This window comes from Corylus avellana, chromosome 5 (assembly GCF_965113065.1).
Source record: "Corylus avellana chromosome 5, dhCorAvel1.hap1.2, whole genome shotgun sequence".
NCBI classification, from domain to species: Eukaryota; Viridiplantae; Streptophyta; class Magnoliopsida; order Fagales; family Betulaceae; genus Corylus; species Corylus avellana.
In genome coordinates, this window is record NC_142494.1 from 479,259 (window position 1) to 611,915 (window position 132,657).

Genomic DNA, 132,657 nt, shown 5'->3' on the forward strand with positions numbered 1-132,657 from the left:
CAATAGGGTCTCCATAATGGGCCTTATGTGCTCATGGGTTGAACATATTGAGTAGGAGCAGTGAGGTTAGCTTAGTCCATCCAAGTTATGGAAATGACTAGTGTTAGAGTCAAGTTATAGCTGAATTTACATAAAGAAGCATTTGCAGCCCGTTTACTATCTAGATAATTTATGACATTAGGTCGCAATAAATATGAGCTACTATGATCACGTCTATGTAAAATCTCTAACCAGTGGTATCCACCCTTATCTTTTTACTTAAAAAATAAATAAAAAAATCTGATGTTGGCTTGGGTTTGAAGAAAACTTCTGATTTCCTATGATTGCAATAAAGCATGGGATGTTCTGTTTTTTTTTTTTCTTAGGGGGAGGGGTCCTTTTAGATACTACACTTATCCTTTGGAACCAACATTTGATTTTGAATCATCCTATCAAATTTTTAAAAAAGTGACCATCGATTCCTTTAAACTATCAAACACTTTTAATTTGCTTCATTCACGAATATTTTTTATTAACTTAGACGAAAATATATCATGTGACCCACATGTAACTGAAATGATCCATCCCTATCTAATGTATAAAAATAAAATTGTGTTCCTTAGATTATTATTATTATTATTATTTTTAAAGACCTCCTATGATCGGGGAGACCTACAACCTGACCATGGACCTCTCTCCCTTTTATGGCTGAAGAAGGTGGGCAGACAAAGTAGGTTTTTAAAGTTATTTTTTTATAGAGTAACACTATAAGTATTCCTATATTGATTTATGATCTATTGGTGGTTTTTAAAATCATCATTGAATTTGAGACGTGATTTATTGACTTTTGATCTATTGGAGATTTTAAAAGTCACATCACATTTGAGATGATTCTAGAAAGGCTTATAGCATTACTCTTTTTTATATGATACAAGGTTATAATAATAATTTTAGTCATGACATATTTTTTTATCATAAATTGTCACTTTTTAAAGTTTGGTGTGTAAATTTTGCAAATTGGGTGTAGTTTAAGGAAAAAAAAATATATAGGTTATTTTATTTTATTTTATTTTATAATTTTTTTTTATAAAAAAATAATTTAATAATAAAATACCCATATCAAGTAAATCACAAAAAAATTGGTGGGTTTTTTTTTTTTTTTTTTTTTGGGATGTAACAGAGTGGTGGGTTGCAATTGCAAACTTGCCCGCAGTTTTGGTTTGCCTCCTCCCTCATTCTGCTTCTTTCTCCGAATGCAGACTTCTGAGCTGCTACACCTACACTCATCCTTTCAACCTCAACATGTGGAGGCTCGTACGCACAAATACCAACGTGCTCTCAAACCGATATTCCGTCACCAAATCCTTACCCGTTTCTCTCGGACCCATGGACTATTGCACTGCACAAACCCAGGAAACTGTGCGAGAAATCACCAACATTCTCAACCATAGCAACTGGCAGCTCCTATTGGACTCCTCGGAATGGCCCGGGAAGCTAAACCCAGATTTAATCCGCTCCGTTATCCGCGAGAACCGGGCGGGTGATCCGAACCGCCTCCTCGGCTTCTTCCTCTGGTCCGAGCACAAACTGGGTACCTTTCAGAATTTGGAAATTTTCTCACTTCTTGTTGTTTCTCTCTGCAATTCTAAACTCTACGGGCCTGCAAATGATGTTTTAGAGCGTATGATAAGAATTTGCAAGTCACCTTCTGATGTTCTAGGTGCTATTGATGTTTGTTATAGAGAATGCGATGGGTCTATATCTAATGCTAAGGTGTTTGATATGTTGATTGATAGTTATAGGAAAGTGGGTCTGTTAGCTGAGGCTGTTAACGTGTTTATGGGTTTAAAAGATGTTAAATGTGTCCCTTGTTTGTTGAGTTGTAATTTATTATTAAGAGAGTTGTTGAAGGTGAATAACATGGAGATGTTTTGGAAGGTTTGTGATAGAATATCTGAGATGAAGATAGCTTTTGATGTGTATACTTATGGCACTGTGATCAGTGCTCACTTTAAGGCTGGAAATGTTAATGAGGCGAAGAGGGTGTTTTTGGAAATGGGTGGAAAGGGTTGCAGCCCCAATGTGGTTGCTTACAATGTGGTTATTCATGGGCTGTGTAGAGCGGGGCGCATTGATGAAGCTATTGAGATGAAGAAGTCTATGGTTGAGAAGGGTTTGGTCCCTGATTGTTATACTTATGTGACTCTTGTCAATGGGTATTGTAGGGAAAAGAGATTAAGAGAGGCGAAGTTGGTTTTGTCAGAAATGAGTGATGTGGGATTGAAGCCTGACCTAATTGGCTATAGGGATTTGATTGATGGGTTTGTGAAACGAGTTGATGTGGAAGAGGCTCTTAGAATCAAGGATGAAATGGTTACTCGTGGCATTCAGATAGATGTGGTCATATATAACATGCTGCTTAATGGGCTTTGTAAGGCTGGTAAGATGGAGAAGGCAAGAGAAATCATGAGTGAGATGAAAAGGATGGGCGTACGACCTGATTCAAGAAGTTACAATTTGTTGATTGAGGGCTACTGTCGGGAGTGTGATATGGATAGTGCTTTTGAATTGCTTGATGAGATGAAGAAAAGGAGCTTGCCACCTATGAAGGCAACTTACAGTGTTATGATTAATAGGCTTTGTCGGTATGGAGATCTCCAACAGGCAAATACTGTTTTGGGGGAAATGATTTTGAGGGGTTTGAGACCGAATGCCATTATCTATTCAAGTCTAATTTCAGCTAACACTGGGGAAGGGAGACTTGATGAAGCAAGAAGGATATTGGAGAGCATGAAAGAGCAGGGGATTATTCCTGATGTATTTTGCTACAATTCTCTCATAACAGGCCTCTGCAAAGCCAAGAAGATGGAAGAAGCAAGGACCTGCTTGGTAGAAATGTTGGAGAGAGGATTAGAGCCAAATGTGTATACCTATGAAGCTTTCGTACATGGATACAGCAAGTCAGGGGAGATGCAGATGGCTGATAGGTATTTCAGTGAGATGCTAGGTTGTGGTCTAGTGCCTAATAATGTGAGTTACATGGCCTTGATTGATGGGCATTGCAAAGAGGGGAACATAACTGAAGCCTTTTCAGCATTCAGATGCATGCTTGCGCGAGGTTTACTCCTGGATCTCCATACTTACAGTGTGCTTATCAATGGTCTCACAAGGAATGGAAACATGCAAGAAGCTCTTGCGATCTTCTCAGAGCTTTGTGAGAAGGGATTAGTCCCTGATGTTTTCACTTACACCTCTCTCATTACTGGTTTCTGCAAGCAGGGTGATGTAGAGAAGGCTTTTCAACTGCACGAAGAGATGTGCAAAAAAGGCATAAATCCAAACATTGTTACTTATAATGCCTTGATTGGTGGGCTATGCAAGGCAAATGATGTTGAGAAAGCTAAGGACTTGTTTTCTAACATCTTGCATAGAGGCTTGAATCCCGATGGTGTGACATATGCTACAATGATAGATGGTTACTGCAAATCCAGGAAACTTACTGAAGCATTTCAATTATTAGATGAGATGCTTTTAAGGGGTGTCCTGCCAGATAGTTTGGTCTACAATGCCATTCTGAGTGGATGCTGCAAAGAAAGGAAATTGGAGAAAGCTCAGGAACTATTTCAAGATATGCTGTGTAAGGGCTATGCCACTACACTCTCTTTCAACATTGTGATTGATGGGTTCTGCAAGAGTGAAAAGCTGCAAGAAGCCAGTCATTTGTTAGAGGAAATGTTACAAAAGAAGGTCATGCCTGACAATGTTACCTACACAATGCTGATTGATCGGCACTGTAAGGCTCGGAATATGGAGGAAGCAAGACACCTCTTCTTGGAGATGCAGGCAAGGGATCTAGCACCAACCACCATAAATTACAAATCACTTCTTCATGGTTACAACATTATAGGAAAAAGATCTGAGGTTTTTTCTTTGTTTGAAGAGATGGTAGCCAAGGGGATTGAACCTGATAGGATCACCTATTTTGAATTGATTGATGCTCACTGTAAAGAAGGGAACCAGATTGAAGCGTTGAGGTTGAGGGATGAGATGTTAAAGAAGGGTATCCCCTTGAATTTAGCTGCATATGATGGTCTAATACAAGCGTTATGTACAAAAGAAGAATTTTCAGAAGCATTATCTTTACTTGATGAAATGGGAGAGAGGGGACTTAGGCTCAGTTTTGCTACATGTAGAGCCATCGCTTGTGGTTGTCAAAGAGCAGGCAATATGGAGAAAGCTGCAGAGGTTTTGGAGCGCATGTTGTGGTATGGATGGGTTTCAAACTCCATAAGCTTAACTTGCTTACTAGATGGTAATGAGCATGATTGGAATTCTGAGGAGTCCAACAAACTTCTAAATCAAATGGCATAGGAAGTTGTTTGTTTAGGGTGGCACAATTTTAAAACTGCTACATCACTTCTCCTTGGTGCTGCTTCATAGCTGCAGCTGTCATAGTCATTGGAGATGTTTTGGCGTCAGAGTAAACCCAGAATGGGTTAGCTCGGCATGGTTGCTCCCAGTGTGCTGTTGTCCCTCCAAGTGACTGCTTATTATATTCTGCAGCCACGACAATTGATGCTTCAGCCTGGGGTGGTAAATCCCAGGTCTACTAAAGGTAATGAAAACTTGTTTATTTCTTCATTTCAAATAGTTTATATTGCATGAGTGGACTAGTTCATTGACTTATTACAATTTATAGGTTTGGACACTGCTTAAGTTAGCAGTTACCACTCTGAGAAAGATAACATTTTTCTGTGGCCAGCTTACTGTCTACTTGAGCTTTTTGAATTTAACTTGTAATGGCTTTGTTGTTATCATAGTCGAAGAGTTCCTTGTTGAACCTTAAACTTAGTAATAGGAATCCGTGATTGCTGTTTGTGATCTTTTTATACCCTTCTCTAGGCGGAAACTTGTTCCTTCCTTAGTTAATAATGTTAATTTTGAAGGTTATGATATCAAAGAATTCTTCTGCCCTTTTACACCAGACATGATTACGAATGTCTTGTTGTGTGCTTTCCAAAAATGACTTTCATATTCCATACTGAGTTCCAGCTCCCTTAGAGATGATAGATCATTATTTCTGCTGTACCTTCAATCATCCCAGCTTTCAACTCGTATAGATAGTTGCATTGTGAAATCATCACCGGTTGTTTAGAAGAACTACACGGTGTTATTGTGGAACCATCACTTGCATTACGTTGCCTTTGGAGGGGAGGCTCGCTGCACAGCGTACACTTGTTTTTTATTAGACTTTAGAGATGTTTCAGTGAACTTCGATTGAAGAAATGTTGCATTGTTCTTTCGTTATAACCACTTGATCATGTTCTGTATAGTACAAGGCATATTGCTTGTGTGATTATCAAAAAAAAAATTAGAAGACTGTAGACCAAGATGCGTCAAACATGAAGGCAGAATTGATATGTCAGGCAAGAAATTATATCATCTTCTCAAATCTATCAAGCTAATTCTCCCTTTGCATTGGGTTGTCTTGGGTAATGCCTAGTAAGGTGGCTGGCCAGCTTGCTTGTTGGCGGACGGGAGGTCGATCTAGGAGTGCTGTCGTGTGGAAAATGGTCCCTCTATGCATTATGTGGTGCCTTTGGTTAGAAAGGAACGAGAGATGCTTTGAGGATGCTGAGAGGTCTTTGGAGGAGATCACGGCTTTCTTTTTCCATACTCTTTACACTTGGACAGCGGCTTGGCTCGCTCCTATAGTTATTAGCTATCTTGATTTCCTTGTTCTTTTTTCTTCTAGCTAGTCGTTTCCCTTGTATACTCCCTGTGTACTAGGGTTGCGCCCCTCTGCGCTTTTGATATATAAACATTACTTATCAAAAAAAAATTCTCCCTTTGCATACACCTAAGAAACAGTGCCATAAAAATTCCTGCATTTTGAGAAATAAATTACTTTCAGCGCATGAACTGGTGAATGTAAACTAGAGCTTTAAGCATGAGAAGAATTATCTTCATGGCGAAAGCTTGTGGTTCCACAAAAGGTCACCTGCACCAATGAATGATCCATTTGCAAGCACATAATTGCCTTGACTGCTGAAAGTGACCCCAAGATTTAGCAGGGTGCCTCCTAATATCGTATACATAGTTGCCATTTGTAGTACAGTTGCTTTCCGAGCGGCTCTTTCAGACTAGAAAATGCATCTTTTGTTATTTCAATGAGAAATGATCCTAGAAATGCAGAATAGAAAGAAATATTCTTGAGAACAGCTAGATCTATTGAAATGGATTATCTCTAACAGAAAGTGCTAATAACCAACAAATATCACCTGAAAGTGTTAAAGAGACAACCTCAAGCACCCGGACTCGGAGTTTCAAGTCCCCTGACTCGAGCTGTTAAAAAAATTCTTCTATCCACCGAACTCTGTATGGCATGGATATGGTATAAGTTCTGGCCTGATAATACATAAGACAGATGCTGTTAATGCGAATGCCTATAGACATTTAACATTACAAGATATTTCTTTAAATGACTGCAACAAGAACAAGGAACTGAAAGAAGGGAAAACAAACAAGATTTCAGATGTGGTACCAGCTTGTTTTCTTATTTCTTCCACAACTTGTGTCCCAGGCTCTGCTGCTTCTGTCTTGCATCTAGAAGCTCCTGTACATATTGTGAAGCATGATTGCTATACTACAAAAGACTCTTATGAATATGAGGTCTGAATTATATTAAAGGTATGAAACCTGTGCATAAGGTGCAGCAATCTTTAGGAAGGAAAAATCTGGATCAAGGATGTATCCTATCCCTGTAAAGCATAGATTTCAGTAGGAAAAAGCAGAGACATTAAGAAAGTTTTGGTTCTGATCATTCTACCTGTATCAACACATTTCACAATTACACAAGCTGATTTGTATATTGGAAGTAAAGCCCATGAGAGAGAGAGAGAGAGAGAGAGCACACCTTCAAGGGTTGAAAATGCCTTCAAGACAAAAGTAACGGTGGATGGAAACCGAAGTGGCTGATCTAGTGCTATCGTGAATAAATCCTGACAGAAGAATTACATCAGTTATATTTTTTGTTTTCTGTTCTCAAAACAAAATCATATTAACACAAAATTCAAAACACAAAACACTTTTAAAATTGAAAAACGGTCTTTACCTTTATATCACCACATCAGAACACTTTTTCAAACAAAAATCACCTCCAAAACACGTTAACAAACATACCCTCATCTTCTTTATACAATAATTTTTTTTTTTTTTTGGATTGATTTATGCTCGATTGAGATGATTTTGTAAGGAGGAAATGCAGTGTATTACCAATTCATTTAGGTTTTAGATGATTCTACCTACGGTAATTGGTGAGGTGATGATCCTTGCATACCTCACCAATTGCAGCCAAAGTCTGCTGCTGATCTGGTTTCTGGCTTAACAAATTGTCCAAGAAAAATTGCAGAGATCTCCTCACCTAGGAATGAACAGAAGAAAGGTAGTAAGCGACCAATTCCACTGTTCAAGATGTTGGTAGGCTATTGCATGCATGACCCTTACTGATGACATGTCTCCTGTGGATTGAAGTACTTCAAGATCGACGAGGCTTTGGACAACCTTGCATGGTTGCTTCTTGACAGTTTATGCCAATGCTGCAAGACCTAACAAGGGAATTGGGCAAGGGGAGAAATTACAATAGAGATATTTTATCCGGAAGAAAAGGTTTTTCTTCACATCCGGATGAAAATGTGGTACTTAGCATTACTTGGAGGGAGTGGTTTATAAGCGGAACCCACAAAGGTACGTCATCGCAATCGCTGACTAGAAAAAGATTCATGATACTTATAAATTCATCTATCTCCCGTTCCTTGGCCGATGTGGGACAAATTCTTTTTTTCACACCATATCAAGGGAATTGGGTAGGGGGAGAAATAACACTAGAGTCGTCACTGCAGATCCCCTTTTAGTCAGCAATTGTTTGGATGGAGTACCTTCGCGGGTTTGGCTTGATGGGTTTATAAGCACCACGAGTCATTTTTTAGTTAGTTGCCTGATCGCAGTACTTTTAATTGTTGTCTCACTTATAAACCATTCTCTGCCAAGTTGTACTTCAAGTGCTTCTAATGACATTTAATATTGCATGCTTATGCAGTATGTTATTGCATAGACGACCTAAATTTAACCCTAATTAACTTTGGTTGCTTCAGATGACAATGTTTAAAGAGTGAAAATAAGCAGGCCCTTCTTTGTATCACGCTCATAAACAGCATAGAAAAGTTGAAGTAGTCTCTCCTGAGCGTAAGCTTTTATTTCTCCCATCATACCAAAATCATAGTAGATGAGTGCTGCTTCATTCACATCAATTGCAAGATTTCCAGGATGAGGATTGGCATGAAAGAAACCAGTTCTTAGTATATGAAGAAATACAAGCAGGTAAAAAACCAGTAACTGCATTGTATTCAAGGTCACGAAAACTAAATAATGGCAGATAAATGATAGCACTATTTAGTGCACTGTTATACAACTGCTAAGATATGACAGTAAAAATCAGTCTTTAATTTTTCTTTTTTACGAGGCTTGCTCATCTAAGGACTAATTTTTGTATCACATCATCTCAGTTGTATAATAGTCATATAACAGTCTAGTTAATAACATCATCATGGTATAGTAAGGAACAAGGTCTTGACCTGAATTAAATATGCTTCAATAGCACATCATGATATCTGAGACCGATTATAACCACATGAATCTATCATATCTAGCTGATTAATCTTAATCCCTATCCATAGAAGTCACAAACACAAGATTATTACTTATTAGAGCACTAGCAACAAACACCCAAGAGAGACTTGGAATGGGGTGCGAGGCTTGGTTTGCCCGGGCAGGTAATCCCTGCACAGCTGGGTGCAAGGCTTACCTACCCTGACATTCTGAGCCCTACACCCTTTCTCTCATTTTAGAAAGTGAATTGTAGGAAATCTGAATTCAAGAAAATAAAGTGGCTTAATAATGTAGAACAATATAAACTTGAATCAAAATAAGATAATAATTGTTAAGGTGGCTTAATAATGTAAAGGGACAGAGATGGGATGCAATTGCAATAGAAAGAACTCGTGTGCGAGAGCACTTAAATCTCAATTGATGAGACATACATGTATGTATTAAGATAGTTCAAATATGTGCTAATTAAGCTTTTTATTCCAATAAGTAGGGCTCAAATAGCCTTTCACATAAACCGTTTGTACTGCATACAATACCGATAACTCATTGCATCCGGAATTTAAAATAGAGAGAAGAGAGCAAAGATTTAAACATGTTTTAATGTAAACTAAAATAAAGGCTCTTATGTTTTACTTTATTTTTTGTTTTGTTTATGTGATTTAGTCGTTTTTTGACAAATTGTTAAAGTTTTTTTTTATGCTTTTGAAAGCAAAACAAAGCAAACATTTATTTGAATAATAAGCATAAATCGAACTTAAATACTTTCGAAACACCAAAAGGATATTAAGCATTGCACCTTATGTGATGATTGATTAGGTTGCATTAAAGGTTTAGTGAAAGATTTTGTTTTATTTTGTATTCATAAAAAAGAGGCATGATATATTTTTTCACATGAAAAGTAAGATGGAAATGCGTTTAAATTTTAAAATTAAATTATGAAGAATAATGCGCAGGTTATGTGCTAGTATATATAAAAGAAAAAAAAATGTCCCACGTGTATGAATGTTTATTTTTTTTTGAAGTTTGGTCTATGATACATACAAAAGAAAAAAAAAAAAAAAAATTGGTCTAAGATCTTGTCTTTATTTGATAATACAATATTGAAACAATATTGATGCTTCATCGAAAGCCAAAACAATAATAATAATAATAATAATAATAAAAAGAATATGAATTTAATCCAAACAGCTAGATGCTTCTTCACGAATTTCGATAGGTAGGATTTTTAATTTGTATACTGAAAAGAGCGCAAATAGCGCTTGTTTGCACCCCAACACCCAATAATTACTGTACTTCTTAGCTAAACTACATAATATATATATATTATTTAAATATTAATCAAGAATTACATAATATATGATCAGGATTTTGAATGATGAAAGAAGAGAGGGTTTGAGAGGGTCATTGATAATGGAATGGCAGTTTGAGTGGCGTACGTGTACTTTTTCCTTAAAATTATAATTTTTTTTTAAAAATTTTGAAGTTATGTGACTTTATACATGTCCAGCGTAGTTTATAAGTTAAACGAGCCTAACTTTCGTTACAAGCATTAAACGAACCAAACTCAAGTCGAATATATACGAGTCAACCTCGAAATGTTTACAATTCAGTTCATTCACAGCTCTAGTGACCTTTGCTGAAAAGTACATCTATTTGGGGGAATAGTGACACTTTGCTGAAAATAAATAGTTTGAAGTTGACAACAGAAAAAAAAAAAAAAAAAAATCAAATCAAATGTGCTGATATATATTTATTAAATCCAAATTAAGTTCATAATTTTTCTATATTTTTTTTTCCTTAAGAATTCCCCCCCTATATATGTACATTTTCCTATTTTAATCATGTTCTGTACAGTACAAGGCATATATATATATGCATGCTTATGGAAAAAAAAATAAAAATTAGACGACTGAAAAATGTAGACCAAGATGTGTCAAACATGAAAGCAGAATTGACATGTCAGTCAAGAAATCATATCATCTTCTCAATTTTTTCAAGCATCTTCACCCTTTGCATAGACCTAAACAACAGTGCCATAAAAACTCCTGCATTTAACAAATAAATGACTCTCAGCACATGGATGTAAATTAGATTTTGAAGCATGAGAAGAATAATATCTTGATGGTGAAAGTTTCTGGTTCCACAAAAGGTCACCTGCACCAATGAATGATCCATTTGCAATCACTTGACTGCCTTGACTGCTGAAAGTGACCCCAAGATTTAGCAGGGTACCTCCTAATACCGTATACATAGTAGCCATTTGTAGTACAGTCGCTTTCCGAGCGGCTCTTTCGGACTAGAAAATGTTATTTCAGTAAGAAATGAAGTTAGAAATACAGAATAGAAAGAAAGATTCTTGAGTGCAGCTAGATCTATTGAAATGGATTATGATAAGAGATACCTCAAGCACCCGGACTCGGAGTTTCAAGTCCCCTGACTCTAGCTGTTTCACAAATTCCTCAATCCGCTGAACTCTGTATGGCATGGACATGGTATAGGTTCTGGCCTGAAAATATAGACAAAGATGCTCTTAATGCCAATGTATATAGACAGTTAACAGTATGATGCATTCTTTAAATGGCTTCACTTGAAAATGTCATGGAACCAGAACAATGAACTGAAAGAAAGGGTGCCAAAAGTAAGATGCAGTACATCGTCAGCTTGTTTCCTTATTTCCTGCACAATTTGTGTCCCAGGCTGCCGCTTTTGTCTTATGTCTAAAAGCTCCTGTGAATAGTGTGAAGTATCAGTCCTGTACTTCAAATGCATAGCTAAAAGACTACAAAAGGCTCTTATAAACAAAGGTTGAATCATATGGAACCTGTGCATAAGGCGCAGCAATCTTTACAAAGGAAAAATCTGGATCAAGGATGTATCCTATACCTGTAAGCAAATATTGTTAGTTAGGAAAGAGCAGAGACATCAAGATAAATGTGACACTACTTTTTCTGAAAGAAGCATTATAAAGTTTTTGTTCTGATCCACTGAATAGGAAGAGCTTCACTTCCAATATATCAGGACCATTCTGACAAACACATTTCACAATTATACTAGCAAAATTTCTACATTGGAAGCAAAGCCATGGAGACATGCAGTTTTTGTTTTTGTTTTTTGGAGAGAGAGAGAGAGAGAGAGAGAGAGAGAGAGAGAGAGATAGAGCACCTTCAAGGGTTGAAAATGCTCTTATGACAAAGGTAAACGTGGATGGAAATCGAAATGGCTGATCTTGGGCTATCGCGAATAAATCCTGCCAGAAAAAAAAAACCCCATACATCACCAATTGCAGGGCAAAGTCTTATGGTATATCAACAAGGTGTTTTAGGGTTTTATGGTTGGTAATCAAATCCTTGCATACCTCCCCAATTGCAGCCAAAGTCTGCTGCTGATCTGGTGTCTGGCTTAACGAATTGTCCAAGAAAAACTGCACAGATCTCCTTACCTAGGAATAGCACAAAAAAGTTTATTTCTAAGATGGATCATACTCTTTCTTGAAGCCCAAATATTCTTGAAAGTGAAAAAGTGACCACTTTCGCTCAAAACGTTGCTAGGCATAGCATGACAGTTACCGATGACATGTCTCCTGTGGGCTGAAGTGCTTCAAGTTCTACTAGGCTTTGCATAACCTGCATTGTTGCTGCTTGTCAGTTTAAGCCAATGCAGCAAGACCTGACAAGTTTCACTTAAGTGCTTCTGAAGTATGTTAGTGCATAAACTACCTAGTAAGAAAGGCACAAATGATCTCTAAAAACGAAAAAAATGATTATCTACTTCAATATTTAAAGTCATTTGAAGCTGAAATAGCAATTTTAATGCATGTCAGGCATAAATGCAACATTACTTTGTAAGATGTTCATAAAAGAATGTAAAAAAACCATAACTGGTTTGCTTCATATGGTGATGTTAATAAATTGAAAGCAGACCTTCTTCGCATCTTTCTCATAAATAGCATAGAAAAGTTCAAGCAGTCTCTCCCGGGTGAAAGATTTGATTTCTCCCATCATACCAAAATCATAGTAGATGAGTGCTTCATCCATGTCAATAGCAAGATTTCCCGGATGAGGATCAGCATGAAAGAAACCAGTTTTCAGTATCTGAAAAAAGAAAAAGAAAAATCCAGTAACTAAAACACTAATATGAGGAGCAAGTAATGCATCCATCAAACATTAGAAAGTCATATTAGTTGGTACAGATAGAAAGAAAGTCCTGACCTGAAGTAAGTATGCTTCAATGGCGTGTGATGATATTCGGGACCGACTATGGCCCCGTGAATCTAGCATATCCACTCGATTTATCTTAATCCCTGTCCATAGAGGTGACAATACAAGATCATTTATTACTAATATAAAAACCAATGAGTTGGCTAAATAATTCGAACAACGCATATCATCTTGAACCATAATAAACACATTAGCTCAGATTCAAACCTGGTACGTACTCCAAGGTCAACGCCTTTGTGGCAGTATAATCCCAATAAACCAGCTAGAAGTGGGAAAAAAAAGTTATCAAAGTGAGAACGAGCATTATATTTTAAACAAAACAGTTTTTCTTGCCACAATGGTTTCTTACAAAAAAAACTCAATGATTTTATTTGAATTAGTTCTCTTGTAGTCTTGATGCAAGAAACATACAGGAACTCGGACCCACTTTATATTTCGAAAATCTCGGCGGAATCTATCTGCATTCTTCCCTTCATTTATATAATCAATTTCTTGATACAAAATCCTGAAAGCAACACAAGCGCAAGAAAATATTTAGAGCATCACAACTTGCAGTGGGAGAAAAAAATGTTTCACTGCAGTCCTAGTAAAGCTCAAATTAAAAGGTAGGAAAGCAACTTTTTTCTGAATAAATGTGTTAAAATGGTCCAATCCAACACAACTTAAGCCTCATTTTAAAATAAGATTTGTTAAGACCAGAATGTGTTGCACCTTAACATGGATATGATGTGTTCACACATGATAACATAATGATAGGTCCCATTATACTTGTAATTCTACAATAAATATCTCAAGAAATCTACAGAGAAACTGGAATAAGCTTGCTACTTACGTGGCGCATTCTTCATATATTCCAATCCAATCTCTTGTTGGACCACCCATAGTTTCACTTCTCTGAAAATACTCTGCAATTAGCTTCAGATTTCCTGAATGGAAGCAGCAAAGATTATTAAAAAAAACACCTAAAATTGCTGAATTCCAACGAGTCACCCCAAAAATACATGCAGCAAATATGAAAAGCGTGTCACTTAGCCAGATCTAAGATTTCACCACACCTTGAAGCAGCCAGTCAATTGAACTTTTCCAAGATGACTGCCTAATAGATTGATCATGGATAAATATCACAGGGTTTGGGTTGTCAAACAATACTTAACCCCATCAGTCATGCATGTTAAAAGACACCTTTAGTAACTCTCTAATTACATTTATCAAGGGCCCCTTTTCAAGAAGTCAACTCCCAATTACGCCTCAAATTTCTATCTCACAATATAGAACAACTCATATCACAGCTGTTACTTTCACCATAGCATTCAATTCTGCACACATGCTTTATGGAATGAATACACAAGAATTCTTCACTGGTCTACCATGCATCTAAAAACAAGAAGGAAAAGGGAAATGGGAAAAACAAGCAACAACACATGGCATTTCATATTAAGCAACTTACAATGGTCTGGTATGAATGGAAAAAAATGGGAATTACTTACTTAAGTCAATGTCGAAAAGCTTCTTGAGACCAGGTCTTTGAACTTTCACTACTACATGCTCTCCATTATGTAGGATAGCCCGATGGACCTAAAGAAAGGACTCTCAAATTTTAAATCAGTAAAAGTCGAAACTCTTAAACAAGTACTATGTGTAGAGCCAATCTAAAGAAATTGTGAATGGTCATAACTTCGTAGAAATTCGTCCACCAATAAAAAAAATAGTTTCTTTCCTGCCTTCTCTTAGATTGTCTTATTTCTCCAGATTTGTATCAAGATGGTCTAAATGTTGAAACAATGAAACAATGTACACATTTTATTATGCCATCCTTCAAGCTACATAAAGAGAAACAATATAAACAAAATTCTCACGATTTGGAAGGGTTGACAAATAAAGTGCAATAATAAGGCATGAATTAAACACCTGACCAAGACTAGCAGCAGCAATTGGCTGGTCCTCAAACTCCTTAAACAATATGTTGATGGGAGCTCCGAGTTCACTCTCAATGAAGCCTCTTGCTTTCTTTGGTGAGAAGGCGGGGACCTTATCCTGAATTATACATAGGAATCACATAGATTTTGTAAGAGAAAATCAGACTTTCAAGTTTACTATGTAACAAATAAATAGACTAACAGGATGTTTGCATTTAAAAGCATAAATACGTGAGAAGACATAGCAGCCTATTTGGAATTAGGGAATAGAATTCAAAAGGTACCTGCAACTTTGCAAGCTCATCCACAAACTCACGTGGAAATAGATCTGACCTTGTTGAAGATAACTGTCCAAGTTTAATGAAAGTTGGACCAAGCTGCAGCACACATTCTCGCAGCCATGAGGCAGTTTTTTTCCTTCTGTTTTTCTGATTTAAAGAAATCTTTTTAAAACTTTGAGGCAAAACAAAAATCACATATCTACAAAGCCAAGGAAACTAATTGCATATTGACCATTTGTATAATGTAATGGCAGAAACTAAAACAGCAACAGTAAAAGTTCCAGAAACCCACCTGCTTATCTTCTGTGAAGCCTCCCAAATATGCCCATTTTGCATTGTCGAACAGAATACGAACCCGCAAAGAGAGAACAAAAGACCAAACATCTATACTCCTTTGCAAGGAATTATAATTTTCATTTGCCCAACTGAAACCTTCATCTGAGGGCAAAACCTTGAGGTCCTCCACTGGTGGAAGTTGTTTAGAATCTATAACTTTTGGTTTTCTTACTGGGGCTGGAGTAGGTTGTCTTCTAACAAGATTTGCTCCATTAACAACCTGCTTTGAACCATTCACTATGTCTACTTTATTAGTGGACAAGGTTTTTCTTTTCACTACTTCACTTGCTGGTACCATTTTAACAGCTCTTCCATTGGTAGCTAATCTTGAGGGAGATTCAGACTGTCGCATTTCCACTTGAAACTTGTAAAACTTGTCAGTCCTAGGTGGACTACATGATGATCCATCCATCTTTGAGAATTTATGAAGTGAAATCGAGCTTGAGAAACTGAGGTTGTCTTGTGGTCTCCCTTGATTTATTGACTCCATATTGCGGCAATAGCTGCTGTGTGAAGCCAGTATTGCCGCCATTGAAGATACAGATACCTACACAATACATTGAGTGGAGAAACAATAAGCTAATAAACAGTGAAAGATCCAATATCAAATCCATATCTAATATCTGATTATTTCCAAGGAGCTCTGATTCTCACTTAGCTTGTTCAGTACTGTCAATAGCAAAAGAAAAGAAAAGCACATAGCAGAAACGAAAAACTGAAATCTGAAGTATTCCATTTCTTTAGTTCTTCAGGAAAAATGAATAAAAGAAAGTCAACCCAAATTCAGTCTTGAACGATTATGTCACTGATTTATGTTGATTTCATCATTTTCCACAGGAAACAAAAGAACCCAGATAAAAAAACTCACTGTGTAAGTAGAATTCAGCACCAATTCTTGACTAGTTCAACCAAATGAACAAACTTTTGACCTTGAATCTGAGTGGTGAAGAAGTTGGTTGGAAGACGGGTCTTATTGGAGGCCTAAAAATGCAATATAATATAAAAAGAAAGAAGAGCCGTCTAAACTGAGGGAAGAGCGACAAGAAGGAAAGTGCACTGGGGTGTCGTCGTTCTCCACTCCAATGTTGAGTGTGGCACAGAGTATTCAGTTTAACGACAAGACGGTTGTAAACAGGATCTTCAACTAACGCCAATCAGTTGCCTGATCGATGCGTGGAAGTCACTGCAACCCCTCGAGAGATGGCGGTAATTTAGTTGATCGCTTATTGGTTCTGCTTTCATAATTTGTCGTTGTTCCACGTGGGTGATCCTCGGTTACTTCAATTTCTCTGTAATTATTAATTTTCTGTACTAATATTAATATATAGTAAGAAAGATCATATTTTTATTTGATTCTAAAACATGAAGGTTAACCTTAACCAAACCTCCTCCCATGATTGGACCATGATTTCGTGTAATAAGGCTGTCTTCGAATTGATAATGGAAGAGAAAAATCTTGATTCACTATCATTTAAGTCATGATAAATTAAAAATAATGACATCAAAAGCCAAAAATAGTAAAGATATAATCGAACAATTTTTTTCACCAGTTTCTAAAGGTAGGTTTTTGTACAAGACCCTTTTGCTCTAAACTCAATAATAATACAATTATGGACCAGATTTTTGTTTTGGACTCCATTATGGACCCACTAGTGGGCAAGACGTAGAAGCCACAAATACATGATACGTCGTGGCCACCTTTGGAAACAGTCTTTCTAGTGGGCCAACTTGGGTAAAAGAAGAAACTCAAAACCACACAAAATGATAATTTTGTACAAGCGGGAAGCAAGAGTAGCCTAAAATATCCATGTGTTTACACTATATATCCCTCCACAGAAATTTTGTACACATTATTGAATACCACTCTTACGCATAAATTCGATACAAATTAAATATAAAATTAGCGAGAGTTATGATTGACTTATATAGTTTAATATCTGTGACTCGACACGAGTCGAACCCGATACGTAACATTTAAAGTTGACAATTTTGACATGATTTTGTGAACACAAGATGAAATTAACCAACTTATGTCTCGACATAATTTAAATGGACACCCAAACACGTATTGTCAATCCTAAAGTTGTCGGGCCCAATTATTGTAAGTACTTTGTGGGTTGCAGAGAAGGACTTTGTAGTAACAAACCAGGCCCTCAATTATTTCCACGAATTGTGTCCTTGAATGGGCTGTTAGTCATTCATGGGTTGGGCCTCAACATCGTCAAAGAACCTCCTACAGACTTCCTCCTCAACATCCTCAGTATCCATTATCCAAGAAACATGTCCCAGATATGTAGAAGGATTACCTCTCTGCTGTGGCGAGGGGGAATGTGACGCAGCCAACATCCGCCATATACTGAGCTCTTCAGGTACTTGTTCTAATGCCCATGAAACATAGCTAAGAAAATTTAACTTCTTGTTCTTGCAGAAGAATGTGTTGGTTCAAATGCCCATTAATTGCATTGGCTTGGATTTCGTTTTGAAGCAGCTTCAACTAGTTGCATTCTTTATGCTTAAAATAGTGTCTTGAAAAGGGAAGCAGGCTTCACAATGATCAAAAACAACCTATTACATCTGCATATCTGGTATCTTCACTAATATCTTTCACTGTTTCGTCTCATTTTGATTGTATATAAGTATTTTAATTCCATGTTTCAAAAATCACATTAGTATGCAGAGAACTAAGGGTGGCAATTCGTGTTCGCATATTGGGTTTGGGTCGTGTCGCGGAAATTCTCAAACATTGCACAATCAAAACCCCAGCAAGACCATACTAGAGGTATACTACTGCCAATTGATTACCTTAACAACACGAATGAATGTAATTTTTGTTTTATATTTGGAATAGCTCACATTTGACTGTCGAAGTATTTCAACTACCCGATTTTGTCCTGTTAAATATACAAGTTTGATTGTGGGTATGTGTCGTACCTTTGCTTGATCTTGATTTGCATCATCCCACAGCCTTCTTATTAATTCTTCTGGCATTTGCTCCAAGTGTAACTTCTTGAGGTTAGTCAGATGTTCAATGCCCTCAGGCAACATCTTTAGCTCGGGACAATAAATTAGATTTAACTCCCGAATGGTTGGCAATGCACCCTCTTCCACTACTAGACTATCCAATTGTGCAAGCTCCACAATATTTAGTTTGTTGAGTTTAGGAAACCATCCCGCCTTAAAGTGCAAGAGCTTCCCATCGTAGGCCTTCTTTAGTTCAAGAAACACTATAGCAGACTGTACATGTAGAGAAGAAACAATATCATCTTGGAGACAAGACATACTTAAGTGCAAATGAGAGAGGTTTGCTAGAGACCCAAGCCAGAGAAGCAACCTATTCAACTGCTTGACCAATTCCAGCTTCTGAAGAAATGGTGGAGGCAGAGATAAGGCTTCCGACTAAAGTTTTTCCCCATTAGTTTCTGTCACACCTAAACGAAGGAGGGTTTTCATCTTTTAAATGGAAATATAGCCCAAAGACTCCAACTAACACCTAGAAGGAGTGTTGAATAGGTTTTCACAAAATAACGCAGAATTTAAAAAATTATCAACCACAAACGACCACCAAATAATATAAGAGCAGCAAATCAATAAACACAAGTAATTGAGTGATGAAGTGGAAACCTTTTGAAGAACTCTTCAAAAGAAAAACCACTCTGGGACAGCCAAACCTAGAAAACTCATTCGCTTTTAAGGAATCCAATTACAAGTACAACATGCTTACAAAACCTTTGTAACAAACACCATACTTGTTCTAAAGAAATGATCCGTTTGTTTCTACTGCAGTAGTTCCAGAACCTCTGGACAATTTGTCTATGCAAGCTTCCTCTTGCAATTTCGAAACTCCGGTGGCTCAAGGTTTTATTCGAAAACTGAGGTTGTGTGGTTTAACAAAACATACTCTATGAGAGGAGAAACAAGAATGCTCTAGGCTCTATGAAACCTCTCTTTGGCACAAAGCTCTATGGCCTAAAAGTCTTATAATAATCGTGCACGGAGTGGTCTTTCATAGACTTTAAAATTTTGGTCTCCAAGTTTACAATAGGATCCTTGATTTTCTACAGAATATAAGGCGGCATTCGAACTGGGTACTTTGCAGTTCGAGCTGCACTAGGGTTACACTCTAAAAGCAAGGATTTTTCTGGCAATGCGTTCAAATTGCACTTGGGACGACACATTCTGTAAGTCCTCAGTTCAAACTTAAATGGAATGCCACTTGGAATGACCTGCCAGACTTGAACTATCTTCAAAACAGTCCTAGTTCAAACTAACTTGGAATGGCAGACACTAAAAGGTCTTCAAGTATTTCTCAACTGATAAAGTTTGAACCACTCTTGGAATGGCACTTAGGACACCAACTTCTGCCATACTTTAAACTTTTCAGTTTGAACCAACTTAGGACGGCACTTGGAATGGCGAGCACTGGTACCTCTAGAACACTATCAGTTCAAACTGATTTAGGACAAAGTTTGGAACAGCAGGTTCTGCCTAACTTGAGATTGCTTCTTTTACTGATTAGTTCGAACTGGTATATTCTCAGTTCAAACTGAGAACACAAATTTGAACTAAATGAAAACTAACACCATTACACTAAATCAGTTCAAACTAGCGGTGTCTAATTGAAACCATATTACACTAAAGTGTTTTGGACATACAATCAGCCAACCTAAAAACTAACATTTAGATAGAAGGGTAAATCTTTGAAACTTAACAACAAGATACCCTTCACTTTTCCCTACATGGGATTGATGCTAAGTAATAAAAAATCAAGCTTAAGAAAAATGTTGGTTTGTTAAGATATGTTGGTTTTGAATTGTCAGGTACGAGGGCATGTCTATGCCTTCAAAAAAAACATTTTATAAAACAGTTGTGCCTTTAGATTTTAAAGATTTAATGTGAGCATGGGATGAACCAGAACATGTATGCTAGAGCATGTTGAACATAGCAGCACTTCTCTCTCCCTTTCACTGGAAAATTCTCTGTAACCGACTTAGCCCAGTTTTTCTTTTGCCTTCTTGAAACTTCCAGCCAATGCCTTGCAACCTCCTGCTCATACTTCACAAATTTTCCTTAAACCGATTGAGCCACCAGCTTTAATCTTAAAATTTCCAGCCAACCTCCATTCTTGAAGTTTCTGTGACCAACTGAAGTTTCCAGCTACAGCATTTTTCAATCTGTCTTTTGTGCTGGCCATGTCTTGTTTTCTGTAGGTGAATTGTTGAGTTGTTTTTCTTTAAGTGAAGGTGATGAGTTGTCCTTCTTTTGTGTGAGGTGTTGTTATTGGTGAAGGTGTTTATGTGTAAAACACTTACATGATAGTTTTAAGCTTTTGTTAAAGTGAACCAATAAAAGTAGTACTCTCTATTTTGAGTGCTCCAATTTTTATTCAACAGAGCAAAGGAAATTTGCTTCTTCACCCAATAATAATACCTCGGTAATATTACTTGTCTCTCTGTGTGTGATGATGATGGTGATTCATAATCATGTGGAGCTCTAATTAATGGGTATTTCAGCAGAAGACGGTGGTGGGTAGTGGTGGTGGTGCAAAGGATCCCAACCATATTACGATGACTCCAACTGTTTCTGCTGCAGCTGGGTATAAGTGGCGTTTGGTTATAGCATATGATGGAACCCATTATGCAGGTTTTATTTCTCCTTTTTGCTCTTTGGCTCTGTTTCGTTCTCAAAGCCACTAGCTTCACTTTTGTTTTTAATCCCTAAATTAGTAGTATAAGTTCGCTTTGCTTTGGTGAATTACTCATCATTTCACCAATAGCTGCTTCTAAACGCGTTTGCTATTTTTTTAAAAAAATTATTATTTTCCTCGAAACAAACTTCAATTTGAAGGAAATGTCTTCCCTAAATATCTATTTGTGTGGAACATAACCAAATAACTCAAGTTTCGTTTGGTTTAGCGGTTTCAAATGTGTGATTGAAAAAATAATGATTCAAAACACATTTAATGAAAATGCGATTTAAAAAAAAAAATACAGTTAAGTGTTTGGTAAAATCGAGGTCCGACCTTTAAAATCGTGCATTTTAAAAAATGTGCTCTTCGCCTGTTGTTCAAACCGTCATTTTTTAAATGCACCTCCAAACAAGACACTTTTTGCAATTTTCTTTAAAAACGTGTCTGGCCGGCAAAATCGCAAGGCCAAACACAGTAGTAATTGAAGAAAAGTTGGGAAATGTTGTGAAAGTTGCTGTGTACTGGACTCCAAATGTTGTGGCAGAAATTTTGAATTATTCAGATATAATTAGTGTCTTAACTGGTGAAAGTATGCATTACAAAATTTGTTTCTGTATGTGAATTTACTAGCTACTAGGCATAATCATTGCCCATTTTATGCTCTTGAACCACATTGTGATGTTTATTTCAGGTTGGCAATATCAGCAGTCTCCACCCACAATACAATGCACATTGGAAAAGGCTTTAACTCGAGCAACCAAGTTGGAAAGGAAGGATCTTGTTTTGGTTGGTGCAAGTAGAACTGATAGGGGAGTTCATGCCTGGGCTCAGGTCTGACTTTGTTACTCCTATGGGATTCAATTAGCATTCATCATCAATTAAACCACATGCTTATTACCAAATTAAGCTTTCAGGTGGCACACTTTGTTACACCTTTCAACTATGATAACTTGGCAAGTATTCACGCAGCTTTGAATGGTCTTCTTCCCTCCGATATCAGAGTTCGAGAGATTAGCCCTGCAGTGCCTGAATTCCATGCTCGTTTCTCAGCAAAAAGCAAGGTTTATCACTACAAGATATATAATGACTCCATCATGGACCCATTTCAGCGTCGCTATGCTTATCACAGTATCTATAAACTTAATACTGTCGTCATGAGAGAGGCTGCAAGCTATTTTGTTGGAAAGCATGACTTCTCTGCTTTTGTTAATGCATCTCACAACGATGGAGTGCCAGATCCAGTGAAGACTATATTCCGGTTTGACGTCATTGAAATGGTAATTGTCAAGCCCCATAGCTGGTCTTGCGTTAATGAAATCTGTTTCACCTCAGAACTTCACCACTTTTTTTTTTTAATCCCTTTTCAACTTGATATTAGTCAAAAGGCCCAGAAAGGTATTACCATTACATGTGTTGAATTTAGCTGATCAAGGTCTCAAAACTGATCAGTTGGTTGCATTATTGTCTAGGGAGCTCTTTTGCAGTTAGAAGTTGAAGGTTCAGGTTTCTTATATAGACAAGTGCGGAACATGGTGAATAATTTTTCCCTGAATTCCATTTGAAATTGTGATTGCTATTGTATTATGCATTTCAGGTGTAAGCAATTTTCTGTTCATTAACTTTTTCAGGTTGCTCTGTTGCTGCAAATTGGGAAGGAAGCACTTCCTCGTGATATTGTTCCCATGATTTTGGCAAGTCGAGATCGCAAGGAGCTTGCTAAATATGCGTTGGCTGCACCACCTCATGGGCTGTGTCTTGTAACTGTTAAGTATAGTGAAGAGCACCTACGGCTACCATCAGGTTGCCCCAATACCAGTTTTGGTAGGCATCATACTGTAAGCAAATGTAAGCTTCCATTTTACTAAAAATCCAATTGCACCAAAAAAGGAAAAGAGGAGAGATTGTTCAAGGAATTGTGCATCCACTTTGTCACTTAAGCTCCCATTTTACTATATATCCAATTGTACCAACACAGAAAAAGAAGAGAGATTATTTTAAGGAATGGTACATGCCTTTGTAACTTTTCAATATAGGCAGTTCATAATTCACAATGCTGCATGCAGGCTGATCAATTCACTGTTTTACTTGGTATTGTTGGATTTCTCTTAAGCAGCGGAAGTGCAACTGCTCCGTTAAGGGGTAGAAACTTTTTTCCTTCTCTTTTATGATTACATAGTTTTTATCAGAGACATCATCTGACATGTAATAAGTTGAGTCGAGGAAAAGCGTTTAAAAGCAGAGCAAGACTCTAAAGCAGACTATACATAGTTGAAATCTGGAGGGAGAGGAATGCTCTAAAAGGAAAAATAATTTCTAAAATGGAAGAGGAATGAATTTCCATAAGAATATACCTTCCAACTGCCATAAGAGTAAAGAAAGAATAAAAATAAAAATAATAAAAAAGAATATTTAAATGAAGAAGATAAAGATTTAGAGAGTTGAATGTGGGGTGTTTTTGAAAAGTTGCTAGCTAAAATAGAAAAAGTGGGTGTTCTAGCTAAAATTTGGCTAAAGTTTTGCTAATTCACTAGGAATGCTCCTGCAAAAGGACATTCTTAAATTGAAATGAATCCTGAAAATAGGCAGTTTTTTTTGAAGTGCAACTTTTCATTCTACTTAGACAACCTTTATGCGTATTGCCAACTAATGAGGATCCCCTGCATTAGTTGAATTGAGATTGTCATATACAGAGGTCTTCAGGTACTTGTTCTAAGGCCCATGAAACGTGCAAGAAAATTTAACTTCTTGTTCTTGTAGAAGAATGTGTTGGTTAAAATGCCCATTATTGCATTGGCTTGGATTTGGTTTTGAAGCAGCTTCAACTAGTTGCATTCTTTATGCTGAAAGTACTGTCTTGAAAGGGAAAGCAGGCTTTACAATTTGATAAAACAGGAAGAAAAAAAAAAACCCTATTACATCTGCATATCTAGCAGCTTCACTAATATCTTTCACTGTTGTGTCTCATTTGATTGTATATAAGTCCTTTAATTCGAAGTTTCATAACTCACAATAGTATGCAGAGAACTGCAAGATGTTACTTTCTTTCTACTTGTTAAGCATGTATGTTTTAGCTTTTTGTTAGATGCGTAGCATTTTTCTATGATATTCATGTGCACACCATCCGCTGCAAAAATTGTTGACACGTTGCTATAAAGTTTTGAATTGTGTAGGATTATTGTACACTACTTTGTTTTTGCTTGGATTAGTAGCACAGAGAAGACAAAGAGACAGAATATTAGGATTCTGACCCCTCAAGCCTCTAGAGTTGTAAGATTCAAAAAAAATTCCTTCTTTTTCTCAAATTTTGGAAAGACAAAAAAATTAACATTATCTATGATTTGTTGTTTACGATGGAATTATTTCTGAGTATATTGAATGAATCTGTAAGTATTAGTTAACTTCCTTAGTATTTTGATTTACCTAAAAAAAATTTCCTTTCTTTTTCCCTTTGTGGGCAAGGACGTGTGCCACCCAGGATTACAAGTTACTTTGATATTCCTGTCCTGGCCTCAACATTGCACAGTCAAAACCGCAGCAAAACCAGACTAGAGGTATACTACTGCCAATTGATTACCTTAACAAGAAGAATGAAGGTAATTTTTATTTTATATTTGGAATAGCTCACATTTGACTATCGAACTGTTTCAACTACCCGATTTTGTCCCCTTAAATATACGAGTTTGATTGTGGGTATGTGTCGTACCTTTGCTTGATCTTGATTTGCATCATCCCGCAGCCTTCCTATGAATTCTTCTGGCATGTGCTCCAGGTGTAACTTCTTGAGGTTAGTCAGATGTTCAATGCCCTCAGGCAACATCTTTAGCTCTGGACAATAAATTAGATTTAACTCCCGAATGGTTGGCAATGCACCCTCTTCCACTACTAGACTATCCAATTGTGCAAGCTCCACAATATTGAGTTTGTTGAGTTTAGGAAACCATCCCGCCTCAAAGTGCAAGAGCTTCCCATCATAGGCCTTCTTTAGTTCAAGAAACACTAGAGCAGACAGTACGTGTAGAGAAGAAACAATATCATCTTGGAGACAAGACATACTTAAGTACAAATGTGAGAGGTTTGCCAGAGAACCAAGCCAGTGAGGCAACCTATTCAACTGCCCAACCAATTCCATCTTCTGAAGAAATGGTGGAGGCAGAGACAAGGCTTCCAACTGAAGTTTTTCCCCGTTAGCTGCGGTCACACCTAAACGAAGGAGGTTTGTCATCTTTTGAATGGAAGTGCACAACTTTGGCCCATCAACATTTCTAAGCCTTTTGATCTCCAGCCTTCTGAGCTCAGTCAAGTTCCCAATTTGTTGGATTGACTCTTCCTCTGCTTCAATGCATGCTAGAGTTTGTAGGCCTCGAATATTCCATATTCCTGCAGGAGCCTGTATGCTGTTAGGAATATTGGATGTTTCAGAATTCTGATCATTGTTGAAACCCATGTATAGATGTCTCAATCTTGGTAGTTTTGATATTCCACTTGGTAACCTTCTCACATTAGTATTACGTACATCAAAGGTTTGTAGGTTCTGTAGCCTTTCCATTGACTTGGGAAACTTACTAATCTTGGTACCTCTTAGGTTCAAGTACCTCAGATTGAACAAATTGACCAATGTGCTTGGTATTGTTTCAATAGGAACCCCTTGTAGTTCGAGGACCCTTAGCAATTTGAATTTCAATGATACTTCATCCAAAGAGAATGAGGTACACATATCTGTCTTAAAGACGAAGAAAGAACGAAGGTGGTGTGAAACGGTCCTACTCAATCGGATGTTTTCACCTCTATCATATACTGATAAGCGGTGGACTTTCCCTTCTAGCTTTGATTCACGTCCATCATATGCTGTACAGAAATTCTCTTTCTCAGATGTTGCCATAGCCAGTTCATGCATAACATCATGCACTCGACATGTCTTCACCCTCCCAGCAGCATTAGTCTCTGTGACCTGAATCATGCTTAGAAAAATTAGATCTGTGAGGTACTCCTCTGCTACCTCCTCCATAGTTATCCCTTTTCTTTCTTTGATGAACCCTTCTGCTACCCAGAGCCGAATCAACTTCTTCCTCTTGATCTGGTAACCAAAATGGAACATACAGCAATACAAGAAACAGTGTTTTAGATAGAAGGGTAAATCTCTAAAACTTAACAACAAGATACCCTTCACTTTTCCCAGCATGGGATTGTTGCTAAGTTGCCAATTGAGACTTTCTTTAACTTTCTTCCATTCTCCAATTGTCTTGCTTCTTGAACACATGAGACCTCCTATTGCCACAATTGCAAGTGGCAAGCCTTCACATTTCTTCATAATGGCCTGAGCCAATGGTTGCAGTTCTGCAGGACAGCGGCGACCTGGTTCATTCCAAAATGCCTTCTTACAGAAGAGGGTCCAAGCATCATTTTCACAAAGGGGCTCAAGGCGATGAACACGGAATCCAATTCCAACAGATGTTGCAACATTCTCATTTCTCGTTGTCAGGATAATTCTGCTTCCATGTTTATTATTTGGAAAAGCACCTCTCATTTTACTCCAGAGATCTATGCTCCATACATCATCCAAGACAACAACATACCTCTTCTGATGCAAAAACCCAATGAGCATTGCCATGAGCTGCATATTGTTCATTGATTCAAGGTTGCTTGGTAACTCTGCTTGCTTTGTCCCAAAAAATTCTCTGACTATGCTTCTTAGTAGATCTTCAATGCCATATGTTTGGGACACAGATATCCATGCCCAGCAATCAAAGTGTCGCTTGATTCTTTGGTCATTGTAGACTCTTGTAACTAGAGTGGTCTTACCTAGACCGCCCATTCCCACAATTGAAATAATTGCCCGGCGTTGTTCATCCTCCAGTAACCATTCAAGCATTTGTTCTGTGTCTTCTTCCATTCCTACTACCTCGTCTTCATCAAAAAGGACTGATGATTCTCCATAGTGCTGCCAACATTCGCTACCCATATTTTTTCTTGTCCCTTCATCAAACTTATCAAAATCATATCTCTTGCTTCTCTCTGAGATAGCATGCACCTTGGCTTTGATCTTTGGAAGCTTTGATGACATCTGACGCCTTGCAGTGATGTTCTTGGGGAGGTTGACAAAGTCTTTGGCAATACCCTTGAAACCACTTATATGGTTCTTCTTGTCTTTGAGAAGATGCATGAACTCATCTATAATATCCTCAACTTCATACGCAACTTCTCTTACTTGTCTCACCCATGTTTCCACTAACTCACTTCTTTCCATTCTTCTTTCTGCATCTCTTAAGAATGATCTCATGGTCTCTAACTCAAGCTTGATCTCTTCAATTCCATCATGAGCATCTCCTAGGAGTGATGCCTGTTGAAGTAGGATAGTTGTAAGTTTATCAAGCAAGAAGCTTACAGCACCATCTGCCATATTTGCTCCTAAATTTCTCACTCCCGGCCCTCTCTTTCTCCTGTGTTTTTCCTTTCCTCTCTTACTTTTTTTTAATTTTATTATTTATTATTTTTTAGTTATATATATATATATATATATATATATATATTCCGTTACATTTTCTTTCAAATGTCTAATGTCTGTCATTCACTCTCAAAACTCACCGTTTTGCCACGTTAGCATTTTTTCCACTATAGGATAGCTTGCGGCCAACCCCAAGGGGTTAGGGGTGGCTCGCAGGCCACCCCAACACCATTGGGGGATTTGGGGTGGCCACAAAGCCACCCCATGAGTGTTGGGGTGGCCTGCGAGCCACTCTTAACCCCTTGAAAGCTACTCCATGGTGGGTTTTGGGGTGGCCAAGGGTGGTAGCTCCACCGCTGGCCATTCCTTCATTTTTATTTTAAAATTTGGTGAAAAAAAAAAGCTAATATGATAAAATGGTGAGTTTTTGAGATTAAATAATAAACATTAGATATTTTGAAGAAAATGTAGCAGAATGATTATGACATCTTTTCCATTGACTCAAAGTGTATTCACGCGTCAACAATTTATTATAAGCTTTCCCCAAACTAAATGCACGAGGGAATATGCACAAAAGTGTTGGTATTCCATGATAAATGATGGCTTGCCAACAGCCCGCCACTGTCCCACCACTGTTTGGTTCATGAATCCAACCGGTTCGAGGTTTGACTTTTGTTGTTATAGACTTCTTGGTACGTTGATATTTTCTCACAGACAGCCTATAATGAGATGAGATAGAATATGCTGGTCTATGTTGTTTATTAAACAAGAACATGTCTTTATAATAACAAAATTACTTTTGATTAGTACATCTTACAATTGTATTTACTATCGAGATTTTGCTAATTGTTGTTCTCCTCCGGGAAAACTTTCAGCTAATAATATATATTGTTTTTAAGCACGATAGTTTTTGGTTGGACATTGTTGTTATGGAGTCCACCCCTTTGTTTGAACTTTTCTATATTGAATTTTTTTTTTTTATAAAAAAAAAAAAAAAAAAAAAAAAAAACTGGTGTATCTCGAAACATAGGAATGGTGGTTCATTTCTGGGAAATTACGTGGGTTCTATTATGAAGTTTCCTCCCCCAAGAGTTGGTCAAAGGTCAACCTTTTTTTGGTAAGAATTGTCAGCAACGACTCCGCAGTACTGTGGCTACCGAGTAATTCATGCTTAGACGGAGAACGACCCCTTCAGCTTTGGGATTAAGTAGAATTATATGGTAAGGAGTTTGATTAAAATCCTATACAAGTTCCACAGAACTTTCAGCAGCAAATCACGAGTTGTTAAACGTGCGTGAGTTTTGTCTTTCTAGCAACGTTTGTTGCTTTGTTGTCGACTCTGTTGGATCCAATAAAATAAAAAAATTAAAAATTAAAAATTAAAAAAAAAAAAAAAAAGAGAAAAAAGAGAGGAAAATCAGTTGGCCCAAGTGGCTCATCTTTGGGCCATTTGTTAGGCCTAAATTTTTTTTGGGCTTTTATTGGTCTTTTTTTATGACCCATGCCAATTTTGGGCTCATAGTTGATCCCATTGTTTGCCCAATTTCGGCTTAAGTCGGCCCTCACTTTTTCCGCCATAGTTAGCTCTATTGTTGTTAAAGGCTCATCTTTGGTCAACGTCGCCAACCGCCACTAACTCCAGTGAGTTTCTGACCGTCATCTCCGGCCTTCGTGGCAAACCACTTGCCATCTCCAACAACAAAAAATAAAAATAAAAAATCTTTTTAAACTCAAGCTTTCATAATCTTACACATTGAGTTTGTGGGGATATTATAATATATTTTCATATAATTTTGATTGATAATTAAATTTTTGTAGATATAGGTTATAGATCGAACCATGTAATTTTTTTACATTTTTCTCTTCTTTCCTCAATCTCTCATCCTTTGTGTTTATTTTCTTTTATTCCGCTATTCGATTTCATTTTCCATTCGATTATGAATTTTGTGGTGGCCGGGAACTCGGGAAGCATTCCCATTACTACCAACGACATTTTAATATGACATACAACTATTTTCTTAATTCTAAAGGGAGCTCAATATTATTCACAACACCAACTGAGCAACTGAGCTAATGGTGTTGGTGTGCAAATTGTAATAAGACGCACAATAAGGCAGCTCTAGAGATAGTGTAACCGCAGCAAAGAGAAAGTCAAAGACTAGAGATGGAAAATCGTATCACCACAAACTCTTGTAAAGGCATCCAAAATAAACATTGATATGACTCATGTAATTTTTTAAAATTTTTATTTTTAGCATGTTTGAGATTGTGTTTGTAAAATAGAGCTTTTGAGTAAAAAAAAAAAAAAGTTTTTTTTTTTTTTTTGTTGCAAAAACTCAATTTTTAAGCTTTTGTCAAAAGTGTGTTTTGATAATTTTTAAAGTAAAAAGAGTCAAAGAAGTACTTTTAGAATTTTTTACTAAACAAGTCAGCTTTTGTTTTACTCATCTTTCTATATACTAAAAATACTTTTTAAGCTCTCTAACGCAATTCCAAAAAGACTTTTTTTTTTTTTTTTTCAAAAGTTAAAGAAGTATATTTGAAGTTTTTTTTAAAAAAACAAACTAGCCTTTTGTTCAACACATTGTTTTAGGTACTAAAAGTACCTTTTAAGCTCCCTAATGCAATCTCAAACATGGTCTTAGTACTTGAGTTACAAGCAAATAAAAAGATTCATTGAATCAATTGCCTAATATAATGATATGTAGCAATAAGAAAAAGAAACATCTTCAAATATAAAATTTAGAGTTTGTTTGAGATGGAAGCTTGAAAAATACTTTTAATACTTGAAAAGGTTGTGCCAAACAAAAAACTGATATGTTTGGTAAAAAAATTCAAAAGCATTTTTTTTTTTTTTGACTTTTTACATTTTTGAAAAAAGCTTAAAAATAAAGCTCTTTTCTAAAAAACTCTTTCTTACTTTAAAACTTTTATTTCCTAACGTAATCCCAAACATGCTTTTCACATGCTAAGATTAGCTTTGTAAAGGAAAGATACTCGGAAACTTTATTCATTGAATAACTCATTCTTCAAAAACTTTGATTCTTCAATACAATCAAGACACTTTAAAAATTAAAAAAAAAAAAAAAAAAAGACCCACGACCAAACCCAGACATGGTTGTGTGTCGGTCATAACCCACGACTTGGCACTGAGTCCTTTTTTCCCACTATTTTTCGCTTTTAAAAAAAATATATTTTATGAAAGAGTATTTTTGTTATTTTTGCTTAATCCCGTGAGGATTTAACAAAGAAAATCTTAAGGGATGGAGATGACAGAAATGGACTAATAAATTAATACCTTGCATTACTTTTTAAAATTTAGAGGCACTTCAAAATCGGGCATAAATTTTCTACAAGTTAGATTGTAGGCAGTGGCGGAGCCACAAGGAGGCCAGACTGCTAGAGGTGGCCACGGCCCCTACGTGGGATTTTTTTAAAAAAAAATTCTACACAGACCCCTTCAAACTATTAAGAGAAAAATATATAAGCGGTCTCTACGTGAAATTTTTTAAACTCCTCTATTGCTCCTTGGCTTATCAAATCTCGCGCTTCCTTCTTTTTCCTTTCCTTTTCTCATTTTTCTTCTTTTCCCACGTTCTCCGCCAACTTCCTCTTTCTCTTTTTTGTTTTATTTTTATTTTCTCCTTCCCCACCGGTCACTTTTTTATTTTTATTTGTTTTTTTTTTTTATTGTTTACTTTATTTCTTTGTCTCCCACTATCCACTCTCTTTCTTTTGTTTTTTTTTTTCTCCCCTTATCAAGCTTCCGGCTTCTTCTCTCCCTTTCTCTTCTCCCTCTCTCTCTCCCTCAGTGGTTTACTCTCAATTTCTCAAATCAAATACTCTCTCATGTTTCAACTTTATTAAATTAGGGCTTTTGGTATGTAAAATTGATATTAGTTCATTGGAGTTTGATCCTGAATTGCGTCATCACATATAAGAATATAATGTTAATCAACGATGTGCAAAATAACTAAACGCATGTCACACTTTTTGAGGTTGGTACTCTAAGTTCAATTCCTAATCTAAGTAGTCTTGTGATTTGAATATTTTTGTTATTAACTATTGAGAATATTGGTTGTTAGAATTTAAACATTTAGCCGGAGAATTTGATGCAATTCTAGGCTCAATTCATCATTGTATTTAAGTACAAGTGATTAAAGGAAAAAAAAAAAAAAAAAAAAAAAAAAAAAAGAAAACTTCAAAAAAAAAAAAATTTAGTTTAGTGGCTGACTCCGCCAATGATTGTAGGAAATTCATATTGAAATTCCAATAGCAAAAATGTAGTCAATTATGACTTGTAGCATGGGCTAACTCTGAAAAAAAAACAGATGTACTAACTTTTGCTCTAACGTGCTCATAGGGAATGTATATTATAGAACCCTTTAACAAATCCGTCTCTAAAGCTACATGTATTATTTAAGCTATTAAAAAGCATGTAAAAAATATATATTATTAAAAAAAAAAAAAAAAAACGTAATTTTCACATTCTCAGGATTAAAAAAATTTCCTACCAACCAATTTATAAAAAATTCATGTTCTTTCAAATCTCTTTATTAAAAGTTAATGCTATTTTAATTTCTTATTTACCATATTTAGGAGCCTTAATTAAATAATATTGACTATAATTAGGCATTTAAATATTTTTTATGAAAACAAATAATTATTAGTATTCAGTAATTGGGGCCTAAGACCGTCGCATAATCAACCTAGAATAATGCTGCAAGCAGGATCTTGTGTATGTTCTCCCAAATATGATACGCCTTTTAAAATCACCATTAAATTTGAGATGATCATTATTGTATTTTAATCTATTATAATTTTAAAAGTCATCACATTTAAGATGATACAAAGAAAATTCTAACATTACTCATCGGCCTAATGATGGAGCCAGCTTTGGACAAATGTTTTTACGTTAACGTCGTTGTAGTATCACGTACACTGCCATATCCCTACACCTTTTTGGAAAATAGTATGTGTCCTTCTTATGTTTTCATGAGTATTATTTTCTAAAAACTATGAGTATTACTTTCTAAAAACTAGGTGAGAAAAACAAGAGCCAGTTTATTTTTTAATTTTTTTAAAAAATAATATACACTTAAAACCAAAACAACACAAAAAATAATAATAATAATAATAATAAATAAATAAATAAACAAACAAAGATACCAAACATTTCTCGATCCGGAAGTTTCACTTCGCCCGGCCAGCCGCGTAAGCCGAGTAGTAAAAAAAAAGGGCGGCTTGTATATATTTAAATAATTTTGAGAATCAAAAGTAAACGGTTGGGAAGAATCCAAACATCATCCGGGAAACCTACGTGTCAAGAAAAGCAACTTATACGCGTAACGTAAGATATAGAGAAATTGTATATATATTCAAATTAATGTCCCGTATCTTCCCTTGAACTGAAGAGGACTCGTTCAAAATCCTTCATTCAAAGTCCCAAGAAACAAGAACTGCACGGAAGTTGTCTTCTGGATTCTGTGTTACGACGGAAAAAGCAAGGTAATTTAAATGGCTCCCAAGCTATACAAATCCGCATGTTTGTTTGGAATTCTTTATATATATATAAATTATGCAGAGGTTAACAACACCCTTAATCTGGCATCATCTTCATCATTTGGCAGCAGTTCCAAAGAGGCCTACTTTTGGTATATCATCATCATCCTCATCCTCACCATCATCATGCAGCTTCTCAAATATGTGTTTAGGCGGTTGCATGTTTGGGTTGTTGACTTTTTTTTTTTTTGCGTTGGCTGGTACCCAGATGGCAGATGCTGCCAATATTTGTGTTTTCAAGATATATACTGCTGTGGTGTGTGAATTTTTTAGTTCGTAATTGCTTTCTTTTTTTAATCTCGTACAGGTGGAAGATTCCCTTTCTTGATAAGAAACATGTCGGCTCCAACAAGTTCCATGTCAGCAATGAAGCCTGTGATGGGGGAAAATGAGAGAGCTCAACAGTTGGAGTTGTTAAGCTCAGTTGATGATTTGTATGGAGGAGTTCGTGTAAACATGGAGCATCATCCCATGGATTCCAATGCCTTTGCTACTTTGCTTAAAGCTTCAATATCACAATGGAAGCAACAGGTAGTTTAAAGCTTAAAGCTTCAATATATATATATATATATATATATATATATATATAAAATCCAATTGTTTTTTGTTTTGTTTTGTTTTGTTTTTTGTTTTTAATAAATAAATGAAATGAGGGTGGTCATCCACCTGCTTGTACCAAAACACGAGGGGCGGTCATGTGGTCACCCCAATGAGCATAGGAGGATCATGACCAAAGATACTGGGAAGTTGTGCAACTACCCTATACCCTTTTGGGTTCACCACCGCGAGAAACTTTAGAGGTGGTGCGACCACTCTTAGTGGCCGTCAATGGGTGGCCAGCCACCCCACCAATCGAATTCATTCGGTTTTTGTTTTGTTTTTAGTCTTCTTTGGATTTGGGTTTGAAAAAGAATAAAAAAATTAATGTGGGTCTTTTAAAAAAACACAGTATATTCCTCCATGAATAACTATATATTAGAGAATAATCATTAGGGTTAAATACCTAATACCCTCTAGGGTTTCATTTCTTTATTTTTTCCTCTTAGGGTTTAATTTTTATCATAGGAAGTGCCTATGGTTTTGATAAAGACCAAATTGGTTCTTCTGTCCATTGACCATTAATTGACTTAACGGAAGTCTGCGTTACTGACACGTGAATCAAATAAAATTTGACAATTGGCATAAGTGGCCAAGTCATCAGTGATGATGTGGCCACCTAATTAAATTTTTTATTATTTTTTTTATTTTTAAAAAAAGATTTTTTTTTTCAAAAAAAAAAAAGAGGAAAAAAAAAAAAAATTTGGGCCTTGGCCATTTGAGGGTAGCCTTTGGCCATGGAGCCATCCCCTTTGGCCATGAGGGTGGTTTCGGCCACCCCCACGGAGCCAAGGGGGTGGCCGAAACCACCACTAATGGGTCTTGGGGGCTACCCCGATTTTTTTTTTTTAAAAAAATATATTTTTAATTTTTTTTTAAATAAAAAATTTAATTAGGTTGCCACATCATCACTAATGATGTGGCCACTTATGCCAAGTGTCGAATTTTAATTGGTCCACGTGTTAATGACGTGGACTTCTGTTAAGTCAACTAATGGAAGGACCAATTTGATCTTTATCAAAACCACGGATACCTTGATAAAAATCAAATCCTAAGGGGAAAAAATAAAGAAATGTAACCTTAGGATGGTATTAGGTATTTAATCCTAACCATTATCATGTAAATATCTATTTTATGAAATAACGTAGAATCAAATAAAAGAATAATACTTATTCTATAGGAATAGCTATTAATTAATGCGGAAGTAGCTGCTATGTGCCCTAATATGTTATGAATATGGAATATAATTTGCAGGGGAAGAGGGGTGTGTGGATCAAATTGCCTATCGAACAAGTAAATCTTGTTGAAGTTGCAGTTAAGGTAACCACATTAATTTCCAACTTAGACCATATGCTGGGTTAGCTTCAGAAAAACATACCTTGAATGTAAAACTGTGTAGACTGTGGTTATTGGCGTACAGTCTTCCAAATCCTGCTTCATAATCTTGTTCTGCTAATTTTACAGGAAGGATTTAGGTATCATCATGCTGAACCAGATTACTTAATGCTTATATATTGGATTCCTGAAACTACTGATACTCTTCCTGCAAATGCTTCACATCGAGTAGGTATTGGTGCTTTTGTCATGAACAGTCAAAGAGAGGTATTTCCCACAGACACAGTTAATTACCATGCATCATGGTTTTGAAAATTCTAGTAGTTCTTAAATTTTCCATCCAATCACAATCTAAGTATATATATACACACGTGTGAGGGAGTTTTCAAGTGGCTAGGCTTATCGATCTATTAGTTTCCAAAGTATATAATTTTTACAAGAAAATGTAGAGTAATTCATGTTTTTATTAAAGTTACAACTCTATCATGGATTAAATATATAGCAAATTATATAATTGTCATGGTCTTTTGGTTTGAAAAGTTGAAAGTAATAATGTTAAATATTGGGGAAAAATATAAAAAAACCTCCAAATTAACAGCCATTTGCGATAAAGTCTTACAATGTTCAAAAGGTACTAAAATAACCCATCAAACTACCAAAATGCATAAAAAATGCCACTTATTTTTTTATATTTCTACAATACCCCTATTCTTTTTTAAAAATAAAATAATAAAACAATGAAAAAAAAAACCAAACAATATTTTAAAAAGAAAAAAAAAAACAATGGGCGAATAAATACAATTTTTTTTTTTGGAATAAATAAATAATTAGTCACTGTAGTTAGCCTAAATTACAAATCGATCACATCATGTCGTATGAAAGTAAAATCAAAGTTTTCTAAGATATTCCAAAAAATTAATTTAGTCCTTGGAGTCAAATTCTGTTAAAAAATGTGATGAATTCTGTTAAATGTGATGTCAACGCAAATAAAAATAGCGACACGTGTTATTCTTAGTAAAAAAAATTAAACTAAAAAAAATGAAAGCCGCCCCTTTCCTTTTTTCTTTTTTCTTTTTCTTTTTTTTTTTAAAAAAAAAAATTAAATTTTTAGTTTTTTATTTTATGAATTTTTTATTTTAGTTTTTAAAAGAATAAGGGTATGATTGGAATATAAAAAAATATGTGACCTTTTTTACACACTTTGATAGTTTGATGGGCTACTTTAGCACCTTTTGAACATCATGAGACTTTAGAGGGCTTTTTTATATTTTTTTTCCTAAATGTATTGTAAAAAAAGGTAAACTCTATGGATCAAATGGTAGTTTTCATTTGTGTCACAAGTACAGATTGCTTTGTTCAGGTATCATATAGCTTCTCTCTGTTTATTTTCTCCTTTTTTGGAAAAAATAACATGCTTCAGTGTATTTGGCTTGAAAATTTCAATTTCCCAAGAATGTGATAGCTTAATATATCTGACTACTGAAATTGATGTTATTGTATGATAGGTGCTTGTAGTTATGGAGAATGGTGGCAGATTCAAAGGAACAGGCGTGTGGAAGTTCCCTACTGGGGTTGTTAATGAAGTGAGTACATTATGAGTGGGGTTCTTTATCCAATTCTTTACAACATTTTAGAAAAGTGTTTCACCTTGAATTGAAATTTTGCATTCACAGGGTGAGGATATAGGTACAGCTGCAGTTAGGGAAGTCAAAGAAGAGACAGGAGTAAGTCATATTTGTGCAATTGGTTGACTCAAATGAAATATATATGTGGGTTTACACATGCCAATGCAAATCTAAGACCATTCATTATATTTTGTTTCAGATTGATGCAGAATTTGTGGAAGTTTTAGCATTCAGGTACAATTTTTTCTCAGTATTATCTCTCTCCCCATGCATTTGCACATATTGTTGTTTTAGATGACTCTACAGATTTCCCTGTAAAAGCAAGTTTTACTAAGCTAGTGTTATTAGATTTTGATAAATTTTCAATATAATTTGCATGCTCCTCAATCTCCTTTTTGATTTTTGGCCCTCATTACAGGGAAAGCCACAAATCATTCTTTAGCAAATCAGATTTGTTCTTTGTTTGCATGTTGAAACCACGCTCCTTTGACATCCAGAAACAGGATCAGGAGGTTGAAGCAGCCCAGGTACTTTTTTTTTTTTCAACAGTAACACTATGCTTGTTTTGCTTTCAGTAAATTTGCATCAACTTGGATTAGGGTTTTGAGCAAAATTTCCATTAGTTTTGTTAATCAAAATGATTTAATTTGGGCAAGTCACACTCTGGAAATAGGCATAAAATGTATCAAACTTTTGTCAATCCTAGTAGCTGCTGCTACTCTTTGGATTAACTCTCCGAAAATCATATCATACTACATAGATGCAAGACCATGAACCAAATTAATCAGTTTGCTGTTCGTATTTGATGAAAGAAATGAATTTAAGGAACAATCACATGCTGGAGTCCAGGCCTTGTGGTTTGATGTTTTGCACTTATATTTGAAGTAATTGAAAAGTAAGGCCTCCTAAATTACTGAAATATGAAACAAGGTTTCCTTATGTTCATTTTTTTCTTTTCTTATCTCTAGTGGATGCCAGTTGAGGACTATGCAGCCCAACCTTTTATCCGAGAACACAAGCAATTCAATTATGTTGCCAAGATATGCTTAGCAAAGTCAGATAAGAACTATGCTGGTTTTTCTCCAATATCTACATCTACATCTTCTGGCAAAACTAGCTGCCTTCACTGCAACAATCCAGATATACACCTATTAACTTCTGACCATCAGCAGTAGCTTTCAATATGGCAGTGTCAATAAATGATATGATCTATGCAAGTTGTCCTTATATTTTTTGTATTGAAATTCAAATAAAAAAATTAATATAGTCAATTATGTCTTTTCTATATTGCTTCAAGCAAGAAAGCAGATGCCCGTTAGTGCAACGACTTTTGTGCTAGCGTGCTCTTAGGTATTGTATGTTATAGAACCCCTTGAAGGGTTGGTCATACGACTATTCCAAAAAGCATATATGTTTGTTATGCAGTCGGTGTATGTTAACAAACAACTCTGCTTGGCACGACTTTAGGATCGTAGGTCAATATTACTATTGATAAATGTTGTTCAAGTAAGGCTGTAAATAAGCCAATCTGAGCCAGGTATTAGCAAACTCGGCTTGGCTCATTTAAGAAAATATTTAATCAAACCGATCTCAAGTTCGAGCTTGGCTCATTTAAGAAAATATTTAATTGAACCGATCTCAAGTTCGAACCGACCGGCCCATTAGAAAAATTTGGTGCTAAGGATCGAGCTCAAGATCGATAAAAATTTGATTTCAAGGGAACCAAGCCCTTGAATAGCCTGACTTGGCTCACACCTTGTTCTCGTTAGGTAAGAACATGCAGCTCTTAGCTAATAAGCTGGCTTGAAAATTTTACTTTTAATAAATCAACTTTACTCAAAAAATTGATTTCTTTTCACCATTTAAAATTCAAATCGTTGAGCACCCAGGGCATTTTAGTTATTTACTCACAACCCGACCACTAGGTGGCAAAGACTTGGATGGTTGGCTTAGAGAATGTTGTGCCATTCAATTTATAGAAGTGAGATGATATAGTGTTTGCTTCTTTTTTCGATGTGGGACAAGGAAAAGCTTCACAAGTATAACACGCTCAAACTCTACCCCTCTGTCTCCTTCTTTTCTCTCTCAACTCTGGTTCTTACTTCTCTCCCTCTCGCTCAACTTCAATTCTCAGCCCAACTCTCTCTCTTCTGTAATTTCACAATCTCCCTCTCGCTCAACTTCACTTCTCTTTTCTCTCTCATCAAGTGTGTTGTGGGTGAGAAAAAAGAGCAAGTAACCATCAACCACCACAAATGTCTCTTGGTCCCTACTGCCACTACAGCATTTAGAGTTTTTTAATGGTGTTGGGACGAAGATCAGCTTGTAAATCTTGCCCCCCTCCATGATTGAGAAAAGCAAGCATTTTTTATGCTCCGGTCTACGTTCTGCAGATATGGGAAGAAAAGAGGAAAGCTAGATTTAGCTGTCAGCAGATAAGGTTGAAGAAGGAATAAAAGAAGAAGAAAAGAAAAAGATGAAGTGTGCTGGAAGTGGGAGGCGAGGAATGAAAAAGAAGAAAATAAAATGGAAGAAAGAACAAGTGGCATGGGGGAAGGTGGGGGAAAGTGGAAAGTTGGTGTAAAAGGAATTTTTGATTTTGTTGTCTGTCCTTCCAGGCAAGTGAGCAGCAATGGCTGACCACATATGACAAAAATAATCAATTAAATATAAGCCCAAAACGACATAATTTTGACTAAGAAATGGTTTAAAAAATGGTTACAAAATGGAATTAAAAAAAGTTGTTATTATATATGTATAATTATAATTTAGGGATAAATGTAAAATTGGTCAAATTGGTTGGCTTAAATTACAAATTCCATTATATGATTTGTTATTAAATAATCATATGATTTAATGATTAATAGATCATGTGATAATATAACCATATAAATTCCAATGACAATACATTAATACTTCAATTGTGGTTATAAGTAACACATTGTTGAATCCAATGTTAATTACTTAATTTGATATTATACGAATGACATTATCATTGTATATGAATACTATGATTAAGTATTTTTTTTTTTTTAGAAAATATAATTAAGTATTTGAATTGTCATTGAATCATATGATTAAGTATTGATCTTATACATTTGTATTATTCAATATATATGTATAATTATAACTTATAACGTATGTGGACTTATAACATACATTGGAAGTTGGAACAAAGTTTCTAGATACTTAATTATTGTATTAGTATCAATTTGTATACTTTTTTATTATTATTATTGAAAGGGGGAAAAGGTTACAAGGGGGATCTTTTCCACTCTTGATCCGAATGGACAAGAGAATAGATGATCCTATGGGAATGCTTCCAAACACTAGGTGGGAAGCGGCCCATAAGTATCAATTTGTATACTTATGTCATATTATATATGTATAATTTGTTATTAGATAATCATATGATTTAATGATCAATTGATCATGCGATATAATCATGTAAATTATAATGACAATACATTAATACTTTAATTGTGGTTATAAACATCACATTGTGGAATCCAATGCCAATTACTTAATTTGATATTATACGAATGACATTTTTATTGTACACAAATACTATGATTAAGTATTTAAATTGTCATTGAATCATATGATTAATTATTGATCTTATACATTTGTAATATTCAATATATATGTATAATTATAATTTAAAACGTATATGAACTTATAACATACATTGGAAGTTGGAACAAAGTTTCTAGGAACTTAATTATTATTATTATTATTTTTTTTTTTTTGACATGTCCGCACAAGAGGGGGGAGGGGGATTTGAATTAGTGACCTCCGCTTCATTAGGCGTGGTCCTAGCCGATTGAGCTACCTCTTGGTGACGACACTTAATTATTGTATTAGTATCAATTTACATACTTATATCATATTATATATGTATAATTTGTTATTAGATAATCATATGATTTAATGATCAATTGATATTTGATCATATGATATAATCATATAAATTATAATAAGTAATGACAATACATTAATACTTCAATTGTGATTATAAGCAAAACATTGTTGAATCCAATGCCAATTACTTAATTTCATATTATATGAATTACATTGTCATTTGTAGATGAATAATATGATTAAGTATTTGAATTGTAATTGGATCCTATATAACATAAATTACTTAATTACTATTATATGTATTTAAATTTATATAACTATTTTTTTGTAATATATTAATATATTTTGTATATATATATATATAAGATCTATTAATGAGCAAACGAGTCGAGCTAATGAGCCGGGCGAGCTGAACAAGCTCGAGTTAAACGAGTCGAACTCACGAGCCCCCGTCGAGCTTAATCGAGCGAGTCGGGTATGCGTCACTAGTTAATCGAGCGAGTTTCAACAGTAACGAGCAAGCTTATACAGTGTCGAGCTCGAGCTTAGCCAAGCGGGTAGCGAGCGAGCTGTCGAGTGTGTTAGCTCATTTACAACCCTAGTTCAAGGACTAACTGTGCCATTTTCTCTCATTGAGATGCCGAGAAATATTGTTTGTGTTATTGTAGAGAGTAAAGCTATTATTTACGCTCAATTCACACCCGATGATGTGGTATATTTTAAAATATGACTTTTTTTTTTGTGTATTTGTATTTGTATTTGTATTTATTTTATTTGGCTAACATGGAAAAATCACTTCAAATACGCTAGGTTAGACAATGATAAATAGGTGCGAAGAGTCGTATCACTACTCTATTAATTAACAGTGGAGCAGTTGTACAATCTAAAAAGTCAAGGAATCATAGGAGATGGAAACACATCGAGCACAAATATCATCTTATAAGAGAAATAGTATCTCAGGGAGATACAACTGTAGTTAAGATTCCAACGACTGAGAATTTGGCAGACCCGTCCACTAAAACCTTACCACAGAAGATTTTTGAATCTCACATGAAAGAAACATGAGTCAAATATATGTCTCACTGGAATTAAGGGCAAGTGGGAGTTTGTTGGGATTATGCCCATAATCCCAGTGAATCTTTAATCCATGAATACATTCCATGTTTAGAAATGAATACATTGTTTATTCATTATATCATCCTTATGTTATGACGACATATATTATCTTTTACATGAGTATTACATAAATTGTTCATTTTATATGTAAAAAGGTCCTAGGATAACATTGAATATGGATATGGGTGTGAGTAACGTTATCACACAAGGTCTTAGTCCATAAATCCTTGTATCCTTAAAGGTTTAAAGTTCACAGCCAGCAAATGGAACTGGGCATTCCATTTTGATAAGACTGTTATACATCGAATCTTAATGATCTACCTTGATCAACCGAAGCAGTGTCTTCGGAATTGATGTGCAGTGTGCTGAGTTCCTAAAGCATTGAACAGACCAAGGAGTTGTCATTTCAAGAAAAATATTGTACATTGAGAAAAAAAGGCAATAAACTACTTATTTGGACTTTGGTTCTAAATTTTGAGAAGTTCGTGGACCCAAATGTGAAAATGTTGATTACTTAAATGTATCGTAAAGTGATACCTATCATCGGTAAATAGAATTCATTGCGTTGGGTAATCACATTTGAACATTGTGGGAACACAGGCTTCAAGAAGAAATCCAAATCTTTTGTCAGGTAGACAAATAGATAAGAAATTTTTCCTTGATATAGATTTTATGGATATTGTTCTCAAGTCTCTGGCCAGAGCATTTTGGTTGGTATACCAAAATATATATGTGCTTTATCGCATCATGAGAATATCATAAAATTAGTGACTTAAAGAAAAGAGGTATAGAATTAAGTGGTAGTATATTTGGCCTTAATTTTGCAACAGAAGTTTTCATGGACGAACCACAAGTTATTATTAAGTTAAAGGAATTAATTGTTTTTAAGCAAAAATATTTGTTGGAGTGCAGTCACAATTATTTAGTGTAATTAATTGTGATTAAAATATTATCGCGTAACAAATGTCGGGAGACATAATTACCGAAATATTTAAGCCAATAATTTTTTTTTTCTTTAGGTCCCTCACTAAGCTGATATATATGTTAACCATATAATAGGCTCTCTTATTTATATTTGGGTTAAGTGTTTTATTTAATTAAAACATGGGCTAAAGAAATTATTTAAAGTTGAGCTTGAGATAAAACCCATGCACTTTAAATAAAGCATGAAGGCATAAGGCCAGAAATTAATTTCTGGGCCTGGGCTTAGGACTGCAAAGAAAAGGGCCTGGGATTTAAGCTTTAGGCCCATGCTCCAGGGCAAGGAGATGCACGGCCCACGGAGAGTTTCTCCCTAGGTCGTGCGGCCACATAGGTGGAGGCTAGGGTTTGCCCTAGCCGGCCACCCAGTGTCCAAGTCCGACTTGGACTCTATTTTGCATCATGTCACACATTGCTTAGATTTGAAACTTTTCTCCCTAGCTGTGCCTATAAATAGAGAGGAGCCTAAGACTCTCAAAATATTCAATCAAGTGTTTTTGATCATATTAGTTCTTTATGTTAACTCACGAAGAACAAAAGTTTAAGTTTTGAGGAGCCAAGCAAAAGCCCACACTCTCTTTTGGTTATAATCAGTCATTGGTGAGAAGTTCTAGAGGCTACGATCTTTCACTTTCTTGAAGTTCTTGAAGAACAAGAAAAGTTCTTTTGTCAAAATCCACAACACCAACTAGCTAGCTAGGGTAGGTAATGAAAGGATTATTGTAATAAGTAAACAAAATGAACAATAATCAATTGCTTTGTAGCAATTCAATTAACTAAAATCCTGATTTTTAAGTAGCATAATTTGGCACCTTTTCTTTCTTGTCTTCCGAGGTTTGATGTAGATCAAAAAACATGAAATGTATATGGAGCAACTGAGCTAATGGTGTTGGTGTGCAATAAGACGCCCAATAAGGCAGCTCTAGAGATAGTGTAACCGCAGCAAAGAAAAATTCAAAGAATGGAGAAGGAAAATTGTATTACCACAAACTCATGCCCCTAACAAAAACATAGGAAAGGCATCCAAAATAAACATTGATATGACTTAGAGCTATTTGGAATTGCAGGGAGAAATGAAGCTTTTAAAGCAAAACATAATTTTTTAGGAAAAAAAAAAAAACTGTATGTTTAGCATATTTGGGATTATGTTTGAGAAATAAAGCTTTTAAGTAAAAAATAAAAAAAATAAAAAAAAATTTGGTCAAAAACTTCATTTTTAAGCTTTTGCCAAAAATGCATTTTGGCAATTTTTAGAGTAAAAAAGTCAAATAAGTATTTTTGAAATTTTTTATCTAACAAGCCAGCTTTTGTTTGACACAATTTTTTATGTATTAAAAGTAATTTTTAAGCTTTCTATCGCAATCCCAAATAAGCTTTTTTTTTTTTTTTTTTTTTTTTTTTTTTGACATATTTACACAAGGAAAGGGAGATGGGAGATTCAAACTAGTGACTACCGTTTCATAAGGCATGGTCCACATCTGATTGAGTTATCCCTTGGAGACTATCTCTTTTTTTTTTTCAAAAGTTAAAGAAGTATGTTTGGAGTTTTTTTTTACCAACAAACTAGCTTTTTGTTCAACACATTTTTTTAGGCAATAAAAGTATCTTTTAAGTTCTCTAACGCAATTTCAAACATACTCTTAATACTTGAGTTACAAGCAAATAACAAGATTCATTGAATCAATTGCGTAATCTAATGATCTAGCAATTAAAAAAAAAAAAAAAAACGTTTTCAATATAAAACTTAGAGCTTGTTTGAGATTGCGTTAGCATAAAAAAGTCAATATGTTTGGTAAAAAAATTTCAAAAGCTTCTGCTTTTTTTTTTTTTCTAAAAAAACTTTTTCGTACTTTAAAAGCTCGATTTTCTAACGTAATCCCAAACATGCTAAGATTAGCTTTGTAAAGGAAATAGTTGGAATTTTATTGATTCAATAACTCATTCTTCCAAAAAAAAATTGTATTTTTTTTTTTTTTTTTTTGCTAAAGCTTCATTTTTTAAGCTTTTACCAAAAGTGTATTTTGAAGTCCTCAAGAGATAGCTCAATCGGCTAATGAAGCGGAGGTCACTAGTTCGAATCCCCCTCCCTCTATTTTCAAACGCAATCTCAAAGATACTTTAAACATGCTAAGATTAGCTTTGTAAAGGAAAGATACTCGGAGTTTTATTGATTGAATAACTCATTCTTCCAAAACTTTGATTCTTCAATACAATCAAGACACTTGAAAAAAAAGGACCCACGGCCGAACCTAACACGTGGTTGTGTGTCAGTCACAACCCACGGCTTGGCAATGGGTCATTTTTTTCCCAATCTTTTTTCCTTTCTTAAAAAAAAAAAAAAAATTTTTACGAAAGAGTATTTTTGTCATTTTTGCTTCATTCTTGAGGATTTAATAAAGAAAATCCAAACGGATGGGAATGACCGAAAGGGACTAATAAATTAAAACCTTGCATTACTTTTTAAAATTTAGAGGCACTTCAAAATTGGGCATACATTTTCTACAAGCTAGATTGTAGAAAATTCATATTGAAATTCCAATAAAAAAAAATGTAGTCAATTATGACTTGTAGCATGGGTTAACTCTGAAAAGAAAAACAGAAGACAATTTTGTCAATATTGATTCAGGCAAAAGAGCATGTGCGTCAGTACAACGACTTTTGCGTTAACGTGCTCATTGGTCATGTGTATAGAACCCTTTAACAAACCCGCATTTAAAGCGATATGTATAATTTAAACTATTTAAAAAGCACGTAAAAAGTACATATTATTAAAATAATAATAATAATAATAATTTTTACCTGTAAAAAATTTCCTACCAACCAATTTATAAAAAAATTCATGTTCTTTCAAATCTCTTTAACAAACGACCAGACCCTCTCCATGAATATTCTATCATTTTCCTTGATATTAACATGAAAGAATCATTAACTTGCTTTCTAGGACAAAGACAAAGACAATTGGACAGGACAGGGGGCGCATTCCATTTCTGAAGTCTTTGCGCGCGTCCCCTACGGCCGGCAACGACCGACGACCAAGTCTCAAATAACAATTTCTTTAGTCTTAATCCCACGTACGCTTCAAGACTCAAATAATTGGATGAATTTATTATAATCTTTTATCTCTCCAATTAAATTAAATAAAATTTTATAATGAATTATATATTTAGAGCTCCTTTAATTTGAGATTCAATTAATTTTTTAGTTTTTCTCTTTTTTTTTTTTTTTTTTTTTTTTTTTTTTTTTGAAGTTTCTCATATCAATTTCTAGTAGACATGCATCTATAATTAAAAATATTTAAAAATTAAAGAAGCACGGTTTATAATATATATACTAGAATAAAAATAAATTTTAAAAATTGAACAATAAAACCACATTTGTAAAAGGAATTATTTCGAATTCACATTAATCTTTATGATGGGATTATCTATGGAGCCGGCTTTGGAGTAGTTCAAAAAAGGGCTTGTATTTAAATAATTTTCAGAAAATGAAAATTAGTTAACGGTTGGGAAGAAGCAAATTAACCAGAAATCTACGAGTCAGGAAAAGCAGCAACGTATGCGCAGGGCTGGCTCAATGTATTTGGGGGTTTTAGGCGAAATTTTGAAGTTGGGCCTTTTTTTAAAAAAAAAAAATATTTAAATATTAATTAAATAATATTTATTTTAATAATATTATTATTATTTTCATTCTCATTGTTGTTTCATGACTTTTAAGTTTAACTTTTAACTAGTTGCCCAAAAAAATTGATATGGCATATTTGTTTTTTTGGATTAATTGGTTTTATTTTACAATTGGCTTATTATATTGAGCCTTATTTTAGTGGCCTAAACTTTTTATGGGAAAAAATTTTGGGCCTTATTTTTTAAAAAAAAATTATGCCTTAAGTTAAAATAAAATTAAAAAAAATTTTAAGCCTTATTAAAAAAATTTTTGGGCCTTATTAAAAATATTTTTGAGCCTTCATAACTGGGGCCCTAGGCGACTATGGCCTAGCCATTGAGCCGCACTGCGTATGCGTTAGACATAGGAAAACCCTTGTTGTATATATATTCACATATCCCGTTTCTTCCCTTGAACTGAAGAGGACTCATTCAAATTCACTGCTGTGGTGTGTGAATTTTTTAGTGCATGATTGCTTTTTTTTTATTATTAATCGTATAGGTGGAAGATCCCTTTCTTGATAAGAAACATGTCGGCTCCAACAAGTACCATGTCAGCAAGGAGGGCTGTGATGGGGGAGAATGAGAGAGTTCAACAGGTGGAGTTGTTAAGCTCAGTTAATGATTTGTATGGAGGAGTTCGTGTAAACATGGAGCATCATCCCATGGATTCCAAAGACTTTGCTACTTCGCTCAAAGCTTCAATATCGCAATGGAAGCAACAGGTATTTTTTTATATATATATATATATATAGAAATGCTAGAGATCCTAAAGGTTTTCCCAAATATTGGTTCTAGACTGACGTGACTGTAGTTAAGTGTTTTTTTAATAAAAATAAATCGACTCACCCACCCACGCACGCATGCCCTATCCTATCCCCTTCACCTTCTTCTCTCTCCCATAGCACACTTCTTTCTCTCCCCCACACTCCAACCTCAGTTTCCGGCGAAGCCATGACCACCCAATGCACCAGAACGGAGACGCGCCCACACTGGGATGAAACCCACTGAAAGACATAGCCACCGGCGATAGATCTGCGACTCCGGCAACGCCCACCCACCAGCGTGACCTGCCACCCACGCCCAGCCCGATCCTCCCCCCAACCGTCTTCTTAAATCCAACGCCACCCAGCCCACAGCATGGTCGGAGCAGGCCGCACCCACCGCCCCGGCCCAGCAGGCTAGAATAGGCCACCACTCACTCCCAGGCCGATCCCCCCGTCCAGCCGGCTGCCCACCACGCTGCCTAGCCCACTTTTGTTTGTTATTTTTTATTTTTTTGTTTTTACATCAGTTTATGGTGCAAATATGTGATGAAATTTATATAGTTGCAGTGGATTGATTTGTAGTCTCAGATTTGCCCAATTCTTTTTTTATATTCTCAGATTTGTCCAATTCTTTTTTTGGGTTATTTTGTTGCTTTTACATCAATTTGTGATGCAAAAATGTAAAGAAATATTCGGAAAGCTGAGGTTGGGGTGTGGGGGAGAGATAGAAGTGTACTGTGGGAGAGAGAGAAGGTGAAGGGGATAGGATAGGTCATGCATGGGTGGGTGGTGAGTGGGTTTATTTTTATTAAAAAAAAAAAACTTAACTGCAGTTTAGTAAACTGCAGCCATGTCAGTCGGTAACCAATATTCGGGGAAAACCTTCGGGATCCCTATATATATATAGAGTAGAGATTTTTGGCAGCATGGGGTCATCCCAGCGTCTGCCAAAGTCTGACGTGGCCAAGGTTTTTTTCTTTTCTTTTTTTTTTAAAAAAAATAACGTCAAATATTTTTCTTTCTTTTTTTTAAAAAAAAAATAGAAAAAGATAGATATTAAAGGGAAATTCAAATTTGAGGTATTAGCACCAAATTTAGGATAATCGAATCCCTTTTGGGTGATACAATCCCTAAAGGGTTAACCTTCTACCCCTAAATTTTAGTTTTAAATCCAAAAACAAGTTTTGAGGCATTAAAAATTAAATATTAACCTATAAAAATTTAACTTAAAAAAAATAACAAAATATTATTATTATTATTTTTTAATATATGTCCAACGAGCGTCTATATTCTTTTTGTTTGGTGAGAACACGTATGTTTTCACTTGAAATCAAAATTATAAAGAAAAAAAGAAGTATGAAAGCTCTATCGGTGGCCGACTACCTCACCCTAACAAAACAAGGAGGCTATTTCCATTGGAATAAACAGTATTTTTCAAAAAACTAAAACCTTATTGTCCTTTTGTTCAAATCCAATTGTTTTTTTTTTTTTTTTAAATAAATAAATGAAATGAGGGTGGTCGGCCATTGTCTTATACCAAAACACAAGGGGTAGTGTGGTCACTCCCAATGAGCATAAGAGGATGGCCAAAGGTATTAGCCGGGGAGTGATGCAACTACCCTTGAAACCTCTTTGGGTCCACCACAAGAGACTCTAGAAGTGGTGCAACCACTCCTAGTGTTTTGCGATGGGTGGCCAACCATCTCACCAATTGAATTCATTCAACTTTAGTTTTGTTTTTAGTTTTCATTGAATTCAGGTTTGAAAAAGAACAAAAAATTAATGTGGGTCTTTTAAAAAAATATATATAGTTTATTCCTCAATGAATAACCATCGGGGATATTCCCCGTTATCATGTAAATATCTATTTTATGGAATAATGCACAACCAAATAATAGAACAGTACTTATACTATAGGAATAGCCATTTCATTTGAGATTACTCGATCTTCCGCATACCTAATGTGGATTTAATGTGGAAGTAGTTGCTATATGCCCTAATATGTTATGAATTTGGAATATAATTTGCAGGGGAAGAGGGGTGTGTGGATCAAATTGCCTATCGAACAAGTAAATCTTGTTAAAGTTGCAGTTAAGGTAAAGACATTTCCAACTTAGACCATATGCTGGGTTGGCTTCAGAAAAAACATACTTTGGATGTAAACTGTGCAGTTATTGGTGTACAGTCTTTCCAAATCCTGCTTCATAATCTTGTTCTACTAATTTTACAGGAAGGATTTAGGTATCACCATGCTGAACCAGATTACTTAATGCTTGTATATTGGATTCCTGAAACTACTGATACTCTTCCTGTAAATGCTTCACGTCGAGTGGGTATTGGTGCTTTTGTCATGAACAGTCAGAGAGAGGTATTTCCCACAGTTATCATCATTGTTGTCACTACCCAATAGTAATCTAATTCTTAATTTTTAAATATGCTCATCCAAACAATACCAATTTAAATTCTAGATTATCTTAATGCTATCAATTTAAATTCTTTTTGTTTTGAAAATTCTGATAGTTCCTAAATTTCCATCCAATCATAATCTATATGTATATATATGCTTGCCTGTGAGGGAGTTTTAAAGTGGCTAGGCTTGTGGCCTCCAAAGTAAATAATTTTTACAAGAAAATGTAAAATAATTCATGGTTTATTAAATAAAGTTACAAATCGATCATGGATTACATATATATGCAAATTACTTAGATTGATTGGTCATTCATATGACTATAACCAAATGGACACCATAACATTATCTCAAAGGCAAAAACACAAAAGATGGAACTTCAAATTTTGATGATCAGAAGTTTAGTTTGGCCCCCAAAGATAAATTTCTAGCTCTGTCATGGTCTTCTAGTTTGAAAAGTTGAAAGGAGTATTGTTAAATATTGTAAAAAAAATGAGGTACACTCTATGGATCAAACGGTAGTTTTCATTTGTTTCTCAAGTACAGATTGCTTTGTTCATATATCATATAGCTTCTCTCTGTTTCTTTTTTCCTCTTTGTTGAAAAAATCGCATGCTCCAGTGTATTTGGCTTGAAAATTTAAATTTCCCAGAAATGTGATGGCTTGATATATCTGACTACTGAAATTTTTGTTATTGTATGATAGGTGCTTGTAGTTATGGAGAATGGTGGTAGATTCAAAGAAACAGGCGTGTGGAAGTTCCCTACTGGGGTTGTTAATGAAGTGAGTACATTATGAGTGCGGTTCTTTATCCAATTCTTTAGAACGAACATTTTAGAAAAGTGTTTCATCTTGAATTGAAATTTTGCATCTACAGGGTGAGGATATATGTACAGCTGCAGTTAGGGAAGTCAAAGAAGAGACAGGAGTAAGTCATAATTGTGCAATGGGTTGACTCAAATGAAATATACATGTGAGTTTACACATGCCAATGCAAATCTAAGACCATTCCTTATATTTTGTTTCAGATTGATGCAGAATTTGTGGAGGTTTTAGCATTCAGGTGTGAATCTTTCTCAGTATTACACATATTGTTGTTTTAGATGGGTCTGCAGAAAATCTTCCCTGTAAAAGCAAGTTTTACTAAGCTAGTATTATTAGATTGATAAATTTCAATATAATTTGCATGCTGTTCAATCTCCTTTTTGATTTTTGGCCCTCATTACAGGGAAAGCCACAAGTCATTCTTTAGCAAATCAGATTTGTTCTTTGTTTGCACGTTGAAACCACGCTCCTTTGACATCCAGAAACAGGATCAGGAGGTTGAAGCAGCCCAGGTACTTTTTTTTTCAACAATCACACTATGCTTGTTTTGCATTCAGTAAATTTGCATCAACTTGGATTTGGGTTTTGAGTATAAAATTGCATTAGTTTTGTTAATCAAAATGATTTTGGGCAAGTCACACTGTGGAAATAGGCATAAAATGTATCAAACTTTGGTCAATCCTACTAGCTGCTGCTACTCTTTGGATTGACTCTTCCAATATCATACTAGATGGATGCAAGACCATGAGCCAAATTGATCAGTTTGCTGTTCATTTTTTATGAAAGAAATGAATTTAAGGAACAATCACATGCTGGAGTCAGGGTCTAGTTGACAAGTCCAATTGGGCACTTTTTAACCAGGCCTTGTGGTTTGATGTTTTGCACTTGTATTTGAAGTAATTGAAACGTAGGACCTCCTAAATTACTGAAATATGAAACAAGGTTTCCTTATGTTCATTTTTTTTCTTCTTTTCTATTCTCTAGTGGATGCCATTTGAGGAATATGCAGCCCAACCTTTTATCCGAGAACATGAGCAATTCAATTATGTTGCCAAGATATGCTTGGCAAAGTCAGATAAGGGCTATGCTGGTTTTTCTCCAGTATCTGCAGCTACATCTTCTGGCAAAACAAGCTGCCTTTACTGCAACAATCCAGATATACACCTATTAACTTCTGGCCATCAGTAGCTTTCAATATAGCAGTGTCAATAAATGATATGATCTATGCAATTTGTCCTTAAATTTTTTGTATTGAAATTCAAGTAAAAAAATTAATATAGTCAATTATGACTTTTCTATATTGATTCAAGCAAGAAAGCAGATGCCCGTTAATATTCCAGAAAGCATATATGTTTGTTAGGCAATGGGTGTATGTTAACAAACAACTCTGCTTAGCACGACTTTAGGATCGTAGGGCAATATTACTGTTGGTAAATGTTGTCCAAGGACCGACTGAGCCATTTTCTCTCGTTGAGATGCTTATAAATATTGTTTGTGTTATTGTAGAGAGTAAAGCTATTATTTACGCTCAATTCACACCCGATGATGTGGTATATTTTAAAATATGGCTTTTTTTTTTTGTTTTTATTTTATTTGGCTAACATGGAAAAATCACTTCAATACGTCATGTTAGACAATAATAACTAGGTGTGAAGAGTATTACTACTCTATTAATTAACAGTGGAGCAGTTGCACAATCTAAAGAATCAAGGAATCATAAGAGAGGGAAACACATCGAGCGCAAATATCATCTCATAAGAGAAATAGTATCTCAGGGAGATACAACTGTAATTAAGATTCCAACGACGGAGAATTTGGTAGACCCGTCCACTAAAACCTTGTCATAGAAGATTTTTGAATCTCACATAGAAGGAACGTGAGTCAAATATATGCCTCACCGGAATTAAGGGCAAGTGGGAGTTTGTTGGGATTATGCCCAAAATCCCAGTGATCCTTTAATCCATGAAAATATTCCATGTTTAGAAATGAATACATTGTTTATTTATTATATCATCCTTATGTTATGACATATATTATCTTTTACATGAGTATTACATAAATTGTTCATCTTATATGTAAAAAGGTCTTAGGATAACATTAAATATGGATATGGGTGTGAGTGTGAGTAACGTTATCACACAAGGTCTTAGTCCATAAATCATTGTATCCTTAAAGGTTTAAAGTTCGCAGCCAGCAAATAGAACTAAGCATTTCATTTTGATAAGATTGTTATACATCGAATCTTAATGATCTATCTTAATCAAGCGAAGCAATGTCTTCGGGATTGATGTACAATGTGCTGAGTTCCTAAAGCACTGAACGGACTAAGGAATTGTCTTTTCAAGAAAAATATTGTTCATTGAGAAAAATGCAATAAACTCCTTAAAAGACTTATTTGGATTTTGGTTCTTAATTCTGAGAAGTTCGTGGACCCAAATGTGAAAATGCTGATTAATTAGATGTATCATAAAGTGATACATATTGTTGGTAAATAGAATTCACTGCGTTGGGTAATCACATTTGAACATTGTGGGAACAAAGACTTCAAGCACTACAAAAAAAAGGGACTTTATTGACGTAGCAAACAGTAACTCATGTTTGTCACGTCAATAATTTTTGACGTGTCTAAATAAACACGTCAATAAAAAATTTATTGACGTGTCGGATTTTAACACGTCAAAAATTTTTGACGTGCCATTATGACTCGTCAAAAATTTTTAATATGCCACTATAACACGTCAAAAAGTTTTGACGTGTCTAAATGCCACGTCAAAATTTTTTGACGTGGTATTATGACACATCAAAAATTTTTGACGTGTCATAATGGCACGTCAAAAAGTTTTGACGTACCTTTATTCCACACGTCAATAATTATAATTAGGTAGTAAATTAATTATACAATATGTATTAAAAAAAATTAGGTAGCAAATTAATTTTAATTGGTATGAAAAATTAATTTTATCATACTAGTATAAATTAATTGGTAGCCATATTAATATGAATCAAACATTTCATTAATATTTGATAATATTATCATACCAATTAATATTATCATGCATATGAATCAAACATTTCATTAATATTAATTTGAAATGAAATGATAGCCATATTAATATGATATGATATTATCATGCATAATTCACTCTAGTAATATTCTAGCATAAATCATTCTAGTAATATTATCATGCATAAATCATTCTACTAATATTAACATGATAGCCATATTAATTTTTAAAAAATAGGACATACATAATACATTTATTTTATAAGACCCGCAAACCCCACATAAACCCGGCCAACACAAAATATATGTTCATCAGTGAGTGGATTATTGAGCCCGGCCTCACGAAAAAATGGATTTTATTATCTGTACATCTAGAATATTAATTTTTTTACTCTCTAATTAGTTTTTAAGTATATTGTATGTATAATGTGTTATAAAAGAGAAAAAAAAAATGATATAAATTAAAATTTAAAAATTTATCTTGCAATTCTTGACGTGCCACATGAAGTTCTTGACGTGGCCACATGTGGCACGTCAAGAATTTCTTGACGTGTCCTGTGCTGACACGTCAAGAAGCATACCTTGGGAAGGCGCGAATCCAACCTGGGTTCAGCTCCTTCTTCTTCTTGTTTTCTTCTTTCGTTTTCCTTCCCTCTCTTTCTTTCTCCCCCGTGCACGCCACAGCCCCCTCCCCTCCACCACTTTTTTTTCTCTACTAGCCGTATCTCCGTCTCCGTCACAGTCACACGCATTCTCTCGCCCACATTCTCTCTCTCACCCTCTCTCTAGCTCTCAGTGTTTCTCTCTCTCACCGGCCGTCATCACCATTGCTCCTCCTTCCGGCCATCACGAGCTCTCCCTCTGGCGATTCTCCGGCCTCTCCAGATCAGAGATATATATATTGATTTATTTATTTATATATTATATAAATTTACCGTGTGTATTATTATATATTATTGATATAGTTATATTAGCAAATTAATTTTACATGTTAGCTAATTAATTTATTTGTTTGAGATATATCTTTTATATGGTGAGAATATTATTTAATGTATATGCATGCATGCAAAATTATGTACGTACATTTTTTGAAAGTAGTTTTTTTTTGTGCAGGTTTTTGCATTTAGATTAATTTAGACCTAAATTTTGTGTAGGTTTAGTTTTTTTTTTTGTGCAAGTTTTTGCATTTAGATTTAGACCTAAATTTTTTATAGGTTTTACAAATGCACGTTATCAAAAAAAAAAAAAAAAACAAAAAACTTGCTTAAACCAAAAAAAAAAAAAAAAAAAAACAACAACAACAACAAAAAATAACAAATGCATTGGATATGGTCGTTAATTTTTGTTTAGATTTTGAAAATTTAAAATAAGTATGTAAATGTTAAAAAACAAAAACAAAAGAAAACAAATAACATAGGTAGCTGGATTTATTTTATCTACGGTCCCCATATATAACAAATGCATAAATGTTATAATAAACGAAAAAAAAAAAAAAAAAAAAACAACGACAACAACAACAACAAATAACCTAGCTAGCTAGATTTATTTTATCTAGGTTCCCCATATATAAAAAATTCATTTAGGTCTTGCAAATTTAGATTATGTAAATGTCATAAAAAAAAATTACAACAAATAATCTAGCTAGAGAGCTAGATCTATTTTATCTAGGGTCCCCATGTATAACAAATGCATTTAAATTTGGACCTTAATTTTGTTTAGGTTTTGCAAATTTAGATTATGTAGATGTTATAATTAAAACTAAATGTATGTGTTTGTTTGTTAAAAATAAACCAAAAATTGAAATGATGTAATTAAAGAAATACACTAAAAAAAATAACAACTAACTAACTAACCTAAATTTATTTTATTCAATTAGGGTTCCAGTAACTAAAGCTATGAACAAGAGTTGAATAACAAAGTTTAGAGGTGCGAGGAAATACAGAGACGAGTGTAAATTATTCGTGGACTTTGCAGTTATGAACTGTACAATCCCTGATGAAAAAATTAACTGCCCCTATAAGGCATGTCGTAATAAGCAGTGCCACCCGCCGGGTTTCGTACTTATCGATATATATATTTTGATAAATTATTTGTGGTTAACCTTCTTTATATGAGATACTAACCTGTTATTTAACGTACATGAGAGGATGAAGGAATTGATACCCACTGACCCGGCATTGATGTCGAGCATGACTAAAGGGACGGTACGGTGGACACCGAATGACGCGTATGCTCAAGCGTACGGAAATAAGCCTGAGTACGTTGGCAGGGTCCGACCGGTGGGTCCGAATGTTCTACCGGTGCGGGGCAACATACATTCGTACTATACACCGTCCTAGGTACGGTCTCAGAATTCTTGGAACCCCTCGTTCTCATAGATGACAGATAGGATTAGAAAACTTAAAGAGGAGCTGACACAACAGAGACGTGTGATGGATGAGATGGTCAAACAGATTGAAGAACAAAAAGGTCAAATAGCAGAGAAAGATGCCATCTTTGAGGCCCGTTTTCGCCAGCTTGAGGCCATGCTCGCATCGACATTTGGATCCGTGCCCGACAGAGGTAATGCTATATTTGTGTTGTTTTTGTTATTCTTCGGTTAACATGACTATAGCCCCCATTGATCACTTTAACTGTTAAAATTGTATCTCCACAAAATTTTCAGTTAGCAACGCATTGTTCCCGTGATTCATTTTAGAACTAACGTATATTTGCATCACTATATATCTGTGTTTTGAATTTTTTTTTATTGATTATTATTGGTTCACAACTCATTTGTAGGTAATGCAGGCTAGGCGTTAGGGGATGACTATGTTGACTTGGACTGAGCACGTGGTTTCTCATCGCTGTTTGTATATATATTTTGTTACTATTTGTTGATGTATTTGTTTGTATATATATTTTGTTATTATGTATAACAAGCATATAGTTTGCTATATGTTTGTTGAGAGTAGTTGGAACATAGATAGTATGATTGTATATTTGTTTTGTGTTGTGTTGGAATGTATTTTCGATGTATATATTTGTTTTGTTTTGTGTTGTGTTGGAACGTAGTATATGTGTTGGAATTGCATATATATTGGATGTATATGCAAATTGAATTTGAATTTTATATGTGTATTGGGTTGGATGTATTGGATTAATTGGATATGTTGGATATGTTTGATGTATTGGATATGTTTGAAATGGGGTTGGATATGTTTAATGTATTGGATATGTTTGAAATGTGGTTGTATAATATGTTTGATGTATTTGATTAATTGGATGTATTGGATATGTTTGATGTATTGGATGTATTGGATGTAAATGTAGAAATTAGATTGAATTGAATTGAATTGAACGTATTGGATAATTTAAATGTAGATATTGGATTGAATTGAATGTATTGGATAATGTAAATGTAGATATTGGATTGAATTGAATTGAATTGAATGTATTGGATATTGGATATTGGATATTGAATTTAGATATTTGATTGAATGTAGATATTGAATCGAATTGGATGTATTGGATATTGAATATTGAATGTATTGGATATTGAATGCATTAGATATATTGGATATATTTGAGATATATTGATTGTATTGGATATCAGGTTAATACGTAAATCTGGGTATAAACCCGAATAATTCAGAAAATATATAAATTTTTAAAAAATATATATATTTTTGACGTGTCAAATGGTGTGACATGTCAAAAAAATTTTGACATGGTGAAGTTCACCACATCAAAAAAAATTTGACGTGGTGAATTTACTACGTCAAAAATTTTTGACGTGGTAAAACTGGAACGTCAAAAAAAATTTTTTTGACGTTCCAGTTTCTGACACGTCAAAAACTTGGATTTTTTGACACCCCGCCCTTTTAACCGTTGAGACACGTAAAAAATGAAACGTCAGAAATGGTTGGTCAAAAAAAATGTCGATTTTTGTAGTGAAGAAGAAATCAAAATCTTTTGTCAGGTAGACAGATAGATAAGAAATTTTTCTTTGAGATAGATTTTATAGATATTGTTATCAAGTCTCTGGCCAAAGCATTTTGGTTGGTATACCAAAATATAATTATATATGCTTTATCGCATTTTGAGAATATTATAATTAAGTGGCAGTATATTTGGCCTTAATTTTGCTACGGAAGTTTTCATGGATGAACCACAAGTTATTATTAAGTTAAATGAATTAATTGTTTTTAAGCAAAAATATTTATTGGAGTGCAGTCACAACTATTTAGTGTAATTAATTATGATTAAAATATTATTGTATAACAAATGTCGGGCGACATGATTACGGAAATATTTAAGCCAATAATTATTTTTTCCTTTAGGTCCATCACTAAGCTGATATATATGTTAACCATATAATAGACTCTCTTATTTATATTTGGACTAAGTGTTTTATTTGATTAAAACATAGGCTAGAGAAATTATTTAAAGTTGATTTTGGGATAAAACCCATGCACTTTAAATAAAGCATGAAGGCATAAGGCCATAAATTAATTTCAGGGCTTGTGCTTAGGACTGCAAAGAAAAGGGCTTGGGATTTAAGCTTTAGGCAATTAGGCCCATGCTCCAGGGCAAGGGGATGCATGGCCCACGTAGAGTTTCTCCCTAGGTCGTGCGGCCACATAGGTGGAGGCTAGGGTTTGCCCTAACCCAGTGTCCAAGTCCAACTTGGACTCTATTTTGCATCCTGTCACACATTGCTTAGATTTTAAACTTCTCTTCCTAGCTGTGCCTATAAATAGATATATATATATATATATAAGAGCTTAGGGCCCTCAAAATATTCAATCAAGTGTTATTGATTATAGTTTTCAGAAATTCTCTAAAAACTATATTAGTTCTTTGTGTTAACTCACGAAGAACAAACATTTAAGTTTTGAGGAGCCAAGCAAAAGCCCATACTCGCTTGGTTATAATCAGTCATTGGTGAGAAGATCTAGAGGCTACGAACTTTCACGTTCTTGAAGAACAAAAGAAAAGTTCTTTTGTCAAAATCCACAACACCAACTAGCTAGCTAGGGTAGGTAATGAAAGAATTATTGTAATAAGTAAACAAAATGAACAACAATCAAATGCTTTGTAGCAATTCAATTAACTAAAATCCTGATTTTTAAGTAGCATAATTTGGCACGTTTTTTTTCTTGTCTTCCGAGGTTTGATGCAGATCAAAAAACATGAAATGTATATGGAGCAACTGAGCTAATGGTGTTGGTGTGCAATAAGACGCCCAATAAGGCAGCTCTGGAGAAGGTGTACCCGCAGCAAAGAGAAATTCAAAGAATGGAGATGCATGGAAAATTGTGTTACCACGAACTCATGCCCCTAACAAAAACATAGGAAAGGCATCCAAAATAAACATTGATATGACTTAGAGCTATTTGGAACTGCAGGGGAGACATGAAAGCTTTTAAAGCAAAAGTAATTTTTAGAAAAAAAAAAAAAAAAAAAAATTATGTTTAGCATTATGTTTGAGAAATAAAGATTTTAAGTACAAAATAAAAAATAAAAAATAATTTTTTTTTTTTTTTTGGGTCAAAAACTTCATTTTTAAGTTTTTGTCAAAAGTGTGTTTTGGCAATTTTTAAAGAAAAAAAGTCAAACAAGTATTTTTGAAATTTTTCACCTAACAAGCCAACTTTTGTTTGACATAACTTTTGAGGTAATAAAAGTAATTTTTAAGCTTTCTATAATCCCAAATAAGCTTTTTGTTTTTTTATTATTTTATTTTATTTTTTACATTTCCACTCAAGGAAAGGGGGAGAAGAGATTCAAACTAGTGATCACCGCTTCATAAGGCGTAATCCACAGCTGATTGAATTACCCCTTGGAGACTAGCTCTTTTTTTTTTTTTTTTTTTTTTTTTTTCCAAAAGTTAAAGAAGTACGTTTGGAGTTTTTTTTTTTTTTACCAACAAACTAGCTTTTTGTTCAACACATTTTTTTAGGTAATAAAAGTACCTTTTAAGTTTTCTAATGCAATTCCAAACATGCTCTTAGTACTTGAGTTACAAGCAAATAACAAGATTCATTGAATCAATTGCCTAATCTAATGATCTAGCAATTAAAAAAAAAAAAAAAAGTCTTCAAATATAAAACTTAGAGTCTGTTTGAGATTGCGATAGGAAACATAAAAAAGTTTACATGTTTAGTAAAATAATTTCAAAAGCTTTTTTTTTTTTTTGCCTTTTTACTCTAAATAGGGCCAAAATACATTTTTGAAAAAAGGCTTAAAACTTAAGTTTTTTTTTTTTTTTTTTTTTTTTTTTTTTTTTTTTTTCTAAAAAAACTCTTTCTTACTTTAAAAGCTCTATTTTCTAACGTAATCCCAAACATGCTAAGATTAGCTTTGTAAAGGAAATATTCAGAATTTTATTGATTCAATAACTCATTCTTCCAAAAAAAACTCTTTTTTTTTTTTTTTTTTTTTTTGGCAAAAGCTTCATTTTTTAAGCCTTGATTCTTCAATACAATCAAGACACTTTAGAAAAAAAGGACCCATAGCCGAACCCAGGACGTGGTTGTGTGTCAGTCACAACCCACAGCTTGGCAATGGGTCATTTTTTTCCCAATCTTTTTTGCCTTTTAAAAAAAAAATTTATTTTACGAAAGAGTATTTTTGTCATTTTTGCTTCATTCTTGAGGATTTAATAAAGAAAATCCAAATGGATGGGAATGACCGAAAGGGACTAATAAATTAAAACCTTGCATTACTTTTTAAAATTTAGAGGCACTTCAAAATTGGGCATAAATTTTCTACAAGCTAGACTGTAGAAAATTCATATTGAAATTCCAATAAAAAAAAATGTAGTCAATTATGACTTGCAGCATGGGCTAACTCTGAAAAGAAAAAAGAAGACAATTTTGTCAATATTGATTCAAGAAAAAGTGCATACAACGACTTTTGCGCTAGCGTGCTCATTGGTCATGTGTATCGACATGTATAATTTAAGCTATTTAAAAAGCACGTAAAAAGTATATATTATTAAAATAATAATAATAATAATAATTTAGGAAAACTTCAGAAAACTCTCATGAACTTCAAGCCAATTTAAAAAAACCCTCCTGAATTTTCGAAACTCTCACTTAGGCCTCCTGAACTTCCGTTTTCTCTCACTTTGGGACCCTTTTAACGTTTTATACCCATTTTATCCTCAACCAAAACTACGCCGTTTTACCCTTAACCAAAATTACGTCGTTTTGGACTCCAAAACTACACCGTTTTGAGCTTGAAAACTACATCATCACCCAACCCTAAATGATGTCGTTTTGAGCATAATATTAAAATAAAAATTAAAAAAAAAATAAAAACCGAAATTTGGAAGCCACCCCTTTGGCCAAAATGGGGTGGCCGGACCACCCCATTTTTGGCCAAGGGGGTGGCTGAGAGCCACCCCCTTGCCAGTCTGGGGGTGGCCGGACCACCCCCTTGGCCATAGGGTGGTCCGGCCACCTCCAAAAGGCCAAAAAAAAAAAAAAGGGGGGCCGGGGGGGGAGGGGATCGGGTGCATTTGGGGGTGGCCAGAGACTCGATCCCCTCCCCCCCCCCCGCGCCCCTTTTTTTTTTTTGGCCAAGGAGGTGGCTGGACCACCCCCTTGGCCATGGGGGTGGTTTGACCACCCCCAGATTAGCCAGGGGGTGGCTGGGCAAAAATGGGGTGGTCTGGCCACCCCATTTTGGCCAAGGGGCGATTAATTTTTTTTTTTTTTTTTAAGAAAAAAAAAATTAATGCTTAAAACGACATCGTTTTGGGCTTGGAGAGGGTAAAATGGGTATAAAAAGTCAAATTGTTTGACTTTAACTTTAAAATGGTCCAAAGTGAGAGAAAACGGAAGTTCAGGAGGCCTAAGTGAGAATTTTGATAGTTCAGAAGAAATTTTTCAAATCAGCTTGAAGTTTAGGAAATTTTCTGAAGTTTCACCTAATAATTTTCACCTGTAAAAAATTTCCTACCAACTAAGTTATAAAAAAATTCATATTCTTTCAAATCTCTTCATAGAAAAGGAGACCCCTAAAAAGTCTCCTCTTTTTGTCTTTTCTTTTTTGTTTTTTGTTTTCATTGATTCGATCACTTTTGAGCAACCACGCAATGCATAGCAAACGACATGTATATCTGCATTATCAAGTTGACACCCTTTATTGTGAATTGAAAGTGATGTAAGGCAAACAACTTCTTAATATTTTCATTTCTCTGAAAAAAAAAGAAAAAAAAAAAAAAGAAGAAAAAGTTAACTTCCTTTTAAAACTATTACTAAACAATTTTTTTCATAAAAAATTTAAAATTTATTTTATTTTATATCACGTCAATATTTTTTTTTTATTACTACTCAAACAAAATATTCACGACAAAATTCTTTAACAAACGACCAGACCCTCTCCATGAATATTCTATCATTTTCCTTGATATTAACATGAAAGAATCATTAACTTGCTTTCTAGGACAAAGACAAAGACAATTGGACAGGACAGGGGGCGCATTCCATTTCTGAAGTCTTTGCGCGCGTCCCCTACGGCCGGCAACGACCGACGACCAAGTCTCAAATGACAATTTCTTTAGTCTTATTCCCACGTACGCTTCAAGACTCAAATAATTGGATGAATTTATTATAATCTTTTACCTCTCCAATTAAATTAAATAAAATTTTATAATGAATTATATATTGATAAATTTCTAATATATATATATATATAAAAAAAAAAAATTGGAGTTTTGGACATACAATAATTGTAATAGTGTGTCATGACCTTGGCACTAGCACATTAGTTAGGGAAAAAAAGTTTGACCTCTTCATCGGCACGACGGCACCACCTAGCCCACTCAATTTGATGGCCACAACTGCCAAATCTGAGCCATCTTAAAGTTGTCATGGTTGGTGTAACCATATTCAAAAATTTGGTATTCAATTAATTTTTTAGTTTTTCTTTTTCTTTCTTTTTTTTTTTTTTTTTTGGAAGTTTCTCATATCAATTTCTAGTAGACATGCATCTATAATTAAAAATATTTAAAAATTAAAGAAGCACGGTTTATAATATACATACTAGAATAAAAATAAATTTTAAAAATTGAACAATAAAACCTCATTTGTAAAAGGAATTATTTCGAATTCACATTAATCATTATGATGGGATTATCTATGGAGCCGGCTTTGGAGTAGTTCAAAAAAGGGCTTGTATTTAAATAATTTTCAGAAAATGAAAATTAGTTAACGGTTGGGAAGAAGCAAATTAACCAGGAAATCTACGAGTCAGGAAAAGCAGCAACGTATGCGCAGGGCTGGCTCAATGTATTTGGGGCTTTAGGCAAAATTTTGAAGCTGGGCCTTTTTATTTTAAAGAAAAAAAATATTTAAATATTAATTAAATAATATTTATTTTAATAATATTATTATGTTCTTATAATATTATTATTATTTTCATTCTTATTGTTGTTTCATGACTTTTAAGTTTAACTTTTAACTAGTTGCCCAAAAAAATTCATGTGGCATATTTGTTTTTTTGAATTAATTGGTTTTATTTTACAATTGGCTTATTATATGAGGCCTTATTTTAGAGACCTAAACTTTTTATGGGAAAAAATTTTGGGCCTTATTTTTTTAAAGAAAAAAAAAAAAAAAATATGCCTTATGTTAAAATAAAATAAAAAAAATTTTTAAGCCTTATTAAAAATTTTTTTGGGCCTTTTTAAAATTTTTTTTGAGCCTTCATAACTGGGGCCCTAGGCGACTATGGCCTAGCCATTGAGCCGCACTGCGTATGCGTTAGACATAGGAAAACCCTTGTTGTATATATATTCACATATCCCGTTTCTTCCCTTGAACTGAAGAGGACTCATTCAAAGTCTCTAGAGACAAGGACTGCACGGAAGTTGTCTTCTGGATTCTGTGTTCCGACGGAAAAACAAGGTAATTTAAATGGCTCCGAAGCTATACAAATCCGCTTGTTTTTTTGCAATTCTTTTTATATATATATATATATATATTATGCAGAGGTTAACAACACCCTTAATTAATCTGGCATCATCTTCATCATTTGGCAGCCGTTCATAAGAGGCCTACTTTTGGTATATCATCCTCATCCTCATCGTCATGCAGCTTCTCAAATATGTGTTTAGGCGATTGCATGTTTAGGTTGTTGAATTTTTGTTTTTTTTTTTTTTTTTTTGCGTTGACTGGTAGCCAGATGGCAGATGCTGCCTGCCAATATTTGTGTTTTCAAGATATATACTGCTGTGGTGTGTGAATTTTTTAGTGCATGATTGCTTTTTTTTTAATTATTAATCGTATAGGTGGAAGATCCCTTTCTTGATAAGAAACATGTCGGCTCCAACAAGTACCATGTCAGCAAGGAGGGCTGTGATGGGGGAGAATGAGAGAGTTCAACAGGTGGAGTTGTTAAGCTCAATTAATGATTTGTATGGAGGAGTTCGTGTAAACATGGAACATCATCCCATGGATTCCAAGGACTTTGCTACTTCGCTCAAAGCTTCAATATCGCAATGGAAGCAACAGGTATTATATATATATATATATATAGATATAGAAATGCTAGAGATCTGAAGGTTTTCTTAAATATTGGTTCCAGACTGACGTGATTGCAGTTAAGTTTTTTTTTTTAATAAAAATAAACCGACTCACCTACCCACGCATGCATGCCCTATCCTGTCCCCTTCATGACCTTCTTCTCTCTCCCACATCACACTTCTCTCTCTCCCTCACACCCCAACCTCAGCTTCCGGTGAAGCCATGACCACCCAATGCACCCGAATGGAGACGCGCCCACCCTAGGACGAAACCCACTGAAAGACACAGCCACCGGCGATAGATCTGCGACTCCGGCAACGCCCACCCACCAGCGCAACCTGCCACCCATGCCCAGCCCGATCCTCCTCCCAACCGTCTTCTTAAATCCAACACCACCTAGCCCACCGCATGGCTGGAGTCGGCCGCACCCACCACCCCCGCTTAGCCGGCTAGAACAGGCCGCCACTCACTCCCAGGCCGATCCCCCCGTCCAGCCAGTTGCCTAGCCCACTTTTGTTTGTTATTTAGTTATTTATTTTTTTGTTTTTACATCAGTTTGTGGTGCAAATATGTGATGAAATTTATATAGTTGCAGTGGATTGATTTGTAGTCTCAGATTTGCCCAATTCCTTTTTTGTATTCTCAGATTTGTCCAATTCTTTTTTTGTGTTATTTTGTTGCTTTTACATCAATTTATGGTGCAAAAATGTGAAGAAATATTCGGAAAGCTGAGGTTGGGGTGTGGGGAAGAGACAGAAGTGTATTGTAGGAGAGAGAGAAGGAGGGGATAGGATAGGTCATGCATGGGTGGGTGGGTGAGTGGGTTTATTTTTATTAAAAAAAACTTAACTGTAGTTTAGTAAACTGCAGCCAAAGTCTGCCAAAGTCAAAGTCTGCCAAAGTCTGACGTAGTCAAGTTTTTATGCATGGGGTCATGCATGGGTGGGTGGGTGAGTGGGTTTATTTTTATGCATGGGGTCATCCCAGCGTCTGCCAAAGTCTGACGTAGTCAAGTTTTTTTTTAAAATAACGTCAGATATTTTGATATTTTGATTTTTTTAAAAAAAATTGAAAAAGTAAAATACTAAAGGAAAATTCAAATTTGAAGTATTAGCACCAAATTTAGGATGATCGAATCCCTTTTGAGTGATACAATCCCTAAAGGGTTAACCTTCTACCCCTAAATTTTAGTTTTGAATCCAAAAACAAATTTTGAGGCATTAAAAATTAAATATTAACCCATAAAAATTTAACTAAAAAAAAAATAACAAAATTTTTTTTATTATTTTTTTTTAATATATGTACGACGTTCGTCTGCCAAAATTTTGGCAGACGCATAGCAGGACTCATGTATGTATATATTGATCAGTTCATCTTGCTCTTTCCACTATCCACGTAGAGCACGTTTTGATATATTCTTTTTGTTTGGTGAGAAGACGTTTGTTTTCACTTGAAATCAAAATTATAAAGAAAAAAAGAAGTATGAAAGCTCTATCGGTGGCCGACTACCTCACCTTAACAAAACAAGGAGGCTATTTCCATTGGAATAAACAGTGTTTTTCAAAAAACTAAAACCTTATTATCCTTCTGTTCAAATCCAATTGTTGCTGTTGTTTTTTTTTTTTTTTTTTTAAATAAATAAATGAAATGAGGGTGGTCGGCCATTGTCTTATACCAAAACACGAGGGGTGGTGTGATCACTCCCAATGAGCATAAGAGGGTGGCCAAAGGCTATATATATATATATATAGTTTATTCCTCAATGAATAACCATCGGGGATATTCCCCGTTATCATGTAAATATCTATTTTATGGAATAATGCACAACCAAATAATAGAACAGTACTTATTCTATAGGAATATCCATTTCATTTGAGATTACTCGATCTTCTACATACCTAATGTGGATTTAATGTGGAAGTAGTTGTTATATGCCTTAATATGTTATGAATTTGGAATATAATTTGCAGGGGAAGAGGGGTGTGTGGATCAAATTGCCTATCGAACAAGTAAATCTTGTTGAAGTTGCAGTTAAGGTAAAGACATTTCCAACTTAGACCATATGCTGGGTTGGCTTCAGAAAAAACATACTTTGGATGTAAAACTGTGTAGTTATTGGTGTACAGTCTTTCCAAATCCTGCTTCATAATCTTGTTCTACTAATTTTACAGGAAGGATTTAGGTATCACCATGCTGAACCAGATTACTTAATGCTTGTATATTGGATTCCTGAAACTACTAATACTCTTCCTGCAAATGCTTCACATCGAGTGGGTATTGGTGCTTTTGTCATGAACAGTCAGAGAGAGGTATTTCCCATAGTTATCATCATTGTTGTCACTACCCAATAATACTCTAATTCTTAATTTTTAAATATGCTCATCCAAACAATACCAATTTAAATTCTAGATTATCTTAATGCTATCAATTTAAATTCTTTTTGTTTTGAAAATTCTGATAGTTCCTAAATTTCCATCCAATCATAATCTATATGTATATATATGCTTGCGTGTGAGGGAGTTTTAAAGTGGCTAGGCTTGTGGCCTCCAAAGTAAATAATTTTTACAAGAAAATGTAAAATAATTCATGGTTTATTAAATAAAGTTACAACTCGATCATGGATTACATATATATGCAAATTACTTAGATTGATTGGTCATTCATATGACTATAACCAAATGGACACCATAAGATTATCTCAAAGACAAAAACACAAAAGAGGGAACTTCAAATTTTGATGATCAGAAGTTTAGTTTGGCCCCCAAAGATAAATTTCTAGCTCTGTCATGGTCTTCTGGTTTGAAAAGTTGAAAGCAGTATTGTTAAGTATTGTAAAAAAAAAAGGTACACTCTATGGATCAAATGGTAGTTTTCATTTGTTTCTCAAGTACAGATTGCTTTCTTCATATATCATATACCTTCTCTCTGTTTCTTTTTTCCTTTTTGTCAAAAAAATCACCTGCTCCAGTGTATTTGGCTTGAAAATTTAAATTTCCCAGAAATGTGATGGCTTAATATATCTGACTACTAAAATTTTTGTTATTGTATGATAGGTGCTTGTGGTTATGGAGAATGGTGGCAGATTCAAAGGAACAGGCGTGTGGAAGTTCCCTACTGGGGTTGTTAATGAAGTAAGTACATTATGAGTGCGGTTCTTTATCTAATTCTTTAGAACGAACACTTTAGAAAAGTGTTTCACCTTGAATTGAAATTTTGCATCAACAGGGTGAGGATATAGGTACAGCTGCAGTTAGGGAAGTCAAAGAAGAGACAGGAGTAAGTCATAATTGTGCAATTGGTTGACTCAAATGAAATATACATGTGGGTTTACACATGCCAATGCAAATCTAATACCATTCCTTATATTTTGTTTCAGATTGATGCAGAATTTGTGGAGGTTTTAGCATTCAGGTGTGAATCTTTCTCAGTATTACACATATTGTTGTTTTAGATGGGTCTACAGAAAATCTTCCCTATAAAAGTAAGTTTTACTAAGCTAGTGTTATTAGATTGATAAATTTCAATATAATTTGCATGCTGTTCAATCTCCTTTTTGATTTTTGGCCCTTATTACAGGGAATGCCACAAAGAATTCTTTAGCAAATCAGATTTGTTCTTTGTTTGCATGTTGCAACCACGCTCCTTTGACATCCAGAAACAGGATCAGGAGGTTGAAGCAGCCCAGGTACCTTTTTTTTTTTTCAACAATCACACTATGCTCGTTTTGCTTTCAGTAAATTTGCATCAACTTGGATTTGGGTTTTGAGTACAAAATTGCATTAGTTTTGTTAATCAAAATGATTTTGGGCAAGTCACACTGTGGAAATAGGCATATAATGTATCAAACTTTTGTCAATCCTACTAGCTGCTGCTATTCTTTGGATTAACTCTTCCAAAATCATACTAGATGGATGCAAGACCATGAGCCAAATTGATCAGTTTGCTATTCATTTTTGATGAAAGAAATGAATTTAAGGAACAATCACATGCTGGAGTCAGGGTCTAGTTGATAAGTCCAATTGGGCACTTTTTAACCAGGCCTTGTGGTTTGATGTTTTGCACTTATATTTGAAGTAATTGAAACGTAGGGCCTCCTAAATTACTTAAATATGAAACAAGATTTCCTTATGTACATTTTTTTTCTTCTTCTCTATTCTCTAGTGGATGCCATTTGAGGAATATGCAGCCCAACCTTTTATCCGAGAACATGAGCAATTCAATTATGTTGCCAAGATATGCTTGGCAAAGTCAGATAAGGGCTATGCTGGTTTTTCTCCAGTATCTGCAGCTACATCTTCTGGCAAAACAAGCTGCCTTTACTGCAACAATCCGGATATACACCTATTAACTTCTGAGCATCAGCAGTAGCTTTCAATATAGCAGTGTCAACAAATGATTTGATCTATGCAATTTGTCCCTATATTTTGTATTGAAATTCAAATTAAAAATGTAGTCAATTATGACTTTTCTATATTGATTCAAGCAAGAAAACGAATGCGTGTGAGGCTCTGATTACTTCGACGTAAAATGGTTTCCAGAAAAATGATTTTCGCATTTTACGGTGTTTACTTCGACGTAAAATAATGGTTAACAGAAAATATTTTCCTTTTGACTGAAAATTCTTCTTTCATTTATGGAAAATGATTTACAGTTTTGTAAACCGTAAACCATTTTTCGACTATGAGCATCTTATTCTTAAATCAATGGACCTTACCAAGACCCACCCAGAACCTCGCTGGAACTTGACCAGGACTCACCCAAGACTAGATCGAGACCGCGCCATGATCTGCCCGGGACCTGACCGGACTTGAACGTGACTTGCCCAAACGGGACCCTCTCAAACTTGCCCAAGACCCGCCCGAGACCTGATTGGGACCCGCCCAGGACTTGCTCGGGACCCGCCCGGGACTTGATCGGGACCCGCCTAGGACTTGACCGGACCTGCCTTGAACTTGCCCGGGACCCGCCTAGGACCTGACCGGGACCTGCCTAAGACTTGCCCAGGACTTGCCGAGGACGCCCCGAAGACCTGACCGGGACTTGACAAGGACCCGCCCAAGACTTGCCCTTGACATCGTCGGGACCTACCCGGGACCCGCCAGGGACTTGATTGGACCTGCCCGGAACCCACTCGGGACTTGCCCGAGACCCATTTAGAATCGAAACTTGCCTGGGACGCCATCAGGACCTGCCCGGGACTTGACCGGAACCCGCCCTGGACGTGCCAAGGACCCCGCTAGGACCCGCCCGGTACTTGCACTGGACCTCACCGGTACTTGCTTGGGACTTGCTTGAGACTTGACTGGGACCCGCCCAGGACTTGATTGGGCCTGCCTGGGACCCACTCGAGACTTGCCCGGTTGGGTCTCGGGCAAGTCCAAGCCAAGTCCCATCGGGGTCCCAAGCAAGTCTTAGGCAAGTCCCAGCGGGGTCCCGCGCAAGTCCTGGGCGGGTCCCAGTCAAGTCCCGGGCGGGTCTCGGTCAGGTCCTAGGAGGGTCCTGGGCAAGTCCCAAGTGAGTCCCGATCAAGTCCCAGTGGGGTCCCAGGTAGGTTCCGGCGGAGTCCCGAGCAAGTCCCGGGCGGGTCCCAGTTAGGTCCCGGTCAAGTCCTGAGCGGGTCCCGGGCAAGTCCCGGGCAAGTCCTGGTCAAATCCCGGTGAGGTCCCGAACAAGTCCCAGTCAAGTCTCGGTGGGATCTCGAGCAGGTTCCGGCGAGGTCCTGAACAAGTCCCGGGTAGGTCCCAACGGGAACCTTATTGGAAAAAAGTATATAAAAAAAAATTCCGTGTGTATGGTAAACGCCGTAAAATGTTTTCGACCAAAATATTTTCAGGGAAAATGGCTTCCCTGAAAATATTTTCTAATAGAAACTATTTTACGTCGAAGTAAACAGAACCTTAGTGCAATGGCTTTTGCACTAGCGTGCTCTTAAGTATTGTATTTTATAGAACTCACTTGAAGGGTTGGTCATACGACTATTCCAAAAAGCATATATGTTTGTTATGCAATGGATGTATGATAAGATTCATTCTATGATTTTTTTTCCACATATTTTGCAATGTTTAAAAGGGAGTACTCTGTACCTTAAATTGGAGTCCATGTCTCAGATACAACACAGAGAGTTAACAGACAACTCTGCTTGGCACGACTTTAGGATCTTAGGTCAATATTACTATTGATAAATGTTGTTCAAGGACCAAATATGTCATTTTCTCTCGTTGAGATGCTGATAAATGTTTGCATTATTGTAGAGAGTAAAGCTATCATTTATGCTCATTTCACACCTGATGATGTGGTATATTTTAAATGACTTTCTTTATATTTATTTTGTTTGGTTAATGTGGAAAAATCACTTAAAGCACGCCATGTTAGGCAATGATAAATATGTGTGAAGAATATCACTACTCTGTTAGGTAAGGTCCAACGACAAGAGAACCGGTCATAAGTCCTATTTTTTATTAGTCGGCAAATATTGAGAAATGAGTGGTTAATACAAGGAAAAACTTTAGGATAGAATTGCCAAGGAATCAAATGCATCTACTTTATTTATTAGACAATATGGCTTTCTTTCTTTGCTACTAATACATATAGATAATTTCATTTCGATTAGTGGATCATTTACCCTTTGTCCTAAAGTGTTTTGATTATAGAAACATTTTAGTATCACAACAAGGAATATGACAAGTGTAAGGCTTACATCTTGTGATCTGTGTGCACAAGAAGCAAGTGGAAGGTGCATGTCACATCAATAATTCGAGACAAGTGACACCCTCAATAAATTTTTTGAAATTAAATCTTGGAGTAATGAAAAACCGGTTTAGTTTATCACATTAATAACTATGAAATCTAAATCTTTTGAAATAAAATCTCAGAACAATGAAAAATTGGTTTAGTCTATCAAACACATTAAAAACATATTCAAGACACATGTCGCAATTCTTAGCCACCTATAAATAGTGGCAGAGCTATTTACAGGGCAGAAGGGGGTGTGGCCCCTGCAGAAGTTTAAAAAAAAATAAATAAATAAAATAAAATCTATTATGAAACCTAGATTGTTGACTTTTTAAAATGGTCAACACAAGTTCTCAAAACTTCCTTTGCTTCACTTTTTTTATTGGAAAGTTGAAACATTGAGTGAAAGAACATGAGTTTGTTTGATAACCTTTTTCTCTCCCCCATCTCTTTTCATCAATTTTTTCTTAAAAAAATGAATTTCAAAATATTTTATTTATTTTTTGTCTTTTTTATATTCTATCAATAACTTTTTATTATTATTTAAAAAAAAAAAAAAAAATTCTCCTGCAAAACAAAACCTTTTCAGTTTTTCAAATAAAAAATTCAAAACTGTTTTGTACTTTATATCACATCAAACACTTTTATTACTATTAAAAAAAAAAAAAAAAATCACCTCCAAAAGCTTTACCAAACACACCCTAGTTTTGGTATATCATATCATCCTCATCCTCCTACTGGTGATCAAGGTCAACAAATATATATTTGGGTTGTTGACTTTGTTGCGTTGAAGGGTAGATGCTGCCAATACTTTGCCTTAAAGATTTGGTGATATATATATATATATACTGGGCGTTGTGCTGTGTGAGTTCCAACAAGTTCCATATCAGCAAGGAAGGCTGTGATGGGGGAAAATGAGAGAGTTCAACAGGTGGACTTGCTAAGCCCGATCAGTTGATGATTTGTACGGAGGAGTTCGTGTAAACATGGAGCATCATCCTATGGATTCCAAGGCCTTTGCTACTTTGCTTAAAGCTTCAATATCACAATGGAAGCAACATGTACTATATTTTATATTTATCTTTTCATCTTATGAGTTTGTCTTGCTCTTTTTAACAGGGCTGCATATACGGGCGGTTATCAACCGCAATTAACCATTATCCGAGATTTTTATATGCGGATGTGGATAGCAAAAATTACTAACTGCATATACATATACGAATAACGGTTTTAGGTATGTGGACCTCATACACAACCGTCCTTCGTAATTTGTATGTTTGTATTTTTGGATGAACTCATTATGGGGTGTTTGTATTTTCTTTGTTATTTTTAAATTGGAATGTGGAATCAAGATATAGATTTCATTTAAAAACACTAAAACAAGGCCCAAACACTAAAAACATGCTCAAAAATATTTTTAAAATCATTTAAAATATGCCCTAATGTAGACCCAAAAAAGAACCAAAAGACTAAAATATGCCCATATATGCAAATAGTAGTTAATAAGCGCGTAAATAGTGGTTAGTAATCCCATGATGCAGATACAGATGCAATTACTTAAAAGTGGTAATCGCATAATACAGATGTGGTTATTGGCAACAATTACATATGTATGTACAACCATACTTTTTCAGTATCCATGTAAAGCAGGTTTGGTATACTCAATGGTCATTAATTTGTGAATATAAATGAGTATTATTGGGAATGTAAGGGGTTTGAATAGTACGATTTCCTATTCTTTTGTTTGGTGAGAACATATATTTTAATTGGAACTGAATCAAAATTCCTAAAATATCTAAATTTATATAAATAGAAAAAAAAAAATGAAAATTCTATGGGTGGCTAGGTTGACTACCCCTAACACTGGGCTATTCCCAAAGAAATAGACTATTTTTTCAAAAAACGCACATTTTTTTTCTTTCAAATCTTTAAAAATAAAAATAAAAACAAAAAAAAACTTGAACGAAATGGATGGGGGTGATCGGCCACCTATACCATAACACCAGGGGTGGTGTGGCCATCCCCATTGAGCATCAAAGGGTGGCTAAGGGAACCAAGGGTGGTTGCACTACCCTCAAACCGACCCTTGAGGGGCTTTGGGGGTGACCGCCCTAGTGTTCTGTGATGGGTGGCTAACCACCCCACCAACCGAATTCATTCGGCTTTTGTTTCTTTTATTTTTTCTTTTAAGTTGGGTTTGAAAATAAAATAAAATAATGTGGGTTTTAAAACAACACGCCTATTCCACTATGAATAACTATCCTTGTATTTAGGGAAATAGTAATTTCCTTGTGAACAATAATTCTATGGAAGAGTAATGCTACCTACTCATCTCATCTCTCACTCCTATACCATTGGACTGGTGTGACAGTGTCTATCAGCCATTGAATAAGCTTTTATTAAGAAAGGAAAAAAAAAAAATCAAGGATTTATAGGCACTCCCAAATCAACCTAATGATATGGGAGTGATGGGAGATGAATATTTAGAATTACTAGCTATGAAATGAGGAGCAACCAAACAAAAAAATTGTAATTCATAGAAAATAGTCATTATTCCATTCAAGGTTACTCTTCTACATACCAAACATGGATTTAATGTAGAAGTTTATGCTATAAGTCCTAATATGTTATGAATTTGGAATATAATTTGCAGGGGAAGAGGGGTGTGTGGATCAAATTGCCTATCGAACAAGTAAATCTTGTTGAAGCTGCAGTTAAGGTAAACACATTTCCAACTTAGACCATATGCTGGGTTAGCTTTAGTAAAACTTACTTCCAATGTGAAACCATGTATTAAATCATCACTTATTCTAAAAGCTTAAACTTATAGGAAAAGATGAATTTAATCATTTAATCAATGTTTTAACGCTCCATCTCCTATGTGGGCTCAAGCTCTATTTTTTAATAAGTGATGTTCAATACGTGAAATATTTAATTGAAATAAGGTGTGAATTGACAGAGACACAATTCGAACTCGGGACCCCTGCTCTGAAACGATGTTAAGCTTTTAGAATAAATAGTGATTTAATTGGTGTATAATCTTCCCCGAACCCTGCTTTGTAATCTCGTTGTGCTAATTTTACAGGAAGGATTTAGGTATCACCATGCTGAACCAAATTACTTAATGCTTGTATATTGGATTCCTGAAACTACTGATACTCTTCATGCAAATGCTTCACATCGAGTGTGTATTGGTGCTTTTGTCATGAACAGTCAGAGAGAGGTATTTCCCACAGTTATCATCATTGTTGTCACTACCCAATAATACTCTAATTCATAATTTTTAAATATACTCATCCAAACAATACCAATTTGTAAAAAGAAAAGTACACTCTATGGATCAAATGGTAGTTTTCATTTGTGTCTCAAGTACTGAAGTACAGATTGCTTTGTTCGTATATCATATAGCTTCTCTCTTTTTCTTTTTTACTTTTTTTTTGTAAAAAAATAGCCTGCTCCAGTGTATTTGGCATGAAAATTTCAATTTCTTCAATACCAGAAATGTGATGGCTTGATATATCTGACTACTTAAATTGATGTTATTGTATGATAGGTGCTTGTAGTTATGGAGAATGATGGCAGATTCAAAGGGACAGGTGTCTGGAAGTTCCCTACTGGGGATGTTAATGAAGTGAGTACATTATGAGTGCGGTTCTTTACCCAATTCTTCAGAACATTTTAGCAAAGTGTTTCACCTGGAATTGAAATTTTGCATCCACAAGGTGAGGATATATGTACAGCTGAAGTTAGGGAAGTCATGAAAGAAGAGACAGGAGTAAGTCATAATTGTGCAATTGGTTGACTCAAATGAAATCTGACATTTACATACATGTGGGTTTACACATGCCAATGCATACCTATGACCATTCCTTATATTTTGTTTCAGATTGATGCAGAATTCGTGGAAGTTTTAACATTCAAGTGTGAAATTTTCTCAGTATCATCCCTCTCACCATGCATTTGCAGATATTATTGTTTTAGATGAGTCATCAGAAAATCTTCCTTGTAAAAGCAAGTTTTACTAATGTTGCATTATGAGGATTTATAGCATCTTGTTACACTAAGCTAGTGTTATTAGATTGATACTTTTCAATATAATATGCATGCTCCTCAATCTCCTTTTTGATTTTTGGCCCTCATTACAGGGAAAGCCACAAGTCATTCTTTAGCAAATCAGATTTGTTCTTTGTTTGCATGTTGCAACCACGCTCCTTTGACATCCAGAAACAGGATCAGGAGATTGAAGCAGCCCAGGTACTTTGTTTTTTCAACAATAACATTATGCTTGTTTTGCTTTCAGTAAATTTGCATCAACTTGGATTAAGGTTTTGAGTATAAAATTGCATTAGTTCTGTTAATCAAAATGATGTTGGACAAGTCACAACGTGGAAATAGGCATAAAATGTATCAAGCTTTTGTCAATCCTAGTTGCTCCTGCTACTCTTTGGATTAGCTCTTCCAAAATCATACTAGATGGATGCAACACTATGAGCCAAATTAATCAGTTTTCTGTTCATATTTGATGAAAGAAATGAATTTAAGGAACAATCACAAGCTGGAGTCAGGGTCTAGTTGATAAGTCCAATTGGGGACGTTTTAACGAGGCATTGTGGTTAGGTGTCTTGCACTTATATTTGAAGTAATTGAAAGTAGGGTCCTTAATTAATTACTGAAATATGAAACAAGGTTTCCTTATGTTCATTTTTTTCTTTTCTATTCTCTAGTGGATGCCAATTGAGGACTATGCAGCCCAACCATTTATCCGAGAACACATGCAATTCAATTATGATACCAAGATATGCTTAGCAAAGTCAGACAAGAACTATCCTGGTTTTTCTCCAATATCTACAGCTACATCTTCTGGCAAAACAAGCTGCGCGCCTTTATTGCAGCAATCCGGATATACACCTATTAACTTCTGATCATCAGCAGTATAAAGGCTGATGTAACACCATATCACACTTTCAAAAGCAGTGTCAATAAAAGTGGTTAATTATGACTTGTAGGGCGGGATAACTCCGAAAAAAAAAAGATAATCTTCTCTATTTTGCTTCAAGCAAGGAAACAGATGCGTGTTAGTGCAACGGCTTTTGCGCTAGCGTGCTCTTAGGGACCGTATATTATAGAACCCCTTGAAGGGTTGGTCATACTGTATGGAATGTTATACTTCGTCCAGATTTCTTTCCCATATGAAATGACTATTCTAAAAAACATATATTTTTGTTATGCAATGGGTGTCTGTTAAGACTCATTCCGTTTCTTTATGCCATATATTTTGCAATGTTTAAAAGGGAATACTCTGTACCTTATATTGGAGTCCATGTCTCAGACACAACACATAAAAGTATTCACAAACAACTCTGCTTTGCACGACTTTAGGATCTTAGGTCAATATTACTATGCCATTCTCTCTTGTTGAGATGCTGATAAATGTCTGTCTGTTATTGTAGAGAGTAAAGCTACTCTTTATACTTATTTATTACACTCATTTTATACCAACTGAGGTCGTGTGTTTTAAATAGTTTTCTTTGTATTCTTTTATTTGGCTAACATGAGAAAACCACTTAAAACATATCATGTTAGCCAATAATAAGTTAGTGTAAATAGTATCATTACTCTATTGTATAAGGTCCAAACGACAAGTCAACCTATCGTAAGACGCCAACCATCCAATCTCTCTTGTACCATTTCCAAAAAACATTATCAACTAGTTAGTTAACAAATGCAAGGAAAAACTTTCAGATATAATTGCCAAGGAATCAAACGCATCTACTTAATTTATAAAACAATATGACTTTCTTTCTTTGATAGTAATACATATATAGATAATTTCATTTTGATTAGTGGATCACTTACCCTTGGTCCTAAGAGTGTTTTGATTAGAGAAACATTTTAGAATCACAACAAGGAATATAATAAGAGTAAGGTTTGCAACTTTGCATCTTGTGACTTGTGCACACAGAACGTGAGTGGAATGTGCCATATCAGTAATTGCAGGCGAGTAACACCTTCAATTTGCGTCTTGGGCACACAGATACAAAACACAAACTTAATCCAGTCTCAACCTACCTCGAGTACGTTAAAACCAAAATGTTACAATTTTTATGTTAGAAGTAAACCTTAAATTAAGCCAGATACCACCTCCCTCTTTTCCCATTATGAAATAAAAATGAATTGATGCCAATTACCAGTTGATTGCGCCCACAGACTGGCTCTGGTTTTGGCAATAATAAAACATTACATTTTATTTGCATGTATTCTAATCTATGTCCTAAAATGAGATAATATAAAAAAATATTTTTAGATAAAGAATAAGTCACCAAAAACCAAAGTTTTATATATAATAAGAACATGCAAAAGTAGGGTGGGTAAATACTGACTTGAACATTATAAAATAACTAATTCATTTTCATATTAACACCTTTGGTGTCAGACTTGATATCACCAAGGCTTAGGCACAACCCATGCCTTCGAGAGAATATAGATTTAATATTGCTATTGACTTAGTATCCAAGACTAAAGAGCTTATAAAAAGTTATCTAGCCCAACTTTCTAAAAAACAATGATATAGATGATGGCACAAGTAAGTCTAAACTTAATCCTTGAGTTAGAGCATCAAGCATATTGTTTTTTTAGTGACTTGGAACCCTAGAGCATATAAAAAGTTAACTCGCCTAATTTTTTAAGGATAGATTTGTTCAATTCGGTTTATTAAATTGACATCTATCACTAGAACATGTGATTTTCACGTATATTTTAAAAATGAATATGAAAATCACATGTTTTTTAAAAAAATGTTATATACTCTTTAAATACACAACTATATGCTCTAAAGGACCAATGTCAATGTTTAAATTACATTTTAGCCATCAACGTCACTCATTGTGGATGGATTTCATAAATATTGATCAGATGTAACATTAATGTAACACAGTCGGTGTAAAATCAATATGATAAATAAATATAAATTTAATGTAACGTGTTTATAGTATTTTTCATGATTAATACGATAATTCAATTAAAATACAATAGGATATGAAATGGGTAGCATTACTTGTACAGAAAATGTATTCCGTGTTTCATGCCACAGGCCCACAAAGCTTATATAAGTACATGTACTGAGAAATGAGAGGCCACAAGCGAGCTCGCAGGTTTCCAAGAGCCGAGTCTTCAGGTACGATCTTCACTCCCGGCGATGGCTCTCGCGCAAGGCAAATGGGTCAAGGTCTGTTCCTCATCTTCTTCTTTTGTTTTGCGTCAACATTATCTTCTATTTTGTTGGGCCGAATCTAAGTCTCAGATGACCTTTCCTGATGGCATTTTCAATTGTACACTGGCAGCCCAAGATTTGAGCTTTGAGTTTTTTTCCTTATGAATTCGTGGAGAACGAAGTTGGTTAAGCTTTGAATCGGGATTTCATATGTATTATTATATCTTTACTGTTTTGTTGATTAAGAGGTTCAATAGAAAAGAAGAAACAAGAAAGGAGCCACACAAACAACACTAGAACAGTGATATTGAATATTTTATCTCTTTGTGAATCCCAGAAATTAGGATGGTCCATAGCCAATTCTTCAATAATCTTCTTTCTTGGTCTTTGATATTTCTACGTCATGGACTCTTTAATTTGCCATCTAATTTCTAATATCTATTAGGGATTTTTGGTTTTTTATTTTTTATTTTTTTAAAAAAAAATTTATTTAAAGAGAACCCTCCAAGGCCGGCATTCTGTATACCGATCCTCTCAGGCAAATTTCGAACCTGTGCAAACCTGTGCAAAGCACCCCCTCCACTTTGTGTAGGCTGTTTTTTTTGGCAGCTCAGAGTATCTTGATTCCTTGATCTGAATTCATTATCATACTGCCCTATTCCTTTAGCAATATCATAATTTTCTTGTATATTTTACTGGATTGCTGCATGCTTTTCCTTCATTAACAGATGAGATATACCTACATATACCTACACCAGGCTTGGTCACATAGATATACCCAGACCCTTTTGGTAAAGGCAAATGGGTCAGGGCCACAGTTGTCGTCGTCACTGCTGATGTTGGCCACATATTATGACAAGGCTTTGTCATTGTCATTGTTATATTTAAAAAATCAAGTTAGTGCAATTGTTGTTTGCATTTGTAAACTTGTGTCACACCCACCTGGTCACATGTGTGATAAAGCTTTGTCCTTTGTCATATTTAACATGAAGTTTATTGTTTGCATTTGCTAACTTTTATATCAGCTTGATCAACATGGTACTGGGCCTGGAGCAAGAAGCTCTCATGCCATTGCCATAGTAGGACAAAAGGCCTATGTTTTTGGGGGTGAATTTGCACCACGAGTCCCGGTCGATAACAAGCTCCACGTCTTCGACCTTGAAACCCTAACATGGTCGGTTGCCGATGCAACCGGGGATATACCACCACCACGTGTCGGTGTCTCAATGGTACCTGTTGGGAAAACCATTTATGTATTTGGTGGTAGGGATGTTGAACATAAGGAGCTCAATGAGCTGTACTCTTTTGACACTTGTACAAACAAATGGACCCAACTCTCCACCGGGCCCCCTCATCGGAGCTACCATTCTACGACCGCCGATGATCGCCATGTGTACATCTTTGGTGGGTGTGGCATGGAGGGCCGGCTTAACGATCTATGGGCCTATGACGTAGTTGATCACAAGTGGGTCAAATATCCAGTCCCTGGGGACAAGTGCAAGGGAAGAGGTGGGCCTGGGCTGGCGGTGGCTCAAGGAAAAATTTGGGTTGTGTATGGCTTCGCTGGAATGGAAATGGATGATGTACACTACTTTGATCCAGCCCGTGAAGAATGGGCTCAAGTGGAGACAACGGGTGAAAAACCTACACCCCGAAGCGTATTTTCTACGGTTGTGATTGGAAAAGACATATTTATACACGGTGGGGAAGTAGACCCTAGTGACCTAGGTCACATGGGTGCCGGGAAATTTGCTCATGAGGTTTATACATTGGATACTGAGACGTTAGCATGGAAAAGGTGGGATGATGGGCCGGATTCGAGCGATCATCCCGGGCCTCGAGGTTGGTGTGCATTTACCGGTGGTAAACGGGACGGCAAGCAGGGACTTTTGGTGTATGGTGGCAATTCACCAAGTAATGACAGGCTTGATGACATTTTCTTTTTCACTCCCTAATAAGAGGCAGATAATAAATGAGCATAAGCCCATGTACAATATAATGATTTCATAATCCTGAACATGATGGTTGTATGTATGGTGGTCATGAGAGAATGAAACTAAGAATGTATGGTATGTACTTAATGTGATTATGTAACCTAGGCTTGGCTTTTTATGTTGGAATAAGGTAATTAATATGTTGGCTTTAGACATTAGATGTTTTGGGTGTTGAAGTGTGGTGTCTATGTCCCATCGAATAAAGAAAACAAACTTTTGGTGTCAGGAGCACAAAGCTGTGAATGATTCTGGTCCATCTCTGATTCTCCACCTCCCTCCAATGAATGCTCAACTTCATATTGTTTTGTTTATTCAGTTTAAGGGATTGACCAAAAGAAAATGGTGTTTAATAATAAATCCCATGAACTCCATAATTAAGTAATAAATTAATAAATTGAGATTGGAGCAGTCAAATACTTGGTAGTCCGCAGCACTTGTTCAACCTAAGAATGGTAGGTTCGGCTGAATTAAAATGAATGATTCATCAGCCTTGCTATCCTTAACAAATATTAGGATGCATAAACAGTCCTTTAAGCAATCAAATTTGAGTTCAAACTTGGCACGATTAAGTGCCCAATCAAACTGATTACATAGAAGAGCTTGAATGACATATAAAATATGTTAGATTATTAACTAATATGGTTAAATTTACTAATTTTTATTCTTTAAGCTTTTGAGACAATCAATATTTAACATGGTATCAAAGAAAATGTCTTAAATTCGAAATCTGAAGTTATAGCTTACCCAAATTTCCGTTAAATATTTCAGTCAACAGGTGAAAAAGAATATTAAAATATTACTTAAATAATTTCACTCTTTCCTATCACCATCCTGATTTAACAAAATCCGATTTGCAACTCTCTAGCAGTAAAATATATGAAGAAAAAGGAAAAGACTAATAAGATGCAAATGATACATTATTTCAGACACTGTCAAAAGACTTGTTTCCTTATTCCTAGAACAGGATGATGATGCATAGATAGGTAAATAGCACATGCTTTATTTCAAATTAAGTTTTTAATTTGCTACGATATTACTTTATTTTAGGGCAGACAATTATTGACATTCGACATGATCCACGGATTTAACATGAGCTCAATATGAAATTAACAAGTTAGGATTTAAGGAGTATGACCCGTTTAATCAACCTGAATCCAACACACGACATTTAGGACAAGTAATTTTTAACATGACCAATAAATCTAACAAAAGCCAATACAAAATTAGCGAGTTAGAGTTAAAAGGCCTAACCCATTTGATTAAATGGATTGGATTACAATTAACCTATATAGTATTATATTCAATCGCCCCTGTAACCTCTTTTCTCTTTTCAATTAAAAAAAAAAAAAAAAAATCTAAACGCAATCTAAACCCAACATACAAACAATAAATTGCTAGCTCCACTTGATTTATAGCATATTTGGGATTATATTTGAAAAATAAAACTTTAAAGTCAAGAAGCATTTTTTGGCAAAAGCTTCATTTTTTAACCTTTTGTCAAAAGTGCGTTTTGGCCATTTTTAGGATTTTTAGACCATTAAAAACGCTTTTAATTTTTTTCTCCAAACGAGTACTTTTTTCTTTAAACGAACTTTTTGAGTATTAAAAGTACTTTTAGGCCACTCAAAAGCAATCTCAACCATACCCTTAGTTAACTTAAGGCAATGCGTATCTGTACGTGAGAGTGAGAGTAAGAGTTAGAGGGAGAGAGAGAGAGAGAGAGAGAGAGAGAGAAGCACATCTCTCTTCCAAACGAAACGAGGCCTCATCTCACGAGAAATGCTGTAAAATCTTTCACAGACTGATTGAAGTATATATGGTTTATGCACTCTGGAAGACTGGAAGGGCTCATGTTTGTTATATAAACAGACACGATAAGTATTTTATTGGTCCATCAGGGGCCGGATGAGGTGTCTGTTTCTTCTTCATTCACGTGCAGCTCTTGCTGCATTACTTCCATAACTCTATTGGGTAGCTCTGTGTGATTGTAATTTCAAAGAATATAGTAGCCAAATAAATAAAATAGCAAGATACGAGTAAACAAGGGGCAAAATGACAGACCCATCTAAAAGTCAAAGGTTGTCTGTCTAGGCTGGGAAGGTTGAGAGGGAAACAGATAGAAACCCAGTGAAAAAGTTAGGTAGTTTAACAGCCTTGGCGTCTGTCCCATCTGAAAGTCAGAGAAGTTCCCACAATTGGTGCTGGTGAGAGGAGATGGTGAATCTTTTTATGTTGCTAAACCTTAAACTATTTCAGGGTTTGCTGGCAAGAATGGAGGGTATGGAGGCAAGAAGACATAATGGTTGCTTCAGACTTACAGCTATTTCTCTGCTTTTTTACGACTGAAATACTCTTATATATTAGCTCAGGGTTTATATTGAATTTGGAGCAAAATTTCATGATTGATAACAATCCAATTTATCAAGAAGAAACTCTTAAGCTTTTATTTGCATACAAAGTTGCATGGCTATACGCTTAAGTGCTTCCTCTTCCTCAGCCACCTTGTTTGCACCATCTTCATTCAGCCATGAGACTGAGACTATACCAGGAAGAAAGCTTTTCGGAACCTGGGCTTGTCAGAACAATTCAAAATTTCATCAAAACAAGCATTTTGAGCTCAAAGCTTCAAATGTGCAACCATTAAAGGCTGTGTCTTTGCAGGCTGGTGAGTTCTTGTACCTCTACTTTAACATGAAAAATTGCTTCTTCATGTTGATCCTGGCACATGTGCCCTTCTCTAAATGAATTACAATGTGTTTGATATTATGTTTCTTCAAATTTGTTTAGGCATCCTTTGTTTAAAACCATAAAGGTATTTTTGTGGCTTTGGAAAAGCATGGATTTTCATAAAACAGGGTAGGGTGTTACCCTTAAATGCCAAGTAAACTTGATATTTAATGATGATTGTTTTTCTTGTACTTGTGGAAATTTATGATCTTCTTAATGTTAGCAAATGGTTTAGTTTTGGAATTCTATATGATAATGGTTAGGAAGAAAAAGGAACGGCTCTTTTCTTGTCCAAAAATCTTCTCTTTGTGTTCAACATTGGATCCAGATCACCCTGCTTCCAGTCACAATTGTATGCTTTTTATTTTTTGGTGAATGTAGTGTGAGACTGATATTCTTCTTGGTTAATTGTCTATATGCTTATGCGAATTGGCTAGTTCTGAGATTGAAATGGATTTATGGTTTAGGTGCACCTGCAAGTTCTCCAGTTGCAGAACGTGTTGAGAAGCCAACTCAAGAAGAGTACATTCCTTTCTTAGAAACAGACCCGGAAGAGTCTACTCTCAGCATTGTTGTTGTTGGGGCTTCAGGGGATCTTGCTAGGAGGAAGATCTTCCCTGCACTATTTGCCCTTTTTATTGAAGATCGTTTGCCAGAGGTTCAATTCTATGATGCTTTTTAAACTTCCTTTGTAAGATATGCCTTACCTTTGACTTATTTACAGCTGCTTATCTGTTTTTGTTTTTCCTTATCTATTACTTCAGAATTTTACAATCTTTGGCTATGGACGGAGTATAATGACTGATGAGGAGCTGAGGAATATAATCAGCAAAACCCTGACTTGCAGAGTTGACAAGAGGTGCTATTTTATTGAATTGTGTTTGAACTTTGAAAGTATCTTCATATGGTATGTTTTAACCAATTATGTTTTCCTTTTTGTCCTGATTACTGTAATTTTGAGGGATTACAGGGAGAACTGTGATGAGAAGATGGATGCATTCTTAAAAAAGTGCTTTTACTCTTCCGGTCAATATAGCTCTGAGGAGCATTTCTTGGAATTGGACAACAAGCTGAAAGAGAAAGAGGTACTATGCTTTGTTCAAATAAAGTAAGATATCTAGGATTCCATCTTCAACGCTTTTCTTTTCGATATGTGATAATATATCGAAAATATATCTCGGGTTTGATAGCAATAGACAATGACGATCTCTCATTATCATGTTTTTAGCTCTTGTATGTCCATATACTCAACGTTTAGCTTCTTTTAGGCTGGAAGGCTATCAAATAGACTATTTTACCTAGCAATACCCCCAAACATGTTTGTGGATGTGGCAAGATGTGCCCAACGTCGTGCTTCTTCAGAAAACGGGTGGATTCGAGTCATTGTTGAAAAACCATTTGGTCGAGATACAGAGTCATCCAGGGAGCTGACCCGAGGCTTAAAACAATATTTGAGTGAAGACCAAATATTCAGGTATCTACTTTTCTGCATTTCGGTTCATTGAACAGACTGTGTACACAGAGCTTTGACCTTGTTAATCTTTGTACAGAATTGACCATCACATGGGTGAAGAGCTAGTAGAAAATCTCTTGGTGCTTCGCTTTTCAAATCTGGTTTTTGAGCCTTTATGGTCTAGGAATTACATCCGCAATGTACAGTTCATTTTTTCTGAAGATTTTGGGACACACGGACAAGGAAGGTTAGTTCAATAGCTTCCTTCTACCATTCTAGTCATTTAATGCCATTCCTTCTATCATATGGTTGACACAAATCCAATTCAAAATTAGCAAGTTAGGTTGAGGGATCTGATCTATTTAATTAAATAGATCGAATTGAGGTTGGCCTATATAGTCTTATATATATGTTATCAATATAACTCAAACTTGACATACAAATATGAATTGCTACCTTACCCAGAATGGCTCACTCTTTATAGATAAAATTATTTTCTCACTGCTAGTTTTTCATTCAGGTACTTCGATAACTACGGTATCATACGGGATATAATGCAAAATCATCTGCTGCAAATACTAGCACTGTTTTCCATGGACACACCAGTCAGCTTAGATGCTGAGGACATTAGGAATGAGAAGGTATTGAAACATAACTTCTAAAATGATCTCTACTGTCTGTCTATCAATATCAACACTTCTGAATATTCCATTTGCCTTAAAAGAAAAACTCTAGTCCATCAGATGATCATAATGTCATAACTAATGTTCTGAACATGGCCTTGAAACAGGTTAAGGTTTTACGTTCCATGAAACCTGTTCAGCTTGAAGATGTGGTTGTAGGTCAATATAAGGGTGATTGTGATGGCATTAGATGTTATCCCGGTTATACTGATGACATGACTGTATCAAACAATAGCCTTACGCCAACTTTCGCAGCAGCCACTCTCTTTATAAACAATGCAAGATGGGAGGGAGTTCCATTCCTAATGATAGCCGGCAAGGCTCTCCATTCAAAGCGGTAGGTAAAATCGTGCTCCGGTCCACGAGGGATTGACGAGGGTTGCTCTTTTGTTATGCACTTGCAGTCTTGCATACTGTTGAGAGTAATCAATAAAATGACCAAACTTGTTGTTGCAATGAAATTTCAGGGCAGAAATTAGAGTTCAATTCAGACATGTTCCGGGTAACTTGTACAATAGGAACTTTGGAACTGATTTGGATCAAGCTGGAAATGAGCTTGTCATTCGCATAGAACCTGATGAAGCTATATATCTGAAGATCAACAACAAGGTCCCTGGTCTTGGAATGAGATTAGATCGCAGTGACCTTAATTTGCTCTACAAAGCCAGGTAACAAATGACAACAAAATACAATTGACTTTAAGTACAAATCTGTTATATGTTTTTATATTATGCAGATATGTTACCATAGGAAATTTGCCGATACCCTTTATCTCTGTAATCAGTGCAGTCACATATGGTTGGTTTTTGCAAATCAAAAATAGAAAAATAGAGCAAACAATCACAAGATTTATGCAAATTCAACTTATCATACATATTGTTTGCTTTTCTAGTCCTCCCTTTCAATGTAATTATGAGCTACTACTTATAAGACTTGGGTTGTGAAGGTATCCAAGAGAGGTACCAGATGCATATGAGAGGCTGCTCATTGATGCAATAGAAGGAGAGCGGCGGTTGTTCATTAGAAGTGATGAGCTAGATGCAGCTTGGGCAGTATTCACACCATTGTTGAAGGAATTGGAAGAGAAGAAGGTTGCTCCAGAGCTGTACACATATGGTAGCGGTGGGCCAGTTGGAGTGCATTATCTTGCTGCAAAGCATAATGTTCGCTGGGGTGATTTTGGTTATGAGGACTAATGACTAGTGGCGATCTATTGCCTTCAAGGGTCTTTAATTTGATGGTGGTGATTATCATTCAAGTATTCAAAACCTTTTTCTTTCATTTTTCTATATATATACAATGTGTTTAGTTATTTTTTTTTTTATTTTTTTTTTCTGTAAATTTGGATTCTGCAACATGTTAATGTACAAAACAAGGTGTAATACATTGAAATCAATGAATAAGTACTATTATCTTTTTTTCATGTCATTCTCTTCTTTCAAAATGGAAGGATTGTTGGTCATTGTGGAAAGAAGTTCAATGGATATTCTGACACACCTGACGGTCCTCATCTTGTTGGTTATATACCATTGCCGACTCTTGTACTTGCCAACTGATTTCGTCAGGGAAATAAAAGTAACTCAACCACTTTTCCAAGGAGTTAATTCTTCTTTCCATGCTAATTTATGATAGGTAATTAGCCAAATCTTAGCTTTTATTCTTGGACTTTATCAAGAATCTCAAACATGCTAGCAATGTTTGGTACGACTTGTGAATTCGACATGATATTAGATAGTTAAGGTTTAGTGTAATAGTATTCGGGTCAACCTAATTAGACACGATTAATAAACGGGTCAAATTTGTGCTATCCTTCATAACCTGTATAATTAAATTACACTTTTACCTTTAAAAACTTAAAAGTATATAATTATGGTTATGGACATCGATTATCAAGTTTATTGTTATGAATCTAGTTGTGAATGTGTATATAATTTATGTCTATTAGATATGAACATGTTAGATCAAGTAGTTGTATCAACTCAACCCATTTATTTTAAACAGGTTGAAACGGGTCGTGTTCATGTCAACGTAACACTATTTGTTTATTAAATAAGTTATGCGAGTCAAATCGTATCACGTGTTTAGTTAAACATATTGTGTCAAGGTTTGAGTGTTTGACATAATTAATTAAATGAGTCATATTCATATCAACTCATATAATCGTATACTCATGATTTCGAATTTCCGCCCCCTTACTAATATATCATACTGATATTTAAAACAAGCAACATAAAATGTGCACCTCAATTAGGAAGCAATCATGTGTACATTGTACAGATTACATATAGAACATGACAAGTAATTAATAGCACCTATACCAGACACACACATCATGACAAATCATGATGGAACTAAATGGCCCAAGCAAATATGATTTTTATTTCTTTTTTCTCCACAAGTAAATTGTTCTATCAATAAAATAAAATAAAAAATCATCTCTCACATGGAAATTAATTGAGCTGTATGGCAATGGAACTTTTTGTGTGGCGCCAGGGTGTATGGTACCCACCAATCACAGCACCAGAACTCCTATACAAAAACTCAAAAACACCATCACCAATCTCCCACCATCCAATCCTCCAGCCCCATTATTATCAGCCGTCTGATCTCCCACAATATCATCCGCAGGTGCATCAGCCTCTGCAGGGGCGTCAGCCGCCTTACCCTTGGCCTTAGCCTTTGGAGCCTTCGGTGCTGGCGCTGTCGGTGCCACCTTAAACAACTCCCTAGGCAACAAAACCTTGTCAATCTTATACGCCACTAACGGCTCCTCATCCTTCACCGTCCCCGTTATCTTCACCGTCACAACCTTCGTCTTCAACGTCACCTCCTCGCCGTCATTTTGCACGGTGAAGTCGTACTTGTTGGCTCCGTCTGTGGCCAGCGTGTTCACGACGCCGTTGCTGGACTTCAACATTTGCATGGACTGGTACACGGGGATGCCGTGATATAACAGCAACGACACCTTCTGGGGCGCCGTTAAGTTCTTGTACTTCGGCATGAAACCTTTGATGACGGTGTCGGTCGGGCAGAATACCGTCAATCCTCCGTCGACGTTCTCTTGGAATGTCTTGTCGGCTCCCGAGGATAACAGCAAGTCGGCGAAGGCTTTGCAGCCTTGCTTGGATAGGATAGCCGTTAAATTCAAATCGCTTGGTCCCGGCGTTGGCGCTTCAGCTTCAGCCGATGTTAAAACCTGACCATTGTTTTCATTTGCAAATTCTTAGCTCAATATTTGATGGAATCTGAGATGGGTTTAATTTAAATAATTAGTTTCGGCATATATTCTAGAAATTAAAACACTTTTTACCTGACTGATTTGTAAGACAGAGATATTGTACGGTTTCTCGTGCACAGCCTTGACATAGACAGCATCAAGCGTGCCGCCATTATCGGCGGCACCAAAGCCAACTTTGCCGCCTTTAAGGTCGGTGATGTTTACGTACCCTGAGGATCCCGGGGCAGCGCCGGTAGCTTGGTACATGGTGGCAGTCAACGCTGTACCATTTGTGATCTGGTGGAGTTTTTTAGAACCAAAGTAGTCGACGAGGACATGAAGGGAAAGCACGTTTTTAATGGTGTAGAGAGAGAGGTGCTTGGAGAGGAGGGATGACATGGCGGCATTGTCCACGGCAAGGACAGTGATGGTCAGACGACGGTTGATCTCAGAGGCAAGGTGGGTGAGGGTGAGATAGTGGTTGAATGTTGAGAACTCAGGATTTTTGGCGAGTATGGTCGTGATATTGTGCGCATGGCTGCCGGTCGAGGATAAAAGTAACAAGAAGAGAGGAAGGGCAAGCACGGCGGTGAGAGGTGGTGCTTGCCTCATTGTGGAGGAGGAGGAGGTTTGAAGTTTGAAGTGGAGGAGTGGGAAGAACAAAGTGACTGTTGTGACTTAAGTAAGGAGTATAGAAGCAATTTGTTGCATGACAGTATATGCTAGCTAGCTTGGCATTAGGTTGGATGGGGTCCATAAAAGGGTTCATTATGGTCACAGATTATGGATAATATTTTAAAATGTGCTTTCCCCTTTTTTTTTTATGAATATTTTAAAAAATGTTTTTAATTATGGAAGAAAGAAAGCCATTTTGGAAAATCTAGATAGCTACCTTGCAAAACCCACTGTACATCTTTTACATGCAACTAAAATTTCTGATATTTTAATAGATTTTTACAAGGTTTGTTGACAAAATTTCTCCTTCACACATGATACTTGCCATACTTCTTTGATTCAACTTCCTCCATTTTGTTTTTGCCAAATACAAATATAATTTCAAAGCAAATTAGACATGGTAACGAGTACCAAGTCCTCAAATTTCTACTCTTTTTCAATTGCACCAACAAAAGTTATTTTGATAGACAATAATATTTTGAAATATCTTATTTAAATTGTACGCTATTAACGTCCACTATAGCGTCGACATTTATTGACTCTAATAGGTATTTTGTCTCCCCTAATAGTTTTTCCACCTCTAATATAATTTTCGCCAGTATATTAGCGTCCACTTTACAGTGGACGCTAATACTAATCATTTGGGTTGACTATTAGCGTCCACTGCTAAGTTGATGTTAATAATCACCTATTAGCGTCGACTTTCAAAAGTCGACGCTAATAGTTGCTCATTAGCGTCCACTTCGCAGTTGCCCCTAATGACCCAATCCTGCACTTACCTCTCTCTCTCATTCCCATTTTAAACCGGGTACAATTAGACAAGAAATTTTAAGGGATGTTGATCCTATTTTGGCATAATTAAACTCAATTTTTAGGTGATATTACATTGAGATTTTTTTAATGTTGCATATTTACATTCAAATTTCAAATTTATATTGAGCAATTATGAAAGTATGGAACATTTACTTTATTGAAGAAGAAGAAGAAAGCAATGGGGCCACACAATTTCTTGTAGTCCCATTAGCTAGAAATCGATCAAAGCCAAAAGATGCCATGTGCATGGGATGTAAAAGTATCACCCACCAAAGGAACAATTTTTAAATTATACCCTTTTGGTCTTGCTATGCATAAATAAATTTAGATCTAGTGAAAGAATAATTATATAAATTATATTTTTATTATACAAATATCTCAATAAAAAAAAATTAAGAATCATATCATTTGGACCGTTACATAAACATTGTGTAATATTTATGAAATAAAAATGGTTTTTAATATTTTTCTAATTACAAATGTAGGGGTTTGAAAGGGTAATTATTTGTGCTTGACTGTCACTGAAATTGACATAACATTTGAATGTATGACTTTTGATCTTAGATATATAGGATTCCTTTTGTCTAAATCAAATGGTTACCAAATATGCTATTTTTATAAGCAGCACGGTGTCGTTTCCTTCTCTTTCTCCCTTACTTTTAATCATGTTATGTTGTTTTATCTATTGTTTATTATATGTGGTTAGGCTAATGGGACCCAAATGTGTCGGTAGAGCAGTGAGCTCCAAAACCAGCCAGGCTGGTATGACGATGGCGTATGAAGTAGGGCCACGTGGACAGCGATTGTTTGGTGGTGCCACATCAGCGGATGCTTCCCCACCAGGCACCTCCTCATTAGTGTTGGAATAAAATAATCTGACGGTTGAGATTTTATTTTCAACTCAGAGCTCACTCCACTGTGTCCAGGCTGTTGTTAGTCTTGTTTGTCCTTCCTATCGCCTTGTCTAGTTTGTTTAACACTAACAAAACTTGTACCATAATAGTGAGTTTTTTTTTTAAGCAAGTAATACTAAGAATATTATAATATTTATTACAAGTTTTTTTTATAAATTAAATTGTTTGTCCATATTATTACTTAAACAATTAAATTTGATTGTAACTGACATGATAGTACTATATGAACTAGTACCACGTACGCCACTTTAAGAAAAATTGTGAAAAAAATTATAATACTCTAAGCATTTCCTCTCTAGGCTAGGGGTTCAAGTCTTTGCACATAGTGCAAGCTCTGTAACTATCTTTGTATTTCTATACTTTTGAAGTGAATTGTGAGTGAATTACTTCCAAGTTTTTTGCTATAAAAACTTTTCATATGTATTAATTTGAATTCACAATAATTTAGACAAGTCATGTAATTTGATCAGGATTTATTTGATAAACCGATTAAAAAAGTGTGAATTTAATCATTACTCTAATACCCCATCTTATGTATGAGTATTGAGTAATGCTAGAAGTCTCTTTTATGTCACTCAAAAAATAAGGTGGCGATCGAAATTCAATAATAATCAATTACAAGTCTAATAGTAATTACTATAATTTTAAAAGTCATATCATTTTTGGAGTGATCAACTCTAACCTAACCCATTTAATTAAACAGGTCAAGCCTCTCAACCTTAGCCTACTAATTTCGTGTTAGGTTTGCGGGTCGTGTAAAAAACTATCAATCTTAAATGTCACATGTCATGTTTGGATTGTGTTGAGATATGAGTATAAGACTATACGAGTAAATCTAACCCAACCTCTTTAATTAAACAGGTCAAACCTCTCAACCTTAACTTACTAATTTTATGTTGAATCTGTATCGAATTTACGAGTCGTGTTAAAAATTGTCAACTCTAACTCTAAGCTTAATTACTCAAAATTATGACAAAGAGAACACCTAAGTGGTCGAGGCATCTTGGGTTGTCCACTTCAGTAGAATTGGATTGAACACATACTGTTGAACTTGACTATTCGGGCTCTTTACAAACTTTATTGGGTAGCCCAACAATTGGTCTTCATAAAAGGATGGATGGGGAATTTTGGCAACACTGGATCAAGGGAGAAGGACATATAGCTGTTGAACTGCCTGCCCAACTGCATAAATTAGCCCTCACTTTCCTTCATCTACTTTTTGGGATAAAGTGGCCAAAAGTTCTTTGGTGGAGCAAGATAAAAACAATGGCGGTTGGCTTGTTAAGTGGAGTAGTTAGCCCTCCAAGTCCCTTAAAAAAATTCAAAAAAGATAAGACCCGAATATTCGGACCCGAATTCTCTATAATTAGGAATCTTATGCGGGTGGATAATTGTAAGAGGCTTTCGATAAGATCCACTTGACTGAACAGGAGGTTTTCACAACTGTAAAAAATTCCTTATAATCTGGACAGAGAATTGCAAGGAATTCCGATCAAGCTTTCGAAATCTTTCATATGGTCAAGAGGGAGAGGGAGAGAATTGAGCCAGACAAGAAATAAAGCACTTGCTTTTTTTCCTGATACTTTTGTCCAGAATTTTAGTGGCATATACTATCATCAACAAAGATAAGGAAAAAGGCATTCCATTATTACAGAATGGATGAAGCACAAGTTTCTGAATGAGAGACTATTGTGGCATTATACAATGTTCCTAGTAATTGTGCCCGGATAAAGCATGGTAAAGCAACGGTAAAAATCACAGAAATTTGTCAAAACATCCTCCTTTCATCAAGGATCGATTTCGCGCAAGAATATTTGAAAGCCTTTAATCTCCATTCGTTGTAGTTGACTCCAAAGTAAAGATACGAAGTAAACTACTTTCTATGGAAGCTAATTTAACATAATTAACTAAGGGGAAAGAATTTTATGAATTAAAGACGATGCGTTTTTTGAAACATATAGGTGTCTATACAGTTCAATGTAGTGCTGAATGCGAGTGTGAGGTCCAAAAAGAATCAGTGGATAGGGATTGGCTACAATTACATTTGTTGACTGAATTATAGCTTTTCCGAACAGGTGGATCCGATCGAGACACTCTTTCAATTGACTGTCCAAGTTGACACCATGCAATATGGGCAACCAATTGCAGGGGATCCCGATTTTAAAATCAACTTTTTGTAGCATTGAGACACTAATAACGACAAAGACGCTTTAAATCATATAATCCAAAAACAAGATTGATTGATCTTCATAGGCAATGGAAACGTAAAAATTGATTAACCTTACTCATGAGGAAGCCATTACTCGCAATGCCACGAGTATAGCTTGTATCTTGATTATGTACACACATGATGATGCAAGTTAAAAGTACCACATAGCTTATGTCGGCCACATTGATTTGGTAAATTCTATCCTTCAAGTGATGAAGGTATTTTTACAAGTTGAACGTACTAGGAAAGTAAGAAGCACCACTAAAGAAACTTCTTAAGGGAGATTGGACTTCATTGGTAAACTCCTTTTCAAACAAAGAGATCCTACATTACTGTTTGTGCTATTGTTGAAAATCTGAATATATGAATTATAGGTTCGCTTATTTTGAAATGGATTAACGTGTTTTTAAGTGAATGTTTTTTTTTTTTGTTTTGTTTTGTTTACTTGAAAAGTAACTTAAAACATGTTAATGAGTTGTTTAGATGATGACGGAGACCTTATCCAAATGGAAGTTCTAGAAGTGGTCAAAAAAAAAAAAAAACGAAATCTTTGTTACTTTGCAACAGCCCTTCCAACCAACAACCAACTAAATACGAAGTTCCGTGTGTTGTTTATGTTTCCTATAATGTCCTGAAACCAGAAGAATTGAAGAGCACCACAAAAATTGGTTTCCCAAAATGCTTTCATCATAAAAGGTACCTATCAGCAAGACAATGAATGAATGAATGAATGACACAACACCCTGTCTTTATACAGCCACCAGAAACTCAAAAATGGAAACACCTGGTAAGCAAGGAGAGAAATTTCTGTATGACAAATACAGGCCAATCTAAACGGAGTGGCTCTTTCCCTATTTGGCACACACACAACACACGTAACCAAGAGACAAATGGCTAAACTTGAGACATAAAAATCACTTTCCTCAAAAGAACATGTACATCATCACCACATGCAAACCCTCCTTTTCTTAAAGAAACTGTCAAAACTCACAAACTAAAAAAAAAAGAAAAACTGTCAGTTCAACCGTTTCCAGATTTCCAAGGCGCCATGAAAGTAGAAACAGAGAAACTCGATCCCATATCATTCACCACCACCCAACTAAAGAACATGAGGGAGACAAGAAACAGAACAACTCTACAGGCGAAACCTTTATGATACAAACATTTTCCCTTGATCAGAACTAAATGCTCTATCATTAGAGGTTACAGTTTTTAGTACTATGCGTCATATAATGTCTTCTTCTCCACAATTACACATGAGATCCTCTCTCTAAACTCCACAAGATTTTTAGTACAAAAAAATAGCAAATTAAAATACCCTAAACACAAAGTCATTTTATCATATTCTTCACTAGTCCATCAAGCACACACACCTACCTTAACCTCACAATGGAAGCTCCACCACCACCACCGCCACTGCCGCTGCCGCCTGATACACCCTTCCCAACAACACCACCACCCATACCCACATGATGATACCCACCAGTGCCGTACACGTGTCCCTGATGATGCCCCATCACCCCACCATACATCCCACCATACACTCCTCCCCCAACCCCATTAAACCCACCACCCCCAACACTCCCCGAGCTCACCCCACCACCGCTTCCACCACCGCCGGCGGCGGAACCACCCCCGCCGGATCCACCGCCACCACCGTCCTTCTCCCCCTGCCTCCCCCCGCCCACCGCGGTCTTGTCGCCCTCCATCTCCCTATACTTCTGCAGATAAATCTTGAGCGGCTCCACATACTCCTCAAACCCCAGAGTAGTCATCGCCCACAGCAAGTCATCCCCATTGATCGTCTTCCTCTTCTCCCTCTGGCACTTGTCAGAGGCCTCCCCAGTGATGAAGCTAATGAACTCCGACACACATTCCTGCACCGTTTCCTTTGCGTCCTTGGAGATCTTGGCGTTTGCCGGCAATGCCTTCTTCATGATTCTGCTCACGTTAGCGATGGGGAGGAACCTGTCTTGCTCTCGAGCGGAGAAGTCGCTGTTTGCGTTGTTGCTGTTGTTCTGCCCTCCTGAGTCGTTGTCCGAATCAGCCATCGCCAACCAAAACCTTTCCGCTTTATGGGTCTGCTTAAGCTTCACAAACTAGACCCAATTCAAAAACTTTGACCTTTAAACTTTTCCGGGTCTGATCCAATTCAACAAAATGGACCAAATTCAACAACTTTTAGCTTGAAGTATGAAGACCCAATTCAACAACTTTGAGCTAGAAAATCATATGGGTCTGACAAAATTTCAGAAAAAAGAAGACCTATGTCAACAGTTGTAAGCTGAAAGATTATATGGGTTTGATCAAGTAATTCCAAAAATTTCAGCTTAAAAAGTTTCTGGCTCCCATAAAGATTCACAAAATAGACCAAATCCAAAACTTTTCAGCTATGAGATTTCTCCTGGGTCTAATTGAATTTCATCAAATAGATTAAATTCCAAAACTTTTCATCTACAAAGAACCAACTGAACAAAATTTGAGGTACAAAAAAGTTTCATATCAGAAAGCAAAGAAAAAGAAGCAACCAATTGGAGAAAAAGTGAAGTGTAGGGAACGGAAAAATTGTTCATGAACAGAATCTGAGATCAAAGTTTGAGGGGGAGGGAATTGGGCGGAAAGGCGGGGGGCAGAATAGGGAAAAACGGTAGGGTTTGGGGGACAGGGCGGGTAAGCAGGGAGGAGCTCCGGGAATGTGGGTGGAGTTGCAGCGTTGAGGTGGAGAGGTGTTGGGGTCCGTTGGATCGTTGGGGTAATAATTGCATCGAGCGTGACACGTGGGTGTCTCTGGACCGTTTATTTGTCGATAAGAATGGATTCACGTGGGTAGTTTCGAAACGTGAGATTGTTGGTGGGATTAGTGGGATCAGGCGGCCGACGATTCGACACGTGGTGAGTTAGTGGGTATATGACTCTTCGTTCCGAGAATCTTAAGGCGGCTGCTGCAGCTTGGCTCCAGCCGTGTCGAATTCAGAATCTGAGCCGTCTATGTCTCTTTGTCCACACGCGTGGGCGTCAGAGACAAGCCATTGGATGAGTTTCATTTGGGTTAAAACTGCAGTAGATTTTTTGTCGTTTTAGATATGTTTATGTTCTTTTAAAAGACTCGACCTCCCTCTGTCTCCTGGGGAATTGGGACTGGGCCCAATTCCACTGACATCAAAGTCTTGTGTCCTTCTAACCACCAAATTTAACCCATCCCAACTCTCAAATTACTGCTGTAATTTTTTGAATCTAATATAAAAATGCTTTCTCTTTTAGCTCCGCTCCACACCTTGGTGGCGGATGGTTGTTACTTTACTCGAGCACCTGTTGAGTGGCACTGTCCAAACGCCTATCGAGCGGCAGCACTCGCGCACTGAAATCTACTCAATCGCTTATTCAATATCGCTCGAGCGATGGGTGTAGGTTATTTTGTGTCAACATCTTCCACGTTAACTTTATCATAGTTGGCTTTTGAAGCGACTAATTCTCTATTAAATCGAGTTATAATTTAAGACATCCTTCAAAATCAACCAGTAGAGTCATTTTATTGACTTTAATCAATCTAATATCAACTCATTGATGAGAATTTGGAGTGGATAACATTTATCCATTGTTTAAGCTTTTTAGTGTCGTTTCAAGGCTCTGATTAATCATCGTGATATATCTAACCACGACCATTAATCAACTAGTCTAATGGCCATTGGCCACCATCTTTTTCTGTCGACTTGTCAACCAATCTATCAACCCATTAAAGTTGGAAATTTGGAGTAGGTCCAACACGTTTCCATTCACCATGCATTAATGTCTATTGGAATTTAGAGGCCTTTGACTAAACGGCAATGCCTGCTTCGTTATTGGATATAATTTTTTTATTAGAGTCACAAATTTGACGTAAAGTTAACGTATGGTAGTGGGTTATCGTTGGGGTTTGATCCGTTTAGTTAATTAAAGAATTAGGTTTTTGTTAACTTATATAGTCTTATACTCATGAATGTATGGTCCATAATACTGTATATTTATCTCTAAGAGTAAAATATGTAACTGTTAGTAATTGGACTTCAATATACTCATAGTGAAACTGGTCTATAAAATCACAAGAGTTGTATCTCTTGGATATGTAACTTCCATAACTAAGAGTTGTATCTCTTGGTTGGTTATAAATAACCCATGGGATGAAAATTAAAATCAGATTATTCATTCAATCATTTCAGAATTCGAAATTTTGAATCTCTCTCAATTCTCTCTTCTATTCTCCATCAAATAGCATTTAAGTTGTGGGTATATATGTTTTGTTCTTGTAATAAAACACTATCGTTAAGTTCTTTAAAATCTGAACATGAGAGGCATTATTATGCATTGTAGAACACTTACTAAAGATCTTTATTTGTGAATTCTAAAAGAAATGTAAACACTATAGAACTCTATGTTTTTATGTTTATGTTTTTCTAACGGTAACTTTGTAGGGAGGCTTAATTTTAAAATTTTTCTATCTTCAGTAGATAATTTTCTTTAGACATGGTAAGATAAGGAAACCATCCACCAATTTTACAAATTTTGTTGTCAGTAATGTTTGTGTTCTTTGAATAGTATTAACATCAATTTGTTGACGAAATTGCAGCAAATTCCGATAGTCCCCGCAAAGAGAGTTAAGTGCGAAACTTACTTAAGCAATTTGGAGCGTGGAGCTCACCTATTCAAAGCATGTGAGCCCCGCACCTATTCTTTATGTGGTGCTGCTCCTATTGGCTACAAGCCTACAATTCAATCAACAAATTGCAGATGGTTTTGATAGGATCCTTGGGCTATGAGATTTGAGCATCATTGTAAGGAGGATTGATTTATACTAGGTATGGGGAGCGATATGGGCACTAAGCAGGCCTGAGGAGCAGTATGGGTTCATCGACTGAAGTAGGTGTCCACAAATCTTGTAGGATCTATTGAAATCTAGCTTCACACCGGCAGAAATTCGTTGCCCGCAAGCCACAGAGACTTTCACCTCACATGCATTGCCCTAAATATAAAAAATTCCATTTATGGACTATGCTCCAAAAGTTATGGTGAATTGGTTCAAGTTAGGAACAGCTAACCAGACCCGGTGTTCATAGGAATGAGGATTTAGGCGGTTTAGGCAGTCCTACATGAATTTGAGATTTTTTGTTCCGATACCATGTTATACTATCACTTGTCTCAAAAGTTTAAACAGATAGGAAACAGTTAAAAACATGTCAACTCTACAGTTTTCTCTCTCTGCTGCAATTCGAATGAATAGTTATAAGGAATCTTTATCTTGTTCATAGGCCTATATGGAACTTGGTGGAAGTCGTACGAAAGTTGCTATGTATCATATCAAAATTGCTGAAATTAGTCAAACTTTCACTAGATAAGAAGAGTGGAGCTAAAACAGGATCGTATTGAGACCTAATACAAGGTGTAACTCTGAGATTGAGGAGGCGTGAATTAGACTGGCAAAATGCTTTCCAAACCCGTTAACCCGCTCAAATTCGAGCTAAATAAACGGGTTTGAACATGCAAGCTAAATAAAATTTTAACCATAAAATGACTCATTTTCATTTCACTTGGAATTGAGAGGATCCTATTTTTACATAAAGATTGTGATACTTTTCTTCCTCTTACAATTCCTTAAGCACTTAAAGCAAAAAACCAAAAACCAAAAGCTGGGAAAAAAAATGAAGAAGAAAAAAAAAAAGAAGCCAGAGGGGTGGCAAAGCCCCTTCCATAAAAATGCTTGGGGTTGGCTTAACCCCTATTAGTTTAAGGGTAGATTGGCCACCACCTCCAAGTGTTAGGGGTAGTTTAGCCACCCCTGGTATTTTTTTTTTTTTTTCTTCTTCTTCTTCTTATGTTGATTGCCTTTTCTTTTTCTTTTTACTTTTTATAATTTTTTTATTAAGGGTATTTTTGTCATTAGAGGGATATTGACATTTTTTTTCTTCGTAATTTAGGGAGGACATTGATACTGAAATTGTAGTTTAAAGGAAGTATGTGTACTTTTTCCAAGATATAATAGCTTTCAATAATAAAAATATTGTGAAAGTTTGGGTAGTTTTGAAGAATGCTGATTAATGGATTTAGCTAAATAATAACAGATTGGATCAAACAAATGATCATGACTCATTACCACCGCTGCCCTTTCATAGTTAACTCATTAATTATTTCAAAAGTTTAAGTCGATAATAAATGATAAATTTACTCATTTAACTAACATTTTAACACTGATAAAGATCAAGGAAAATAATACACCGACGGATATCATTCCTCAAAGTCTTCCCAGAATATGAATGAGAGCTACTTGTGAGTTTTGTGTCTTGTTTCTGGTACACCAAGTTCTGTATGTGGAAGGCGAAGTTCAATCATATAGATTAAATTGGTATTTCAATCAAAATGTGTCATGATGAGTATGCAGCTACATTGTCCCCTAATGAGCAAATAAGGCTAACAATGATTTCGAAGCACCTGAGAAAGACTTGGAAATAGAAATAGTTAAGGTAAAATTGAAAGGAATCATGGGTGACTCATCTCAATCTGGCTGAAATATTGAGAAAACAATGATATGCAGCAAGAATAATCTTATAAATAAGAAGAAGAATGAATAACGCTACTGTTCACACTTATTTATTACATAATGGATAGCGTGACATGTTTTAAGTGGCTTCCCATTTCATTGTCACTTAAAACACGCTACATCAATCAATATAAAATTGGTATGAATAGTAACATTACTTGAAAAGAATACTTGAGCAAAGCACGAATGGAGAAAGATTGATACTTGCAGGTGCTAAATGCTACATTTCAAAGATATGCAGAAGGTAACACTTGCAAATAGTAAAACTAGCTGCAAGGAATAATGGATGACTGATCTCAATATCTGACCAAGGAAATTCATAAGGCCATGATATGCAGCAAGAACATTAATTTTACAGATAAAAAGAAGAATACTGGAGAAAATAGCACATTTCAGTGGAGAAAGATCAGCTACTTGCAGGCAGGTGCTAAATGCAACATTTCCAAGAGCTTTTTGAAAGCAAATTAAAGCAAAAGTAAGATGTTAACAGCTTTCCATCGTAAAGAATTGACCTTACATAATTAAACTTGTTGGCAATTGATTGTGCTTTAAATGTATCTGAACAGAGTAAGTCAATTAGAATGATTTAAGATCAGCGTTGAGTTGTCTTCTGAACCCCACAGAATAGTTCAAAAACATGAACAAAAAGATGAGGATATATCAGTAGAAAAAGAAATGGAAGTGGAATTCCATCAATTGGCAATGGCCTTCAAACTTTTAATACTTTAATGTACATTAAGAGAAAACAAAGGACCATAATACACTTAGTGCCTTAATGGGTATCCAAAGTTTGGGAGCAGAAGCTTTCACAATGCACAACAACATAACAAAGTAAAAGAAAGATAAAAGTATGCATGACATCCTAAATTCAACAAAATCCATGGCGGATCAAAAACTTCAACAGTAAAAGTTATTTATCATGACTTCAAATTAAACACTAACTCAAGCTTCGATCTCAAACCTTGAACACTTGATGGAGCCCATGGAGATGTCAATCTCAATCAAGTTGTCTTCCTCGTTCATCTCATTTATATCAGAGAAAAGCTCCATCAGACAATGTGGCTGGAAAAAGGATTCAGGCGAGAAATCTGCAGCCACTTTCTGCTGCTTACTAATTACCTTAGGCTGCTCTTCTGTATGACCAACATATTGCCCACTTGGAAGAGCAATTTCAATGAGGCTTTCCTCGTCAGAAATTGAACCATCCGATTCCTCACTTGTTGATAAGCGATAGATGCCTTCACTCTCTGATAGCGAATCAGGTGATGTGACAAAATATTGATCTTCTTGGTCTTCCTTCTTTTCTGACATAGATTCACTTTCAGGCTGATCAGGTTCTGACACAACATCTTCCATTTGCGATGAGCTTCCTCTGCTTTTTGAGAATGTAAAGTAAACAGTAGACAAGATGATCAATACTGTAGATGTAAGGAGCACGGAGGAGAACCCAAATCCCAAAAAACCAGCAGAAATCAGCAATGGAGCAAGAACAGCAAACCATGGAAGTGGGTTTCTTCTAAAGCAAACCATTTGGTCTTTAACTCTGCTTTCCAAGTTCATGAATTAGAAAAAAGCCTAGCCTACTAATCAGTTATCCCGAGAAAAGTAATTATGCACGAAAAAAGCAATCACTTTCCCTTTTATCGAACTTCAAGAACAGTAGCTGAGATCAATGGAAGACAAAATGGGTGGAAAAGATCAACCTTTTACTTAGAAAAAGGATTACGCTAAATATAGATCAAGGACAGATGAAAGAACAGAACAGAACACGTCATGAAGATATCATAAAATTAGATTGATGGATCTTCTATAGATTGAGAAAGCAAATACAGCTAGGAGGATAAGGTGTTTTTGCAGATAATACAAAGGGAAATCACAATTTAAAGCTCCACTGCTTTTCTTGATTGTCTATATTTAGAAAAGACAAATAGCTAAAAAGGAAAGATTTTTATGGGACTCGAACATGCAGAATCTGCAGATTGTATTAATAGGCAGATGAAAAAGGAATGAATAAGGAAGAAATCTGTACCAGCCCAAGCTGCTGTGCCTAGAGATTTGATTAACAGCTGTGCCTGCATCGGCTTGCACAAAAGGGAAAAGATAAGAAATTTGTTTTTTTTTTTTCCTTTTCTTTCTTTTAAAACTAGTAAATTACATAGTTGTTTCTCTTATCACAGACTCACAGTTTCCCAAGCTCCATTGCTCCTAAAAAACTGGGGTTTTGCTTCTTAAAACCAATCAGGCGGTTTTCCTCTGCAGCTGATTCTCTTGAAAAACCCAAAACCTGTGGTTTCCCACTACTGTTTATTAGTCTCAGAGCATGGAAATTTGAGAAGCCATGTGCACATATGTGAGCTCACCACATGGCACTTCCCGTCCAATTTCAATGCAGAAACAAGAGTCGACAAAAGAAAATAAAAAAGACCACGAACAGAAGAGTAAAAGGAAAAATTATATTATTTTCTCAGAACCATACCAGAAGCTTCAATAAGGTACATCACCCAAAGACTCATCGTTTACTTATTTTCCACCAACAAAAAACTTTCTTTTACTCAAAACCCTCATCTGATTGACCCAAAAAGACCAACTTTGTGCAGAAACCAAATTGTTCCAAGCAATTCTGTGCCATTAGATTCAAACCATCATTAATATATACCTCAGATGGCCTGCCAATGGGGACCTAAAAGAATATCAGCTCTTTTGCAGCAAATTCAAGGGAAGACTGGAGCCCAGGATCAGAAGGAGGACCTTTTAGTAAAATTTAGAAACTTTGCTGCAATTACATCAAAACTTCATATGCAATGGACAGAAATTGGTATATATTCATGATCTTATAGAAAACCAATAAGTCTGTTACTTATCTCATAGACCAAATCCTTTGAAGTAAGAATTAAGTTGTAATTGTATCCCACCTCTTGTTTTATATTAATTTTTCATTCGTATTAGGGAAGATTTCACTTAGCCCATGATACTTCTGCACTTTTGTATTCATACATTTAAAGTTTAATACACGAGAATTTTGAATTTTTTAAAATCTAAGAATATAATTACAAAAATGTAGAGACAAGCTTGATTATTATTAAGTTCAAAAGATGTGACCATAGAGAGAAGAAACAAAAGAAGAGCTACATATTTTATCATTTAAAAACTCGGTGACAAACATAAAGCAGAATATTCAAATAAACCACTTCACCTGATAAAAACCAAAACAAATGTCTGTGTTTGACTTGGTTTTTATAATCACTCAATGGTCATACTCCCAAATAAACTTTTTCATAATCATAATTACCCTGAATAACAAAAGAATAGGAAAAATTAATTAAACAGCTATATATTGCTCATGGTTTTTGTCTTTTGGCCCTCTTTTTGTAGTAGGGCTCTGTACGTTGCCAGTCAATGCAGATGTAATTAACATCAGTTAAATAAATAATATGAGTTCTAGATGAAATGGTTGAATGATAACAATAAATATATAAAATTATATATATGTGTGTATGTAGATCTTGACATTAGGGCATGTAGATATAGGGTTAAAAGTTTTAGCTATAAGCAATGCTTTTTGCTTTCAGGATTGCGCCACTAATGATGGCTTCAAGTATGCTTTAATTAACACAAGGGCCATCTGTGTGTTTTTTTTTATACCTACCAAAAAGAGGTTGCCCCCACTTTCCACCATTGCTGGTGAAACGCAGTGCCAGAGGTCGGCTCAAATCCAATGCCTGGATTTCTCATTTTCTTGATGCGTGTCTACAACGGCCTCCCAAAGCGTCTAGCACATGGGCCACTCTTCCACCACTGCTTGAAATGATGTTGAGGACTGAAGGATTTCTATATATATATATTTTAGCTCAAGTTGCTCTTCATTTATCATCACATACATTTTTCTTCTTGGTGATAGGGCCAACAAGAAAGATGTAACTCAATGAAGACCAGTTTTTTAATTTTTTATTTCATGAAACAGTCACTAGGGTTTCTCCCTTTTTCTTTTTTTTTTGTAGGGTGAATGAGGCAAATATACATCTAAAGAGAGATAATGGGAATTTCGCATTAACAAAATGTATATTTTCAGGTAGGGGTCTACAAGTGATAACGGTTAGTGGTTAGGGTCTCTAACTTCAACCGTCTTATACGGATATCAAATTTTAGTAACCGCAACTACATTGCCTTGGAAGGTTTATGGTTTTAGAATAACCTCCGATTAGCGGTTATTAAAACCAAAAATCGCACTGTATAACCGCTTTGTACGTAGGTATGGCCATTATGGACTTATTTTGATGTTTTAGGTCTATCTTATGCCTCCTTTTAGGGCATATTATAAATGATATAAAACGCCAATACAAAATCGTTTTGTGATATTATTATTTTTTATATATATAATAAAGGTAGGCAGTCGGCAGCTTTTTTCAACAACCTATAAAAGCGGTTATATATGTAATTAGTGATTATTAGGTGGTTAATAATCGCCTGCTTATATTCACTTTTATTTTTGGGAGTTTTTGTTTAATAAAAATATTTTGATGTGACGTAAAAATGAAAATTATTTTTAAAGTTTTTTAAAATGACACTCTTTTGTTAATGATGGATGAGTTCAACATTTGTATGCTAGTGTGGTATAATACTATAATTAGAGCTAGTATTCGATTGTAGAGATATAAAGATATTCTATACAACCCTAAAAAATAAAATTAAATATAACTACATGTACACCAACCTGCTCTAGATAGATGATACTATTTAATAGAATAATCTGAATTAAAATCAAAATCCTATACAAGAATCTAGATTACCATCAATACTTTTCTTTATTCCTTTTTATCTGCTCCAGTCCAGTAATGTTATTACATTACATTTTCAAGCTTAAACTTAATTAATAGAAAGCAATAATATCACTCAATTTGGGGAGTGCGTAAGCACTAATTGTTTCATCCTTCCAAACTATATAATTAATTTTGTGATAATTGGGATTCGAAATAAGAACCAAAAGGAATTAATTAAGTCAACTAGCTTTATTGTTTATCTTGTAAGAAGAAAACTGAATATTAATTAAGAATTAAAAAAGGAGCTTCTTCATATAAACTTATTCGTCCAAGAGAGTAAACGCTTCCTTAGCTAGCATATGAGAAGCTCCGTTCGCCTCCCTTCTAACATGAATCTCATGTCAAACCTGAAAATTATTCAGAACAATTCATTATTTCCTTTTTCAATGCCTGCACAAATCATCTTCTAAATCCACCTTTTGCAGCCCCAGATCTCTACCGGAGCTCTCAAAGCCGTCGACGCCATCCCCTTTGCAACAACCGGATCAGTTGGTCATCGTGGTTTTTGTTAATTTGCTATACATAATCAATCCATATCCAATTGAAATTACTGGTGTATATATATATTTACTTAATTTTAGTATGCAGTGCTATATCCTCTATCTTAATTAGGAGATTAATTAATATAAATACAAATATATATAGTTTGGTAATGAAAATCCTCCTAGGAAACAAGTAAATATAGCTAAGGCAATGAAACGAAGATAATGCCACATGTCGGCCAATTGCAGGTGCTAGTTGCAGATAAAGCAGTCCCATATAAACACAAAAGGGATCGTATTTTTCTCTATATTTTGACTACAAGACAGACAAACTTAACATTATTCCACAATTTATTTAATTAAAGATGTTTTCGAGCTCTGACTTAGAGAAATTTTTTCTTGAAAGAAGCATGCATTGAGATCAAGAAATCCAACCGTTGTTGGGGAGTGTAACTTAAGGAATGTCCACATATCGATTGATGAGAATTGGAGGGGACCATATCTAAGTTTTGATGAATGTTTCATTGTAATTGTAGGACTATGGATAAAATATATATAGTCTGACTTTGAATCTAGAGCTAAGACTTTTTCTTTTTCTTTTTTAATTGGGATTCCCTATTTTCATTACTCAAAATACATGTACAACTCATACAACGTTAACATGATTAATGCAATCGGGAATATGCTCTTCACCAAATTGGATATCTCCGCATGCTAAAGCCTTCTTGGCTTATGTGCATGGGCAGCTTCAATATTGCCTTCTCTTTTAACATGACAAACCTCTCAAGACTGTAACTTTTGGAGCAGAGTTTTCGCTCATTGATTACGTGACCATAGCGACTCCAGTAGCTCCCTTCCATCCTTAGGGATTTGACAATCTCTAGAGCATCGCCTTCTAGAATAATCTAGAGCTAAGACTTTAATTACTATAAGTCTTCAAGAAAAATTTAATTATGTAATGGGCAATAATGAGGACTTGGGTCAGAAATGGTCCATTTGGACCTCTTCCTAATTAGGTTAACCATCTAAGGTCCGTATCTCACTCAATGAGCCTAAACGAGTATACTACGTACACTCAACTCTTCAAGTTTATTTAAACCTTGTTTTTGATGAAATTTGTGAGAAATTACTTAGTTTCATGGAATACTTTTAACGTACACCACCTAAAGGGGTATTAAATGGTTCTCTTGAATATTAAATCATTTTTAATCATGATTAAAAATGCTTTAACATTCAAGAGAACCATTTAATATGAGGTTTTTTGCCATAAAATTGAAGTTTCTAACCTAACCCAAAAGCTATGCTCATGCCCCCCCCCAACCCTTTTTCTTTTAAAAAAAATATAAAAACATTTTCACAGCATTTAACAACTAAGGGCTTTAGGCATAATATCTCAAATCATTTTCATGAAAGAGCATCATAATTAAATGAGCCATTATGAAGTTCTTCTTTTTTAATGGCCAAAAGAAACAACTCTTTTCTACAAAAGAAACATATTTTATGATCCAATCAGCAGAAGAATCTGTCGATTCCTGTTCGATCAAGGCATCACATGTATTGTTCAAATGAATGTTGCATTGTACAAAAATCCAAGGCGTTTGGATGATGTCTTAGTTGAACAAATTATCGCAAGTCTCGTTTGAACGAGATTTAATCTCATTCGAACGATATCGCGATAATCTTTTTTTCTTTTTTCTTTTTTTTGCAATTTTTAGTACGGTTATGACTATTCTCTATTTAAGCCTAATAACTAGGACTTCTTTGGCCACAATTTATGTTGTATTTTCATTCGTTTTCAATTAGAAATGCTCAAAGGTTGAGTTTTGTTCTATTTTGCTTCAATTATTTGATTTTGTTATTGGATTTAGGAAGGTTGTTAATCTTGTGTTGTTTGGTTTTGCAATCCACCACACCTGCACTACATCAAGCTACTTTTTTTTCAATCATAGCTAGATGGTGCATGACTGCATGTTTTGCATGAAAAGGTTCATGATCCCAATGAAAGAAAATTAGCAAGGGTTGACTCAGTTGATTAGGGTTAATTAAGGGTATGGAAATTACTTTATTAATCAAAATTATGTTAAGTTGAAATCGCAAAATTTTAAGCCTATTGCCCCATATGTCATGTGTCATAGATTAATTTATTATTTTTTGCAATGAGTGATTAATTACTTTTTTAAATTAAGTAAACTAGCAATTAGCTATTTGTCAAAACTCCAAACCACAAAGACTATAAATGCATTAATTCGATCTTTTACTCAAAATATAAATTTTTTTGACATTTCCACACAAGGGGAAGGGGCCCCTTCCCTTGTGTAAACATGTCAAAAAAAAAAAAAAAAAAAAATTAAGCCTACTACCCCAAAACTCAAAATATAAATTAAAATACATCATTAATTTATAACTCAAAATATAAATTCAAAATATATATCTAGTTCAAGTTAGATGGGTCCCAAATATAGAAAAGGATCATCGATCTCCATTTCAAATCTCTTTCATTTCCTTCATGTAGTGCATTTTGAAGGATATATAGTGCATTTAGTGCACTACCATCATTAAAACTTTTGGACAACACTACTTTTCAAAATGCATAAAGGAAATTGAGGGAATTTAAAATGGAGAAGATCATTTTCCCCTAAAATATTGGATTGAAATCCCCTAGCTCTAGTTCTCTCTCTTTCTTTGATCAAATCCCTTGGTTCCTTTTTTTTTCTTTTTTTTTTTTTAAAAAAAAAAATCTAGTTCTAGGTTAGATGGGCTCCAAATATTGGATTGAAATCCCCTAGCTCTAGTTCTAAGTATTCCAAACTAGCACGAAAAGAGACATAACCTTACAATATATATACATATTGTTTCTAAGCAAGATATAATTTCATTAAGACGAGAAACAATAAAGTACAAAAAAGTGGGGATGAAAAGAGGAAAAAAAAAAAAAAAAGGAAAGGAAGGGAAGAGGAGGGAAGGAAAGGACACTATGCTTCTTGCTAGGGAGCGGCAAAGGAAAAAAGGGAAAAAGGAACTCTACTAAGAGAGCGGGATGTCGTTCACAAAGAGGTGGAGGTAGGGACGGAGGAGGAAGGGGACTGGTATAGGCCATGCCTCCACCCCCCAATTCCTAAGAAAAAATACATTAAGGTAAATAATAATAATAATAATTTCAGCCTACTAGTCCCTAGCTAGCAACAAATGTTTTTAGCCCGCCTTTGCTTGTAATAGTTTCTGGCTCCGTCGGTGGGACAAGGGAAAAGCTTTTCCCTCTAGTACTTCTATATAACTTTTTGGTCTACCATGAATAGCTTTCCCACGTCTTTATGTTTATTTGACAGATGATGAATAATTATAAATACTTATGAAGGCTACTTTTGGGGACAGCGAAGTGAAAAACCAATACTAATACGAATTGATGAGCATCCATGAATTAAAAGATGACCTTGATCAACAGCTTCGTGCAAATTCTTCTTGCAAGAAGTAGGTGCACCCTGCGTAAGACAGCAACCGAAGAACCACTGAGGCCAAAACGTACTGATTTCTGGTGCAATGTAGTTTTATCGATCTGCTTGTGTTGTCGTGAGAAACAACATTTGATCAAGAATCAGTTGGTCGCACATCTTGAATTCAGAGAACATGCAAAGAGAGAAGGAAAGTCAAGTACGAAGTGTCCCGTCAAATTCCGACCGAGTCATTTCGATATTGCTTAAGTTATTAGTATTGGGGAAAGAAGGAAGAAGGAAATGAGCTTAAAGAATTCTCAAAGAAAAAGTGTTTGCCTAAAATGGTGGGTCGTACCTCGTGAATGAGTCACTTTCCTTTTCTTTTTTAGTGTCCCACACTCCGTTACGTGAATGTTCCTTAGCTCTCAAGAATAAAGGAGCGTTAAGAGTACTCTAGGTGACAATGGTCCGAATTTGCTTGTGCGTCCGTCCGTATGCACTTGGCCAGGTTCAGTCCATCCATAAAACTCATAAAAAATGAGCTAACTTTCAAACGAAGATGCCCATTTTCTTAGAGTTATTCTTGGACACACCATTTGACATCTAGTGTTAATCATTATATATAGTGGAAACTAAAAGCTAAGTGATCCTAATTTGGAGTTGCTAGCATGTATATAGAGCCTCAATATTTGGCACCTCGAATAATAAAGTAATGAGTTGGCAGTGCATGAAAGTTAACTTATATCATGCATTATTGGCCCAACTCATCACCTAATTTCATAAAGTAACCTAAAGCCCTGGCTTTTCAATAGCCACTAACATATATACACAACTTGCTTCCTCATCATATAACTATTTGCTATTCTGTCCCAATCCAAGTGATTCCTTAACTGGTCCAGCTGCTCAATTTGCAAAATAATAACCTTTTTTCTGTTCTTTCTTTCCATGCTTGATCATTAAGGCAACAACCTTTATATGATTAATTATCAAATTATTCAGTATCATTATGTTTAGAGCCTAATCAAAGATCTAAACGTCTTAGAACGGACTGCTCTGATACCGATTATTAAAGATTTAATCATTGCATCGTTGAATATTAATTTGGTTAATTAATTATATAACCCATTAACCATTAGGATAAAAAGATATTCACTTTCTGCACTAATTAATTACAAATGGAGAGGTTTCCAACAATTATTAATGTTCCGTATGTCAACCAACGATTGTGAGTTTTGATATTTATGTTGCGCCACTTGTCGAAAGGAAAAGAAATGAAGAACAATTTTGTGACGCAACAATTGTCCGGATTGATGTGTTGTCGTCGGAGATGGACCTATGTATGAAGCTGACCCAACTAGATTCGCTTCCGCCGTCACATCTCCACCCATGTGATGCTTTTATTTTACCATAATCACTTCAATATAAGATCTAAATTCTCATTCTCTGTCTCTCTCCTTCTATTCCCTTTTCTTTTATATATATAAAAGATTGATGTGCTGTCATCGGCCATCACATCTCTATCTATGTGTCAGGTTCGGATTGTATCGAAGTATGAATATAAAATTATATACGTTAAGACTTTTTAGCCACAACTCACTAATTGTGTTAGATTTACAGATCGTATCAAAAATTGCTAACCTTTAATTATTAATTGCCGATTTTCAAAGGCCAAATTATTGACTCCAAACGATGAAATTGCAAGCCTAGGTTTGCCATCACCTGCATAATTACTTTGAGGTTGTTTATAGATGATTGGATGAACAAAAGGAGATGCCCACTTCCCCCCATACTTTGCTTTGGTGGTACCACATTTGTTTCTCTCCTTTGCTTGCAAGCACACACACTTATTCTTACCTTGGGAGTAATCAAAGCTGCATGCTTAAGTAGTATATATTTAGCACATATTCTCTTTCAAAAATTAAAAACATGTCACATGGGGAGATAGCTTTAAGGCCCCTTATATAGGAACTGCATTGACGAAAGAAGCTAGTAAAAAGCAACAGATAGCTACTTTACAAAATCGATCTTATCACATGTTGTTTTTTATTTCTTACGTACCATAAGTTTTGAATCATTTTTTTTTTTTTTTGCTAATAAATGAGGCTAGAATTACATTGCTTCCTCTAGGTGGTAGGTGTGGCAATTCGTGTTCAAATTCGTATGTCAGATTTAGGTCGTATTGAGGCATAAACATAAGACTATATAATCAACAATAACCCAACTCATTTAATTAAACGGTTAGATCTCTCAATCTTAACTCCATAATTTCTTGTTGGGTTTGTATCGGGTTAGTGGGTAGTGTCAAAAATTGTCAGTCCTTTCTCACATATCGGGTTCAGGTCGTGCCAAGGTATAGGTAAAAGACTATATAGTTAACTCTAGTCTGACCAATTTAATTAAACGGGTCAGACTTCTCAATCCTAATCTCGTGTTGGGTTCATATCGAGTTCTCAAGTAATGTAAAAAACTACTAGATCTAGTACACTAAGTGTTTGAGAGTTTTTTTTTTTTTTTTTTTTTGTGCTTTTGATTTAATGTTGAAAACTCTGGGCAATTGGCACAAAACCGGACAATACGATTAGCCAAGAGTATTACAAAGAGAGCAAAGAATTTGGAAAACCCACAAGCATTTTCCCTGGACCATTAATTTTATCAAAGCTAATTTTCACCTGATAATGAAAGTTGGTGCTCCTGATTGTGCTCTAAATGGCATTAACTAGTGGAGGCTTGAGAGTTCAAGGCATTAGATTGAAAATATAGTTTCCATATCATTGCGGTCGGGTGAAATGAGGCTGTCCATTGCATGTACGATAGGTAATCTCATGTGAGAAGATATTCATGCCTTACTTTGTTCGAACATATAGTACTCGAGCAGTCTCTTACATGAGGATGTTCGTTACACATCCAATAAACAACCATATTGTGTGGGATCTGATTTGTTTTTCATATAGATGATTTAGTGTGGTTCGGGGCTTCAAAATCTGCGCATGCTGCACCATGCAAGAATAAAGTGCAAAAAGATTATGATTTAAAAAAACTCAAAACATGTACAAGAGAAAGGGTGACACCTTAATGTATGCTTTTCTTTAAAATTAATTTCAATAAATGTCTAGTTACGCAATATGGACATATATATATATATTCAATGGTAATAAACTATTCCTCCAGTTTAGGTTTGAAAGAAATATTGTCTAATATCAAAATATTATTAAATGAAAATTCAGAAGCACAAATATAAAAAACTAATACTAAAAGTAACACATAACTCAGGAAAACTTTTCACCACCAATACTGAAATTAAGATATTCCTTTATTGGTTAAACATTATTTATTATACTGTATAATATTACGAATGACAAATTTTTATACAAGCAGTATATGTAGCACAAACATGATCACACCATGACCTTTCGTGCCATCACTACAAAAAAAAAACATGCATTTAGTGACGTGTTTACAATAATAGGTTTGTACACACGTCACCAATTGGTTATGTGTCACTTAATTACACCCATGCATGCATCATGCATACACGACTTGTAGTTGTAGATGTTGTGTTTAATCCCACAATTTTATAGCTTAAACGCATATTTTTAAATAAAATTATTTTAAAAAACATATTCTATTTGAGAGAAATAACAAATTGAAAACGTAAAAAATTTACATTTGTGTGCACTAAGAAGGGAGTGCATTTTAAAAAATTGAATTGTGTTTTCATTATCAAAACAACACTCTTTTATAGATAAGACCAAACTCTTATCCATGTTTTTAATATTACCAACGTTTTAAATTGTTATGTTTTCAAATTATACGTACGTTTTGAAACCATTAAACCAAATGGGTACATTATTTTCATAAATCTATTCTAAAACTTGCAAGTATGCAAATACAACTTATATTTCTATAAAATAAAGTTGATTAAATAATACTAGGAACTACATGTTTGTCTCACGAGTATCCAACAGTGCTAACAAGATAATATCAACTAACCTTATGAATTTTTTATTTTTTTTTGATAAAAAAATGAAAGATTCAAGTGTTGCTTGGTATTGCTACATCAACGTACTGAAATATTTGTAAAATAAAAATATAATATTTAACATTACTCAAATCAATTTTAAAGCTTGTGATTATCTACACTATAAGTAATACTAAAAGGAAATTAAAACCCTTATCATCCTCGTATCCTTCCAGAATTGATGTAGCTCTTAAAATTATCATTTGACAAAAATTCAATAATAATATATCACAAATCCAATGATAATTTTAAGAGGCACATTAATTTTGAACAAATACAAAAAAGACATAGATCTTCTACTCGTACACAATAGTCGTATCCCTTTGGATTACACATAATTGATTATATCTTAAATGCAAGTATTAGATGCAAATTAATGCAATATCATCAAATTTTAAGTGCAAAATGACTTGTCTCCATTTGTGGAGAAGTCCTTATCCTGAGGCATATAACACTACTTTCCAAATTCTACTGTTTCCACAACTAATGATGGATTATGAAATCTGGGTGTAATTACCTTTCCAACACAATCAAGGACTTAGATGTATTTCCATATATAATTATGAATGTTATTAACATTCCCATACGCCAAGGTAACTTGTACCCACTAATGTCATGCCACCTCACAGTACTCATCAATTATAATGGGAAAATTTCATTTATTTCCATTCGTCTATCATTTTCATTGCAATGTCTCACAATTTTTTTTTTAACCTACTTTACTATTGAGATTGCAATAAAGTAGAACTGACAATTTTTGACACGATATACGAACTCAATATGAAATTATAGAGTTAGGATTGAAGGGTCTGACTCATTTAAGTAAATGAGTTGAGTTAAGATTGACCTATATAATCATATACTTATGACTCGACATTATATAATTGTTGGTAATTTTTGACATGACTCGAAAATTCGACACGAACCCAGTACAAAATTAGAAAGTTAGGGTTAGGAGGTTTGACATGTTTGACTAAATAGATTGGATTAGAGTTGACTTATATAATCTTATACATATACTTTGACATGACTCAAATCTGACACGCTAACACAAATGGTCATCCCTACAATAAGGGACAAAAGTATCCTCAAAAAAATTTTCACAAAAAACCTTAAAAATTATATAAGTTTTAATGGCATAAACTCTTTAAAATTTTTATTTTTACCCCTAAAAAGTTTTTCTTTAAAAATTTTATTTTTATCCCTAAAAGTTTTTGTATTAGTTTTACTTCCCCCTTTGCTGATATTATGGTTGCAATATTCCTTTTTGCCACTTAAAAGAATAAAAAAAAAAAAAAAAAAAAAAACTTGAAGAAAAAAGACAAAATCTTGAAGAAAAAATGGACAAAATAAGAGAAAACAAAAAAGGCATGCATCACTTTTGTTTTATTCTAATTTCTAAATGTTTTTTTTAAAAAAAAAAAAAAAAAAAAAAAAAAAAAGTATTTTCAAGATATTTTTGTCATAGAGCGGAATTAAAACATTGGAACCTAATGATTGGTAGGAGGGACATTTTTGGGGTAAATATTGTAATTTGTCGACAGGGCTAAAATAGTACATTGATATAATGAAGTGGCAGGCTGGTATTCGTCCACGCATGATTATGCAGAATCAACAACTGTAGAGCAACCGAGCAATGATGCCGGCCAGGTAGCATTCCTTATAGAAACCCAAGTCCACCACAAAAAGAATCTCCGAATTCGTCGGAGAGAAAATCTACTGTTCACACAATTCAGTGACTTGGAGAGGTAGAGAGAAGAGACTCAGTCAGTCACTGAGGGAGTGTTTTTGTCACAAACTCACACAATCTCCAAGAGCAATGTTACCTTCTTTTCGATCAATCTTCGCTTTGCTTTCTTGTGTTCCTGAGATTCTTTTGCAGAGACGGGTATGTCACCTAAACCCAATAGTTTATTCACTTATGTATTGCCTTCTTGTTCATGTTTTTGTTCTGTTTCACACATTCTGTTTTTCTTTTTTCTTTTTATTATTTTTTTTTTTTTCTGGGTTTCTGGGCTTCTTCTGGTTTCTCACAACCTGTACGTGGCTTTATATTATTCATTTTCTTGCTTTGGAATTTGATTGATTTTTGTTCCTGGGCTTGTTCTGTTCATCTGTTCCAATTAATGGGCATGGTTTTCTTTGCTCTTTGCTTTCTCTTTTTAAAAACAAAGGTTCTTTAATAGTTTTTTGCTTTTACTTTTTCTGTTGATGGAATAGTTTTTTTTTTTTTTTTTCCCTCTCCTTCAATGAGCTTTTGTTTATATAGTTTATTCGTTTATGAAAGAATTGATTTTTATGATTTGTATTATTTCGTATCATTTTTATACTTATGATTTGTTTTGTTCTTTGATAAATTGTTTCGAAGCCCAATTCATATGCTTTTTACAAAAATTGCCAAGATTATAACTGGGATTGTTGTGTTTTCAGTAATGGGAAACGCTGGTGACAGAAAAGGTCAAGGTGGCCCTTCTGGAGTTAAGAAGCCTGAAGAAAAGTGTGAACATTATATGGAGTTTGGACAGGGTGGGACACTCCTTAACTATCATGTCCCAGGGCTCGTGGTTTACTCTCCCTCTCACAACCCCAGGGCCTACCAGTCGCCCTCTAATCCAGAGGTCAATTTTCTATTTTAATTTTCAGAAATATTTAAACATGAATATTATTTTTGAAAAATTATGGTGAAGAGTTTCTTTAATTAGGCGTATGTTCATCCATTTCTTTATATCAATCGCAGCTGTTTATTTTGAAGTACTGAAACTTGTTTGTAATAGCTTTGGGCTAGTCTGAAATTTGATTTTGTTTCTCTAGGCGTATGCTTTCTTTGATACGCGTTAATTGTTAGATAAAAGTCTTGTAACAGAAAAAGGTAGGGTCCAAGGAGCAGATTCAACAGTGTATTGACTTTTTTGTTTGGGATCCAATCATCCTCTGCAATATTTTGTGGGAGACCAATGTTATGGATGCAATGAGTTGTATTTTGATTAAAGATTGGTTCTAATCTTATCTAGGATCTCTAGTTTTTAGGATATTTCTCCAATCTCAAGATACTTTATTTTTTGATAAGTATCTTGAGTTTGGAGCAAGTTTTTACCTTTAAAGTCTTTTACCTCTCAAAGATTGAAGGTAGAAGCTATTGTCATTTTAAAGCATCCTCCTTCCTGGTTTGGTAACTAGAGCCCTGTTTGTATCGTACATCCTTGTAAGGCCAAGGCCTCCCACTTTCTTAGAGATGGAGATGGAGTCTTTAAGTGTTAGAATATAAAATATGGAATCATATCATATATTGGTACTATTGTAAAAATCTTGAATTCAAGCATTTTCTCCATCTTTCACCTGTCATTTCAATTAAATATTTATGTGATGAGTATCACTTATTAAATAAGAGTTTTAGGTCACATGCAATTGAGAATGTTAGAATATTAATTAAATAATTAAATCAACAATTTCTTATCAACTTAATCTTTTTGGATAAGTGGTGATTTAACATTAAGCTTTGGGGACAAAGTTTCGACACATGTTCTCTTTAAAGCCCCACTAGAAGTATGAGTCAAGGAATTCAAAGAGTTGTAGAGGGCTTTGGAAAGAAGAAAAGTTGACATACGAATGAGGGAAGGGTAGTCGCCATGGTTTTGATGAGAATAGTTCTAGAGAACTTTAGTCTTCCACCCACTCAAGTTTGGAACCATAATTTTTGCGTGTGTGTGTGAAGGGGCCGCGTGGGGTGCCCAACCTTACATAAATAAATAAGCACATAAATGCATATAATCTCTCCATGTGTGTGCACACGTGTTTATGTAAAATAAAAATAGAAAAGTCTTAAATTTAATTTCATACTAATTCATAAAATAATATGACATGAGAGTATAAGAGTTGAAATTTGTCATATGGGAGGAAAATAAAAATAGAAAAGTCTTAAATTTAATTTCATACTAAGTCATAAGTCATAAAGTAATCTGACATGAGAGTATAAGAGTAGAAATTTGTCATATGGGGGGGTTCAAAAACTAACTATTTGACAAAGCCAGAGTTTCAAAAGTAATATTTTTGTAAGTGTTTTAAAAAAAGTTTGGGGTTTCCAAAGACCCAACCTAGGCCCGCCCCTGCTCCCACTAATTTTCTTTTGGATCTTTTCCATGATATCTTTTACATTTGGGAAATAGAATGGCCAAGAAAAAGGCGAAGGCAAAGAAATCTGGTAGACCAAGGAGTTCTCTTCAAACCAAGGATAGTGGTAATGGAATTGGTTATGTGAGATCTAGCATTTTTTTTCTGAAGAAAATGATGGGTTTGCATTTATTGGTGCCTCTCCCAGACCATTCGACATAGACCTCCATCGCTTGATAGCTTACTCAAAATCAATTTTGATGCAGCTTTAAAAGATGCCACTTTAGCTGTAATCTGGCAGGACCATCTTGGACGCATTCTATATGCTTCGACCCTTAGAAGCTCCCTAGAAAACTTAATGTTGGTGAAGTAAAAACATTACTAATGGCTTCAAATCTCCCCTTCCCCCTCCCTTTGGGCTAATTACTTATAAAAAAAAACAATACTAATGGCTACCTCAATTAAAGCTTGCACTCAGGACTCCAAAATATTATTCTCAAAGAATATTCGTTAGTTATCATCTAGGCTATCCAAAACTCATCCCTACCCATGGAATGGGGGTTACATACAATCATAGCTGACATTCATCATATCTTTTCCCGCTTAAAACCTTGGATAGCAAGAAAGGTGCACCATACAGAAAAGGCAGCAGCTTATGGCTCTAGACTGATATGGCCTCGTCTTATAATCTCTCAAGTCTTCTTCCCCTTTTATATCTCCCATATCTGTATTACTCAGTGTTTTTTTAAAAAAAAAAAAAAAAAAGGCTAAAAGGGGATACCTAGCAAGATTGGAGTTATAGCTATACATGTGAAAATGCACTCTCATAGAACTCTTCAATACAATTTTAGTCTATATACGCATGCAGACACACACTTAAGGGCACTCTAGAAATCCAGTTGTAGTTATACGTTTAAAAGATTCAGTCTCATAGTTACAGCTACTTTCTATCTTTACTCAATTTGGTGCATCCATATACACACCCTTACACTTGGGACACTCGGAAAATCTCGAGTCATGGTTAAGCTAATAAGCTTCAATTTCTTATGGAATTTGGCTTCTACACACACAAACATGCACAGACACGTTTGTATGGATTTATACCCATGTTTTAAATTGTACTTTTAGGTTCCTGTGACTCCAAATGAATTTAAACCCATTTGCTTTCAACTTCCAGGTGCTTGTGAGTTCCATTCACACACTGCCTCAAAGTATAATGGATAATAAAGATAAGTTCTATGGTAGATGGATTTCTGCTGAGATAACATGGAACTGTGCTGGCAATTCAGTAGCTGTATTGGGATCGTGGGACAACTGGCAGACAATGTATCATAGCTTTTCTTTTTCCAAACTTGAACTTGATTTATTTTTGTTCTTTGACTCTATACTTTGGTATTCTGAACTTTCTTCTGTTTCAATCAGTGAGCCCTTGCAGCGTACAGGCGAAAATTTTACTGTTACAAAGGTGCTTCCAGTAGGAATCCATTACTACCGCTTCATTGTTGATGGAGCGTTGGTATGTGCTTCAGACTTGCAATTGATCTGTGATGACTATGGAAATCGCTATAATATTTTGAACTTGCAGGTAACTTATGGTTTCTGTTTTTTACTCATTTATAAATTGTTACAATATTTCTTATCATCAGTAATATTGCTTGTGGTAGCATTCTCTCTCTAGTTATATTACTTGTACGGTTTAATCGTTTACTTTTATTAACTTATCGCCTTGTCAATTTAATCCTGAATATCTCTCCAAATATTTTTAATAATGAAAATAGATATGTAAATTGTCGGCTCATATTGCCTTTTATATGGTGCATACAGTTGCTAAGGATGCAATAGATTGTTCATCTTGATAGCATGTCCCTTGCTCCGAAAGTACTGCTGGCAAAAAAATCTACATCTTATCTATAATGCTACATCATATTGGAGTCTTGATGCTTCATACTGCCTTTGCACACTCTAAGCAAAGTATCATTTCTTTTGGTTCCCTACCTTATTACATGATTCTCTTATGACATTTATAATAAATCAGGAAATTTGCTTATCTCTTAGCCTCATTTAAACTCCCTCTTAAAGCACTATTGGTTATTGAATAGGTAAAGAGCAAACGAAAAAAAGGGATCCATTGCTATATGGTGACCAAAAGGGGCATAGAAACCTTCATTCTTTAAGGAAAAAAGGAGGGGGGGGGGGGGGGATAAAAGCCTTCATCTTGATAATTTCCATTCTTATCATGTCATCCTTTAAGCACTATTGGTTGCCATATATCATTGATATCTTTTCATTTTTGTGGTTAGCTATAATTCAGAAGTAATTGGACATAGTTTACATTTGTTTCCTCCAATTCTGAGTAAGCGTTGGATTTCTTAAGTTCTCTAAATTCTTCATGTTTTCATTTACTTGAATACCTTTTCAAAGTAGGATTCTTATCTTGCTACAGTAGCATGCAAAATCATTTATTTACATAATTTGGTTTCACCCTGCTGGATGTATTCGTGTTCGCAGGAGGAAGTCCTAAAAGCGCCTTCAAATGGTCCTGCACATTTGTCTGAGTTTGAATGTCCTCCTTCCCCACCATCAAGCTATGACAATAGATTTTTCACTGATGAAGATTTTTATTATAGAACCAAAGAAGGGAAGTTTCGTGAGTTGCAACCACCACAACTACCACCACAACTAGTAGAAGCATTTTTGGATAAGCCATCATCCTCAGCTGATATTCACCATTCTCTCTCAAGGCCTGAGTTTTCACAGTTGAATCATCTGTACACTCAACAAACGGATGGTGATCAGTATGTGGCCATCACCTCAACACAGAGGTTTGGCAATAAATATGTTACGGCAATATTATTTAAGCCTTTGCCCGAAACCAAATAAACACATCCTCTTTTCTTTTTTTTTTTTTTAGATATTGAAGTTAGCTTTTATTTGGCATCTATGACTTTGTGTAGGAAATTACTGTTCTCATCGATTTAGTAGGTGGGGAAAAGAGCTAGCCCAGGGTAGAGTAGGATCTGTTGCAACATAATTCACTAGTGCAATTGCTATTCATTTTGAGCATAATTATTTTCCTTTTACTTCTTTCTCATTTCTAAGCTTCTGTACCCCTGTAGAGAATTCACATTTATTTGGATATAATCGAATTTGCAAAGGTTTTACTAGTGAGCCGACAATAATGCAAGTGTATTCTATTCCTTTAAATCTGATTGATAAAAAGCATGATTTGGTTTGATGTGCGATACTGTTGACTTGATTAAAAGCAACTAGAGTAGGAATATGCAGCAGCATGTTATTGCCTTTTCCTTTTATCTTTTTTTCTGGGGGTGAGTTCTGACCCATGTTATATCTTTGTTTAACTAAATCTTCATGGTCCAAGGCCTGCTGCATTGTAGTTGAGATTCTGCTAAAAAATAACCAAGTTTGTAACTTCCACAATCTTAGAAGTATTTAGAATCAATGCTTCTGAGTATGACCCAAAAAAAAAAAAAAAAAAAAAAAAAAGTTTATTTGCATCCCCAGATTATCTGATGATAACTTCACTTCCCAAAAAATAAATTAGTTATCATTTTAGATTCTGCAATGTACAGAGTTGGATGAATTGAAAGGAATCGCAAATTGATTGAACTCTCTTATATCCCTGTGTTGTTTCCTCCCTTTTGTGCATGCTCTTTCATTCAAATGACTTGATCAAAACTAAATGGTTGAATAAAAAAATGTGTATATAAAGAAGAGTAATACTACTCTTCACACTCATTTATCACGTTTATTTTACACTGGTTGACGTTACGTGTTTTAAGTGGCTTTTCTATTGTGAAGAGTAGCATTACTTGGTAAAGAAGCTGGTTGAAATAATCAAAGAGAAATGCTATGAACTACTCCTTAATCTCACTTTCATCCCACTGAGCTCGGTGGCAGTGGCAGTGTTCAGTCCTTAGATTTTTTGTTTTGTTTTTAACAATATTTGATCCAATAACTAATAGACACTTCCACATCTATTCAGTAGGATGCATGTGTAGTATATAGCATTAATCATAATGAAATGCAATAAAAGGAAGCCAAGCCAAGAGCTCATCAACATTTTTGCTTAATCAAGAGTAAAGGTAAAAGTTACTAGCATGAAATGGTTATTATCAGCCAACAATGATATATAATAGTTGAATAACTATGTTTCATCTAAGAAACCCATAAATATTCAAGCGATTGTTGGAAGAACATATGCCTTGATTGGACTACCGGCGTGCGATCAACTGTACAAACAATTACTAACCGAATAAAACTAGGCATTCAGATCATGTTGCTGCTATTTGCATCAGAGTCCCAATCATATCATCGAATGGGTACCTTAACCCAGCCATTTGCAAAAGCAATGGCTAAGATTACAAAAGGTGTCGACATGCCAAAAATAATAATGTAAGGAATAGGGGTCTTCATGGGATTCTCCCCTTCCCTTTCTCCTGCTGTTTGCCAATACCTGCAATTAGCAAACCCCTTTTAGTTATTGACATGACATGTTTTGCTGCAGAATTCAATGGTTTGAATTATTAAAGCAAAGATTACAAATGAGTGGAAGACTTACTGTTCTGGTTCTTCCTCTCTAGTTATGAATTTCTTCTTTCCCCCCTTCTTGATTTCTCCTTCCCCACCACCTAACGGGACCAAAATTTTATCCTCTCAAGTTATCATCTTTCAGCCTAAGTTTGCTCAAAAACTAAACAAATAAAATTTGGGAAAATACATTTGAATACAGAGAAATCTCTTACCCAAATTTGCATGGATTCTCAAATGATGGACCCTTGCCTTTGGTAAAATGTAAGTGCAAGGGAAATGAGATGGTAAAGATGGCTTAGGTGGGAGTGGAAACTTGGTGCTGAAAGAAGAAGAGAGTGCCACCTTGGCTGCCATTTTTTTTTTTCCTAGGAATTGTGTGCTGTCTTTGCTCACTCTCTGATCATCACATATATCTGTTTTGGATAGGATTTGGTAGGGCACTGATATTTACAATTCTGGATATTAACCTTGTGTGACCAACATATGACCAGCATGCCCAAAGTGAACCACCTCTGTTTCAGATATGTGGTGTAGAGTCGTAGCAAAAGTGAGTGGACAAAAAGTCTTGTCCATTGGGGGTGCATCGTATATCCTGCACTTTAAATGTATCAAATAACACAACAGGCTGGGTAGAGATTTTTCAGTAATTTTGCTGTTTAATAATTTGGACACTAAATATAAAAGAGCCTCTATGAAGCCTATATGTCTGAACAGGTCTCGTGTAGTATGCCCTTGCTTAGGCAAATGACCATATAAAGAATTTCTCATATTTGTGTAGAAATATTTTCAAATTTAATAGTTAATAAATATTATTTTGTATCTTGGAAATGTTTTTAAATGGAAAATTTAAAGAACATTGAATAAAGAGAGTCTCACGTTGGAAAAAGAGAAAGTAAAGTTGGTATTTATAAAGTTCAACATACTTTAAGCTATTAAAAAAGCGAAGCACCAGATGCACAAGTACGCGTGGCGTAGGCCGTAGGGCACTAGTGGCGCTTTGATGGCGCACTTGGCACTTAGGTAGGATGTTTCTTAGCATTAGAGTTCGGAGCGATCTGATCATGACCATTCATTTTTGAACGATCAAAAATCAAATTAACTTTATTCGACTGTAATTAAATTTAATTGTAAATTCAAATTAACTTTGATCTAACAGTTGAGATTAAATAATTAAGATCTAATTATTATTATTATTAGATAATTATTTCGGGATAATTACCTTTTCCCCCATCAACTACAACGCATTGTCACGTTCGAATGGCCTATGTTTATTTCAGTTTATTTACGCTTTCAGTAGTCCTCGTCATGACGTCCATATGTCCCGTCCGGATGCGTAGCCGCATTTGTTTTATTTAATTATCTTTATTTCTTTATTAAATTAGGATTATGGTTTTATAAGTCTATATTTTGTATTTTATTAGGCTTATGAGTCTTGGGATATAAATATATGTTTATAGCCTCCAGAAAGTCAATTTATGTTGATTATTGATTTTTATTAATGACAATTACTCAGAGTTGAATTTATTCCTCTATTTTCCTTCAAAACCTAGAGAGTAAATAGTTTTTCAAGAAGAATTCTCAAATCATTGATAGACTCAAGATCTAGAATTGTTTATCCGTTCTTTTATTATGGTTCTTTGCTACAACCCACCAAGTCAGGCTGCATCACCGACCCTATTAGACTACCATTTTCTTTCAAAAACCTCCTTCCATCAGTCAACCACATTAAAAAACTTGAAATGACTCAAATACCCTAACTTTATGTACAAAAATTACATATAATACCTTAAAATTAAACAAATATATATATATATAAAATGTATGAGTACTAGTTTCAAAAAATATAAATCTATTAAAATTAAAAAAAAAAAAAAACACTTATGATTTAATTTATAAAAAAATAAAAAAGTGAATAAAAAAATAAAAAACAGTTAAAAAAGACTTAAATTAAAAAATATATAAATGAAAAATGAGTTCATGTGGTTGTCCTAAATTAAAAATCCATGTGTGTGATATAAAAAAATAATAATAATAATTCAGAGATGTAATAATAATAATCCAAAATAACAATTTAGTCCATGTAATCAAATTCTGTCAAAATACTTGACGGATTTCAATAGTGTATCACGTGATGACCAATAGAATGATGATATATGTTATTCTTAATTAAAAATAAATAAATTAATTAAAAATATAAAAGTTATTTAAAAAAAAAAAAATTAAGGTCCAGCAGCCACCCCATTGGGGGACGGGGTGGCGTGTGGCCACCCTAGCCGCCTCTGGGGTGGCTCACCGGCCACCCCCAGATCTGGCTGGGGTTTGGCCACGCGCCACTCGACGGCCACCCCTAGCCAGATCTGCGGGTGGCTCGACAGCCACCCCACCTTAGGGGTGGCACGCGAGCCAACCCAGGCCACCTCTGGGGGTAGCTCATTGGCCACCCCCTCCCCCAAGGGTGGTTGCCGATTCTATTTTTTAAAAAATAAATAAATAAATAATTTATATATTTATATTTTTTGTTTAAATTTTTTATTTGGGGTTATTTTTGTCTTTTAAGGAGATTTAACATCTAAAACGGAATATTCTGTCCAATTTAACGTGGTTGATTGACAGAATGGAGTTTTTGGAAGAAAATAGTAGTCTGATAAGGTTGGACAGTAAGGTTGGCAATTCATGAGGGGAATTGATAATGCGTTATAGTTGATGGGAAAAAATGTAATTACCCCTAATTATTTAATCTAACAGTCAGAATTAAGTGTATGTTAGATAAGCAATTTAATTTCAAAATTCAAAATTATCTGAACAATAGTTTAATTTTGAAATTTGTAATTATCTGAACAGTAGTTTAATTTCGAAATTCGAAATTATCTGAACAGTTGAGTGGATAATTATCTATGATTATTCAATTAATTAAAAATCTCTTCTCTATATTTTTAATATATTATCTGAGTCTTTGTCTTTTAGTAGAATAGAAAAATCTAAGAGTATTTTTGGGTTTAATTTCGTTTTGTGCATAACACAATTAAATACATTAGTTTTTTGGGCTTCATTGTATCCTGAAAAATATTTGTTGTTATGGACTGGAGAATATCCATAACAACAAATATTTGCAAAAAGCTAATATTTGGGGGTGGCCGAACCACCCCCAAGGGCCATTGGGTGGCTTTGGCCACCCCTTGCCCCAAAGGGAGTGGCCGAGCCAACCCCAAGGCTCTTGGGGGTGGTTCGGCCACCCCCTAGCCGGCCATTGAGCCACCCCCTTCTTTTATTTTTCTTTTTCTTTTTTCTTTCTTAATTTTTTTATTAAATTTTTTTAATTTAAAATAATATTTTATTATTATTTTTATTGATGGGATGTGTGTCCTATTTGTGGCCATAAGATTTATGAGATGAAATCTTAGCCATGAACTGGATATTCTCCAGTCCATAATGGACTCGAGAAGATCTTGTTCCCTTACATGTGGGGGCAAATAATTTATTAAGGAAAGTGTTGCTCGCATAATCAAGAAACTTGGTCCAATTATGATTTTTTTTTTCTTTTTTCTTTAAGGGGCTCAATTTTCGTGGGGATTTATGGGGGAATGTGAATATGATATAATGGGCCTATCAAAACCTTGTTTAGGAGGGTTGGCAAACAATACTTCAAAAGCAACATCATTATCTATCAATATCCATCTATTAATGCCTTTAAATATTTACCCTTTCACATGAAGGAAAGTGGGAAAAGAGTGATTCTTACCTTCTACCATCATGATAATGAATTGACAACCAAATAAAAAAGCAGTCCCAATTATGTTTGATCAATTTGAAGAAAACATCTTAAAAAGATGCATGAAAATCGGACAGATTTGATTAAAGTTGAAAAAAAAGGATAGAAAAGAAAAGATAGAAAGTGTCAAAGTGGTGGCGTGCTCCCTGCTTGCTTTATGAGTGAGAATGAACAACTTACATGAGGCTAATTTTTATGTTAACCTAAGCAACAAAAACATTCTTAGAAAACAAAATCTAGAAATAAATATTTGATCGTTTAAGTGGTCTAATGACAACTATTTCTTTTGCTAGAAAGGGAGGCAGTTGTAAGGTTCTCTCTCTTCTTCTTTTTTTTTTTTTTAAAAAAAAGGAAAATCATTCTTATCTCATTAATAGCGAAGCCAAGAGTATTAAAACTCTTACAATCACATAACATAACCTTATGAAAGATCCTAGCCGAAGCTAAAAAATCAAAGCCATAGCTAAAAGATTACATATCAAAGATGCCAAACATCCGCTAACCTATAATAGCTAATCTTCAGTTGGAATAACAGATTTGCGCCAGACAGATACAAACTAATACATATGTAGCTCTTATTCTTCGACCCTGGGATCAAAAGGACCCCATGCCGACACACTTCCTCCTCGACCCGAAAGCTAGGATATCGTTCACATCTACAACCCCAAGAATCTGGACCAAAATAACAAGTGAACAGATCAAGAGAGAGAACATGGCCTTATTACAAGCAGCAAGAAAGACAAGGAAAATACAGAGAAAGCAACACAACCCAACCAAAATACAGGAAAAATCAAAGCAATACAACCGAAAATTAAAAAACATGAGTACACTAGGCGGATGATAGCAGCCGAAAGAAAAGCCAATAGCGTGCTTTCCAGAAGCCGATGCGTAGGTGGCGTTGGAAGCACATCATGGTGGGGAAGCGTGAAAAGACTCGATAAAAGATAGTAGACGGCAAAGTTGGCGCAGAGGAGATCGACAGCGCACTCAAAGAACTACGGAAAAGTTTGAGTGAATCCCCTATGAGCGGCACCCACAAAGTGTTCCCAAACAAATACCTAGCAACAAAAAAACAACACAAGCAGACAAAGAACAACAACAAGGAAAAGAAAAGCGAAATCCAAAAACAAATACAAAAAAGAAAATAAACACAGATCGGGGAAGAGAGGGGGGAAGGAAAACCAGGAAGGGAGGAGAAAAAGATAAGGGAAAGAGAGGGAGAAAACGGATCAGGGAAGGGAGGGGAAAACAACAATGAAAGAGGAGGAGGGGGGGAATGAAGGAGAGGAGGGGGGGAGGTTCTCCCCCTCCCTAGTTGTGCAGCCGGCAGTTGTACATTTTAAGTTCATTAATATGCAAACCGGTTGAGAGGGACCAAGATTCACTCCAGTTCATTTGAACTGAAAATGATTTAGACCTTTATAATAGAAGGGCAAAATTATCACTTTATTTTTTTTAATGGCAAATTTGTCCTTATTATAAAGGATTAGTTCATTTGAACTGTAAATGAGTTGGAGAGAATCCAAATTCCGTTGGAAGAACCTCTCATGAGACAAACAGGGAATTAAAAACAAATTATCTTTGGCAAGGTTGTTAGTTGTGTTCAGAAATCAAAACGAAGATATATAAATATATATAATTTAAATTAAAAGTTGTGGTAATTTGGTGAAAAACTATCATTTTAAACTTGTGATAAAAAGGGATAAAATTCCGAAGTTTTCTCCTCTGTTTTTTTTTTTTTTTACCTCGTTGTGACCTTTTATGTTTCCCAACAACCAAGTTAGTATTAATATTTTTCTTTTGTTAAATAAATTGAAGAAGAGGATGAAGGTAGACAGTTTTGGCAAGGAGCACCCAATTTTTGAATAGACTTTGAATCCCAAAACACCTAAAGAAATATTTTAAAATAGCATTATTATATATATAAAAGATTTATAAGGAACTGACGTAATTAATGTTATAAGTTAGAGATTTTTTTTTTCTAATAGTTATAAGTTAGAGATTGATTGCAATGAACTACGTGTAAGTCTGAATAGGTGTTGGGCTCACTTGCTTGGACAATTAGCCTGAGCAAGTGAGCCTCTCACTTGCCTCTTATATGAGCGGTAGGAGTGACAATTTGTATTCAAATGTTAGAATTCGAATCGTGTCTATACATAAGTATAAAATTACTATATATATATATATATATATATATATATAACAAAATGGGTATCCCCTACCCATGAAGCCCAGAAGCTTCATGGTGAGCCATGTTTGGAAGTCCTTTATAATTGCACTTTTAATCGAGTAATGATATAAGAAAGACTATAGTCTTCTTAGAGTCCTCCTAAATGTGTTGTGTCTTTAAATTTTTTTTTTTTTTTTTTGACAAGTCAACACAAGGGAAGGGGGAGGGGGGATTCGAACTAGTGACCTCCACTTCATGAGATGTGGTTCACAGCCGATTGAGCTACCCCTTGGGGACATGTCTTTTTAAAATTACCATTGAATTTGAGACGATCATTATTAAATTTTAATCTATTAGTAATTTTAAATGACACATCATATTTAAGATGAATCTAAAAAATCTCTAATCCTCCGTATATTATTAATTTTTTAACCCCCTCATCTTGACTCCATGATCTCCATACAAATCTATAGGAGGGGCTTTGTCATAGCTTGCAATTGAAGCATATTTTAGTTTTTCAGTTTTTCATGTTGGAGAACTCCCTTGAAGTCTCCGGTTCATTGATTAGACGGGGGACCTAACTAACTCCACAGACAACTTGTCAACTTTCAAAGCCAAAGCATAGGCAAAGTCATCAAAAGGAAGTTTCCTCCCATTTTGGCCTCTGTTTCTCCTCCGCTCAGCTCTGTCGTGTTCTTCAAGTCCGTCAACTGTGCAATCCAGCCCGTTGATCTCGGAGGTATTCAACTTTCTGAAGCAATCCAATGGTTGTACTGTAGATTTGTGGATTACCCACTTGGGATCCCCGATTGTTTCACCTAGGTTTTGCTATATTTCACTAACCAAAACCTTGATTCATGGTAGCTGATTGAATCGAAGCAACAGGGGGCACAAGTTTCGGTTCATGGGTATCAGCTATCACGAGCTCTGCGTGCTTTCAGTCTCAGTTTGAAGGCTGTAATAGAGGTTTTTGATATTACCCTTTTAATTATTCACTGTGTTCTCAAATGGGTTGGTGCAATTTTTGGTGTTTAACACTAGTTTAGAATCAAGTTTTTTTTTTTTTTTTTTTTTTTTTTCCTCATTGGAGAATTTAGGTGGGTTTTATTTCTCTGAGCTTTGAAGCTAATGATGCTGTTATTGTACAATCGTTGAAGCCTGTTTGACACTTTGTATGTTGTTAGTGACTTAGTTTTATGGCTGCTAATAAGAAACTCAATTTCAAAGTTGCGGCCTTGCGTCGTATCTTGTCTGTAGTTTTCATCACATTGTTAGGGGTTCTGCTCCTGATATTTCTCCTTGGAACGAATTCAACTTCAAATTCTGTGGAACCGTCTTGGGATGAAATAGATGAACTTAGTTATAATTATTCGGATTCTAGTGAAAAACTCGGTCTCCCTAAACAGAATAGATTGTCGGTTCATTTGGAGAAGCGAAACCAGTTGCCCCCAAGAAATCTAGATCTATATCCGACTCTAGCCAAGAATCATATAGCTATTGTTCTCTATGTACATAACAGGCCCCAATATCTCCGTATAGTCGTGGAGAGCCTGTCACATGTAGTGGGAATAAGTGAAACTTTACTGATAGTTAGCCATGATGGCTACTTTGAAGAGATGAACAAGATTGTTGAAGGGATCAGATTTTGCCAGGTGAAACAGATTTTTGCTCCTTATTCCCCCCATGTCTTTTCCAAAAGCTTTCCGGGGGTCTCACAGAGTGACTGTAAGGATAAAGATGATGCGGCAAAGAAGCATTGTAAACGTAACCCTGATCAGTATGGAAACCACCGGTCACCGAAGATTGTGTCATTAAAGCATCACTGGTGGTGGATGATGAACACAGTGTGGGATGGATTGAAGGAGACCCGTGGACACGAGGGTCATATTCTTTTCATAGAGGAGGACCACTTCATATTTCCCAATGCATATAGCAACTTACGGATACTTACAGAACTGAAGCCTCATAAATGCCCTGATTGTTATGCTGCAAATTTAGCACCTTTGGATGTGAACTCAAGAGGAGAGGGGTGGGATAGCTTGATTGCAGAGAAAATGGGAAATGTGGGTTATTCCTTCAATGGTACTGTTTGGAGGAAAATCCATAGGAAGGCAAGAGAATTTTGTTTCTTTGATGATTACAATTGGGATATAACAATGTGGGCAACTGTTTATCCTTCGTTTGGTGGTTCTGTTTACACATTACGAGGGCCTAGGACTAGTGCAGTTCACTTTGGGAAGTGTGGTCTGCATCAGGGCCAGGTGGAGAATAATGCTTGCATTGACAATGGTGTGGTAAAAATTGGTGTGGAAGGGATTGATAAAGTTGCCAATATCAAATCAGAATGGGATGTGCATATTCATACGCAGCAGTTCGGATATAAAGCTGGGTTCAAGGGTTGGGGGGGTTGGGGGGATGAGAGAGACCGCCAGTTGTGCTTAAGTTTTGCCCGCATGTATCATGCCATACACACTGTCTCTACTTCCTGAAGAGTTGACATTGCGGCATTTTGATTTTTTCCTACTGTTGTAACTAGTGAGGTCTGGGTTATTTTTGTTGAATAATTTAAAGGTAGCATAAGTATCTGTTTTTTCTTTGTTATATCTCATTTATCTTCAAAAAATTTCACAATACTGCTAGAATCAAATCAAAATTTTCTATTTGGTATGGTGAATCCATTCTGATATCTTGATTATCTCAAGTTGTTGACACGCTATGAGACTACAGACTGCCCTTCTGTTAATCAAGTAATACAGATTACTTGTCTGTTGTGTTGTGCTCAGTTTCTTTTGCTCTTCCAGGTGTACTCTCTCTCTCTCTCTCTCTCTCTCTCTGAGTTGTGATCTGATGAGTGACTAGTTCTCTTTTTGGTCTCTTTATGCATATATGTGCATGTATGTTCGGACGTAGATGTGATTCAATGCTTGGGAATTGGTGCCTAGGGATTTGAAATTTGTCACTTTGAATCATAATTTGTCAAAGGTTCCACGCTGCACTCATTGGATAAAAAACTAGATGAGCTTCATGCTTTCACTCAAATCTGTTGAAATACAGTTTATGGTTTCTATAATGGAGATATTGCTTCATCTTGGTTATAAAGTTGTCAATAACACTGTTAAAGGATTTCTGTGTATGCCTATATTATGTATAGCAATAAACTTGAACTTTGGGCTACTAGAGTGAATACTGAAAAATGATATGACCATTAGAAAGTTAGTTGAGTTTCCACTTTCTAGGGGATGATATTGATGCCAGAAGCTATTTTCTCAATATTCAGTTGTGATGGAAACAATCTTGGATAAAAGAAGAAAATAACAATATTAAGCAATGATATGGCTCATTGCTTAGGCTTTGTGTTTAAAAGGTAAAACTACATTTTGGTAGTGCGATTCCCAGCTTGCAACTAGCAGGTTCCACACGCCAGGCTGCTTTCAGTACCTGGTGCATGGGAAGTAGAAAGGGCTGGAACCAATGTTCCTCATGCCGTGTTTTTCATTATATGATATGATCCTAAGTTGTAATAGAGTTGACAATTTTTTATATGATTCACGAATCTAATATGAATCCAACACGAAATTAGTGAATTAAGGTTGAGGGCTGACCCGTTTAATTAAATGGGTTGGGTTAAGATTAATTTAGTCTCATACACATGCATTTTCATTACTTAAACCTAATACGCTATATAAGGATTAGCAATTTTTGACATGGCATGTGAATCAAACATGAAATTAACAGGTTAAGGTTGAAGGATTTACTCGTTTAATTAAATTGCTCGGTTATGATTGACCTATATAGTTTTCTATCCACACTTTAACACGACAAAAATTTAACGCGTGAACATGAATTATCACTCATACTTATATCTGCTCTTTCTTTGGACTTCCAATATATTAAGAATACACACTTATTAAAACCTAATGTGGCACGGCAAAATCTTCCATAGGGAATGATCAAATTCATACGAGAAATGTTAGTCAATCTCTCATTTTATTCTCATCCCCTTCACTACGATCACTCGAGGTTCAATTCTCAAAGGCTGCATACTTGGCTAGAGCCTAGAGGCTTGAGCATACGCCAAAATGATCAACACAACTTGCTATGCTTGCCTGAGGCTGGACATAAGGAAGGCTCTGTTTGCCCATGGACTCAAAAAAAGTCTCATACTATTTCTCTAAAAATCAATCCCTAACATTCTTATTTTTTACATCACATAAATTACTTTTTATTACTATTCAAATAAAAAAAATACTAAAAACATATATTTTTTTTTCTTTTCACCTTTTTCATTAAAATCTGTTACAGTTCTAAGCAGAGACGGAGGGAGGGGGGGACCGGGGTAGGCCATGGTCCCCCCCAAAATAAGGAAAATAATAATAATAATAAAGTTTTAAGTTTAGTCATTTGGGTCCCTCCAAAAAAAAAATTGGCCCTATTCTTAGATTTTTTTGGCTATATCCAATAAAAACTTTTGACCTTATTCTTAATTTTTTTGGGCCATATCCATTAAGTTTTTTTTTTTTTTTTTTTTTGATTCTTACTTTCAAATGTCAATTTTTTGGCCTTTACGGTAGTCTTTAGTTTATAAAAAACAACCAAAATATTTTTTTTTTTAATAAAAAATTTCTAAAGAACCGAAAAAAAAAAAAAAAAAAAAAAATTTGGCTGGCCCCCTCCCATAAAATTTCCTGGCTCCATCCCTAGTTCTAAGCCACTTCCTTTTTCAAGGCCAATAGCAAACATAGGTCAGAGAATGTCAGCCCTTCTTATATGGAGAATGATCCTCTCCATTTCATTTGAAATAGAAGGGATCTATTTAGTTATTTTAAGAGGCATTTTTGTCTAAATGAAAAATAGAGAGCCTAGAAATGACAAAATTGCACCCTAAAAACAACTAACTTATTATTTTCCATTCCAAATGAACTAGAGAGGATCCAAGTCCTTATGATGTGGCTTCAAGATGTCGTGCATCGATGTTGGATGCCTATTTTGTTTAATAAAATGATATATGTTTTTAAAGCAAATAAAAAATACATATTTTCTTATTATACTGAGAGTACATAAACAGTTACCTGGTCGTTAATTTATTAAAGTGGATGTTAAAGATGTTTTATGTTGGAATGATTTACCTTTTTTTTTTTGAATTGATGTTGGAATGATTTACCTCATGTCAAGCATATGTACGATATTCCGTGCATATAATAAAAGAAATCGGGATATGAGAATCTAATAAAACTGTAATTTAATTCTTACCAATTTATTAAACTAAAATCTTTGAAGGAAACAAATACATTAATTACATTAACAATTACCGATGATCATTTTTTTTTTTAAAGAAAAAAAAAAAAACAATTACTTAAGGGGAGAACGATTTGAACTAACAATATTCGTTTCATGAGGCATGATCCTCATCTGATTGAACTACCATTTGAGAACATTTGAGGATCCGGATTTCTTATAATTGGAAATCTCTTATAATTACGGACTTCCTATAATTGAATAGACACTTGGGAGGGGCAAAATCTATTATTGTTATTATTATTAGGGAAATGTTTGGTGTTCTTTTAGTATTCTCCTAGTGTTATTTTAACTGTGATATGACTTTTAAAATCACCAATAGATTAATAATGATAATCTTAAATTCAACGGTAATTTTAAAAGTCACATCACAATTGGAAGAACACTAAGAAAACACTAGAAGAACACATAGCATTTCCCTTATTATTATTATTATTATTATTATTATTATTTTATATTTTCAACATCAAAAGATTTTTTTTTTTTTTTGGAGGGGGGGCCTTGTCTCTAATAAAAAAATTGTTGGATTTTGTTTTTTTAAATAAAATAAATCGGGGAGATTACCTCAAGTGAAAAGTAACAAAAATTCTTTCATAATTTTGCAATACTCGCCATTTATTTTTACAAAAAAAAAAAAAAAAAAAAATTAAATCACTTGATACAAACAATAATCATCAAAATAACACAAAGATATGAAATCGAAATTCCTGCAATTTGCTAGCACATTGTGTGAGAACTCAAAGAACTTATTTTCTCAAATAAATTTAAAATTGTCAGATCAACTAAACAAATAAATTTTTTAGAATGTTGATATTACTCACGCCATCGTGAGTGTACAGTACCTCACACTGATGTGAACAGTAATAAAAAAATATTTAAAAAATGTTGAAATAGTAATTTTGATTACTGTTTACATAGCGTGAAGTACTGTGTACTCACATAGGCTTGTATAATATCACCGCCCAATTTCTTATGATCTCTCTCTAATTTGAACAAATTCCTAATTATCCTTATTCCAAAATCTGATGCCCACACAACAGT

At 35.2% G+C, this 132,657-nt stretch overlaps 14 protein-coding genes and 2 pseudogenes across 20 annotated transcripts; 10 read left to right on the top strand and 6 right to left on the bottom strand.

Annotated features, from left to right (window-relative positions):
• Positions 1-1,206: 1,206 nt before the first annotated feature.
• On the top strand, positions 1,207-5,033 carry LOC132183346 (uncharacterized). Its single transcript, XM_059596773.2, has 2 exons — positions 1,207-4,594; positions 4,679-5,033. The coding sequence occupies exon 1, from the start codon at positions 1,282-1,284 to the stop codon at positions 4,348-4,350; it is 3,069 nt and encodes a 1,022-aa protein (XP_059452756.2). The 5' UTR covers positions 1,207-1,281; the 3' UTR covers positions 4,351-4,594; positions 4,679-5,033.
• Positions 5,034-10,373: 5,340 nt separating this feature from the next.
• LOC132182977 (Protein kinase superfamily protein) lies at positions 10,374-16,598 on the bottom strand. 2 transcript variants are annotated; one of them, XM_059596358.2, is made up of 18 exons: positions 16,265-16,598; positions 15,353-15,943; positions 15,064-15,207; positions 14,772-14,897; positions 14,351-14,438; positions 13,696-13,789; positions 13,275-13,368; positions 13,071-13,125; positions 12,855-12,946; positions 12,567-12,737; positions 12,213-12,269; positions 12,002-12,085; positions 11,809-11,893; positions 11,468-11,529; positions 11,299-11,373; positions 11,048-11,152; positions 10,801-10,942; positions 10,374-10,691 (listed from the first exon to the last, which is right to left on the bottom strand). In XM_059596358.2, exons 2-18 carry the CDS (start codon positions 15,926-15,928, stop codon positions 10,618-10,620), a joined length of 2,124 nt encoding a protein of 707 aa, XP_059452341.1. In that variant the 5' UTR covers positions 15,929-15,943; positions 16,265-16,598; the 3' UTR covers positions 10,374-10,617. The 2 variants fall into 2 exon arrangements, with proteins under 2 accessions (XP_059452341.1, XP_088372565.1); XM_088516439.1 differs by lacking the exon at positions 16,265-16,598 and having other exon boundaries at positions 15,064-15,199; positions 15,353-15,367.
• Positions 16,599-17,673: 1,075 nt separating this feature from the next.
• LOC132181280 (Pseudouridine synthase family protein) lies at positions 17,674-23,110 on the top strand. Of its 5 annotated transcripts, none has more exons than XM_059594421.1 (8): positions 17,674-17,765; positions 17,882-17,981; positions 18,067-18,175; positions 20,907-21,036; positions 21,774-21,913; positions 21,997-22,359; positions 22,552-22,614; positions 22,711-23,110. In XM_059594421.1, the coding sequence occupies exons 2-8, from the start codon at positions 17,947-17,949 to the stop codon at positions 22,945-22,947; spliced, it is 1,077 nt and encodes a 358-aa protein (XP_059450404.1). In that variant the 5' UTR covers positions 17,674-17,765; positions 17,882-17,946; the 3' UTR covers positions 22,948-23,110. The 5 variants fall into 5 exon arrangements, with proteins under 5 accessions (XP_059450404.1, XP_059450403.1, XP_059450407.1 ...); XM_059594420.1 differs by having other exon boundaries at positions 17,885-17,981; XM_059594424.1 differs by having other exon boundaries at positions 17,885-17,981; positions 22,567-22,614.
• A 1,603-nt stretch (positions 23,111-24,713) lies between these two features.
• LOC132180599 (disease resistance protein RPM1) lies at positions 24,714-27,503 on the bottom strand. The gene has a single exon (XM_059593486.2). It carries the CDS (start codon positions 27,477-27,479, stop codon positions 24,714-24,716), a length of 2,766 nt encoding a protein of 921 aa, XP_059449469.2. The 5' UTR covers positions 27,480-27,503.
• Positions 27,504-33,122: 5,619 nt separating this feature from the next.
• On the top strand, positions 33,123-37,818 carry LOC132180600 (nudix hydrolase 2-like). The gene is made up of 9 exons (XM_059593487.2): positions 33,123-33,178; positions 33,394-33,617; positions 34,938-35,003; positions 35,148-35,285; positions 36,524-36,601; positions 36,692-36,742; positions 36,843-36,877; positions 37,062-37,170; positions 37,612-37,818. The coding sequence occupies exons 2-9, from the start codon at positions 33,423-33,425 to the stop codon at positions 37,816-37,818; spliced, it is 879 nt and encodes a 292-aa protein (XP_059449470.2). The 5' UTR covers positions 33,123-33,178; positions 33,394-33,422.
• An 8,948-nt stretch (positions 37,819-46,766) lies between these two features.
• LOC132180895 (nudix hydrolase 2-like) lies at positions 46,767-51,562 on the top strand. 2 transcript variants are annotated; one of them, XM_088516981.1, is made up of 8 exons: positions 46,767-46,985; positions 49,058-49,123; positions 49,258-49,395; positions 50,141-50,218; positions 50,313-50,363; positions 50,464-50,498; positions 50,664-50,772; positions 51,245-51,562. In XM_088516981.1, exons 1-8 carry the CDS (start codon positions 46,791-46,793, stop codon positions 51,446-51,448), a joined length of 876 nt encoding a protein of 291 aa, XP_088373107.1. In that variant the 5' UTR covers positions 46,767-46,790; the 3' UTR covers positions 51,449-51,562. The 2 variants fall into 2 exon arrangements, with proteins under 2 accessions (XP_088373107.1, XP_088373108.1); XM_088516982.1 differs by having other exon boundaries at positions 50,743-50,772.
• Positions 51,563-63,003: 11,441 nt separating this feature from the next.
• On the top strand, positions 63,004-68,293 carry LOC132181174 (nudix hydrolase 2). The gene is made up of 9 exons (XM_059594268.2): positions 63,004-63,163; positions 63,547-63,769; positions 65,752-65,817; positions 65,953-66,090; positions 66,835-66,912; positions 67,007-67,057; positions 67,158-67,192; positions 67,358-67,466; positions 67,943-68,293. The coding sequence occupies exons 2-9, from the start codon at positions 63,575-63,577 to the stop codon at positions 68,147-68,149; spliced, it is 879 nt and encodes a 292-aa protein (XP_059450251.1). The 5' UTR covers positions 63,004-63,163; positions 63,547-63,574; the 3' UTR covers positions 68,150-68,293.
• Positions 68,294-71,417: 3,124 nt separating this feature from the next.
• Positions 71,418-75,457, top strand: LOC132180601 (nudix hydrolase 2-like; annotated as a pseudogene).
• A 2,160-nt stretch (positions 75,458-77,617) lies between these two features.
• LOC132182867 (Galactose oxidase/kelch repeat superfamily protein) lies at positions 77,618-79,942 on the top strand. The gene is made up of 2 exons (XM_059596224.2): positions 77,618-77,738; positions 78,749-79,942. Exons 1-2 carry the CDS (start codon positions 77,709-77,711, stop codon positions 79,676-79,678), a joined length of 960 nt encoding a protein of 319 aa, XP_059452207.2. The 5' UTR covers positions 77,618-77,708; the 3' UTR covers positions 79,679-79,942.
• Positions 79,943-81,989: 2,047 nt separating this feature from the next.
• LOC132180320 (glucose-6-phosphate 1-dehydrogenase, chloroplastic-like) lies at positions 81,990-85,863 on the top strand. Its single transcript, XM_059593107.2, has 10 exons — positions 81,990-82,382; positions 82,912-83,102; positions 83,209-83,303; positions 83,415-83,529; positions 83,713-83,918; positions 83,995-84,144; positions 84,418-84,538; positions 84,688-84,917; positions 85,048-85,248; positions 85,527-85,863. The coding sequence occupies exons 1-10, from the start codon at positions 82,181-82,183 to the stop codon at positions 85,774-85,776; spliced, it is 1,761 nt and encodes a 586-aa protein (XP_059449090.2). The 5' UTR covers positions 81,990-82,180; the 3' UTR covers positions 85,777-85,863.
• A 907-nt stretch (positions 85,864-86,770) lies between these two features.
• Positions 86,771-88,490, bottom strand: FLA2 (FASCICLIN-like arabinogalactan 2). The gene is made up of 2 exons (XM_059595868.2): positions 87,891-88,490; positions 86,771-87,776 (listed from the first exon to the last, which is right to left on the bottom strand). Exons 1-2 carry the CDS (start codon positions 88,407-88,409, stop codon positions 87,093-87,095), a joined length of 1,203 nt encoding a protein of 400 aa, XP_059451851.2. The 5' UTR covers positions 88,410-88,490; the 3' UTR covers positions 86,771-87,092.
• Positions 88,491-93,523: 5,033 nt separating this feature from the next.
• On the bottom strand, positions 93,524-95,156 carry LOC132181036 (nuclear transcription factor Y subunit B-3 pseudogene; annotated as a pseudogene).
• Positions 95,157-99,685: 4,529 nt separating this feature from the next.
• Positions 99,686-101,103, bottom strand: LOC132183117 (uncharacterized). Its single transcript, XM_059596515.2, has one exon. The coding sequence runs from the start codon at positions 100,534-100,536 to the stop codon at positions 99,919-99,921; it is 618 nt and encodes a 205-aa protein (XP_059452498.2). The 5' UTR covers positions 100,537-101,103; the 3' UTR covers positions 99,686-99,918.
• A 12,288-nt stretch (positions 101,104-113,391) lies between these two features.
• LOC132182423 (SNF1-related protein kinase regulatory subunit beta-2) lies at positions 113,392-119,000 on the top strand. The gene is made up of 5 exons (XM_059595661.2): positions 113,392-113,612; positions 114,155-114,342; positions 117,009-117,157; positions 117,254-117,416; positions 118,340-119,000. The coding sequence occupies exons 2-5, from the start codon at positions 114,157-114,159 to the stop codon at positions 118,709-118,711; spliced, it is 870 nt and encodes a 289-aa protein (XP_059451644.2). The 5' UTR covers positions 113,392-113,612; positions 114,155-114,156; the 3' UTR covers positions 118,712-119,000.
• An 827-nt stretch (positions 119,001-119,827) lies between these two features.
• Positions 119,828-120,853, bottom strand: LOC132182703 (uncharacterized). Its single transcript, XM_059596021.2, has 3 exons — positions 120,595-120,853; positions 120,411-120,480; positions 119,828-120,305 (listed from the first exon to the last, which is right to left on the bottom strand). The coding sequence occupies exons 1-3, from the start codon at positions 120,734-120,736 to the stop codon at positions 120,161-120,163; spliced, it is 357 nt and encodes a 118-aa protein (XP_059452004.2). The 5' UTR covers positions 120,737-120,853; the 3' UTR covers positions 119,828-120,160.
• A 5,977-nt stretch (positions 120,854-126,830) lies between these two features.
• On the top strand, positions 126,831-129,103 carry LOC132181027 (beta-1,2-N-acetylglucosaminyltransferase II). The gene is made up of 2 exons (XM_059594068.2): positions 126,831-127,060; positions 127,186-129,103. The coding sequence occupies exon 2, from the start codon at positions 127,518-127,520 to the stop codon at positions 128,808-128,810; it is 1,293 nt and encodes a 430-aa protein (XP_059450051.2). The 5' UTR covers positions 126,831-127,060; positions 127,186-127,517; the 3' UTR covers positions 128,811-129,103.
• Positions 129,104-132,657: the final 3,554 nt, after the last annotated feature.

Bases quoted from the DNA above. Each gene is read 5' to 3' on its own strand.
- LOC132183346 (XM_059596773.2), top strand. From the start codon at position 1,282: ATGTGGAGGCTCGTACGCACAAATACCAACGTGCTCTCAAACCGATAT.
- LOC132182977 (XM_059596358.2), bottom strand. From the start codon at position 15,928: ATGGCGGCAATACTGGCTTCACACAGCAGCTATTGCCGCAATATGGAG. The intron at 15,208-15,352 runs GTGGGTTTCTGG...TCTTTAAATCAG, and splicing joins GCTTCACAGAAGATAAGCAG to AAAAACAGAAGGAAAAAAAC. The intron at 14,898-15,063 runs GTACCTTTTGAA...TGTATAATTCAG, and splicing joins ATGAGCTTGCAAAGTTGCAG to GATAAGGTCCCCGCCTTCTC.
- LOC132181280 (XM_059594421.1), top strand. From the start codon at position 17,947: ATGATCAAAAACAACCTATTACATCTGCATATCTG. The intron at 17,982-18,066 runs GTATCTTCACTA...AAATCACATTAG, and splicing joins CTATTACATCTGCATATCTG to TATGCAGAGAACTAAGGGTG. The intron at 22,615-22,710 runs GTGAATAATTTT...TAACTTTTTCAG, and splicing joins ATAGACAAGTGCGGAACATG to GTTGCTCTGTTGCTGCAAAT.
- LOC132180599 (XM_059593486.2), bottom strand. From the start codon at position 27,479: ATGGCAGATGGTGCTGTAAGCTTCTTGCTTGATAAACTTACAACTATC.
- LOC132180600 (XM_059593487.2), top strand. From the start codon at position 33,423: ATGTCGGCTCCAACAAGTTCCATGTCAGCAATGAAGCCTGTGATGGGG. The intron at 33,618-34,937 runs GTAGTTTAAAGC...TATAATTTGCAG, and splicing joins TATCACAATGGAAGCAACAG to GGGAAGAGGGGTGTGTGGAT. The intron at 35,286-36,523 runs GTATTTCCCACA...ATTGTATGATAG, and splicing joins TCATGAACAGTCAAAGAGAG to GTGCTTGTAGTTATGGAGAA.
- LOC132180895 (XM_088516981.1), top strand. From the start codon at position 46,791: ATGTCGGCTCCAACAAGTACCATGTCAGCAAGGAGGGCTGTGATGGGG. The intron at 49,124-49,257 runs GTAAAGACATTT...CTAATTTTACAG, and splicing joins TTGTTAAAGTTGCAGTTAAG to GAAGGATTTAGGTATCACCA. The intron at 50,499-50,663 runs GTGTGAATCTTT...CCCTCATTACAG, and splicing joins GTGGAGGTTTTAGCATTCAG to GGAAAGCCACAAGTCATTCT.
- LOC132181174 (XM_059594268.2), top strand. From the start codon at position 63,575: ATGTCGGCTCCAACAAGTACCATGTCAGCAAGGAGGGCTGTGATGGGG. The intron at 66,091-66,834 runs GTATTTCCCATA...ATTGTATGATAG, and splicing joins TCATGAACAGTCAGAGAGAG to GTGCTTGTGGTTATGGAGAA. The intron at 66,913-67,006 runs GTAAGTACATTA...TTGCATCAACAG, and splicing joins CTACTGGGGTTGTTAATGAA to GGTGAGGATATAGGTACAGC.
- LOC132182867 (XM_059596224.2), top strand. From the start codon at position 77,709: ATGGCTCTCGCGCAAGGCAAATGGGTCAAG. The intron at 77,739-78,748 runs GTCTGTTCCTCA...CTTTTATATCAG, and splicing joins CGCAAGGCAAATGGGTCAAG to CTTGATCAACATGGTACTGG.
- LOC132180320 (XM_059593107.2), top strand. From the start codon at position 82,181: ATGGCTATACGCTTAAGTGCTTCCTCTTCCTCAGCCACCTTGTTTGCA. The intron at 83,919-83,994 runs GTATCTACTTTT...ATCTTTGTACAG, and splicing joins AGTGAAGACCAAATATTCAG to AATTGACCATCACATGGGTG. The intron at 84,918-85,047 runs GTAGGTAAAATC...ATGAAATTTCAG, and splicing joins AAGGCTCTCCATTCAAAGCG to GGCAGAAATTAGAGTTCAAT.
- FLA2 (XM_059595868.2), bottom strand. From the start codon at position 88,409: ATGAGGCAAGCACCACCTCTCACCGCCGTGCTTGCCCTTCCTCTCTTC. The intron at 87,777-87,890 runs GTAAAAAGTGTT...AACAATGGTCAG, and splicing joins CTGTCTTACAAATCAGTCAG to GTTTTAACATCGGCTGAAGC.
- LOC132183117 (XM_059596515.2), bottom strand. From the start codon at position 100,536: ATGAACTTGGAAAGCAGAGTTAAAGACCAAATGGTTTGCTTTAGAAGA.
- LOC132182423 (XM_059595661.2), top strand. From the start codon at position 114,157: ATGGGAAACGCTGGTGACAGAAAAGGTCAAGGTGGCCCTTCTGGAGTT. The intron at 114,343-117,008 runs GTCAATTTTCTA...TTCAACTTCCAG, and splicing joins AGTCGCCCTCTAATCCAGAG to GTGCTTGTGAGTTCCATTCA. The intron at 117,417-118,339 runs GTAACTTATGGT...TCGTGTTCGCAG, and splicing joins ATAATATTTTGAACTTGCAG to GAGGAAGTCCTAAAAGCGCC.
- LOC132182703 (XM_059596021.2), bottom strand. From the start codon at position 120,736: ATGGCAGCCAAGGTGGCACTCTCTTCTTCTTTCAGCACCAAGTTTCCA. The intron at 120,481-120,594 runs GTAAGAGATTTC...TGGTCCCGTTAG, and splicing joins GAGAATCCATGCAAATTTGG to GTGGTGGGGAAGGAGAAATC. The intron at 120,306-120,410 runs GTAAGTCTTCCA...TGCTAATTGCAG, and splicing joins AGAGAGGAAGAACCAGAACA to GTATTGGCAAACAGCAGGAG.
- LOC132181027 (XM_059594068.2), top strand. From the start codon at position 127,518: ATGGCTGCTAATAAGAAACTCAATTTCAAAGTTGCGGCCTTGCGTCGT.